The following is a 144,179-nucleotide window of genomic DNA, read 5'->3' on the forward strand; positions in this document are numbered from 1 at the left end:
TAATATTGCTAATAACTACAGGTTTAAGTACTTATGCTGAATAAATGTGAACAATGAATGATGAAGAGAGTGCTAATTTTTCATTCTTGGTGGATATCTATTGATCTTGCTGTGGGCTCAATTTTTTAAATTCTTATTCCTTGTGTATTATTGTTATCAGTCATCTCTACCAGAATGATGTTGCAGGTTTGATTCCAAGATTTCATATTTCTCCTCTACTCTAAGGCAGAATGTTTAACCTGAATTACATCTGTTAATCCACATGTGCATACTATATATATATGAGAGCTATGCAAGTTGCTCTTGCATAAGCCGAATATATAGTAAAAAAAGAAGCTCATTAAACAATCATAGCTGAAAACCAAATCTGAAGGTTGTACTGAACAAAACTGACCTTATCTTTTTGAAACCCCCAGGAAAAGGGAAACAGCATGACACAACCTTAAACTCACAATTTTATAATGAAAAATGACCACATAAAAAGCCATACTTTATAGAAATTAAATATATTGTAATATACTGAGAAATATGTTGGGATATACATTTTTTGGGCCAAGATTTTTGGGCCTTCTAATTATGACATGATCGACTGGGTTCATTTTCATGGTGTGCGTTAGATCATCCGAATCTCTCAGTTCTGTATTTGTGAATTTACTGTTGTGATGGAGTCACAGGCATCTTTTTCAAGGAAATTACAGATGTGAATCTCTCCTTCTATCATACCGAAAGCTTATTGTTGACTGTGATTTGCCCTATATCTTTACATGGCCAGTAAATGTCAGGTGTAGGCATTTGTTTGTCTGTCCATCATGAAGGTTGTTTCTTGCTTAAGACTGTTGCCTACCAGACTGGACAAAATGAACATTATATATTATACCAGTTCAACAATATAACTTACCAATGTTAATGATAACATTATACATTCACAGTTTGACTTTGTATTATTACCTAATTATAGAATTTAATTAAATAAAACACAGGCAATTTGTAGCGATTAAAACAGACTTTCTCTTGTCAGGAATACAAATATCATAAATATGGTAATAAATGCAAAACTGCACCTAGGTTTACTGCTGTAATTTCACTTTTAAACAAAGAAACAGTCAAACAGAAATACATAAAAGCTGTTCTAGTGGAGGATGAGTATTGATTTTGTCTGGTTGCTTCAGTCAATAATCGTCCATTGTTGCTCACAGAGCACAGAAGGGCAGCATTGTCCAGCTGGTGTAACCTCTACCTGCTGCACCTGACCAAGACATGCAGACCATCCATCACAAGAACACATATTGTATAAACATTCATGAAGCATTTCAGTCAACTCTGTACATATACTCACCATTGAACACTTGATTCTATGTATGCTACTGTCAGCCTGTGAACCCTGTGTTGAAATGTACCAGTTCATCACCACTTGAAACATTATGATGCAATCTTCTCTCATTTCAAGTAGTTCCTATACATACAATGTCCCCATTAATTACTATTATTGTAAAAAAAACAGAGTAATTATATATATTTCTGTCTGCCTGCTAATGTGACCCCTGCATTCTGGACAGCAGTTACCACGTTTTCTATTCATTGTGGTCACTGAGGCAAGCCTATAAATGATACAGTAGTCCTGTTAGTTATGTTTTTTTAACACGATCAATTCAAAATGAAAACCAACACAAAGGCCCTCAGATGAAGCAGTCAGCCTGCTTGAAGGCCAGTGTTAAGACACAACTGAACTTTAATCAATGTGGAACATGTAAAGCCAGCTTGGGCTGAAATGTCCTTGTGCAAATAGACATTTAAAGAGTAGGCCTCACTGCTGTTCATTGATTCATATTGCATCACAGAAATATGTATCCCAAGAGTAGTTGTAGTATTTCATTAATAAATGAGTAACTGTTTCAGAATAATGCTGAAACATTTCAGAAGGCTGCTTAATGATTTACTACTGTAACATAACTTTTGAGAGACTGATGACACACTAACTTTTAAAAATTTTTAACTGGACAGTAAATTGGATTCGTCACTCTTGCCTCAGCTGTTTAATATTACATAGATTGTAAGAGATATGGAATCATGAAACCAGGTTGGACTATGGAATACATAAAAAGCAGAAAGAGAGAATTTAAGAGAAATCACCTAAAATGAGAGTACTTTGCATATTTTATTTGTACTTGAAACTAAATGTTATTTACAGGCAGTTAATATAGGATGAATTGTTACGTTATCTGCAGTTAACCATGTCTTTAAAAGCTGAATTTCATCTCTGTTTCTCTTCATTTTCCCCTGTGGATTGTAAAGTTCATTCATCATGCTTCAGTTCATCTCTTCCTCTCTCTCTATCTCCCTCTTTTTCAGTTCAGTACACAGCGGTGCACTGTACTTTAAATCTGAAAAAAAGAGATTGTTTTCATTATTACATTACATACACAGTGCGGCTTTGATTCTTATCTCCTTTTTTTCTTGTATTTTGTCTCATTCAAAATGCATTCCATTTGTAGAACACACATTATTTCTATATTTTAACGTTGGGCGGAAACTAGAAGAACTGATGTTCAGACGGCTGCAATTTATCACAGTGTAAAATTGTGTCCACCTGCTCACTTGGCTTTTGGCTAAATGAAAGTCGAGCCAGACACCAGAGCATGTGTCTAGACTGGATGCCTTTTGGTGAAGTGCCTTTCCCTCTAAGGAGAATGTAAACATTCCTTGCATCTTTTGCATTGAGCCAGGCTGCTCCAACATTAAGTCCAGCTTTATCAGTTAATGGACTATAACCCTGGAAAGTCAGCCTCTCCACATTGGAATTTAAAGGAATGAGCAAAGAGTTCCGACAGGACGAGAGTTCTGCGACAAGGGAAGGAGGAGCAGAATACATTCATTCACTTCGAAGATAAAAAAAACAGGCCTAAATGTGTGATCGAACTAATCTCTTCCCATCAGGGGGAATGTCCTGGAAATTGATTGCAAGCGCTTTTGTTTGCCTTGCATGCCATATTGTTATCTCCCATTAAAGAGTGTGTACACAGCTTTCTTGTGGGACATAAATCATAGAGACTAGGTTCAGTCAGCCCTGTGGAGAAGCAATCAATTACATTCCAACAGACAGAGCACTGCCTCGCCTGCTTTCCTGGCCACTCTTATTACCATAATTATTCCCTTCAAGTAATACAGATTAAAACACAGAGACAAATTCCTTATCCAATATGCTGCCTTCTAAATCTCCTAAAACCTGCAAACAGTAGGGGTTACATGACAAGATAAAGATACAGACACATAAAAGAAATGCAGAAAAAAGCGTATATACAAACGTATAAACAAAATGGCATTCTGCAGTGTGGCCAATGGCTTCCATTTTCTTCTCTCCACAGAATTAATGTACTTGCACTGATACAATGTTTTATGATGCAAATATTTTCACATAATGTCATCCTTCATTCTGCAAAATTTTAACCTTTGCATTTCCTGGCCACATTTTATTTGCTCCATACTGCTAATCTAATTGGACAGCAGTCACTATAAAACAATTGGATTGACTCATTTCAGGTCTGAGAAAATAAGGAGAGGCAGTGGCTGCATCAGGTTTGTGGTGCCCTGGTCACTTGCTTGAAGCCATCACTCACCCACCTCCTCTGTGTCCCTGATCTTTATACAGGCAATGGATCCCATGTTCCAACATGGTCAGAACCATTGAACATACTTGTTTTTAAAATCATTTACAAAGCTTATTTGAGATAACTGGATTTGCTGCCATAGACTACATTTAAACAGAACCACTACTACAGCTGCTGCATTGGCAATGGTGCTAATACTGGGTGATTTTCTTAAAATGTCAGACAGCACTTAGCAGCAGGTATAGAGGAGGAATAAACTTATTTTTCCAGAGCATATTAATATATCTCAGCACCAAATGCTTGTATAGTCATCTGTGTGTGTGTGTGTGTATGTGTATGTGTGTGTATGTGTGTGTGCGTGTGCGTGTGCGTGTGTGTGTGTGTGTGTGTGTGTGTGTGAATGCATTTTCCTCTGCTAAGCTGCATAACTGAAACACTGCACCTCTATTAATATGGAAGTCTCAAGTCACAGAAGTACCCCACAAAACAAAACTAACCTACTTTTCTGCTGTGAAAACTAAAGGTGCAAAACTAAATTAATGCTGTCTTCTCAACCTCGAGTTTTCTCTGCATTGTAGATGAACAAATGGGCAAAGGTCGCGGATGCCTGAAACAGATGGTGTGTCCATCTTGTCAAAGATACTCACAATTACCCCTGGTTTTGGTGTGCATCACACAGCCGAAGCGTTCTTATCCCTGCCATGTCAGCAACACCCTGTAACTCATAATTATGGCTGTCAAACACATTTTCGTTCTAAGATGAGAAAGACAACGCATTATGTTTCTTTTACTTTTCATTGTTGTTTTCTGGTATAGCCAGGTCCTCTTCCAGTACTGTGGAGTTAAGAGATTAAGCTGGTATTACATGCACCAAAACTTCAGTTTTATGGTCGCTATTTATCTGGTATTTACCAGAGAAGTAAAGGGTTAACAATTTGAAATAGTTTCTTGGTACTTTCCATGAAACTAATATACATACTTACGGTAATTTACCAAAAATAATACATTTTAGCATTTAGTGATTCAAGGTAGTTTTACATAGTAATTGCTTGGAATACATCTTTGAAATTACTATGCAATATTGTAGGGTCTGGACTGTAAAATGAAGTACTACCAAATATATTGGGCAAGAAGGTAAAATAAAATGCAACAGATTTATTAGACTGGACTTCCCCCTAGCTGAATTTGTGTGTGCCTGGCAGGGATGACAGGGACTAAAGTGTCAGGCGCTAGGTGATACAGGCCAAGACCATGGCCATCTGCTGCAGCACCAACAGGGACCAGTATCGCACTCACATAGTCATGTCTGGAAGACACTGTCCTCTCTTAAGAGGAGTGCAGTGCCCAGCACAGGCGTAAATGTGCTCATTGTAAGACTGTGGGTGAGCATACAGCACTGGCTTTCTAACACTGCTCCTCAGATAGCTGTGTACCCTGAAACAGCCTTGTTGCTTTACATTCATTATTTCATTACATGAAATCTTATTGGAATGTCCTGCTAGAAGTGCCCACCATTGGGCATGGTTAAAGTAATGCTGAGATGTCTTGGTGGTACAGAGTTAAGATAATATCTCAGTACATTTGTGGTACCCTCAGGTAATTTTAAAGAGCAGTTGCCACTGATTAGCAGACTTCTCCCTGTCTATTAAAAGATATTCCATGGTGTATGATCCCAGAAGGATTTTTTTTTCAGTTCTGAACCAGATGTTTTTTGGAGGACTTTATTTTTTCAGTCAGGAGTCATAAGAAGCCACTTCACTCACCTTAGTGTGCTGCTCTGAATTTGCTCATTTTCAGTCCACACAAGCAATAGTATCACCAAGGGTAGGTGTCATCTGATGCCATAGCTATTCTTAGCAAGGGGAAGATGTAACTATGTCTTTGAGACAAGGCAGCTTTATTAAATGTTTATTTGGCTTTCTTAACAAAGGATTAGTTTCTTAAATCCCGAGGTAATTGCTGACTGTTCTTCAGCTCAGCTGTTGTAGTCCCTTGTGAATTTGCCTGTTCCTGACTGTACCTCAGACTGCTTCAGATGGCTTTTCTTTTTCAGTACGTTGGAAAACCCCAGGGGATTTTGTTTCCAGTTTCTACTCAGTGACATCTGTTTTGAAGCCATTTACTTGGATGAGGTCTCTTTTCTTCTCCAGGTCAGTGACGATGGAAGTTTTGTACTAGCCAATTTAAGACCAATTAGGTACCCCAGTTTTGCTTACATAGTTTCCTCAAAAGCAAAGGCAGAAATTTAACAAAGTTACTTACAATGAATGTGGTTGTGTAATATGAGACTTTCCTCCCTCAACTGCTCTCCTTTCTCATAAATTGTAAATACAATACACCGGAGGATCTAACACAGGTGTAAGCCACAAACTATAGGTGAATCACATGTTACTTGTTTACCCTCTTTCTTCATCAAAGAACCACAATATTGGTAAGAAAGAAAAGTTACTTCAGGTATGGAATGTTATTGAACTGGAGATATCAGTCAAAATGCCCTAAGAAATACCAGTGAAAAAAATAGCCCCATGTGAAGGGGGTGTTTGACTAAAAGGAAATTTAGCTACAAGCTTTACTGTGGTGACCTGAAAAAGCAGGCAATACAATATTGATCACAATGGCAAGTAGAAAGAAGTAGACTCTCACATAAATCTCCCATACAGAAATACTTTTGCTTTCTGTCCTCGCTGGAAACTGGCAACCGCAGCATTGACAGAAAAGTGCTATAGTTATCTCTTAGTATCTTAATCTCTTCAGCAGAGACATGCAGGGTTTTAAACCCTCTGTCCTGTTTTGTGCAAGTGTAGCAGAGCTGAAGTGAATAGCTTGTGTGAGCCCTGCGTAAAGCCTGTGGGTAGCGTGTAGCAGGTAGCCCGAGCGGATGCAGTGGTTACGTCACTCCCCATGACCTGGTTAACTAGCGTTGTTGCCAACAGGCTAGGGGCAATTTGCCTTTAGCTCGACTGGCAACGACGCTGGATGTAAGGGGTTGGCAGCGAGCAGTGAGAACCCCGGTTCAAAACTTGCTCGCTCGCTGACCCCTGTAACATCTAATTGAACACAACGCAAGATACCACCGGTTACACAAGTTGTTTTTTTCTATTCATTTCCTCACAACACTAACTTTCCCTTGAAACAATTATTTTATCTTCAGGATCGGACAAAAGATCTTTTTACTGCTTTTCACACGCTGGAAGCCCAAGTTTTCTACAAGGCACCCACATTCTTCACGACTTTTGTAGGTTAGCTTTGACTTTTAAGCACCTCCACTGGGTTATCCATCCAAGATCCCTGGGTTTACTTTTTTGAAACATTCTGTGCATGCAAGTTCATAAACATGGGTATGAACCAAAACTAATGGAATGAACCAAAAAACTGAATATGAACCAATCCACAGAGGTAAACCCCGAAAACACAATCAAAAAAGAATTGTGGGACTCCCTAAAACAATTATGTAGAGTACATAATGTACCTCAGATTAAATGCATTCTTGTCTATCTTCATTTCAAGACACCATTCTTCTATATGTTTTGGTGCTTGGTTCAATTACCATTTTGTACCATATTACATACAGTTTCAATACAGTCACATCCTATGTCTTTCTGTCATACAAACACAGAAAAATACACAAACCTGATTGAGGAAAGAGAGACAAGACACTATTTGGCAGGTTCTCAAACAAGTTCTAATATCATTCTTTAAAGCTGTCAACCTGTGACATACGTGATCATGAGAGCAGTTACAGAAATGAAAAAGCTTGCACCACTTTTTGAAAGCTCATCAAATATAAAACAATAATTTATTATTTCTCTCATTTTACAAGACATCAAATTGTGTTGCTAACTAAGAATTTGTTAAGCTGCAATATTTTGCTCAGTACATGGAGTCCTACTATGGCATGACTACTACAATGGGCTTTAATAACACAGAAAGAATTGGATATTAACAAATATATGACAAAGGCTTTCCTTTTCCTGTACATGCACAATGTTTTGACTTTTGCAGGTAACATTTGTAAAGGATGACAGCTGACCATTTGTAACATGCTATACCTTAAGGAGAACAGCTTCCTTTGCTCTGGAACTTTAAAACAAAAACAAACTAAAAAGCTGTTGGGTTAAAAATGATAAATTCTGTAAAATTTACAAGTCCCTAAAAGTCCCACCAAAAAGGATTGTGCTGACCTTGAAGCTAAATGTTTTTTCATATTTCTATTCTTTGTAATAAGCAAAACATATGCATAAACAGTAAAATACTGATAAAAGATACTTGTTTCCAAAAAAAAAGAATAAATGTTGGCTGTTTACTCTTGGCAAGTATATTTTCCACAGTTGAAAAACCTGCTCAAGATTTCAAAAGAAAAAAAAAGGCATACGAATTGTTTTACGAAGTTTTTTTTTTTTTACATATTATTCAAAATAATGAATACAAAGGTAGAAAGGTTATTGAAAAGCTTGTGAAAACATTTCCATATCACCTTCAAAATGCAAAGTTTCACAGTCCATCCACAAAATTCTCTCTAAAAACCGTATTTTTGCCTGCAGACTCAAGTTCCTTCAGAAAAGGCTCTTCTTGTTTCATATTTACAAAACATTGCCGCATTGAACGAGGCAGGAATCTCTACCCCAACTGGTAGTGTCCTATTTACAGTACATTACATTGAGGGCTCCACCTACACTGTGGTCACAGACAGGAGGGAGTTGTACACTCGCGTTCCATCGGGCGACCTGGAACCGTGGGTCAGCAGTTCCTGGATGGTCATCCAGTTGTCGAAGATTTTCTTGTTCCTCTTTTTCATCATCTTTTTGTGGCTCAGTTCGATGATGTTGAGCTCCTTCTTGTCCTCGGCGCTGCTCTGCTCCTTCAGGCAATCCATGCGGCTCTGCTTCATGAACTCGCGCCGCTGCCGCTGCTCCTTGGCCCGCACCACGTGCTGCTTGCGCTCCTCCTTGCTCCAGTAGCGGCCCATCTTCATCTCGCTGACAGCGTCGTCATCTGTGGTCATGCCGCTGCGCTCCTCTCGGATGCGCAGGGCGCGCTCCTTCAGCAGCTTGTCCCGGACGGGGCGCTTGGTGATGTAGCGCGTCCCGTCGCTGCGGATCTTCACCTTCCACTCCATCTTGGGCTCCAGGTCGCCGGGGGTGACGGGGTCGCGGCACATGCTCACCAGGCTCATCTGGCTCTGGGCGTACTCCACCGCCGACTTCTGCTGGATCAGCTGCATGTAGCTCTGGTAGTGCTGGGCGTGGGCGGGGATGTGGGCGTGCTTGTATGGGGAGCGCGGTTGGGCCAGCAGGGAGCTCTTCCCGGGCTTGCTAGCCTCGCCGGCTTTACGCTCTTTCCCCTCCGGCGGCGGGCATGACTCGGGCTCCTTGGAGGACGAGGAAGGCCTGCCTCTGCTGGGGCTCGCCTCCTGGACCGGGGACAGCATGGGTTTGGGAACCCTGCTGTTGGGCCCCGCGGTGCCGGCGGCGCCCCCCTCCGCCTGATTCTCGGCCCCCCGGCGGAGGGAGTTGTCGGGGGACAGCTCCAGCGTGAGCGGGGTGCTGCGGCAGCTCTCCCCGGTGTTGTAGGCGCTAGAGCTGTCCTTGTCCGACTTCTCGGGCAGCTCGGTGATGTCGGAGAGCTCGTGGCGGCGCGCATCGATGCTGGTGTTGTAGTTGCGGAAGCCGCTGTTGTGCAGCATCCAGGACTCGCGGTAAAGCTCGCGCAGCTGCTGCATCCTGTGGGCGCGTGCGATGTTCAGGCACTCCAGCTCGATGCTGCGCAGCTCCTCGTTCAGCAGCTCCAGCTCCTTGTCCACGCCCTCCTGGTCGGCGCCGGCGCCGGGGCAGTACAGGCCGTGCTGGCTGGCGCTCTTCACCTGGCACTTGAGCTCCAGCAGCTCCCTGAAGCGCTCGCACTCGTCGGCCGGGATGCCCAGGAAGTCGGCGTCGGCGTAGTCAGCGGAGATGAAGGACTCGTTGCTGAAGGGCAGGTCCCCGCTCCCCAGCGTGTCCTGGCTGTAGGTCAGCTTCCTGCGGCTGCCCAGCGTGTTGGAGGAGGTGGTCTGGTCGTCTCCCAGGTTCTCCTGCTCCGAGCTCTCGTCGTTGCGGGTGCTCTCGTCTGTGCGCCCCACGCCGCTGTCCTTCTCCAGGTGATTGGAGAGAAGGGTCGCAGTGTCTGTGGTGCCGCCATCTTCTTCGTGCTTCTTCTGTAACACAGGAATGAAATAAGTCTACCTTCACAATACTCAAAAATGTATAAAGTCCAACAAGCACCTTGTAACACTTGGGTTTAAGTAATCTGGAACAGTTTACTGCAGCAATGTATGCGTTCATGAAATCAATGTATAAATTTGGTGGATACGACACTATGGCTATACAGACATCTCTTTGGAAAGACAGAAAAGAGAAGACTGCGGATATCCTGTCTTGATCTAATCAATAAGCTACAGGGAGAACAAAGCCTGAGGATAGTTGGCGAGTTTGACGTTGTTTGACGTTGACAAGTTTGAAGATTTGTTTTTGCTGTTCTACAAGAGAGATCTTGTGAGATTCATGATCTAGGGTAATGTCATCCAAGATAGAAATGGCTTTCCCCCCAGTGCATGCTGGGCAACATCTTACTCTATAATACTGTGGCATTTCAGCTGTAGAATTCTTGTAATTCATTGGTTCTCTCTCACTCGCAACAATTTATCAGGCTCCATATATTTAACAGTAAAAATTCTGTCTTGCCGTTTTTGTTCCACAATCATTTAGTTCAAGTAGAGGCTGGAACCCCTGACAAGGACCAGGACAGAGCTCAGAGAGTGTAGTCCCCCTAATGTTACACTATCTCCCTGATATACTGGTTGGACTTCGCTGTCACTGCGTCTGGGTACATTCTGAGAGAGCAGCTCACCTGCTGCAGCATGCTGGCAGTGAACTGCATGGCCTGGTGATGCTGCTGCTCCAGCATGTCCATGTGTAGGTCATCCAGGAAGTCGTTCCTGTCATCATCCATCCATCCCTCATCCAGCTGAGGCATAGAGACAGAGCACATCATCACTGTCTGCTCATCGGAGCTAAGCCAATCACAGTCGCACCTCACTGCCACTGGTGTTAGACATGGCCCTTCAAACCAATCAAAAGAACCTGGAAATATTTTTAAAAATCCCCTGAGGAGCTTTCAGTTCCCACAGCTTATGTACAAGGGGATGACTAGGCTGACCATGACTAACTCAAGAGAGAGGAGGAAACAGCCCACTTTTTCATTTCTTTGACACATGCTGTGATTCAGCTTTCTATAGTACAAGCCTAACGCTTATCATTTTGAATCTGTCTGTTGGGCTGAGAGTTAAATTCACAATGTCTGACACTTCTTGCATGATTTTGGTATAGGTGTGTGCGTGGGAGGGTGATCGAGCCTCTAGGGGTTCTGAACAGGCTTTGAGCTTTAGTCTGTCACTGCCATCCAAAAAAGAAGGTGACGGCAGGTCAGTGCTTACGGGATTAGCCTTTTGTTCAGAGGGATGCAGGTTCAAGTTCCTGGTGGACCCCTGGTATTGTACCTTTGAGCAGGGTACTTAACCTGTATTTCTTTCTAACATATTCAGCTGTCTAATCAGATAATCCAGAAAATGTAAGTAATAAGGGCATCTATCATGCAAATGAACATTGTGAAAACACCTATTGGACAATTTAACTAAGCAAGCCTCAGGTCTGTACACAACTCCAGTTCAGCTTCTTCAGGTATAATGCACAGTCAGATTGTTCCTATGGTTTGCATGCTATATGTATATTTGTGGACACACATGTGTTTACGTAAATTGAAACCAGTTTGCAGTTTGCACATTTGAATCTTTGGTGAAGCCCTGCATTTTGTCTGTGAGAAAGGTACTTAGCCTGTAAAACATCTAATTTCTAAATATATAAATAGCAATCTCTGTCATGATTTCTACAATTGTATAATTGTAAGACAAATGGATCTACTAAGCAAACAAACAATGTAATATGATACCAAGAAACTGGTCATTTAAAAAATAAGCTCTTGTCCACAAGAAGGCTCTTTCACAGTGTCAGCTCTCAGGCTGAAAGTGTAGAAGTGCTAAGGACCTGATTCTCCTGTACCTGGATCTCTGGCCGGGCCACAAGCAGGCAGACATTCTTATTCTCCTCACTGGTCAGAAGGGCCACCGCCTCTTCACGGTTCTGGACCTCCACCCCATTGATCTTTAAAGTTAAAATAGAACAGTCAGTCGCTCGGTCATAGAATTCACCCAATTTATGTTGTGTACAATACAAGAAATGAACGCACTTGTATAATCCGGTCTCCCTCTCTGATTCGACCATCTTTTGCAGCAATGCTGTTTGGGTCAATCTAAACAACAACAAAAAAGATATTTAAGCATTTAGGAAGTATAACATAAACAGGACCGTAGGCATATAATGGCTCCAGAGGGACTATGTAACCCGCTTAATATCTATTGTTGCTGACAATAGAGATGTATGGTAATAACAGTCTGTTTAACAAAGAATTAACATAGTATAACATGGCATAAAAATGCATTAAATAAAAACATCTCCACTAATACCTTACAGTTTAGAAGTGGTTACATCATCAAGATCTAGGGTTAGAATCATTTGGTGCAGTTTTCCACATTTCCATTTGTTTACAAAAAACATTTACAGAGCAGCTAGAAAAAAAGTAGCACTTGATAAAGAAGCATTTGAGAAGATGTGAATACAATTCTTATCTTGGCCAGTAGTAAAAATGAAAGAGTCGGTTAACTTAAAAGCAAAAAAAAACCCCATCTGCAACCACAGTAAAAATACAATGATAAATGGTGAGCTAAACAAATGTCATCTATTGTTCCTTTGCTTCCTCTCTCCAGCAACAATACATCTGGAGTTGCTTTGTTTCTTCTCATTCACAACTGTGACTCACTTCAACATCTTCATTTTAAATATATACACCGTTTACTGCTTTTAAACCACAAAGCAGTTCAGTAATGTACCTCGCTCACATAGATTCCGGTCTCATCCTCATCGTCAGTCCTGTAACACACTGTCAGTCCCAGCTTATCCTGTATGTTTGCTCTGTATAAATCAACTTCCTGGAAGAAAATAGAAAACATTCTTTAGAACCTAAAATTTCTTAAACAGAACAGATTGAAATTTACTAACAACAAAAATAATGAACAATGAATAAAAATGGTAATTGTAGGTTTCTCACAATTTTTGAAAATAAAATTATTGTACTATTGGAGCTACAAATAGACGACTTTACTGAAATGTGTAAAAAATACAACCAAAAATTGTTCACTGTAATCACTCTTGTTGAAGAGGGACTTACACCTACAATTAGAGGAACATAATGCTGTGGTAGTCAGATAGGAGGATGTGACAAAATGAAAGACGAGTAATTTATTCAAGTATCACAGAACATCTGCCAGGCAGCGGTTGAGCAGTTTTCCGCTCTTCACCTGTCAACACCTGTAATCTGTTAGACACAGGAAAAAAAAACATACTCTCCTCTCCTTTCCTCTGTTGTGGAACAACACAGTTAATAACTAAGTAAGGCTAATTCTAGTTTTACACTACAGCAAACTTCCCCTCTCAGCAATAACAGAACAACTGCTGAAATGACTATAATCCACTACAGCACACAGTGCTTAATCACTATAGCAGAGACTTCCTCATTTCACAGAGCGGTAAATCACTAGATTTAAGGCTCTGTGGAATACTTCTTTGCATAATGTAGCTTGCAAAACTGTATTTTATTCATTTCAGACCATTTCTCTTCAAAAGCTTGAATGTTCCTAGAACTTTAACACATTTTAGGCATCTTTGTCTAACTGTAATGCGCTTTGACCTTAACCTTGAGTAGTGAATTTAAGTGTTATACTTTATACTCTCATGCTCTCTCCCTCTCTCTCTCACACACTTTTTCTCTTTCTCTCTCTCTTTCTCTCTCTCTCACAGCACAATCCACAGGAGGCCCAGGGAGAGCTTTGTCATTGTCCTGACCATGTCCTAACAATTGATCTTTGTTTCCAAGATCTCGGCAAGGTTCCTCAGTGGTCTTCAGGTCTAGAGCCGGGTCAGTGGAAGTCACTCTAATGTTCATATGCCAGGAAGGCACTGAAGTTCACCTCTCGGGTCTCTGCTGTGTGTCACAGTTACCATTATTAATTCTGATGATGGTGCCCAAATGGTGAGCACCTAGTGACCTTAGAATCTTCATTTTCCATCAATTTTTCCATTACCGCATGGGCATTGTTAAAGTACATTACCATATCCATCACTCCTCCCATTGTCCCAGTCACCCAATTATCTTTTTTGAATGATCTGTGCGATGCCTCTGAGCATGCTCCAACCAAAGACGTATTAGTGGTTGTCACAAATAAATAATGATGTCACCGTCTGGCATCTGCTCAGGGTGTAGAATAAACAACCCACTCATTTCGTGTCTGGCCTACATTTTAATCTCCGTACAAGGACGAATTAGGCTGAGTTCATCAATAAGACAGATATCCCACAAATCTCTGTGCTGTGATGACACATGTATCCAAATACTGCAAACAAAGGACTTTGGAAAGGGATGGATGGAGGGCTGTGGCAGCAGGCTGTATGCAATACGTATCTATCTTCAATGAAAGTGAGTGTTTGCGTGCATGCAGAAGTTAAATTTACCTCATATTCCAGCTCCTCTCTCTCCATGTCCTGTTGCATGCCCTCCAGGAAATCACTGGGGTCGAAGTATTCATGCCCAGGGGAGTGTCTATAAAAGTAATATTATCTCATAAAAATACACACTAGGAAAAAAACAGGCCTCAGAAAGCTATAATACACTGTTGAGACATTTTACAAGACCATCTAATAATTAATCTTTCATTGGCAATGAACATTGCTGAGATGGTCTGGCATGTTGCAGGTTTTTTTGTATAATTCATTATGTGGCATAAAATGTATTCATTGCTGTCATATTCTCTGTACATCCATACAAGACTAAAACTGGTGTCAAGAGACCACAATCCTCACTAAAGTTAGTACAAGTAGGAACGAGTTCGAGTCCAAGTGAACAAGCTTTTCCAACTTTAATCCTTGAGCATGTTAGTAAAATGTTCATTCAGTCCATTTTTTCTTCTTTTGGAATTACTCTGATCTGGACTATTAGACAGGTGTAGCTCTTAAGTAGAGTGTGAGTAAATTTTTTCTACATACTGATCTCTGGACACTAACACACAATGTCCACTTGTGTGTTTATTGTTATAATGTGTTTACTCTGATAATCTATTTAAATTTAACCACAGATAGGTCTAGAACATTACCATTTAAGATGAGAAATAATTAAAAAGAACCCTCACTGTTCTACTACACTTGCAAGTTGTATGTCTGCAAGGATTAAACAACAGCATCTAATAAGGAATAAATTAAGGGATAAATAGAATAAATAGAAATGAATAGAAACTTTCAGATTAAACTTTGTTTCAAATGAATTTCGAAATTCTCTGCATTTTAAATAGATTCCAATAAATGTGGTTACTGCTCACACACAGCCATTTGGACAACCACGGGGGTGCTATAAACGGGGTCTGTTCTTTGGCTGCTGGCTACACGAAACCCTGAGTTTAAAGAGAGATGTGAAGGATGACGTCATGTCTGACCCGTCACGCAATCACAAATTAGTGGGAGACATAATTGCGCTACCTGCCCAAGGCCTTAACAGTTTCCCTGACTGACAGGCATAATATCTGTGTGGACTGCAGCACGGAGGCATGAATTCCTAAGTGAGCTTGTGAAAGGACACCGGATTTTAATTTCTTCCTTAACGAGCAGCACAGAGGGTTTGTTTGAAGACTAATGTGGCCCGAGGAGGGTTGCTAGAGTTTGCCAAACATTTCAAACCATTCTAGCCCTTCTGAGACTTCAAAAGAAGAAAAAAAGGACCTTCCAAAACTTTTTTTTTTCAGGTGACAGCTTGTCAGCAAATGTAAGGTTTAGAGAACTTAAACACAGGTCTACAGAGAAAATGAAATGAAACTTACAAACTTATGGAACCACAATCACATGTAGCAGGACTATGGTAGCCAAAAATAGAGAGCTTACTGTACACAACTGCAACATCCATTTAAAAATGGCCACTCCTTACATCAGCTGGGGGACTAACGGCTATGATTTGGCATTTTAGTGTTCAGTTTGGCTGTAATGTGGGAGTGGTGGTGACTATAGTCTATACTGACATTATAAAGCCTGAGCTGATATGCAACACTGCAATTAAACATAGCCTCAGAGATATGGCAGATAAGGGCCAAACTGAGAGCAGCCTGTGACCTTTATGTATTTTGGCAATAACCTACATTATAGTAGGCACCACTGTCATCTATCATATCCATATTCCATAAATCTGAGCAGTATACATATATACTATAATATTGTGAAAATGTATTCATATTAAGGACAAAAATGTAATTCAGAATGATCATGAAATATATTACACCTCTGATAATATTATCATGGCCAGTTTTAGACACAACATAATTTTTTATATGCTGATGTGAAACATATTTAAAGCCACTCTTTGTAATGTGCCTATCCTGTCAGAATGCACAGGGACACACAGTTTCAAAAGTGAAGCCTGATGGGCAGGTGTCACTCACTCCTCGGGCAGCAGGTACTGCTCCAGCACGTCTACGGGAGGGGCGGCAGCGGGCAGCTTGGTGAGAGCCATGATGTGCTGGAAGGTGATGTCAGTCTGTGTGCTGATGTCCACCACCTGGGCTTCCGAGGGCGGGCCCACGGCCTTGGGACGGGGCGCCCGGCGGAGCACCTGAACCACAATGGGCTCCTTGGCCGTGCGGAAGGCCTCCACTGCCTGGTCATGCGTGGCCTTGGATAGATCCTTCCCATTGACCTGCAGAAACAGAACACACACACAGGAACACACTGTCAATGAACTTATGTCACACACCCAGTGGCTGTCCTTCAGCATGATGCTAAACCTGACACCTACAAGTGGATGTGGGTAAAAACTGCCACTACCAAAATGATCAAACATCAAAGAATAAATTATTAAAATTAAGTTAAATTCTGATATGATAATATAAAATGAACAGGATATTATAAGGGCAACGACCTTCTGCTCAACTTTGTTTAAACAAGAATGACAGAATAACAGAAATACTGAGAGACACAGCTGGTATTACACAACCCTAAACATGGGATTCATTATTTGTATGTGGGTGCTTAATTGCTCACATCTCTGAACTAAACGTTTGGCATGGTACTGTTGAATTTGTTTCTTTTTGCTTATTACAATGATAATTAGCTGCTTCACATTCTTTTTTAATTCTCACATAAAAGAAATGCACATATAAAAAACACTGTACATTTCATTCTGTCATAAAACGACGGTGACCAATGTCAAGCAAAGTCCACAACACTTTCCTTCAGAGGAATACTGCTGTGATCAGCCCTGTTCTGCACTGTTCTGCATTCAGTCAGAAGGGTACAATACAGGGCGGCTAGAATCAATGCAAACATCACATGAGCTGACCCTAAATCAGTTTCTGAAAACCCCACTGTGGCGGGCTGGGTCAGTGAGGTCATGGTTACCACGGAGCCGGGTGAATATTTGGCTTTTCCGCCCTGGAGACGCTGGCTGTGTCGTACGGCTTTACAGATTATGCTGCTTAACCCGAACCGGCTGTGCAGACATTCCCTGTGGTCTATGCAATACCTACAGTTTCAAGCCATCATTTTCAACCTTTTCAATCCCTCACCAGTGCTGAAAATGAACAAACCAGGACAGAACTAATCACAATAAGCGCATTAACGAGAGGCTATTGAGACACTAAGACACGGACACAATTAAACCTGCAGAGAAGGATAGCTTCCATGTTATCTTTAATAAGCCAAGAGGAGTCATTCATCACAGGTGTTATTGAACACATGGGGGGCTGGAGTCTTGAGCTGACCTTGAGCTGTGTCTCCCAATGAAGACCTTATTGAGTAAACAGGTTTGAATGGAATGACCTCCTTTTATGTGGGACACTGACATATGAATATAAGGATATAAAAATAGAAGCCACACACATTTACAGCACATTTTCTCTCACACACACACACACACACACACACACACACACACACATGCACATACAGATGCACACACATCCCACAGACACATGTAGAAGTAAAGGAGCAATGCTGTTTAACATGCTAGCTGAAGCAGGCTGACCGGTACTGAACCAGCCTTTCATCGACTGAGCAAATCTTATTACTCCTCTTCAGCTCCTTTTTTTCTTTTTTTAGAGGAGGGGGAACAGCTGGAAGGAGCTTCCACTCTGTGCTTCTGGTGTATTTTCCACCTCAGCGAATCCCATTCAGATGAAGCCAGTCTACAACCACTCCGATGTCATAACCAAAACACATCTTTGGCTGGTTCTGTTTTTACCCACAGGGATTCACTGCTATGGAAAACGGTGCTCTGAACTTTGAATGTAATAGACTCCCTCTACTGAGAAATATAAGACAATAACAAAACACCAGCATTTGGTAGACAGGCTCCCTATTAATGCCTTGCAAATATGAATATAAAAGTCAAACAATGATGTATGATAACTTGTTAATGCCTCTTACTGGTTTACAGGGTCAAGGCACGACCAAGCAGAGTGGGACGTTAATTAGAATGAGCCGGGCTTTGATTAATAAAGGTCGTTAGACAAACGAAACGAGGTGCCCTCATTTAGCTAAGTAATTTCTGTCCAGTGAAAAATGTGGTCTCCGCCTCCCCCTCGGAGATTATGCGAATGCAGCGTGTTAACCTGTGAAGATTAATTTGTGTAAAAGGCTACAGTATGTCGCTGAGAGGAAGCTAATTAAGTTTGGATGAGCCGCTCGACCCTATGCCTGTCCGTGGTGATGAAGGATGAGAGGGTTGTGCTGGTTTCCGAGACAACCCAGAAGCACCTTCCATTCCGATTTGCGAATGTCAGAGAGTGAACAGAACCTTACACCAACTTTTTAAGGGCACTTTTCATAACATTCATGTATTATAGTACATCAAATGTATTACTGCAACACCTAAAGTGTCATTGCTGTTGTTTCTGAAAACCCCTACATAACAACCCTAACCCTAACCCTAACCCTAACAAGTTCAACGGGCAACTAACAATTACACTAACTACAACTTTAAAGGTTAGGGTGACCAGCACAGCACTCACTCATAATTAAAATGCGAGACACTCCATTGTGTAGCAATGAAGCCCATTTTCAAGCTTTGCAATTCAGTATGCACCTTTGTTTGAGATGACTTTCCAAAGCAGCATCCGTGCAGCCAAGTTGCTCAAATCCATGAGTAAAAGGAACACAGTTCAGAACAATATCAGTTTGATAACTCACTTTGACTCAGCTTTCAAAACTTTCATTTTAGGTGTACCAACACAGCAACATTTCAGGCCTGAGATGAGTCTCTGCTAAATTTAATAATACGAGTGATACTATTTGGAAATAGTACACATACCTGGAAATCAGCCAAAAGTGCTAAAGGTGTATTCTTTCCAATATGCTGAACTGTCTGCTGAGTTTAGGAGCTGATGGAGGAATGTAACGCAGTTTAAGACAGGAGAAGATTTATCACCATACATATATCAGTGCTACTGTACATGCTGTCTCTCTCTGCTATTTTAATAATTACTGCCTGGTTATAGCATCTGTTCCCTATGATCTTCTTTTAATGAAACAACTGGCACAAGAATAAAGAAAATCGTAAAGTCCTACAAACTAAAAGGAAAAAACCAAAACGAGCCACTCTATAACTGTTATAGTCCAATAGCATTGTGAAGTATGGTGTTACTGTGGCAGCTGGTTTATTTCTGTTCAGGAATTCAATGAAGCAGAAAGCAAATAATTTGTACAGCATAAACACTGTTTTCAACAGTCTTGCCACATTTCACATGCAGAGTAATGACAAGTACCATGAGTAAGTGGAACTCTTTCATTTACACCATTAAACAATGGTGCATGAACATGAATTACAGAAAGGGTAATAAAGTACAGTAAATGGAGTGAGATGCAGGTAAAAGCTTCATTTAATGGAGCCTCCTTAAGATGCCGGACACTACTGCTAACATCACCTACCTGTTGACGGTCCATAACACCATGGACCAGATGACTTTAAGCTTATTAGAGTCTCCAGAACTACCCCAGGTCCCATGCCCCCATCTGTATAGCATTTGGAGTTTGTTCCTTTGTGATTCCTGGATGTGTGAAAGCTTAGATGTAATCTACACCAGAGGCTCTTTTCATTTCGGATATACACACTTCCGCTAATTCTATAAACCTGATCATGCTGAGAAAGAGTGTACTCTTTTCCTTGAGGAATGATGAAACCATCGAAAATTCAGATGAAATCAAGTGATGCAACAATTGCAGCCCTGTTTTCATAGGGTTCTGTGTTCCTTTTTTCACAACACATGCTCGCACATATACACACATGGATGTACTTTATGATTGGGGACCAGCATTGTATTAGAGGTGATATTTTTTTCGGTACGTTTTCCTCTGACAAAATGTTCACTTGTCTCCTTTCTACATCAGTGCTTTCTTAGATGTAATAACTGGACTTACAGGTGTGTCAATCACATTCATGTTTAGTGACCATGACACATGCACATGACACATGAGTTTCAGACATTGTCTGTTTACAGTCATTTATATTCATCGCCTTTAATACATGGTTTCAGCTCCTAAGATTACCATAAGAATTGGGAAACTTCTTACCCAATGTCCAATATGTTTTACCCCCTGCTGATATCTACATTAACAGAAGTGAGAGTGCAGAGGGAGGAATGGAAATTGCTCTCTTCAACTTTGAAGAGGTTATGTGCTCACTAATAACTAAAAAGGATTAATGCTAATCCGGCCTGCAGGATAATTGGATCATCCCAGATGGGTTCAACTTCTACTTTAGAGACATCAAAACTTGTCAAATAAGAAGCAATGGTTTCCAACATTTCCATTTACAATTTGCATCAAGTAACTGGATAATACTGAACTGAATAATCCAACGGCAGGCATGGATGTATGTATTTACTTTGGAAATTCTTAAAAAGAGAAAGAAAAAAAAAGCAAACGACTGAATCCTTACAATGGGAAATGTAAATACACGTTATAACTAAAAAGCAAACCGGTTTCTACATACTCCACTCAAACGTCAATGTATACTTCTTAAGTATACCACTGTTTCTTCTTCATTCAAAACCAAGACAGAAGTCTGGTTTGAAAGTGCATAGACACACACAAACATGACCCCCCCCCCACCCCCACAGGCAGTTATGACAGTCCTGATCAGCTGGAGGAATAGAGGTGATTCTATGTCTGTCTTGCTCTCAGGACGCCCTTGTTGCCCTGGAATCCCGCTGTTCCCTGGAGGCAGCGACCCCTGAACAAAGCCCCTCCCCCTCCCACAGAGGCCAGAGTATTCCGCCCGAGTGCACACGATGGGGGCATTCCCACCCGACAGGGGTGTGGGGGGGAGAGCTGGACTGCCCCCTATTCATGGAGCTCACCTCTGACACCGCACAGCACTGCTGGGAGAGACAGACACACTGTGCTTGCAAAACGCTGCGTTCGCCAACTCTGAACATGCATTTGCAAGACATTTCAGCCCCTTTCCTTTAATCCTTCACTCACAAACATTGCCCGACACCGAAACTCTCATCATGAGTGATTTTGCATTAATAAGTTGACACAGTACAGTTATTAACAGCACACCAAAGTAACTCTAAAATATGACTCTGTCATATGATCCATAGTATAACTTCAATGTAGGGAAGGAAGGGAGGCATTTTTCCACTGAAAACCGCACTGGCTCACCAGTTTTAATCAGTTAAAAGTGGGCAGAATTCATGAGCACACAGTTGCTAATCAGTTTGGCAGAAATACTGATCCAGATGTCCTTGCACTGATTTATTTAGTTTTGAAGGCTTACTTCATCCTTTGCACCAACAACATACTTAAACCTACCACCTTCTGTCACCTTCTGTATGACATCAGGATAAAGCAGTCAGCACGGGGCTGAAAACCTCGTAAAACCTTCTTAATGATGACTGTGAGAACTGTGCACTCTCTCACTGTGGGGAATAGTAATGAGGTCTGAAACCACAGCTCGGTGTGTTCCTGGGTGTTGAGGTACAGAGGGATTTATTCAGTACCATGTCTATTATTCAGGGCCCTTGATACAGAACCATGGCCTCCTTTAATTAAGATATCAGGCCTGGATCATCCTGCTCAGAAACGCAGGATTTATTCCTCTCTCAGAAGAAAATAGAGGGAACACTCACCATGTAATTCTCCCTGGTGTGTGTTTGGGGGAGGGTGTGGGGGGGCCGGTACCTCAGTCCTACTCTGCCTCTAACCCCGTCAGAGTTCAGCACATCTGCGATCTGTCCACACAGCTCGTTACGATGTTTAAAATCCGTGCCTGTTGTCCTGGAGGTAATTAAGAGTCCCGGCGAGGACGGTGCCACGCTCCCACCTTTCCGCTCACCCCAGGAATGCAAATGAGGGCTGATTGAGTCCTCCGTGTGTGGCAGCAGGTGTGAGTAAGGCAGCGTCTCTCTGATTGCTGACCTGCTGCCAAAGAGCTTTAGCTGTCAGGTTTAGGAGGGCTTTCACCTTTTTTTCTGCTGCTGCAGCTGGGGTTCCTTCAGGGAACCAAGGAACGGCTGATAAAAACACGGACATGCACCATAAAAAATGACCTGAATTCCTCAAGTAGGAAGGAGTCCAGAAAAGTTCTGCCGCCAGTTTTAGAGGGCACCTAAGGCTGTTGTCTAAGGTCTTATCAGTAGTTCAACTTATGATTGTAGTTTAACATGGACATGTACTCGGAGCTTCAAATCATTTTTATGTTTTCTGGGAAAAGGAATTAAATATTTGAAAATGAACTCAAGGGTAAGTGTTCAGACACCAAGCACACAGCAAGTCGTTGAACGTTATGTGGCTGATTTACAAACAATTCTCATTACTTTTGTCTTCTCATTGTGACTAAGAATGACTATCAAAATAATGAAATTCACTGTCATGAGTATTCATTGATTGTTCCCATGTATTACTGTTCAGGTTGCACTGCCTGACGGTCGTGTGTCACTTATTTGAGGTTATTATGGAAAAGTAGCTCTTTCGGTGGTGCTGTATCTCATGGTCAGGGAGGCGGGAATGTGGAGCATAGTCAGTCAGATGCGAGACTGTGGAGGAACGGGAGCTCTGCCAGAGAGAAGCCGAACAGAGTTTCATTTGTGGAGAGCCATGGAAATCCTGGGAAACGAAGTCTTTAGACGTTTGTTCAGCAGGTCATGGATGTCGCAAGCTTTTCTTTTAAGTCTCTCTTTATGGTCCGATACACTTCTTAAGCAAATTCTTCAAAGTCTGTATTTTACAAGGGGTGGGGGGGCTGAGCCTCACAACGGCTGATTTGATAGAAGACGTTGAGGCTTGAAGGCTTACTTTCAGATGCCTGGGCGGTTGAGTGGCGGAAGGAGAGTTCCAAATGTGGGTCAATGCTGCTTGAAACAACAGTTAATCCTTCTTTTATTTCACATTTAACAGTTCTGACAAAAAACGCAATGCAATTCCACTAAGCCTGGTTATGGTCTTTCTCCACGTATATGTGTCATTCTTTTCATTGACTGAGGGGAAACAGTTTCTCTAAAAGAGGAGATCTCCTTTGGCTTACTTAAAACACAGTGGCCATTATTTACTGTAGTGTGCCGCCTTACTGGGGAACGCAGAACAAATAGCGCAAAACAAAAGGAGTAAATAAGCATGGCTAGCTGAAATAAGACTCCATTATTTACTCACTTCTAATCTCATTTAAGCATAGGACATTTTTGTTATTCACAGAAAATCAATAACACACCCATATCACTTCCTTCGGGCTTTTCATGCTGTTTCCCTCTCTTGATGAGAGCTCCTTTAAGCACTCATCAAAGCAACACTTTTATATTTTTCCCACACTCTAACAAATCAAACACAGTTCTCACTCAGGCCACGCGGAACTGTTTCTGTATCAGACCCCAGTTCTGTGAAAGCAGGAAAATTCCCTTTCTTCAAACATGCAACTTCTGGAGGTTAACATGGTGAAAAGAATCAATGCTGTCATCAGATCTCTGATCTTTCACAGAAAAGAGAGTCCCCAAAATACAGGGGGACTCTGTCTGACCTGGCAGGTTTGGGGGTGCATTTGTATAGTTGAGTTCTTTCCCTGGGTTGTGTCTTTGAACCCTCTGGTTTGGTAGTCAGAGGAGAACATGAGGACAAAGAGAGGGGGGTCGACCCCGCAGGACCGAAATCACAGGCAGCAGCTTGAAAAGAGGGCCCTGTCACCCATCATTAGAGCAGTAATCTCAGTCCCTTGCTCCCAGCCTCCCAATCTCCGTCTACCAGCCGGAGAGACACACTCATTTCTCCATGTCATCTGCGTATGGACTGATGAGAACCCCATATCCCCTAACCCAAATCAAAGGTTGCTATCCCCCCCGTCAACCAACCCTGATGATTGTTCAGAGATGGTTTAAGTGCTGTACTGGGGTGGGCCAGGGTAACAGCTGCTGTGTGTGTGTATGTGTGTGTGTGTGTGTGTGTGTATGTGTGAGACGCACTCAGAGAAGTCCGCTTCTTTACTATCTGGAACACACACATACACATACACCATGCCCTTTTAATCAAACGTGTTATACTCCAGTCCTTCCAGACTGAGGCAAATTTCTCACCCTGATGCAGAGATCCGCAAATTACACCTGGGGACCCGCTAGACAGAGGGAACACAGGCCTACGGATGCCAGGTAACGCCCACATGTCACTTTAAGCACATCCTGGCCACAGTATTAAGTCTTAATAAGAGAGCCTAAAAGCAGGGAGCCGCTTGCCATTGGCCATGAGGGGAATGCTCTGTCTGCAAACCAATAATGAGCAGTAATGACACTCCATCACCCACATTTAAAAAGGCCTGCGACTTGGTTGGCTTTAATAAGTGCTTAAATCCCTCTGTTCAGATGTTTTATTCATGATGCTGCAGCAGCACAATGAGGGGCGCATTGTTGTATTCACAGGGTACATGTGTACAAAGATGATTCATTCTCTTAATCATGCTGTATCTCTGTCTAATGCCTTTTTGGCCTGCTGTATGGTGCATAATGTCCTCGGCTGAACATGTTAATGGCAGTCTTTTGTTAGTGATGGGAGATAAGTATAAAACTACTGCACACAGAAAAGGCACCTAATTTCTCCTGTTTATAAACAAGGGGTACAATGAATTAATTGTTCCCAAAAACGCAAAAAACATTGTGTTCATTCTTCATGAATTAAATTTAGCTAACACCACATGAACTGCAGGGCTTCCTCCTAAACATGCTGACAGACTGACTGCCATCTTCACCTGTTTTTGACATCTGGTTTAACAAAATAACAAATTTACTGCTTTCAAATTAGAGTAGATTGCAAAGGAGTTTTAGTTATATTGCTGACACATCGTTATACCCCTTAGCTTATTTGATCGTGTCCAGTGACTTCTCTTGTGATCTTCAAAGGTTAACAAGGCTGAAGGTCTAGTTCCAAAGGCACTCAGAAAAAAGGAAAACCTTAGATAATTCATTTTTTAACAAGCATTTTAATTCTGATCCGGATAATCAATTAGTAATTTCATGGTAAAACTTTCAAATAGTCTTCAGTGTCAGTGTCAGAGTGTTGTAGCTTTAGCTGTGTCATTGTGTGACGTTTTGTGTGCACCTCATGTTGTGTTGTGTCACTGTATATGCTGTGTTGTGTTCCTGATTGTGTGTGTCTCTGCACATGCTGTGTTTCTGATTGTGTGTCTCTGCACTTGCTGTGTTTCTGATTGTGTGTCTCTGCACATGCTGTGTTTCTGATTGTGTGTGTCTCTGCACATGCTGTGTTTCTGATTGTGTGTCTCTGCACATGCTGTGTTTCTGATTGTATGTGTCTCTGCACATGCTGTGTTCCTGATTGTGTGTGTCTCTGCACATACTGTGTTGTTTCTGATTGTGTGTTTCTGCACATGCTGTGTTTCTGGTTGTGTGTGTCTCTGCACATGCTGTGTTCCTGATTGTGTGTGTCTCTGCACATGCTGTGTTTCTGACTGTGTGTCTCTGCACATGCTGTGTTTCTGATTGTGTGTCTCTGCATATGCTGTGTTTCTGATTGTGTGTCTCTGCACATGCCATGCTATGCCTGACTGTATGTCTCTGCACATGCTGTGTTGTTTCTGACTGTGTCTGTCTCTGCACATGCCATGCTATGCCTGACTGTATGTCTCTGCACATGCTGCCTTGCGTCTGTGTGCACTCCGCTCAGTGACATGTGACAAGACAGACTGAGAAGGGGCCTCCGATGAGCGCTCCCCTGTGGCTGTGCACCACCTGCTCCAGTGTTAAACAGATGTGGAAGCGCGCCGGGGTGAACCTGCCTACTATTAAGCTAACTGTGCTGCGTTATGCAGGCCGTCTCCTGCACGAACGGCTTTGTTATTACACTCCGCCTCTGTCAAGCCTCATTAGGGTGTGAACCGCTTCTGCCGTGGCTACAGTAAAGACAAAGGTTTCCACTGTGGTTTTTGCCCTTGCGGTGAAAACGTCTGCCTGTTGTCTGAAAGATATTTACCTCATGTTCTACTGACTCTTCATGCTTTGGTAAGATCCAGCGTGACAAATACCAAACACTGTAATTCATACTTGAACCCGGTAGCACTTCTTGTCCTATCTAAATTTTAGAAATGCTTGAATTATGTTAACAACTTTGATATGTCTGCACATGTGAAATTACAATATGATATTTGAAGTAATTTGAAGAAAAAGAAACTGTTTTGATATGAGTCATTTGTGTAATCTGAAATCGTTTTGATACAAGTCTACTTACTGCGCATCCCAATCTCAAAAATACACCCTGTCCTGGTTAACACTAGGAAAACTCTTGGTTAATGAGCAAAAGAGGATCTTTTGAAAATGGATCTGAGGCTTTTGTAATGTTGTAAACACACATTACAAAATGTAGCAATGAAAATACACGTTCCGTAATTATACTGCAGTAGATTATACACGCAGATTACATGCAGGCTGTGTTATTTTATCGTACTACGTCTGCTCCCAAATTACACACAAGACAAACCACAAGCAAGCAGACAAAAAAAGAAAAGAAAAGAAAACAAAAGAGAACAAAACAAATCTGCACAAATGGAAGTGGGAGCAGGGGGTGCGGATGCAAGTGATCAAACGGACGGAATAAGTAGGGTGAACAGACAAAACCATGAGCAGCAACAGAGTAAGTGAGTCCAGTTGGAAGGGAGACTTCAGTGGCCGACTTGTGGTTTAAAGTTCTAATTAAGCGGGGGGTCTTGTGAGGCACAGACAGGCGCCACGGCCATTACAGGCCACTTTAGGAGAGATTAGGAGCCTCCAGTCTGTCAAACAGTGTTTTCAGCGCTCTACCTCTGCCCCTCTCTCAGAACCACTGGAGCTTGCATCTCTGCGTGGCACATACCTTCCCGCTTTGAAGCAGGAGCTCTGAGTTCACCGCAGTTAGTGAGGTCAAGTTTACACAGAGAGATTGGAGCAGTCTCAGCACATTGCCTTCCCTGGGCTTTAATTATCTTAACTGAGGGAGAAAAGTACCTTTAGGCGGGCTCTTAAACTCCTGTCTTCACGATGGTGGCCTTTGTTACCATTTCATGTATCGTAAAGGTAATCAATACTGTCAATACAGCTCCTACGTTACAGTATTCCCATCTTGTTATAAAGGGATCCAATGCGTTTTAACTAGAAAAAAAACACCAATGATAAAAAAATATAATTTATTCATCCTCCCTCATCACACTGAAGACATACAGACTTAGTTCAATTGTGTTTCTGAGTAGAAAAAGCTACAGAGCTTTATTATCAAGTCAAAAGCCAATTCCCCCTGGCATATTGAAGAGGCTAATGATGATAACTATGCACCAGTGACTACAAGAGATTCAGCAAGGCCAACAAGAGAACTCAAATTAGTTAGGGAAAGGCAATTCTTTACCAAGAGAAAATCTCCATTGTAGAAGAACGATGTTTTAGTGTGTTATCAGTGACAATAAGCGAGTGGCTATTATTTTTTGCCTGATTGCAGAGCAATAAGGTATATGTGCAACAAGAGAGAAAAGCAGTGTTCTGCGTCATTAAACCCACAGAGTTGTGAAAGGAGAGAGTGGGCAAAGCGCCAGACATCCTAATGAAGAGGATCTCTGTGCATTATGTGTGGATGAGGCAGGACTAAAGCCTGGGCCCCAGTGGATTTGATCCTTTTTCTGCTGGCTGCGCCTAGGGCTTACCAAGAGAGACACACCAGACCTCCTGGACTGGCGCTTGCCGATGCCCTTGTTTCTGGCACAGTGGAAAGTGTCTCCCACCTCTACAATGTGAACACATGCAGTGCGCTCGCAAGTCCTTCGGCACACTCGTACACACCGGCAAAAGGCAATGAGACAGCCACACACGCCTGCACATCTCGACGTGCAGGAACACGCGGAGGCACCGCACCAAACCCCACGGCACGCAAGTGACACAAGACACCGGGACTTCGAGGTATGTGCTGGCGGATCACTTTCACACTCGAAATGTGTCTTTACACAGCTCATTAGAGCCAAAGCGCTGTGGGACTTGCCTTAGTTGGAAATGACCATAGCGGCGGCCAACAGAAACCTTTGAGGTCAGAGCCTCACATTTGTACTACACAATAACCTAGTCCAGGAAGCATTTTCAGCAAATTCACAAAAGGCACCTCATTCTCCTCTTGACTCAAGGAGATGTATTGTTTGATGATTAATGGGTCCTCACTCGTCAGGGCAGAAGCTTTACTAATGTCCAAATGGTTGCCTAAAATAGGACCATGTGGACAGATGCTCACAACTCATTTTAAGTCTAAAAAACACAGAAAGCCATTTTTGTACAAGTCAGTCACAGTGCCATACATGGCTGCACATTGGGCCTGTCCACTTCAAATTCATACAGTGCTCATCCATCAGAGGAAACTTAAGGTCCAGGAAACAAGGAGGTCTTTCTGATCTATCAACAGAGACAAGCAGGCAGCCGCAAACATATGCACCTAGTAAATTACATCTGAACATTATCTTTGTAATCAGAGGTTTGCTGAATGGGGCGTCAGGGTAGAGGTTAGTGATGGATGGCGTTTGATGCTAAACACAGCAGGCTGGCTTTGTTTGCTCCGTCTCCGTCTGGTCAGGTGGCGCTCCTGGTTGGAGTAATTGGCAAAGGAGCGAGCACCATAAGACAGCCAGCATGGGTCCATCAGCTAACAGCCTGCCAATCAACGGTAATTGACAGACAGAATGACAGACTTGCCACTGCTCAAGAGCGAGGACACAAAGGGGTTTGGGTCTCTTCTCCAGGGCCCCATCCTGGCATTTGTTGAAGGCAAATGAAATAGAGGAGGGCTATGGGGTCTTTTGATGCCTGCTCATCCTGCATCATCTGTTGGATTTATTAGGACACACAGGCCATTTAGCATGACAAAACACACCCTGCCCAGAAACGGGGCAAAGCTTTTAGCCATTTCAACATAGCTGGCATGATCAAAGCTCAGCGTTTTGTAGACACAATTCAGAGACGCCACCGTCACCTCGGAGTGATACGAAAGAACAGCTTTTTTCTTACAACAGCGAGGGAAATGTAAAACGTGCCTGCTCATTAAATTCACTTAAATCAAAAAGCAGACACTGCTCCCTCTGTGCACTAATGGGGATATGAATTATAGCTATGCGTTTATCTTGCGTCTTTCATAGCTGGCAGAAAACACTGCTGTGATGGTACATTCCTTCTGCGGTGATCAGTTAGCCTAAATAAAATCTGGTGAAGCCATTCACAGACTGTTGCTAAATCTACAAGCAAGGCTGACGGTATTATTCTAATTAAACCTGATGAAGCTGCTCTATAAATCCTCTGAGATGAAGACACTTCTGAGCAGCCTTTATTCTAACACTGTTTGGACTCAGAGGTTGCACAGTATGAGAGGGAAAGGTAAAACAGTCTGCTCTAAAATGCCCCCTGCTGTTCCAGTGTGGAAATTCATTTTGGAACTTAATGCTTCATAGAACAGAATCAAATTGCACTTATCAATGAGTGTAATACATCATACCGAGGAAGCAACTAATCATATCCTCATGTGAGAGTAATTGAGCGGTGAACCTTGACAGGTAAACCCATGGAGGTAAAAGCATGTTTTCTCTTGTATACAGCAGGTTAGAATCAAATTCACGCCAGTAAAATCATGGCACATGAAAACACACAAGAGATCACACGCTGACATTAAGTTCATCTGAGGACACAGGATGCAAATTGACTGCTTAGCATCATCTCCTACAGTACACACCATTCAATGCATTAGAGATATTAAAACGGGATTGTGTACATGTCTATATATTTACATCTTTTTTCAGTTGTCACGGATTTGTCTTTGTGTAGACATGCTGGGACGGCTTTAAAGGCAGAGGCCAGGACAGCAGCAGGCTGCTCAAACTGCGTTCCTGCATACTTCACCAGGTTCTTGGCACACTCCCCCAGTTGTGGAGGGAGCCCTTTGACTGTGCTCTGCAAGCACACAATTTCAATACCACACTACAAAAACTCCATTCGAGTGACAATCACAAAATATAACTGTACATTCTTTAAATTCTTCACTTGGTGCCAAACGATCACAAAAAAGCTACCCTTTTGAAAATAAGAGGTGTGTACACCACGTAATTACAGCAGCGTTTTTTTTTCCCCAGAAAAACAATACAAAACAAAACAAAACAACGTGCTTTGCAAGCATTTGGCCGTTAAACATAAACCCTGGTAAAAGTCAAACTGGGGTTAAGGTCTGAAAAACCCACAGTCAGCACTTAGTAACATAGAGGGAGGCAGTGGGTTGCAATTTGCACAGGCGGACAGAAACATTCAGGCATCTGTCACAGCTCCGGTCACTCCCCTTGTTCTTAAAGTGCGTGACCATGCCTCGACCCTGCGCTTACAAGTCACGGATAGAAAGTGCACCCAACCAGCACCACAGTTACATACAGCACCACACTTACTTACCACTTGGCAAAGGAAGACCAAATTACAATCACAATAGCAGCAACAGCAGCATCCCAAAACAGAAACAAAAAAAAAAAAAAGAACAAACAGTGACACTCAAAGAAGCACTTTCTCCTAAAGTCACATGCGCTCTACAGCGTAACCTTACATTTTAGCCCTGACAGAACTCCTAGAGGGCTGCTCTGCTAGCAGCTTCTCTGTTTTGCTCTGCATGCAGTGTACACTGACCCAGGGTAGCAGGGCTGCACTTGCTCCATTACCTGACAGACTTCGTACAGTAGTTTGTACTGCTCCTCTGGCTTCTGCAGAGTGCACAGGCGGCATCCCATGGTGGAGAAATGTCCCTCTCCCTTCTCCTCAGACCTCAGCTGGCTCTCTTGAAGCAGGCTCACATGTGGCTGTTCTCTCTCTCTCTCTCTCTCTCTCTCTCTCTTGCTCTCTCTCTCTCGCTCGCTCTCTGAGGAAATGGGTTTGTCTAAAGAGATTTACATGGATGCTGCAGGCTCCAGCACCCGTGCAAGAGTGTGTGTGTGTGTGTGTGTGCGCGCGTCTGTGAGCCTGCTCTCCCTGCCTCTCTCCCACTCACTCACTCAGTCCCCTCTTTACTCTCTGCTACGCTCACACCACAACACTGCCTATATAAACCCTCCTCATGCATATTAACCATCAGCTCATTGAATATTCATTAGGGGCTTCCTTAACAGGGAGACACCATAATTGCAGACTATGCCAGATGAAGTTTCATTAATTAGCAATCATTACTTCTATTGTGCTGAGACAAAGTGATTGTCACAGAGGCGTTTTGTGGCTGCTGCAAGCATGACTTTCCCTCGTGAGGTCAGATGTGTGAGGCAGGTTGGCCAGCAAAATCCACTTTCATCACATTTACACAACAGTCAGTAAGATTACCACAACAAGCTCTGATATGCAAAGCTTTTTTCTCAGTCCGATAAATACACATCTCTGTTGAAAGAATCACAGCATAAGAAAACAGTAAAGGGAAAAGCATATTGAGTGTAATACTGTACTTACGATGGTGAACTTTGACATACATATTCAACAGAAAAGGAAAAAAAGAGGATTCTCAAGCACCACTTTCCTGTGTACTTCATGTGCATCCTAATGGGGGAGAACACCGCCGAGCAAAAAAAAAAGCAAAACAAAACAAAAAAAACGAACAACTTGTGCGTCTGTAGTCAAAATGCAGAGGGAGACTTCATCATGGTGAAAGCTGATGTAAAGTGACATTCATTCATAGCGTCTGCGCTGCTGTCCTCAGTCCAGCCTGAGGATGGCCTCTCCAGCACCGGAGCTGACAAAGGAGGCAGCCTTGCCGGGGCAGACCTGGCATAAGGCCTGCCGTCTATCTTGGTGCCACGCAGCCAACCAACACAAAATGCCAATTAAGGGACCCGGGCAGGCGCTGGGCACCCTTGCTTATTACGCACGGGTGGCGTCGGCCCCCCAAAAACAGAGAAGGCCCTATACGAGGATGAGCCCTGCTCCGGCTCACGCAATTAGTGACTCCCTGACCCGAGCTGATGTCGCTTGACATTTCAATTACCATCACAGCCTGAGAGGAGTGGAGCTGGGAAACTGACGATCAGCCTCGAACCCCCGTCAAACCAAACAGGTCCAATGGGCCTAATCTATGCCAGTGTGTGACTTGCCAAAATCCACCCTGAAACAGTTGCTACCACAGCCTGATCTCATAAAGAAAAAAAAAAAAAAAAAAACAAAGCATATGGCAGACACCTTGACGACATATTTTAACCATGCATTTAACTGCCAAGGATATTAACCGAGTGAAAATTCCTTCCTCTGTCTTATCTGGCCATCACTTAAGAGAAATATTATTGCAGATATCCATTCTTGGTACACCCATCTCAATCCTAGAATGCGTCACTAGATGGAGAGATTAATGCACACTTTAAATGGGGAGGTAGGAGCTTATATACCTGTATAGATTTCATGGACTAATTCAGCCTGGGGGCGTCCATGGTGTGTTATTCCTGGTACATGAGGAGAATGCTTGGAGCTTCCCGAAGCCAGATGTTCCCACAGATTCTTATCCGTCAGGGATTTCTGTGGCTTCCCATCTCCACCATGGCAACCCACCTTCCATCACACATTCCGTAAACCCTCGGTTTAAAATTTAACAATCTCGACTATTTCACTGTTTCTTTAAATAATCATTTCAACACCAGCGATGGATTATCATTTCTTTTCCCACAGCCTTGGAGTCAAAATGCTCGGCGCAGCTCTCTCACAGCCCAGATCATAGGAAAACATCACATAATCCAAAGACATACTGAGAACACCGGGAAAAAATAATGCCAGAGGCACCCTGTTCAGCCGGGTCAAAGTACAGTTATTGCAATTACACTTTAGCTTCTTTATCTTCCATAATGTCCCAAAGGTTATTTATTTCTTTATCAAAAGGTTCCCTCTGGGTATTTTTTCTGGGCAGCATCATCAAGCACATCCTTTATTTGGATTAGTGTATGACTATATAGCCTGGAGTCAAGATGTACAGGGGAGATTTAGAAAGAGCCTTCTCTGCCTGTACAGGTTTCAATCAATGAAAGTAACCACAACAACCTTTTGCTCATTCCTGGCAAAAACTGCCAGAAGAGCAAGCCACTGTTGCAGTCACTGGAATAGTTCCTTCACACCTCCTTGAGCCAATCTTTTTCAAAAGCTGGAAGAGAGACAAAGATAAGGAAATGAACAAATGGGGAAAAAAAAAACTAAGTAGAAAAGCGGAAAACAAAAGCCAATTTACTCCCACCCGTGCTGCTCCTCTGAGATGACAATCAAATGACTGTGACACTGAGGACAATAACCACCCATCAGAACACAGATACCACATTCATCAAATTAATTTCTTGTTGCCGTGCCAACGCAGCATCTTCCCCCACCTTGCACGCCAGGACGTGAGGCAGAAACTTGTACTTTCGGTAAACAGATTTCAAACAGCAGTTTGATCTGGGGCTCTGGAGAAATGAGCAAACGGCAGCAACAGTTAATTAGCAGCGAATGTATTCCTGGACCTCGGCATGAGTAACAAGTGAAACTAGAGGTAATGATGTAATCTGGCTTGTCACCGGGTACGTGAGAGAGGGACACAGAAGGCTGAGGGAGCCAGGGGACCGGCGCTGCCATGTCCCCCCCCTCTAATTAACTAACTGATCCTTTAAACTGTCAGACTGCTCCTCGCTTCAGTGAAACATTCATATTCATAACCATCCATTTCGCACCCTTTGGGGTCCTCGCAGCTGGAGTCTAACAGTTGTCCGTCTCTGTTGTTTTTAGCCACAGTGTTGGAAGATCAGGGGGGGAGGTCTCCGCTTCCTCTGTCTCTAAGGACCCATATGCATTCAGCCCTAAACCAGTCACATGTGTGTTGAGGAAGCAGTAGCTCTCACTGCTGATAATGTGCTGTTTCAATGATGTTGACTGACTACATCCTAAAAGTTAACTTCTTTTAAAAAGAAAAAACAAACTATGGAAAAATGCTTGGTTGTCCAACTAAATCCTTTCTCCAGGGTTCAATTTCTGGAAAGCTAAAACATTAAGGTCAAACTCCACACCGGTACATACGTTTAGTTATAATTGTACAGTAAACAGATTTCCTTTTCTCCAGAAAACAACAAAAGCAAAGAAAGCCTAGACACTAGACAACCTCTCTGATAGTATAAAATAAATTTTCCTGATTGCTTCTTCAGAAGTTGAAAACATTTAAACTTCTACTTACAAGGGTAAAGCCAATACTAAAAGTGGCACACTCTCCATGAGGACGCGTGTGAAGGTTTTATCACCTTCAGTGTCTCATGCAGGGGCCAGTCCACTACCAGAGGAGTTAATGTGCGCCGACCTCGGCATTTCAGTGCATTGAGGGAAAATGTCAAGCTATCAGGTTTATGATTGGGCAGCCTGTCTGGAGAAAGTTGTTGTGCACTCTCCGATCTTAATCTGGGTTTTATGATGTGGATCAAAGAGCAAGATCGTTAACCCGCGAAGACACCATCTGATTGGCCGGGTCTGAAGAGGTGACGAATAGGCCATGCCGGTAACAAGTTTGAAGATGGCTGTGAGATAACACCATGGGAGGAAGGGCTCCATAATGTGCTGTCCAGACAGCGGTCCCCTGGGGGGGCTGGGGGAAGTCCCACGGGACACACGTGCAGACTGGAACTCACTCACTGGCCCAGTTTCATAGGTGTTGGGTTTGGAAAAATGGTATGGATTTGAAAAAGCGCACTCTGCTGAAAGCCCCACGTGTTTCTGGTGGATGTATTGCATGTCCCCTCTAACCTCCGCGTTCCTCCTCTGCTGGTGGAAATAGCGGGCGGTAATCCCACAGAGTCCCGCAGAGACCTATGATTGCAGGAGATTATTGCTGTCTTCCACAAGTTGATGTTGGCCATGGAGAGGAGTGTCTGCTTAATATCCCCTAATCTGCAGAGGATATGAATGCTGGCGTGGGGACAGGACCCAGTAATGGGAAACCAACAAGTTATTCTTCTCCACATTATTTTCATAATGGGGAGACCAGGTCAGAGCTGCTGCATTTCTAATCCGAGAGGCAGGGGAAGAGGGGCATGGCATAATGAGATCTGTAACAGAATTCCCAAATCTGCCTCACCACCCACTGATCTGTGTCCACTACTGAAACTACACTGTGCATAACCCCTCAGACAGCTGTCAAGAACACGCTTTTATTTATCCTGGTACACAGATCCCCTCCCACATGGCAGCAGCTTGGGGAATTGAAACCGCTACAACATTTTAATTGGGCAAAATACACTAATAATGCCATGTCTGCCATATAAATCCATGAATGAGTCTGTCTGAGGAAGCAGAGCAGTGGCAAGGCAATCTGGGGGGGCGGGGTGGGGGATGGGGGGAGGAAAAAAACACACACACAAAAGACAAACAAAAACGAGGTGGTAAAAGATAAAGCAGAGCAACAAGCCCATTCGCACTGCTGTCACAATGAACACACTAATAGGAATATGGGCTGCAAAAGGAGGTATGCAGGTGATGGTTATATTTGTAAATCAGGGAAAAATGTTTGAAACAAATGAAAAAGAAAAGTCCCTTCTTTGATCTGTTAAGATGTTCACACTTTTTTAGGGGCTCCACATCAGAGAATCACATAAACCTCCATGTTTGATCTCTTTCCTGGTGTCGAAATGCAACACACGCATACGTTTGCCATATTTTATAATTCTCAAAGTACAGTTTAAAAAACCCATCAAACTCAGTTTACATCAACACCACATCAATGTTCTTATTTGCACTTTAGTGGGAGCCAACTGAGAGAAGACAGTCTCTGTTATGTCAGAAATGCATGGAAAAATCAAATGATTACATTTATAAAGCAGATACAAGCTCACAGAGATACATAAAATATTAGGCTGGCAGAGCAGTTTGTTGTATGGGTAATGCTGTACTACAATATAAAAGACAAATGGGTTTCGGGTCAGTGGAGAAAGAGGAGAAAATATGTGAACTAACACAGCTTTGAATTCTGACTCCAACTCTTGTCAGTGAATGGCAGATTTCACATAAGGGATAAAGAAGGATTTGAATATAAATAAATTGTAGGGGGTGATGACAGCGGATGAATCTGGTGGCTGTAAATGGATTCCCCTGGCCTAGATGACAGATTTAATATGTCTTCCAATCTGGCTGCACTCCAATCCATAAATGATGGACCTCTGGCCAAAGCAGAATTAGCGTGCATAATAGGGGCACTAAAATCACAACCTAACCTTTGCTGCCATAAAGACCGAAAGGTAAACGTCCATAACGAGGCATAAAAACTATTTACGATTAATTATACTAAATGCCATGACATTCCTTCCGCAGGTAAGTCATGCTGCATGTCAACACAGTTATTAGGCAGGATATTAAGGAGTTCATATTTCATCGGTGGGTAACGTGTGCTGAGGTCAGGCCACCGATGCGTGCACTTTGGAGATTGCTGCGCTAAGGCTCTGCCGGTGCTGGGAAAGTTCTGCTACAGCCTGGCTACTCATTCTTATCACTCTCATTCCCCATGTCTCTGCCACTCTCTGCGATTTTGTGATGCTTACAGCTGAGGTCACGGGTGTAATTGAATCACGCTTGCGTGGAGCCTACCACCACGCTGTGGATACCGAACAGGCATTATGACGTTCCACGCTGTCTGGGGCTTAAGGTGCTTCTGTCAGACACACGCACGTTACCACATCTCATTACATTACCTGGTTTTTTAAGAAATGAAAGGCATGACAAAAGGACGTCTATGGCCATGGTGATGTCATTGACAGGTGAAATCATGGCATGACAGCTCCTTTGCAGATGACCCTGCTCGAGGACTGTAATTTGAAAGAGTGAGCACCGATGAGTGATCACCAGTCACAACACGCGTGTAGGGACCATATTTATTAACTAAAATGTTTCCCTTCCTTTTCTTCCAACTGGATGCTCAGCAATATAGTACAAAGACATTAACTGAAGTGGCACATAGATTTAAAATATAAACTGTAAAATAAATTATGTAAACACAAGCAATTAGATTTAAAATATAAAGTATAAACTACATGATGTAAAAACAAGCAATACGTTTATAGAAAAAACACCTAAGTAGTTATTTTTCAAAAGTAAATAAGTAAACTTTGTCTCAAGAAAGTGACCCTGAAACATGCACAGATTCCATTCCAGTAAGACCTGCAAATTAACCAGCACTAAATCTCAATTCAAAGAGACAGCACTGGAGATAAACCAATCTTATGATGGTAAGATATTGACAGGGACAAGAAAGAAATCAAAATAGGTCTGAACAAGAATGATGTGAATCTATACCCTGCTACTTTTCAAAGGCTCCTATCATTTCAGATCTGATGAGTGATCTCTCTCACGACACAAGAGAGCTGGGTGCTGTCACTTCTCTTTTATTTTTTTTTTTTGGGGGGGGGGTTAAGGGGTCCATCCTCCACACAGCCCTGACGGGGTCCATCCTCCATACAGCCCTGACTCTTCAATGCCTCTTCCCACAGACCCTTTCAGTGAACTGCTGCTGCCACTGCTGCACATCGAAAGCATGTAAATTCCTCATTTTCCACATACACTAACAGTCAAGGGGCCTGTGCATCGCAAGGTATAATGTCTTTCTTTCATCATTCAAATGTGTCCCCAGAATATCTGGGTTCCTGACAAAATTGAAGCTTTTCAGCTCTGCAGGGCACATATGGAGTCATTAATCTGGTCTACAATGGGAAAATAATCCTTTTGACAATATTGAGAGAGTTGCATTTCTTTAAAGAAAGATATTGGCCCTTCCATTATAATTTATATTTGTCTGTATAGATTGTTTGGTTGACTCAATAGTACAGACATGAAATTCAATGATTGACAAGCTGCACTGAACAAACCTGGCCTGTGGTCCTTGGCTAAAAATCTCTTTAGTTTTCTGAAGCACCTTCTCTTGTGAACATACACACACACACACACACACACGTAAGACACACACATCTGGAGAATGACACATATGGGCAGACCCCTGTGTTGTGTCAACAAGGCATATATGAGTGTGAGTGTATATTTACCCCATGACAAAAAGCTGGGACCCTGCGTGTACAAGCAGAGATGATAGCCTTGGGTCAGGGTTCACTCAGTGTGTGATCATGGGAAATTCCCTAATTCCCTACCTTTCTGATGGTACAGTACTAGAGTGACCACATCAACACACACATATATGTGTATATATATATATATACAGTCTGTAGATTACCAACAGACAGCCATGCTTGACTCCTGGACTTGTAAAACATCCACTGGATTACACAAACAGCAAATGATCCCCCACCAAACCTGAGAGTTTATTTTGTCTGTTCTTTCCACCTTTATTCACACCCCAATGAGCACTCACCGTTTCAAATGATGGCCTACCAAATGAATTAAGAATATAAGGGACAGCACCACCAGTGAGAAAAAAACACAGGGAAAGTCAACTGTTCGGTCAACTACCATGTGCACCTGCACATAATGGATGTTTTCAATGGCCGGAACTGAGTGGTATTAATATGCACTGAAGTGTATTTGATGGCAATGCCTGAGGCAGAGAAGAGCACCGAAGTAGTTATTGTAGGAACTTTGGCTATCCATATGTGTAGCTAAATGAATAGGGTGGGTCCTCCGGTCAGTGAGTCATTTGTCACTGGACGAACACCCGGAGGCCACGTTTCAGCATCCCGCTCCATGTGGACACTTCAGCCTCCCTCAAGTGGACCTCTGGGACAAGGCCTGCCGGCGCACAATAGCATCGCTCTGCGGAGGCTCCGCCCCATCCATTTACCCATCGGCCTCGCTCTTGCCTGGAACACATCTGCTTGAGACAATGCAAACCTCATTTCGCCGATAAGTAAATTCAATAAGCTACTTCCAGCACATCAAAGTCCAATTTATCAGGACTCCTCTTCGCGTTTGCCTAATATTCAAATGGCCCTTGCTTTTAGGCTGAGAAAGGCTAATCCATTTAGCAGCGATGAAAAATACATTTGTAACAGTTGGCACTATTGAACTTTCAATCTCCATTTTTAGCCATTCAGAATGCACTCAGTCAATGTGTCTCTCAATGAGAAGCCAGTGCATTGAGGACCTTGTGAGTGTTTCAAATTCTGTAACAAATGCAGAAGGGCAGACTCTTGGCTGAGCTACAATGGAATTGATCTTCTCAATTTATTCTTCCCTGTTTACACTTCGGAAAGCGATGCCTCTGTTACACTATCCCTACAATTGTATTTGTGACAATGTAATGCTGTTTATTCTATTTGTCAGGTCACACAGAAAGGACAGAGAGCCACTACCATTCTAAAAAAACAAACAAAAAAAACTGCAACTCTTCACAGAGGACTGCATGAAGGAAGCATCTAAACTGAGATGAGAGCCATTTTGATTGGACAGACTCCGTGTGTCGTTCAAACATGTCAAATTGCTCCTGGAATGGGTAAATGGCCACAAAGTGCAGGTTCTTATTAAAATCCACACCCTTGACAGTGCACTGTTCTATTTGTGCAAATGTAATTCTCTAAGTGCCAGAATGGCACAAAGCAGCATATTTGTTTGAACACAAATTTTGCCTCTTCATTTCTCCCCTCTTTCCAGATGGAATGGGTTGGTGCGGGGGGGGGGTGTCTGGTTTAAAAAGCCTGGGCCTATAATTTTCATCCAATCCAAACTTCATTTGAACTGAAGAGCACAGAAAACACTGTCATTATGGAGTACAATGCTTCAGCACAGTCGGGGAGGGGGGGAGTGGAGTCCATTAAACAAAGAAGGGATCAGCAAAGGGTCTTATCCATCCATCCTCCTTGACAAAGGAAAAGAGCGAGAGAGAGAGAGAGAGAGAGAGACAGCAAAAGAGAGAGAGAGGGAAAGAGAGAGAGAGGGAGACAGAGAGAGAGTAAGGCATCAGAAGGGAAAGAGAGTGAGAGAGAGAAAGAAATGAAACATCTGGTGGCGCAGTAAAGTGTGTGAACTCAGGTGTAATGAAGATGTGCTGCTCGAGACAGCCAGAACACCAGGTGACCTTTGTCCCTAGCATCCCAAAGTGCGTCTGTGCTCGGCGTAAGATTAGAGGAACAATCAGAGGAAGAAAATCAGAGGAAAGGGGTAAACACACAATGCTAGCCGACCTCTCCTCATGACACAAAAAGCAAGTGGACACCTCCACCTACTAACCACTTGTCCTTCAGTGCCTTAAAATATCATCCACATTTGCTAATGAATCCAGGTACACATACACCCATGACACAAAACCACACTACTGAACCTCAGAAACTGCTGCTTGGGCGTTTCAGCTAAGAGTAGGACATTGTGTACAAAATCTACTTTTTTCACATACCTTTAGGCCAATGGTAAAATGCCATTCTGCAGAGCTCAGCCAATAAGAGGAGTGTATCTCACTTAAGAATACAAATAAGCCCCTAAAAATGTACAGTACAACTACGTATAATAGAAAAAAAACCCTGACCCTGACATGTATTTTGGCCAGAAACAACAGCTGGCATTTAAGCGGAACCATGGCTTTGATCTGTTAGAACTGACCGGGCATAACTTTACAGCCTACATCTTCACATATTTGGAATCGCATCTTCATATATTTGGAATCAGCGTTTGGTTTCATTATCTGAAAGAACAGATTACACTATGTTGAACTATTTTATAAAAATACAATGCAGTCCTCTAAATTACATTAAGCATGCAAAGAAAATAATTTTGTGTATTTTAGCACAATAATGTTTGTTGGAGTGTAAGTGATTTCACTCATTGTTTGGTTTAATAAATTGTTCAAAACACTCCAGTATGCACTTGTTAATGATCAATTTCACCTTTAAACAGTTTAAGTGTACAGTCATTGTTACAGAACCTCTGTTTAGTTGAATCATTATCTTCAGTACTTGGTTAATCTGTCATTTGTTCCAAACCTGGATTCAAATTAAAAAGACACAGCATAAAAGCATAATGTTTGGAATATCAAGAGGGCTATGATTCTGAACTATCTGTGCTGACTTTCTCTGCCTCTTTAGAAATGCTAATTTATGTCAAGCCTTTTTTTTGGAAAAAGAAAATGCTGCTATTGACACATGCAAATAAGTAATGTGTGATACTCCAGTTGTAAAAGGCAGTCCACGTAACAGTGTTAGTAAGATTTGCCGCCATCCTAGCAGACAGTGAATGACATCACCTGAGTCAATAGGAGAATCAATCCCCATACGGGCACATGCAAATCTTGAGCACAGTGCAGCACAGTGGTCCATTACAGCCTTGGAAATGCTTCCCGTCTTCCCCAGAGCAGGTTCCTTAGCTAGGCACACAGCACTCCCAAAGACAATTGTGGGTTTACCGTAGACATTTTCTGGCAGTACCTCTGGCTTGTATGTATGTGCATCTGTAAGGTATATGATGTATGCCTGATAAGTGGTAAGTCCTTTGGCCTTACACTCAGTACCAGGAAATGTAATCCTTTCTTCCAGGGGCTCATGACAAGTGTACCCAGCTGTTCTACACACATCTGAAATGTAAGGGGGCAATCAAGGCAATGGAGTAGGACAGGGAGATAACTGCCTCAGGGTGCCCTGCCCCTATCTCCTCAGATTAGAAACTCACCCTTCTAAAATGAATGGACCATTGGTGCACAAGACACTAGCTAAATTTTACAAGCTGGTGAATATAAGAGCTATTCACTCAGTTATTAATTTAACTACTTGCACAAACATGGTAACCAAGTAATACTTTGGGAGACACAGGATCTTATTAATATCTGGGCTGAGCCTTCAGATGCTGACATTTTAAAGTTCCTCATCCAGTTCTCATCAACAAAAGCATGCAATCTCAGCACGTACACTTAAAAGTGCTGGCACGAGAGAGAAAAAAACTATTATTTGCTCAGTCACTGCCTAAAATACCTCTGTCAACTGTCTTTCTACTATTTCTATCATTGTGACAGAAGAAGATGGTACTAAATGGATCCCCTGGTCACAGCCTTTTCACTTTGGTCTAATTACTTAAAAGTCTCACACCTGCATTTCAATTTCTTCCAGGTGACGACTGACTTCCACAATGCTGAGGAGTGACTGAAAGCTCAATAATAAAAAAAAACCCAAATCACACTCAGCCAAAATGAGTTCAGAATGAACTCAGTTTTGAATGTTAAAACATTTGGCTTATGAGGCCAATCAATATTTCATCAAGACGTTACACAGCAGTCTTGACTGAAATTAACAGCCTTCACTGATCATGGCTATGCCCTTATAATTCTGGCAATTCAACACTTGAAGACAGATCTCATGGTAGAAGCCATTGTATGACATCATAATAGTATAAATTGGTTGGTTCATATCTATTCTTGAATCTTCGAGATGGATCCAGTGATAGGGTGAAAATATAATGAACATGAATAATGAATAATGAATAATGAACTTTTACTACAGTGAAAGTGTGCATGACAGCATTAGCAAGCCCTGAATATAAATGTTCCTGCCACTGTGGCCTCTTTCCTCTCGGAATCCATAGGGGAGGCTGAAAAGCTCTTGCTTCAGAACGCAAACATTCACCCCAATCACCTACAAGGGTTTAAGTCTTACATAATAGCCCCTTTGAAACCCCTTCTGAACTGCATGTACCGTGATCTCAGAATCATCTCCCCTCGGATCTTTGGTTGTTTTTACCAGTCAGCTCATATTCACCAGAGCGCAACCTCCGTTTGCCACCAATTCAATGTCTTCATTGTCACATGTTTTCAATTACTCCCCGAGCACACAAAGCCAACCTGTGCTGTAATTCAATAAGGACACAAAGAGTGAGGGGGACCCTGTGTTCTGCCCCGCTTATTGTCCCGGGACGTGTGAGTGACAAGGGCGATTCTGCCCCCTCTCTAGGGGACCTAGGGCAGTGAATCGTTACTTTGTACCTGTCACTCAAGCCGTGACACACAGACCCTCTGCGTTTCGGAGGTGTCCCCGAGATCAGGGGAGGTGAGGAGGTCCCAAACCACCAGCGTGTCACGGGCACCAGGTCTTTCTCTGACCGAGTATCTCATTTAAACTGCAAACTCCAACCACACTAAGCAATTAACTCCGTGTTAGACTGGCCTACAATGAACCAACACCTTGAATCACCAGCTAATCCCTATTTACAAATCTGCTTCAAAGCATTTAAATATATAATATACATATATATGTATATTATATAATTGAAACCACTACAAAGGATGCCAAAATCATTTCATTTTGGCCAATATCCTTTGTAGTAGTTCTGATTACTGTGTAGATCAAGGTCTTGACTTATCACCCTTTATTATTCTGTCACTGTCAGAGTGACACACTGAAAATTGATTGAATAAGCACTGACTTAAAGTAACACTGCACTTGGGTTTAGATAAGCATGTCCCTCTCCCATCTGTTTCCCAGTGCCTGGCTGTCAGTCCACCACATGTATTGTCTCATCTTTTACTTTCAGCTCCATCAAGCTAATTATAATACAGCTTAAATAATGTGAAAAGTCAATATGCATTCCTAACCACTAAAAGAGAAAAAAATCAATTTTTACTGATTAATGACAAATGTGAAGGGCCATTATGTGCCGATCAAAGCTCTGCATGCTTTCAGATTAATGAGAGCTTTTCAGGGAGGGTCACGGGCGAGGCCAGAGAGCCTCACCAACTCAGGCATTTTAAGCACAGATTACATTAATGAAACCACACTTGCAAAACATGGGCAAAAATCAGAGCAGAAAATGAACTTTGCATGGCCTTGGTAAACAGGATTACACCCAGGTCCAGGTCTTTTCTTGCCCAGTGAAGCCTATGGGAGTTACTGACTGGGGCAGTGCAGATTAGGCCTGGGGAGGTGGCGATTTTCTGCAATAGTACTGGCTGATCACGGAGCTCCAAGGATTACTGCACATTCACGACATCGTCCACATGCCCAGTCACAACACAGTCCACATGCTCACTCACAACACAGTCCACATGTTCTCTCACAACACTGACCACATGCTCTCTCACAACACAGTCCAAATGCTCTCTAACAACACTGACCGCAGGCCCTCTCACAATACTGACCACGGGCTCTCTCACAACACTGTCAACAGGCTCTCACAACACTGTCCACAGGCTCTCCCATAATACATATCACATGCTCTCTTCACAACACTGACCAGACATTCTCACACAACAGTCTCCACAGTCTGTCTGACAACACTGTGCGCACGGCTGTGCACCCAATCACTACGGTGTTCTTGAGTGGTTCAATAAATTGTAGGCTCTATTGTGGATCGTATGTGTATAGTGTGTACTCTGCTGTGAGTTCAGTGTGTTGTGTGGATTTTGGTCTATTTTCACAGTGTTGTGTGTTATACTGTGGGACTAGTCAGGTGCTTGTTCTGTGCTGAAATGTTGAGATAGATTTAATGCAGCCCCTGTATGTTGAATAAGTTCTGGGGCAGCTCCTGTGTGCTGAATCAGTTATGTTGTAGTTCCTGTGTGTTGAATAAGTTCTGGTGCTGTTACTGTGTGTTCAATAAAGTCTGATGTAGGTCCAGCGTATTGAATAAGTTCTGGTGCAGGTCCAGTGTGTTGTATAAGTTCTGGCGATGCTCCTGTGTTTTGAATTTGTTCTGGTACAGCTCCTGTGTATTGAATAAGTTCTGGTGCAGGTCCAGTATGCTGGATTTTTTTTTGCTGCAGGTCCAGTGTGTTGGGTTCACTACCTGCGCTCTCTCCTCAGATACGCAGAGGTCGCCCTCCACAGCGGGGTGTCATTAGAGCTCATGCAGGACCGGCTCCCATTCAGTTGTAATTGTGTTCCAGGGACTGATGGCGCCTCATTACTACAAGCCCAAACCGCTTTGATGCTGTTTTCACGCTTCGTAGGACACTGAACCCTAATGAGGCGAACAGGTGAACGCTAATTTAAATCCATTTGGAAAACACACAGCGGTCACATATGTACACATGAGAGCTGACATAGCAGCACAGTGGAATAAGCCTTCTATAGGCAGTGCTCGTTTCAGATGAGTCTGATGAAGACTGAAGGAGTTCTGCTTGCCCATGGGCTGGCCATCTTGGAGTGCAGCAGAATATGGAGTAATATTTGCAGTGCATTAATTTATGGGAAGAGCTTTTTCTTTCAGATAAACTGGGAGCGCCACCATCGGAGCTTTGAGAAGACAGATAGGCTGCTAGTCTCTGAGAGGTAATAAAGGGTGCCAGCACACGCATCAAGCGGGACCCAGGGCAGTCTCCAAGGAAACACACGCTGTTATTGTCTGTTACTATGGTGCCTCATCTCCTGAAAGTGGTTCGTGCTCTCGTTGCTGGAGAGACGAGGGGTTTTCAAGATATTTCTTAAGGCCATGCCACAGTGCTTACACAAAATGTAACCACATCTTTCACGCACAACACTAAAATGCTCTACATGAAGCATGCGGGCACCAAAGAAGCTCTTGATATTTCTTCAGGTTGAGGGTAGAACACTGAATGCAAGCTCTTCACTAGTGTGCTATTTGCCTAATTGCACCTCATGGCCTGACAGATTTTGCTGTCAAGAAATAAAAGTTATGGGCCTCACTTACAGGGTGCATTTGATTTAACACAAGCTTTTCAACTTTCAACAACACCCAGCCCTGAAGTGTATAACAGCGAGGAACTCAGCATTCAGTAAATATAAAAGTAAATTAGAAATCATACAATCTGAGTACTCATATTGGACTATGACAGGTGACCAACTCTGTAGGTGACATTTTCCCTGAAGGAAGGAGGAGTTATTTTTTTTCTACAGCTGCTGTCCACCAGACCAGTGATAAACCCATCTCAGCCCCTCATCATCACATCTGAATAGAAGACAATTTATATGACAAACACAACCACACTTGAAATCACAGAGGTGTTTTATAGCAATAACTCACTCTGCTCTATCAATGAACTGAGTGTTAATTTTAACATTACACTTAAAAATGTACAGCAACAAACCTGAAATGTGTCTTATTGCTGTCCCTCTTGGCCTTGTATATGAGCCAGCAACAATTCTGACTGAACATCAAGGCATCATTTTCAAAGGAATAAAATTGCAATCTGTGCCTAAAATATCAGGGCCTCACATATGGGGCTTATTCTGAATAAACAGACATTCAGGCCACACAATTATGTGTTAAAAACTAGAGGTTCTAACACCTATCTTAACCCGCTCAGAAAGTAAAAGTGGAGTCATGACTTGCATCTCATTTTAAAACAGTCAGCATCACCTTTGGGGAATTACTCATGCATGGTACTCTCTTACATCCACTTTCGGAGAAACATCAGATCAAACTGAGCAGAGGCACACTCTTCCGTTATGTAACGGAGGGTTACAATTAGCTTGCGGCACTCTGTGAAGGCTAACGAGCGCACAGCTCAGGTGAATTGGAGCTTTTGTTCCTAGTCTATGCAGAGGTAATGAGATTATCAGTGGAAATTGGGACTGCGGTGACGGCTGGAGGTAGAATGGTGGGATTGGACTGGCATGAAGGGATCTAAGCAGCAATCCTGCTCCAGGAACAGGATTAACTCTTGGTTACATCAGAAATCAGAAATCTGCATGCAGAGGGCCCCTAACCCTCATTCTGCACCCCTATAAAATTAGTGGCTGCATTGCATATAGGTTTCATGTCTGTCCTCTGTGCACCGGACTGCATTCCCTGGAGGCTGATGGTCATGATGGACTTTGCGACAGGTGATCTGGACGGCTGAAGTTCCAGTGCTCCTAACCCAAAGGGCAGACTGCTGTCGCTACACAGCATTTGTCATCCTCCTTTCTAAAACTACTCTACTGGGAAACTGGAGCAAGCCCCTGCTTTATACTCCCTGCTGAGAGGATTAATAAATACAGTTCAATAGGAGCCATGTGACTGCTTCCACCCTCCAGAGGGTACCTGCTACTGTAGGCATTGTTCTCTCAAACTGCCTTCGGTAACCTGCTGGGTCTGTAACATAGGAGAACTTCATTGTTAATGAATATACTAAAAAATATACTAAAAAAGGCAATGAAGCTCCAGCTTCACTGTTATCCCTCAAAAAGCAAATATAAACAATTTCTCAAGAAATTCTCAGGCAACAATTAGCCTAATCCAATTGAAAAACACAACACTGAATTACTTGCATGTTTGTAATGCATATTTTTTGGTAAAATCACTTTCAGATATGCAGATATGGATGTGATTCCAGTGATCTCCACATGTTTCTGAACCTGTTCCCAATGGTACAAAAAGCAAAGGGAAACTTGCACTAATGATAAGAGTCAAAAGGTGGAAGAGGCCAGGGCAGCTAAGAATGACAACACTGTGCAATATTGACATATCCCACTGAGGCATGTCTGGGATCAACATCTTCCAGCATCAACACGTGCCCCAGAGACACATGGACATTGTCACTGCCAGACCAGCTCCCGTGCAATAAGACAGTGGCTCAATGGTGGAGGCAACACAATCTTTCACTACTTCACATGTCCTCTTGGTGCTGAACAACCAGCAGTTCAGGCCAGGGCACTCAAGACATTCCAAGGAGGAAACTGGCACAATGTCGTGTTCAGTGATGAGTCATGGTTCTTGACATTACAGTCAGTACGTATTACAGGGACATGTTTACACACTTAACCACATCAGTTCTATTTGTATTCACAAGGAGTTTGATTCATGAAGTTGTGATGAATACAAGGTGGAAAGTGACCATGGAAGCATACCAATTTACAGAATTCCTTTTGGATGTGTCTGTTTATGGAAGTGGAGTAATGTTACTCAGTTCAGGTTCAAGCTCACTTATCCTGTGCGAAATCTCGCACCCCATTATGAATCTAAGCCCGTGTGTAACAAGTTGGAGAAGACTGTCTTAAACTAAACACTGACATCCATCCTGAAAAAACAGGTACCCGCAGCTCAACACTACAGGTCAGTTGCTACCTGTCACCACATAGCTAAAAGGTCCGGGTACCAAGATAAAATGAAGCCATTGCACGACATAGTCACAGCTGTCCCTGCACCAGTGCATACACCCTGCATGACCCTCCCTATGACTACATTTGAACGGCTGCTCTCATTCTCCACCAAATAAATATTCATGTCATTCACCATCCGCAAAGAAAAAAAGTCTTGAGATTGCGTGTATACCCAAAGGTGTTTTTAAACTGTGCACATCTTTAATGAGACACAATTTCTCCAAAGGGGGAAATCAGATCAAACTAGGCAAAGTGTGGCCAGTTTTACTCTATTAAACAGCAATAATTTAAATATATTTTATGATGTTATACTCCCACCTGCTGGTGATGCCTATTATTACAGAGGACCCTACAACTGGGGTGATCGATCATGGCACAATTGCACACAACATGCATGAGCAAAACACAGTTCGGTTTAGAGAAAACACTGCTGAAATAATAATAATAATAATAATAATCATAATGATAATTTCAAGCTACTCAGGTTGATATTAGAAAAGGTTTGAAAAGTAGAAGCAAAGAAACATTTATTGCATCACAGTCCACACAGCTAAGCAAATGGAGACAGAGACAGACAGCCATGTAGACACAGAGCGAAAGAGAGAGAGTGAGAGAACCGGGGGTTACACAGAGAGACAGGAAAGCTGGGGGAAAGGTTCAGTCCCTCAGGTTTTGTACCAAACTGAGAATCCGTGCAAACAGCTTCAACAAGTGGCCTAATCCCAGCCCTGTGTCCTCTGGGAAAGAAGTGCTGCTCTGTTATTTACCCGCTAAATTCTACAGCAGCTCATCAATCTCCATCTGGGTCCAGCCTGCACGCTCACCTCCAGCTCTTCACTGTACTTCCTCCCCTGTACCTCTCTGTCTCTCCTTGTAATATCTCTCTCCCTCTCTGTCAATGTAATATCTCTCTTTCTTTCCTTTTAATGTCTCTCTTTTGTTCATGCCTTGTAGTCTCTCAAGGTTAAAGATTCAAGATTACATTTGTGCTTTATTGGCATGACTTTAAATATGCTTATTGGCTCTCTTTCTCGTAATCTTTTTCTCTCTCCCGCTTCATAACTGGCCTCCTTTTTTTCTTCTCTTCTCTTCTTCCTCTCGCTCCTCACCCCTCCCTTACTCTCCTTTCTCCCCTTCTCTCTCTCTCTCCTCGGTGGGAACAGCTGGATCTGAAAGAGGGGGATGGGGGAGGGGGCACTGTGGCTCCAGCCTAGTGACTCATACAGAGTGCATCCCTGCCCCCAGGAAAACAGTCCCGCCCAGCCCCCTCTCTCCTGTAATTAACCAGGTAGCAGAGAGAAAACCATTCACCGACTCACTTTCCCTTAACAGCCGTTTCCATGACCTGGAGCTCTCTGGTACACAACAATAACAGTACACGCATGTTATAATTTCATTAGGGACGCCTGCTAGGGATTTCCTCCACAATACGGTGTGGTTAGGGGAGGACTCGCAAGGCTGCAGGGGTGTGCGGCACTGATTAGGGTGACTGACTGAGAAGTGTGGATGTAAGCACCATTTGAGAATGCGACATTAGGGAGAGCAAACTGGACAGCGTCACCAGGACTGACACATTTACAGCCTAGAAGACACGCCACCTGTTCAAACAGCGATCACTATCCCGAGGAAATGAAAACTACCATTCCCTACTCCTCCTCATATGTCCAGCACACAAAATCTGCTGTTTCCACAGCTGCTCCATGGCCTGCCTGGCTGCCTAGCTATCTTAAGATCAGGTATGATATCAATTCAAATCCCCAATTCAAGCCGAATCATCTAACCTACTTCACCAACATTTTATCTAGGAGTTCAGGGAGAGTGTCACTGGTTATAAACAGCAGCCATATTCCTTCATATCCTGAAGTATTTTTTCTGAATTCAGATCAACAATTATGATCAGGGTATACGTATGCTTCGGAATATTTATTTGGATTACACTGGATTTTAAAAGTCATCAAACCAAAACACCACCAACAGAAAGAGAAACTGGATTTCAGGTTTTTTCTGTGATAGTGTTGGTTGTGTGATGAGTTATTTTAAGGACAATAAAAAGCATTCTAACTCCTCACAACAGATTCGCATCTTGTTTAGGCTCTATACAAAATTGTGTCTATTCCCTGCATGACCTTTGTCAAGGGTCATTCAGTGATTTCAGTGTGACTTTCCACATTCCTGAGGGATGGTGGAGCTGAGGAGCAGGCGGCGGAGCATCATGGGTAATTACCCGTTAGAGTCACACAGGCACCAGATACTTATCACCGCAAAGTCTATTAAAAAAAAAAAAAATCAGGCATGCAGCAGTCTACCTGCATGTGCCAGACTGCCATAAACACCACAGCAACAGTCCAATTGCCATGGCAATACCCATCAGGACCAATCAAATAAGACACAGCAGGAGCTGACTGCAAACAACTGACATCACACTCTTTATTGGCAACATAATGTACTGTGTGCCTTGGCTGTTTATTGTTACTACAGGACAAACTAACAGCTCTCTGGTTTCACGAGTCTGAAAAACAAACAGCTTCATGCCTTTTTTTCCTGCAAATTTACTCTCTGTACAGTGGTTACAAGCGCTTTATCCCAGCATGGGACCAGAATCATAGCAACATTTTTTTGATGTATATCATTGCTTTCCTAACACTTACATATTCATCAATTGACATGCTGTCATGGGCTGAAATTATTATTTCGTTCATCTTAGTTGACTTCATACCAATAGGCAAGATTATTTTCAGGGTTTAGTTTTTGCTATTACCAGCGGAGGCTGTGAGTCAGAAGTATAGAAAGCTGAAAACATGCTGCTAATTGTATCAAACCTGGCTTTGATTGTTCTACATGATTAACAAGTATGTCAATTTAAATAATGATCACCCATCTGTAGCAGATTTCCTTCTCCTTGATTGCATCTAATGTGGTGGCATTACCTCTGACTTCATGTTACATAATTTATTGTAATTGCTTGTCATAACAGAAGATTGGTTATGTTAAATAATTTTTATTATATGAAATAGATTGGAGATAATTTTAAAACAGATTTTTGTTAGAATAAAGTATTCATCCTAAGTACATAAATATTACAAAGGTATTGCCACCACATTTGCTTCAATTAGGTGGCATCAGCTACCAGCAGGTGATCTTTGTTAATCATGCACTTCTATCAACAAAAATCAGGCTCAGGACGGTCATCATTTTACAACAGCTCTTTCATACGTAACACAGATGCCTCCATACGTACAGTTAACCCTTGAGAATGGAGAAGACATTTTCAAATGATTTCAAAATGGTCATGAGTTTAGAATACATTTTCACTTAACCCATAAAATGAAATGAAAATGATCACTGTGTGAAAATCAGATCTTAGAGGTGAGAGTCATGTCAGCATTCAGCACAATATTTAAAAACTAGTGCAATAAGCATTAAACCGGGTGTAACAGAGTGCTGTCAACATCCATTTGTCCACTAGGTGGCTCTATATTCCTCATCTAACGCTTACAGTGTGGATTATAGCTGGATTGAAGTCAATCTGTGTCTAAATAGCGCCAACATTCTCCTTTGGATAAAGTGACACCTCTAGAAAACCTGCAGTATAAAAAAGTGAAGTGAGACTCAGTTAAACAGAAGACAGCTTCAGTTACACATAAAATGCATTTTTCAGAAAGCATATAAATATTTTATGGTATTGCCACAGCTGGCATGAAAGCATATAAATCCCCTTTCCCTTGTGAAAATATTTGTGAGAATATTCAGGTCCATTTTGCAGCGGCCCTGCTCATGCTCCCTCCATATTCTGTAATGGCAGACGCAGATCAGATTCTGAGGTATGCAACAGCACAAATGGCACACCATGCAGACTAAATAACATGCAGCTCAGTAACATGACAGCAGTGCATGTGGACAGCTCATGTGCATGCGTAAAATCTGCTTCTCTTACCAGCATTACAGGCCACACGACGCAAGTAGGAAAAATGAAAAACCAACTGAGGTTCTCTCCTTAAGCTTTCAGCTCTGTCACTAGCCAGATGTTTGTGACAAAATATGTCTGTTAATGCTGGATAAACATGAGAAACAGAGAGAGAGAGAGAGAGAGAGAGAGAGAGAGATAGAGAGAGAGGTAGAGTGAGAAAGGGGAGGGAGGTTGAGGGAGAGAGGGAGAGAGAGGGAGGGAGGCAGAGACCAAGAGTCAGAGTGAGAGAAAGAGAAGGAGAAACAGGGGGAGAGATAGAAAGAGAGAGAGAGGGAGAGAGAGAGAGAGAGAGAGAGAGAGAGAGAGAGAGAGAGAGAGAGAAAGGGAAAATTGAAATCCCTCCCAGTGGTCTCCTAGGAGAAAGAGCAACGGCGACATTAAACTCATAGTTCAGTAAGCCCATCACGGACCCACTCAAGCTATAGACAGGAAACACCTGGGCCAGTGCTTTGTGCTGTGGAGCAGCTCTACTGTACACAACACATCAGCCCAACTGGAATAAATAGCCCTTCTTGTTGCCCAACATTGAGCCCTCCTGCCTGTAAACAAACACAATTCCCTCCGATATGCAGAGCGGAGGCATAGGGGGATTAGCATTTCTTTATTCCCATTCAACAGGGGCTGAGATGAAGGCCTAGAGGAGCCATATGGTAAGTCTATCAGAGAGGGAGAGCGGTCCGGCCACACTTCACTTCCTTGGCAGCCTTGCGTTGCAAAGTTAAATGTGGTTCTGTTTTTCCTCAGAATGGATGAACTCACCCCAAAAAATGTGGGCAATTTCTACACAGGTGTGGGCACTGGAGGGAGGTGTGTTTGGGGGGGGGGGGGGGGCGGTCGGGATGTTGGAGGGGTCAGAGTGAGCCCTGTCTGAGTCAGACCTTGAGTGTCACTGTGTCAGCTGCCCCACAGAGGGGACGACAGAGAGCGGAGCACAGCCTGACCACAGTGGCCAAACACGAACGGCCCAAAGTAAACAGCTCGTTTCAGGGGAAGGCTGGGCAGCCCTCACAATTACACTGGTGGCATGGCTGGTCATGAGAAGAAGAAAGAAATAGCCCAACGTGATGACAATGACCTTTATCTGCTGCAAGTTCCCAGCAATGAATAAAAGGCAAATTGACTGGAGACAGCTGGGAGGGGTGGGGAGAGGGAAGTTCACTGTTCATATGACGCTCAATAGCTGAAGTCTCTCCGGTGTTTTTGGCAATGCAGGTTACCTGATGCACAGTTTATTAGGTAAACAGGAAGCTGTGCTACGATGCTGTCAATTAGGATAGAGAGCAAAACATTGCATAAAGCCAACAGGACTGCTTTTCTCCTGTGAGCTGTTGGTTCTGATAAAACACTGCATCATCAGTTTTATGTCCTGAGAAAGTGACCTCATCTGCCTGAGCTGGTTACATGTGGAATCAGTTTAAAAACATCTTCTGTTAACCAAATTTCAAATGTCTCATACAGGCCTTCAACTAAATCCAAATGCATAAAACTGTTCTTACCCAAGCACTAAGAAAGGAATCACTGCTGTCTTGCACATGTTTCTGATTTCTTGTATCAGTCATTTTGAATGGCCTTTTGAATTCCAAGAGCAAATTATTACAGCAATATTTACACAGAACCAATTATCCTATCCAAGATTATTATAATAATAATAATCCTTGATCATTATTATTATTATTATTGTAATTATTATTTGTGTGTATTTGTATTTTTGTCCATTACATATTTTATTTTAAATACTGTGTATGTATTTAACTTGGCATACTGCTCAGGTATTATCAATAGTTCTTCATATCTTATTTTGCATCTCTGAATGATTGAGCACATTAATACAAAATTTAAAATACTTGGCATCCATTTTTTTAACTAATAGCTGACATTAATATGTGTGGAGAGGGAGGAGGCAGCATTCTACTCTGACTCAGCTGAGGTCACCATCTGCTCAAGCTTCGGGACTCCTGATTGGTGGATCGCTAGAGTTTGCGTCACTGCATGTGTAATGGGTGGACAGAGTGATGAGGCATCTTTGTGTCATGCAAGCCCACGGTGAACAAGCACATGCAGGAGCGCACAACGGCGTGGTGATCAAGGACTGCATCCTGGATTTTTTGGATCACACAGCAAACCGATTTCTGTCGCACAGAAAGGATTATGGAAACAGAAATCAACTTTGACAGCTAAACCAAGAACTACCTCAATACGTGGGTGGACAGTGCTTCATGGACAGAAAAGGACAGTTTATTTGACGTTACCTGCCCAACCCATTGCTGTAATGGGCTAAGATACTCAGGGACTCCTGAGTCAAAGAAGCCATGTTCAAAGCTCTGCATAATCTGACAACCCATTGTCATGTAAGACAGACAGCAATAAGGGCTGGGGGGTTGACTCTTCCTGGGTCTCTTTTATGTGAACCCGGTCCCCATGTGTCAACCAATCACTGGACCTTCGTTCCTCATTGTTGAGAGCATCGTGCCCAAGTCAGAGCCCGGCTCTGATTAACAAATTAATGAGCTCGTGAAGAGATCTGGGATCAGGTAGCGGGGAAGGAGTCAGTGACCCTGACGTAAGGATTAAACCTCCTTTATGCACTGATTACACACCACTTACTCCCGGAGCAGAGGATGTCAGGTGTGCCCCCCGCAGATTAGCGCAAATCTCTTCATAATGAAAGAGAGAATACCCCCTCTTCCTGCGCTGCGTTTGAAGTCAGATCAGTCTATCCGAATAAAAGGAATTCCCGAGTAGGAGACCCTGGAGGAGATGGAGCCAGCCTCCCAGCTCCGGGTAGATAAGGGAGGCCGGGATTAGCTGATCCATGCTCTCTCTGCGTTTTAATTCAATTAAATTCATGTAGGCAAAGTTACAGCTCTTCTGACAGGCTGAGGTGGAGAGGACAGGGAGAGAAGTGTCTCTAATCTAATTGAACTTACTCTTCTGGAAGCAATCCAGCACTTTTATAAGGTCAGCTGTAACTGTGAAGGTAGATATACAACCAAAGACAGCCAGGTTGTGGACACACTACACAGGGACAGACAGTGAGGAGGAGTTCTTTCACTGCTAAAAAACGGACTTGGCAGGGAATGAGGGTCAGCCAAGCTCTCGCCCTTAAAATGAACATAAAATATGGACTTTAATCAAGCTGTGCTGAAAGAGCCCGCTCGGCACGTTCAAAAGAAGGCAAACCGGAGCTGATGAAAATTAAATTCTAAATATGGAAAAACAAAATAAACTTCAAACAAGAAAGCTGAGCTGGCAGAGAGATGGATAATCAAACAGAAAGACACACAAAGCCTTGGAGCGGTAGTGTGAGGCTTGTCTGGGAAACAGAAAAGGCCGAGACTGACAGACACATCTGTGATCGCAGTAACAAGCTGGCTGTAACATCACACACACACACACACACACACACACACACACACACACACACCACACGAACACACGAGAGGCTCCCAGAGTTTGGAGCATGGATGAGCCGCTCTCTGTTTCCTCTCCCCTTTGCTCCTGCCCTGCTGCAGGAGAAATGGTCCACTGATCCCACCTGATCCACAGTTTCTCTCTTCCGTAACAATGGGTTTGTTCTTTTTTTTTCCTTGAGGAGACAACATGGTTCTAATTCCAACCCCACAAACTAAAGAGCACTCTCTGAGTCACTGGCACTCCGAGGGTTAGAATGTTCTAGAATGTATTTATTTCCACGGCACTCTCCCCAGCTGTGTGGCAGGAGAGTTATTAAAAGAACAGCAGCGAGAGAAGGGGGGGGGGAGGGGGGCAGAGACAAAGAGAGAGAGAGAGAGCTGCATGTGGTGCTGTTAATTTTTTTTTCTGCTGCCTTTTCTCTTATCCAGTATCTTTCCTTTTTATTTCTTTTTTCCTCAGTATCCCTGCTAAAGTTTACACGGTACTGCCAAAACTAATCCCCCACAGAGCCAAAAGAACTTCTCCCTACAGCGCTGTCAGTATTCCCCTTCTTTTCCCTTTAAACCTGGCCTATAATGTAGCTCCAACTCATACAGCCAGTCCTGCATTGTGAATCATGCTCTCAGAGGTGAGTGAAAAGCATAAAGCATTCAGATATGCTGTGTTAGGACTACTACTGCCATATATTCCTAAAACTGAACATAAAAAACATATATTTTAATACTTTTTTTTTAACAAAAAAGAGATCAAGATATACTTTATGCAATGCAAATATATTTGGTGCAGAACTTTTTGTAACACAGACATGTTTCCTTCAACCTTAATCACTTAACACCCAATAATGCAAATGCGACTCTGTGGACTGATTGTGTCCGGGTCTGATCAGTTGGGATCTTTGTACTGATGAGGCACACAGCCTACAGTGTGTGGTACTGTCCAGGTGGAGCTGGGTCTGTTTGCTGGGGGATAAACTCTCCCCATCAGGACAGCAGATGGCCACGGCTGTGGGCAGCTACAGTAATTATCTTCACTCTCTGCATGAGTTGGCACATCTTCCTCAGCCTGATAACAGTCCACTGCTACTCCTCCGGTCTTTTGTTCCACTGTGGTTTGGAAGGCGGGCATTTAGGCCTTTCGCATTGGCCAGTTCCGACTGCCTTTTAATTAATGAAACCTCTGCCACTGTACTGAGTATTACTGCTGCAGTTCATCTGTCACATTTGCATTCAGTGTGGAATCAACAGCGTTCTCTTTTTTTTTTTACTTTTTTTCTTCCAGAATTCCTTAAATGGTCTTACACAGATAAACTCTCCTCCACTTTCAATTAAATATAAAGGCAGCAGATGTAAAATATTTAGTGTTAATTAGTGTTAAAAACACTGTAAGTGTAAAAGTGTGATAGTATAGACAAGTTTTAGAGTTAAATGAACACTTCTAGTGTTGAATTAACACTATTGATTTTCCTGTGTACTAAGTATGGAAGTACTGTCAGTGGGGAAAAAAGCCCATATTCTTCTTGATTCAAGTCTTGGTAAAAACAAAACAGAAAATTTTAACATTTACCAAAATGTGACCGTCCACATAAACCATTTTGCCCAGGTTGAGAAATCACTGACACGCTCATATATTTATAAAATCCAGGCCAAGCTCTCAACAGTGCCATGGTTTGTTTCTAAAAAGTGCCAAAGAACTCTGTATTAATATATCCTTTCTACCCAGAATTCCATGCACCAACACTACAGCCAGCTCTGCATAAACAAAATTAAGTTAGGAGTCTTTCTACAAATTTTGTTTGCTCAACATGGATGTTTATGTAGACACTACAGAAATGACTAATTTCAGAACATTTAGTAAAACAAATATAATTGGAGATGTTTATAAATACTGAAAGAATCTTAATTGTACAGTTTTCCTCTACAACTCTTTTGAATTAATGCCAGTTAACTATGTAGTTATATATAATTTTCTCCCACATATGTCTTCAGCAGCGAGTGAGTGTAGACCAAAAATATTGTATGAGGAGGATTTGTGGTCGAGGTTTAGTGTATGAAAGTCTGGAACAGATTCAAAGTAGAATATAAAGTTTTACAATGTCTCCGTGCACAGGACTAAAACATTGCAGCATGTTTGTAGCAAATATGAACTAAAACATGCTGCACTTCCTAATACCCTAGATTAGGGGTGAAAGTACGGTCAGGCAGGCTACACAGAAAATCCGCTACACAGCCAACAATACATTTAATAAATATCAGTTGATTTAATTGTACATGATCAAATGGAAGTACTGTATCATGAAATATTTCCAAGTGTATTCCATCATTTAGGTCTCCAATAGTCCAGTAGACTATGTATCAAACGCAACAGAGAGTTTTGCTCTCCCATTTATGCTTTCACTTGATTTAGAATCTGAAGCGAACACTTGATTTAGAATCATCATGAGAACTCAAATGCGCTCATTGGATGAGGGTAAAATGCAAGAAAGGAAGAAAATCATTGAGCGCATTACGCTGCAGTGTGCTTTTGAAGATGCCGACAGTTGATCTGTGCCAAGTCCTTAGGAACAATGCTGCATTGATGCTATTGAGTCTTTGTATTGATAAAATAAACAGAATGTACAATGTGTCAGACATATCAAAATATAAACAGTAGATTTGTGTAATTGGATCAGTGCATTTTCTTGTTTTATTGTTAAAATATTCTATACTGTTGTTAGCTGTGATAACCCTAGGGGTACAGACTACCCCTGTTAATAGTAATAGAATTTCAGCTGTATCTGGTGAGGGTGAGGCACCATACCAGTAAGAACTAAAATCTACTTACATTGTTGCCCTAAATGGCCCTAAACGTGATCTCTTACATAGTCTCATTTAAACATATGTTCCTTCATGGGACATGCTGTGGGTAATAATTACACCTTATAAAAAAACACAGCTGACATCAAAGTGAAAAAAGAACAGCACGGTGAAAAAGAAACAGACAAAAGCTCTACATGCTTTTTCCAGTGTCCAGGGGGGCAGATGAAAAGATGCTCAGCTTCCCGAGTGGAAATCAGACAAGCACGCTGTGTTCCCTCAGCCCTGCAAGTTGGTCACGGGTCTCTCTGCCTCTGATAATTCCAGTTATAGGGTTGTGTTTTCTTTCGCTCCCACTTGGCCATCTTTCCCCAGGAGAGGTAGGAGTGCTCTTATCACCAGCTGCCAATTACTGACCTCCTCCTATCCCACACTCCCCTGCAACTGGCCGAGGGTGACATGCCAGGGGGAGGGGAAGACAAGGGGTGAGGGGCAGGCGTTTCGAGTCGGCTGGTTGACACCTCCCACGGGACTTCTGCTCCTTTCAGCGACACGGCTACTGCTCTTACCCCAAACACCGAGAGAGCCCTAGCCACCAAAACTTTTTTTAGGGCGTTCTTTTGAAGTCTGGTCGACAGGCGCAACAGAATTCCTTTTCAACCCCTAAGCCTTCAGCTTCACATACAGTGGGATTAAAATTTTCACATGTGTCTTTATCCTGCCAGTATCGCCCTTGTAGTAATTACAGATACTCTGGAAGTTACTCTTTAGCGAGGATTATGCAAAAGAGTAAGTCAATACAGGTTAAGTCTCTATTATCACTAAGCCAATACTGCAAGTGCAAAATTGCAGGCAGTAAATGCCTCTTTTGTACCACTAGAACAATAGACATGAGATAGTGTGGGCTTGTGCCAGTAGTCAGGTGTATTGTTTGACTGACATGCTGGATTAGGGTGTCACAGTGCTGTAGTGATATGACATATAACAGTGAGTTGGAGCTCGCCGCAAACAATTTCAAGACTTTCTCCGAAACCAAACATCTCAAGGATCTGTCACAACAGCATTTATTCTGAAGTACTGAACATGCATAAGGCTTGAATGAAAGGAAATCTCAGTGTGCTGTTCTACTTACAGTACTCAGCAAGTCACAGCCTTCAAGAGTAATTTCAATCTTACCTGCAAAAAAAAAAAAACAAATGGACAATGTTAAAACCTGTTACATTTACAAAGTACATTCAAAATGACTCACAGGTTTCTTTGAGATGGTTTTTGTTGCTTGCATACTAATGTCCAGTAGCTGTATCATTGTTTTCTGGATGCCTGGTCGCTGAGCTCTCAGGCCAAAGAAACAATGGCCTTATTTGGTGCTGCAGGGCAGACACTCCCGTTAGCTGTCTCTGTTTAATACCAGAGAGGGCTGCTCTCACAGCACACTCTCCAGGGATCTCGTCCCATTTAATCTACACCCTGTTCATCCCAAACAGATGTCCTCTTTCACATCTTCTAATTCTTGCCATTCCTTCTGTGCAGCTGACATGGGGTTTCAATCGAAAGTAAAAGTATACAATTTTCTCATTATTTTAATATCAGGCTATTTTCTTGTGTTTTCTTTTATCATTCTCTTTCTTTTCACACGAGGTTTCTTTTAACCACGATCAAACTAATTATGCCCCACCCTTCCACAAAGTGCTGAGGATTCTAGAGGTTTAACCGAATAACATAAATCTAATTTGTGTCTTGTTAAAGACACACTGAAATATTCCACGCAGCTTGCCAGTGAGCTAGAGAGATGTGCACTTTCAGAGCAGAGGTATTTATTATGTGCTACGATGGAAATCAATGTCATCCGCCATGATATATGAGTAATGGAGGAAACAGGTACTCTAAATGGCAGCAAACTTGTCATATAAGGTGGGTGAAAAATGGTACGCAAGCTGCAAAAACTACAAAACAAAAAGGCAAGCCAAAGCAATTTCAGTAGGATCACAAATGACGCAGTCTCACAAAATTTCCAATCTGGGCACTATCTGGAGATGAAATCGGGCATGTCCTCACTCAAAGGTGCAGATAACTGATTAGAAATCCTGTGAAGGCCATTCACGCCTTTTGCGCTCACCGGCCTGAGCTGGAACTTCCTGCTAGTTCCCTGCTCGGGTGCTCCTCCTCCAGACTGTGGGTTGTGAATTTAACAGGTTTCTTCCTAATCCCTGCATCCCACTTCAAAGAGGGATTAGAGGTGGGAATGAAATGAGGCGAGGGAGAAGGGAGGGGGGAAGACCAGGACGCAGTGCCCGGCATCCTTTCTCCACCAATTTTACAGGTTGCTAAACACATTCTGCCGAGGCTAACACCCAACATCCCGTTAGCGAGGGCCTCAGAGTGTCTAGAGCCATCTCAGAGGGCCTTGTGAATAGGGACACTGTTAACTCACTCTTCAATTAGCCGCTCTGCGAACTGTTTTCACCAGTGTGCTTTATAAAGCCGACCACTGTTGTGTTACAAACCTGACTCCCCTCTGGCCTTTTGGAACAAAGGGCATCGTGCACCTCTTTCAAGCTCAGAAGTGCATGCTACAAGCAGGGGTCATTGAATCATCTTGTGATTGTTGTTACTGGCTGAAAGAGCCCTGCCTCAGGGCATGGACAGATTCCACATTCAAAGCAGCTGAGTTGCTGTGCCAGTGGACTCTCTTCCCAGCCATGAGTTGAGACACTATGTGTTTGGACCAAAAGAGGGTATTTGGGAAAGCCTCCCACCAATGTTGGTTGTCAAAGGGAACCAGATTTGTGGGATGGGTTTGAGTCTTCCAGAGGGCCTCCTGACAGCTGTCTCTCCCACACGCCTCAGACTCCACCCTAACTTCAGATGCGAGCACAGCTGCAGGGAGATTGTGTCGAGACCAGTCTGTCGGCAAAAGGGAGGGCCAGTTCAGGGAAGCCCAGGCTCCCGCAGCGCTGGTAACGTGTGGCTGGAATGGAGGCAGGCCCGCTGGCGAGACGCATCTGTCCACAGGTTTAAATTTAGAGTACCCCAGGATCACACTTCCTAACACAAGCCTTCAGTCTGCGTCCAATCAATGGCCTGCATTATGACCCCTAGTGTATGGTTAGCGGAAACACCCTGACAGAAATCACACCAGAGCAAGGCCAGTGTGCACAAATGCATTGTTTTAGCCAGAGCTGTTATTTGGAAAGCCTCTCTAACCTAGCATCCACTCCTTTACTGGAAGCTGGTGAATAAAGCAGATCATAACCCATTCACAACACCCACAGGAAATACAAGTGCCTGAATTCAAAATGTGTTCATTTCACATTCCATAGACTATGTGACATTCAGGAGCATCCAAATCTACTCAAGCTTTAGCGGCAGATTCCCCCAACAAAGGGATATTATTGCTGTGAAGTTGATGCATTTTTGCAGTGAGGCGTAGTATCCAAGGTCTGAACTGAAGGAATACAACTGATTTCGTGAAATAACTGACAAGCTAGATAGTTTCTATGGTTTATAAACAGACGGCAGATGGTTTCCTCTCGTTGCAAATGGCTGTAGGAATTGCCAAAGTGCATCAACACAGAAAAGGCAGAGGTTTGTTTATAGGGTTAGTACTCATTTCCTTCCTCACTGGCCAGTTGTCCAGATTTTGTTATCCATTCAGCAATTGCGCCTTATTATAACGAAAAGATAAGGAGAACTGAAGGAGTCATGCCACCTCTCATGTCAAATGTTTGGATGTAGTTTTAAATGTTATCTGCAAGTCACCATTTATGTGTGTGTATGTCTGTGCATGTGTGTGTGTGTGTGTGTGTGTGTTAGCACAAGAGACACAGGGCTCTTGGCTCTCTGCTACTCCACTTGAATATTCCAGAACAGACTTTCTGGAGTCGATGCAGCTGTTTTGCACTGGCCACAAAGGCAGCTTTTAATTGAATCTGAATGCAAGGCAGAGGCTTTTAATTTGGCCGGGCTACAGAGACACGCACTGGGCACACTGCAGGAGATGGGGGCAGCTTCGTCCTCCCCCGGTTCACCCCCGCCTAGCTCCCCTTGCTGGCAAAAAAAGCCCCCGCCACAATTACACGCCTCTAATTGCCAACCATGACACAGGGTCTTCAGGAAAAGACAACAACAACTAACCATCATGTTAAAACGACTCAGTTTGCAGAGGGACGTTTAAGTCAGACTGCGTAATGATAGATTTAAACTGGAATTCATTTGAATAGTTTCTCTTTGAGAGCACTCAGAACGTGCACTTTGCCCGAAGGCAGAGAAACATAGTGCTTCTGGAGGTGGAACTGTGGTCGGCCTTCGGCTAGGATTTTACAAGGCCTGTCTATTTATAAACAGGAGTAACTGTGTGATAACTCAATCAGAGCTCTGTAGACATTGTGATGCAACATTGCCTTCTCTCTTTGCTCTCTCAAAGTAGGCCCTGCGCTTTGGAAAAAATGGAAAACATTGCATGCATGTGGACAGAGAGCCAAGCACTGGGTAATTTTTCGATTCGGTAACTTGCAAAGACTGGTAGATAGTCATATGGATTTCATTTGAACTCTGCTGTAGGTAAGCGAGGGGGAAAAGGAAGTGAAAATGGAGTAAATGGCTTAAGATAATCAAACTCGGAATGATGACTGGAACCCCCTGATATAATGTATTTTGTGGTGTAGAGAAAGGTACTGTCTTTACCTGCTTGAATATCTGCTCTCCACATACAAGCTTATTAACCACAATGCAGAGCAACAGCCATTTTCTCTCTCTCTCTCTCTGTCTCTCACTGAAATGTGGGACTGTTTAACTTTGCTGATGATCTCAGTCCGTTTCAAAACAACCTTTCCCCCCGAAGAACTCCAGGCATAACGGCTGCTTGAGATACACTCAAACACGCACACAGACTGTCCCACACACACACACACACACACAAACACACACACATACACAGGCTAAAGAGAGCTAAAGAAAGCTATAGAGAGCATGTGTTCTGTATTCATCCATGAAACAGCCACACTCTTTCACTGCAAGCCTCTCATCATGGATGAGCCGGCAGACAGAGTAACTTACAGCAGCGCTAATTCAATGTTGCGTTTTTACAACTTTGGGCAACAGCGCGGCTCTGAAAGCTCGTGGCATGTGAAAACAAGACTACAATGAGCAGACTGACCAAGACACATGCTTGGGTTGAACTCTGTCATGACACTGCCTGTTTCCACAAGTTTTGGAAAATTGCCTAAATAAATATGTGTGCATCTTCCACATGTAAGACTGGAGGCAACAGAGACAGAGCACAAGAACTTAAATGCACAAAAATAAGTTACATAAAATGGAGCCAATGTACAGGTAGTGGAACATTTAAGTTTTAAGCAGAAATACTTCTGTGGACATCATGCATAAAAAGTCATGGGGCACTTTACAGGAGCTTTAACGGGGAAAAAATGTCATGTTACAACAGAAAAGAAACATCTTTAATGGTTTATCAACAGGGTGTTAAAATGAATAAAGTCAACAGGAAAAGCCTTCAGCAAAGCCATTTTTGCTTGCATTTTTTTCAAATTGCATCTGGAGATGTTTAAACGTCATTAAAATATGTGCTGGGTGAACCGGTGGGGCTCAAATTACTGCCAAAAATGGTCTGAGAACCATGGATTCCTTGTGCTTTCCGACATGACCAAGGTCTGCCGTGAGGCCCTTGTCTAAACACTTTGCACATCTCTAGCAGTCAGCATTTATATTCGGGCATTGTGAGAGCCGCGTTTCGGGGTGAAGAGGCGAAGACTTTTATTCACGGGGCACATGTGGGAATGCAGAAAGGAGAAGAGGAGACAGACAAAAGGAGAGGGAGAGCAGTGGGAGCTCTCCCACTCCTCTGCCAGAGTCTGTGCTCACCCTGTGCCAAGAAAAACAGGGCCTGAACGAGAGCAGGGATCTGATTTCAACAGAGAACCATGGCAGGAAGTGCTGTTCCTCTGGGGGGGGGGGGGGGGGGGTGGGGAGAGTGTGTGTGTGTGTGTGTGTGGGGGGGGGGGGGGGGGGTTCATGCACAGGGAACATACAGAGCGCCTCAAACTATGCTCCGTGTGCACTGCTCACTGGAGTCCACTGCACAATTTGTGGGGGCTGAGTATAGCCCCCAACCCCCACTACCAGCTGGACAGTGGTGCCTTTGTGGTCTCACTAATACCCAGTTGTCTTGGAAACTGTCCAACCCATAAACCAGAACATTTAATCTCGGATAGTATGAAAAAGATGTTCATTTCATTTTTTTGAACATGACTATGCATTACCTCTGACAGATGGCAGAAATTGCATTGCAGTGCACAGAATAGAAGATACATAGCAATAACTCTTTCCACCACACACTCACTTCAGTTCATATCCGTGCACACCTAACAAGGTTGATATCTGTGTCCTGACCTAAACTCACCAAATATCAAAACAGCTTTAGCAATATTCCCTTAACGTAAAAGTACGTGATTCTTCACTTCTGGTTGACACCACATCTCATTCTACCATTACCCTACACATTAAATGCCACTGTAGCTACAACCTTGAAAGTCTCTCTGTCAACTATCATGGTAACAACCTTGCTTACGTTTATGTATCATTGAGATGAAACATGGAAATCAAAACAGCTTGCACCTATGTGACTGCCCAACATAACTGCTGATTGCTAGGGCCCCTGCATGTTTCTGCGAGAGAAAGTGGCTGTGTACTGGACGCTGGCTCAGCCTGAGCCAGTCAATAACTATGGCAACCGTCAAGAGAAAATATTATGGGAGCGATGTCAGCTTTCAGCAGAGTTGAAGCGCTTGAAGCTGATCCTCTGATAAAGTGAAGTGAGAAACCAAAAGGGGACGGGGGGCTTGAGGCAACGTCCTCTCACTTGGAGATATTGGTAGATATTTTTTAACGCTGGCATCCTCTCTGGACAGGCTTGAATTCACTACATTGAGCCCACTTATTTTTAACACTCCTAAATGCATGTATCACTGTGTATTTTAAACAGAACACGCTTTACATAGCTTTGGACTAAATATTGCTCCCTTGTTTCTATGCAACAGATGGAATCCATAATTAGGCAAGAGGTTTTACGGTACAGAAAATGCACTATAATTGTATATTATAACTGAAGATGACTGATAAATGGAAATCACAAATGCGCTGGGTTATTACAGCAGAGCGCTGAAAATTGGCTCTGTGCCATGCAGGCACAGAAGAAAAGGATGCGTATCTGCATATCTCCTCACTTTCAGCCTCCTTTTCCGGTTTCATCTGAAGGCCTTCTCCCCGCCTGAGGAGCGGACGCCGAGGCGAGTGTCGATCCCCCGGGAACACCTCATGATTTAAACGCGGAAGTAATGATACCAGATGTGGCCAATCGACCCGATAAAGAGCCGAGGCTCTGGTGACCCAAAGCACAGCTGGATCCAGCGAGTACAAACACTGCGACCCAGGCTGCCTTCACTGTCTGTTCATAGGAATAAGGAACTCTGGGACAGACTATCCGTGCGTTCAACAGAGGGGATGGTCCCATGACGAATGCCCACAGCAGCGCTTGTATTTGCTGTTCTTGGCTGTAGGTGTGTAATGGGACATTTTTTCTGGCTCGCTGGGCAATGTCAAACGCTAACCTTACCTCCTGTTGAACCTGAGAAGTTTCTTTTTTCCAAAGTGAATTCAGGTCTGTTCCATTGGCTCACAGAAACCCCAGACTTTGACAGCGTATTTAACCCCAAATGAAACAGCTCAGATGATTCATATCATTTAGCAGAGCTAGGGGTGTGTGGGAGTAATACAAATCAAGTTTATGGACACACTGCCCCCTAAAATGGAAGTATAATTTCATACAGTGCTTTCTCTGATGGGTTTGTGACCTGTATGGCAGTAAATGGAAGCTGTTTGAATGTCACTCACAGCCTAAATGGTGTTGGCTTTTGCACTCTGCTCTTGATCAGATAGCCATGAGGCAAAAAGGGTGCTCATGGGTGTCTGCAGTTGCAGCAGCTGAAAAGGATATTAATGTATAAGAATAGTATATTTCATCAGTGCCATGGTTTAACTAGTGTGGACATGTCAGAAGATGTGCTTCTGACATGTCCACACTAGGAGGAGGCGAGAGACTATTTTGATCCCGCTGTCTTTCCAGGGAAACACATGCATGCAATGGAGATAAAAGAAAATTTGTACCCACGTTAGTTTAAAGATGAGAACCATTTTAAGAAGACCGGAGTACTCAACTGGAATAGGAATCAAATCCATCCCCTGTCTACCTGGCTTTCGTATTCTCCCTGATTGATTTCACAAAACTATAAACCAAAGCTTTCTCCAAACATAATGTCCTTTACAGAAATGTACTTAACAGCTTCTCTGAGGCATTTCTCACATTGTTCCCATGAGAGCTGACGCAGTTAAACTCAAGCTGTACAAGAGCTTCTCTGTTACAGCTCCTCTGAGCTGGCCAGTACAGCAGGGCTTCAGTTCAGCATCAATGTGGACATTTAAGAGCTCTTCCACATGGCTCAACATAATTAAAACCCCATGTCACACACAGGATGTTTGGGCCCAAATAGCATGCAACTCATGAGAAACGCGTGCAGCAAACAAACAAGCAAACAAGACAAACAGAGCCGAAACACCCCCACACAGACATTTCCATCTCTAATTCCGCCTTCTTTCTTGCCCCCAGCACCCCCCCGCCCTGTCCACCCGTATTCAGATTTCCTCCTCCTAGAAATGCAGATCCCTATCTCTTAGCTGCCAGCCCCATCCGTCTGTCCTGTCGCAGCTGCACTTCTATGCATCGCAGTCTGCTGGCAGCGTGCCACTTTTCATGGGCGTTCATTGGAAACTGAGTGGAATGGCTCAGGAATATTCATCGCCCCAGCAGGACCTAAAAAAAGATGCACAGTGATGCAAGCGGCTGAGATGTCGTGGCGTGGACAGTGCAGGATAGTGGTTTGAGCTTTGTATGGACTGGATACCTTGAGGCCTTGTGGTGGTGAAATACGAAACAACAAAGGACAGCTATTGAACTTTGATTATAGGCAGTAAACCAACTTCTTGCACACACACACACGCATCGCCTATAAGCCATGCTGGCCTGCATCATTGAGGTACATAACATAAATCAGATTTTAAAAAATGAGGATTGCCACACTTCAATCTGTAAAGACATGGTAGTACCACAGCTCATTCTCCATGCCAAATTAAGCCTGATAAATGACACGATTTAGTTTAATAATATGGTAATGCCAATTAAGTTAACTGCAGCACCATAATTTCATGGAGCAGACACACTTCATTGCTGTCAGTAGATGACAGTTGAAATGCATTGTGGGAAGGTCAGTGTGACAAGCTAAAAGGCCTCTTGTGGAAAAAAAAACCATCAATGGTATAGTGAACTGCATAGTGCTGTGTCTTCACAAAGACAGCTGAATTCATGGAGATATGAATTATATGATTACTACAGAACAGGCCTGGATGTATAATGGTGTAGTTTAATATATATGGCACATTTCACAGCACTACTGTTCTAAAGTGCAGGCTGAAATGGACAGACACATTACAAGAGCAGGAGACTGAAGAAGGGGGAAAACACTATGCATATTGAAGGAGAGTACAGAGTGACAGGAAAGAAAAGGAGGCTTCAGGCAAACAGCTATGTAACTGTTCAGAGTCAGTTCTGTTCTGATGGGGTAGAACATCTTTTACTCAATGACAAGGGACAATGTGTTATAGATAGAAAAAAAAACATGTATATCAGGGTGATTTCATTGATAACCTTGCAAACATACACCTGACAGAGCATGAGTGCTGACAGACATTTCAGCCAGACGTTTGTCCTAAAACACCCTTTTTTGAAGCTGGGAAATGCTAAGTAAGAACTCACTGACACTTCATCGCTGCTTTGTCTACACTGCCACTATGATTTCGTGCAAAACAGGACCACCCAGATAAATGTCTATGGATGTAGCTCTCTGAAAAAAAAATATTTCTTCTGCTTCCCATATTAACTGAAAAGTAGTCCTGAGAAATGAACTCAGTTCCAGCTGGAAATGGAGAAGGAACCAAAGTCATAATTCAGCTCTCCCTACGGTGCAGATTATCCCCACCTCATGAGAAATTAAATCCGCAAATCAGTAAATTAGCCACACAGAAAAAAAATTATAACCATTTGTATGTTATGAATGTGTTCAAGTGGTGTTATTTCAGGCCTCTGAACTGCATAAGCTGCCTGTTAGTGAAATCAGAAAGGTTTCTCTGTATGTACATAATTACAGGCCTATGTACAGACACCATACACTGGCTGGAATGCATTAGGAGATTTATGAATACCAATGGGGAATGGGTAGATTTTTGTCCTGATCTAAATCATGCAAGCAACTCTTGAGTGGCTAATTAGGAAAGCAGACGTGATTCTGGAGACGGGAGTGCAGTCTGAGGTGCAGAGAGGCCTGTGTCTTCCCCCACACCACCGAGCCACAAGAAAGTAAAAATTCCCCCTGAATCCTGATAATCACTCAACTGTCACAGGCCCTTCACATGCACTGTTGCGGGCCGCTGTTTCTTCTCAGATCTTAGCGGAAACACGTGGCATATCTGTGTGGTACTGCAGAAATTATATCAATGTTTTACTAATATTGTAGAGACACACCTTATTTTTTTGTTGGATTCCTTTCACCAAACAGTAACACAGTTATATCATGAGGTACCTTAACACACAAGTGTGAAATGCAAATGATAAGCTTGAATAGTGTCATAAGAATATAACAGTTTTACAAAAGGTGTGCACTCTGACATACTAAGAACAAAACATGCCAAGCACACTGACATCAGAGATCCAAAGGAACATACTGTACAAAATAAGCCACAACACTGAAACACAATGTTGAAGCTTCGGCCTTTCATTTAAGGGTCAATAATATCACATCAACTGTCACAATTCAGTCTTTGACTTTTATAACGGCTGAAAGTATTTCACAAATATGAATAATATCAGTTTCTGATTGGCCATTCAAAGGCAAACTCAAGACCTGAGGCCAGTTTGGACCTAACTCCTGCACTAACTGAAGACCATGTGTCTGCAATTTGCAGGCAGCTGATGTTGATTAGTCTAGGCATGACATTTCTCAACCTCAACTGTGTCAGAGCACAAATGTAGAAATCCCCAATTGAGCAGGGATGCTTGCATATCTAAACTACTCGATGAACATGGACACCTCAACGTGAGGATTTAAACAGTTACAGTAGTATAGTATGTGACACTCTGGATGTTGGGTAAACTTACAGCACCACTGCCCCCTTTGTCTTCCCACATGGCGGATAATTTAAGTATCAAGGACAGGGCAGTTAGATTTTCAAACAGCATCGGGCTGATAACAGAACTGCAAAAACAAAAACACTTTACTCAAGTCAGAGTGTTCATCTTCTGCTTACATATCAGATCCTTTAAAATGTTTCACGCTGAAAACGCACAGCAGAATTATATTGTGTGTCTCTTTTCAATGGTTTATGGTTCTTATTGCATACTTATTTACTTCAGTTCTAGGGTGTGAATGTTATATGTTTTAAGTTATATGAAACTAAAAACATATTTATGGATGTTTTCAATAAAGCTTAAAAAAATCAATGTTTTTGTGTGTTTGTGTGTGGTTCTGTGTGTAAATTAATGCAAGTGTGCACACAGCGGCACATGAAATGGGTCATGGTCTCTTGCCAAGTTTGGACTAGGCATTGGTAAGGCCGTGAGATACGACCTCACCGTCCCATCCCAGCTCCAGCAGTGATGTCCTTTTCCTGGCCTGCGTCCACACCCATACATCTCCTCACAGGCTGTGGGAGTGTGATTACATGCAGGATCATTTGCCTTAAGTCTGTTTTTCACGGACTACACCCGGGCAGATAGACCTTAAGCCAGGAGCTCAATGCGGCTCTTGGGTTTTCATTCTTCTCGTAGGTGCGGCTGGCTCAGTGTTTACAACAAGCAGCTAAAATCTCCCGATTCCTCCACGAGGTCTCCCCCTCCCCCCATCTGCCCCCCATCCCCCCCCCCCCCCCCCCCACACTCCTTCTCAGTCACGCACTGATCAAGAGATAACATGAAGGTCATCCTCAAAGGACAAAGGCTGCAGAAAAGAATCCCAAGAATTAAACGCTCTTGTTTGCAGGACAGGGAACGTATCATTTAATTGCCCTCACGTTTAATCGTTCAATCACAGTTATGTAATCACACATCAGAGGCAGTAAAACTGACATTAAAGGCACTACCATAACGTGTATGTAGTGTTACATATGCTCAACACTAGCCATTAAAGGCATTAGTCTCTGCTGATCTTTATTTTAAACAGAACCAAGCCTACAACTGCAGCTGTCACTAGTGTTCCTCCTCTTTGTCTTAAACATTTAAATTGACACATTTTGTGTAGTTACACGCAATTCGTGCTGAGAAGAAATAAATCCATGTCCCAATAATTTAAAGGCAGACGGATGAAGCCAAACTGAAACTGTGCTCTAAAATCATTAACAGCTTTCAACAATGGATCTCACTTACAAGTCCTGTATTTCATTTAAGCCCTATCCTATTTACATGAAACAAAATGTTTTTTCCAACTCAAATCTTGCAATAAATCAGGCCTTCCACAAACAACACAATTTCAGTTCAAATTTGCTGCATAAATTCAAATTTCAAACAGTCGGTGAAAGGAAACAGTCTGCCAACATGTTCTTGTACATGACTAAAAATGAAAGACGATTCTTAACATTTTAATTGTATGTCTGAAAAAACTGGTGCAGTACAGCAGAGCGAGAGCTGCTGAAGAAAGACCTACTGGAGAACACTGCAGAAGTAGTTACTGTAGTGCGGTGAAGAGACATAAACTGCAGTACAGTGGAGTGTTACAGCAGTATGGTGTGTAGAAATACTTGCAGTGCTGCAGTACAGTGAGGAGACACCGACAGAGCAGTCGGGAAAGCCACTGCAGTACAGGGGAAAATGACTTCTGGCATTACAGTGGAGAGAGCTGATGCAGTGCAGGGGAGAGACATACTACAGCACAGAGGGGAAAGCTACTGGAGTACATGGAGAGTGGCTTACTGCAGTACAGTGGAGAGAGTTGCTCCAATGTTGGGGAGAATGGCTAACTGTAGTACAGTGGAGAGAGCTGTTACAGTAAAGAGGAGAGTGACCTACAGAGAGTGAGCCCAGCAAAGTGGTGAAATTGGCAGCAGTACATTACTGTAGTCCAGGAAAGCTTCCTGATTCTTGCAGCTGCTCTATTCCCTCTTGCTGGTGGTCTTCAGTCCCTAAGCAGCCGCCTGCCCCCCACCTAACCCTCGGTCACAATGGACCACACAATGGGCTCAACGGAGGGCACTGCTTAAAGTAAGCACTGGGTCAAAACTGAAGTAGATATGCTTAAATAAGCAGAACGAGGTGACTGTCCCTCCAGAACAATACACTGACTCAACAGCCGCAGAGAGCAGAGGGCCGCAGAGCCTGGAACAAAGGCCTGCAGCCAGCGGCACCTCCTCCATATCCGCTCCAACGACCGGCACATGTGCCCACAGACGGGCCCTGGACGGGCTCCCTGGGCGATCCGCACACTGCCCCCGGGGGAGAAGTCACACAACCGCAGCTCTTTTTTTCCATCAAACCACGGGCTGGCACACTGTCCCAATCACAATAACGTCCCGAGCACTCTCTGCTCTACAGGCTGTTCATCTGCTATAATTTAGATTTTCTCAGTTCAGTGAATAAACTTGCCATTTCACACCTAAATGTCATATCAATTTGCCTGTGCATTGTTCCAAAACCATTTTGCACTGCTCTTTAGATAATATGTTGCTGTTTCCAGTATGACTTCAACAACATGCACACACTATTTAGATCTCGTGCCAATTACCCACAGGCAACAAAGCAATATAGGCTTTACCAAACAATTAAATAAGATGTCAAATTTCACTTTTATGAATTACATTGGATGTAAAACTTCACGTGTACACTAAAATGTTAATATAGGGGAAATAATGCATCCATACATCAAACAGACTCAGTTGTGATGTGCACATCAACGTATGCCTTCCCTCAGGTTTTATACCCTTCAAGTTTTCATTTCCTTCTTTCTTTTTGAAAAATACAATGCTCTTTTCAGAAAGAGGATACAAAATTAAGAAAGGCTTGAAAACCCTGCTGGAAACCCATGACCTCAACTTGCTAATGAACCTCTCTCACTTCCCTTTTCGAAAGAAGATGTGGAAATTATTTTGGCACCTGTTTTGGAAGAATAGTGGCTATCCTGAAAAACGACCCCTCTCAAACACTTCCCCTGGAAACTGTATGTATAAGAAATATTCCTAACCAGCCAATAACCCCTTGCATTAGTGTTCCATTACAATGTAGGAAATATAAATACATGTATTTTTACAATATATTATGACCCCCTGTTTTATACAAACTATAAAAGGTGGTTCTATGTAAAATCCATACAAAGCCTTTGGTTTGATGTAAGAAGCATTTAAAAATCAGCCCTTAAGAGAGCTGTTGTCTTGGTGTGTTTCTGGTACGTTCAATAAAATAGCATATTTCCACTCAGATTCATTTCCAGAACACATAGATGTACATTAAATGATAACTGCAACATAAAGCACTGGTAATACTAGAAGACAGACGTTGGGACCCTTAAGGCTAGTGTCTCGTTTTATCACATTTTCACATTGCTCATACTGTTCATTTAGCTGTATGGAAATGCACTCATTTTGCATACTGAATTATGTAAAATGTCTGACAATAACAAAATTTACGATGTCAGTAGATTTCAAACATGTTGGTGTTGTGGCTGTAGGGAAGCAGGCGGGAGTTCGAACAGTGTGTAACAAGGCCTGATATTTATTTATGGTGGAGTTAAAAATAACTTCAAACAAAATCCAGAGAATTCTGAAAACATAATGTGTTCTGTGAATAAATCTACCAAGTAGGTCACTAGCCATAACATCATTTAAAAAGAGAAGGCATATGAAATGAGAAAGCAGTGAACATTTCTCACACTGCCAACAGCACTTCAGCTTAGAATGAGAAGTATTGCAGATGAAAAGTTGTTCTTGCCACTCACTCACTCTATAAAAAAGTTGATAAATATCTGCTATTATGAGTTTTGTTTAAATGATGGTGAGCTCACACTGTCTGTTTAACTTACTCTCCACACATGATTCCTATGTACAATGGCCTGAAGGAACATATCAGATAAATTAAACCATAAAGTTTGACGTACTCGGTAATCACTAGTTACAGGCTTGGCACTTATTGTAGAGCTCTTTTTCCCAGTCACAAACACAAACAGCATTACGGTGCATCATTAGACACAGGGTCACAGCTTTATTCTTGCCTGAGTCTTGCAGTAGGTGACGGGGAGTGTGTGTAGAGTATATGGGTGCGTGTAAATGCTTTTTGATTTGTGAAATCCCCGATGGAAGCCTGGCAGTTGGGGGTCTGGTTGTGGGTTAATCACATGTTTTTCTCCATGCTTAGTTTGAGGGCTCTGGGGTTCAGGCCATCGCTAACTCCCCCCCATTTCCACACTGATGGAGCTTGGTGGTCATTGACTCCAGGACCTGCTAGTTAATCAATTAGTGCTAAGTCTCCGGAATGAATGGTTAAGAAGGAGGAATCTCTGTGGAGATATAAAAAGCATCGTCAAATGAAAGGGCTAATTAAGTTAGTGAATCATGTGTTTGTGAGAGAGAGGGAGAGAGAGGGAAAGAGAGCTGCTGCTCAGTTCCAGCTGAGCAGCTCCTGTCCTTGTGATGAGGGGGAAGGCAGGGGCAGTCAGCTGTGAAATCCAGCGCAACCTGGTTTTCACAGGAGCGGCAACAACAACAGGATCAGAAGGAACGCTGTGGTCTCCTGAACCACGGCTAATCGGAGAGGGCTAATCAGAGAGCGGTTCTGCTCCAAACGCCAGAACTGACCCGCAGCAGCGTCTGTTCCCTCCATATGCGCACTCTGCTTCTGCCACGCTGCTCCAAATGAGCCAGCTCGGACAATGATGCTCCTGGCAGCAGCACACTTCTCCCCGAGTTGCATGTCTGTACATCCCATATTGTGTAGTGTCTCAGTATAAGGGATGCACTCATACCTTAGTAGGTCTTACCTAAATAATATGAGTGCATATAACCCAGGTTAAAATGCTTCACGCCAGTTCATCGTCCAGCATGTTACTGTGGGAATTTTAAACACGTCTTGCAAGGTACTTTTAATGGATTAAAAACACCATTTTGACTTGCTAGGAGATGGTGGGCCAATTGTTTTGGCCAGAGGTAGGTTTTTAGCACACGTTCTAGAGAGGTAAATGCCCAATGGATTATTGCATGAGAAAGCATAATCTGGTCTGCAGTGAAAAACCTTCTTTTTGTGAAAGTGAATAATGATGAGCTGGATTCATATGACTCCTTTAATCACTTTCGGGGATCTCAAAGCACTTCCTGTCCACCTTAACTTTTCCTGGAACTTATTTTAAGATACTAATTTGTCTCATTTATAACTTAGTTCCAGACTCCAAGGTTAATCAACTTCAATGATAATTGTATATTTCACTACGAATCATTTTTTCAGAGAGCAGCTGTTACGTGCCTTCAAACCTCTCTACACATGGTGTGAGCCAGGACTTTTTTCCTAACAATTTATCCAACTCTGAACTTAATATTTAGCTCAAATACTTATTTTTGGACAGATCAATGCAAGGAGAGACATTAAAGAACCTCAAAGTTGCATTTTTTCCCCTTGCAGTCATACCCCATTAGTCAGGAGTGGGGTGTCCAAGAGGCCAAGTAAAGGATGAAAAAAAGAAAAAAAATTCTCCACCAGTACACAAGCGTGTTAGAAGCTGCTTCTTGTCATTTCAGCATGATAGCACACAGGCCCCTCAAAGGAAACCAGAAGCATTTGCTCCTGCTGACCACTTAGAGTCCGGAGTCTAGAGTCTGCCCTCCTAGAGCTAGAGCATCATGTAATTTTACCCCATGAGCCAAAACACAACTTGTTTCCTTCTACTGCTTTGAAAAGGCTGGCGTTGGGCCAATACAACCCCAGATGTACCTGGGTTCCCATTTTCAAATGACAGCTGTGGTTACCCATGACACAAGCTTCTAGCATTATACTAAATGGGCACTATGGCTGATGATTACAGAAACCATATGCAAACATATTTCCAGTAATTATAACTGCAGTCATCGCTTTTTGTTACCACACATACCTCAGACCCCAGAGCCCCCTTCTCACCACTCACTGAGAGAATATGTGGCTTTCTCGATTGCTATATTAAGTAACCACTTACAATGCAGCCTGGCTAGCCAGGAGTTCACCACAAGCTGGGCAGACTATGGCTATGGCTTCACCTTCAAACAAATGAGACTCTGCACAAAACTGGTCACATATGCTCAGTCTCCTCACTATGAGAGTTCACGCTGATGGGGTACTGCTGTACCTCAGCTATCCCTTGCTAAAGTAACACAGGTATATGTTCCAACTGCAGCATTTAGGACATTCATGTGGTCACACATTTTCAAATGAAAGCTTTCAGTTCTACTGATCTGTTGAAAGGGTTGCACTGATCTGTCTTAGCCTGTGCTTTCAGCCAAAACCATATTCTAAAGATCAATGTTCAGAACATAAATTTCGTATTTCAATGGCCATATCAAAAGATGGAGAACATGTAACTGAATGTCAGACAGATACCTAGTTTGAGTCAAAACTACAGCATGCATAGGTCAATATTGAGGTTGGCTTCTCAGTCATGGGGTCTACTGTGAGAAAGTGTGTGTGTATTTGTGTGTATGTGTGAGTGTGTGTGCGTGTCCATGGCACATCTAATAAATAACCAGAATTCTATCTGTCATTCACTTTCTGTTTAGCTTAGTATGTTCTGGACCATATTAAAATTAAACATCAAAAATATTATCAGGATTAAATCAAAGGCAGAGGGTAAGACCAGATAAGGGGACAGATATGTGCAGTTCTAAGGCCTGACACATCTCGGCTAGTGCTTTGTCGTCTCAGAGGCAATGATTCACTCATGAACATCCTGACATCAAATTACCCCATGGCGTCGTTAGGAGCTTCTGTAAGTGTGTGACGTGCGGTGTCAGGGAAGGGTCAGACTTGAAAGACTCATTTGATGTGCGCCTAGTTTGCTCTTTGACATAAACACGTTTAAATATTGACCAAGTTATGAGCATTGTGCATATGGGACCAAAGAATGATGGTAACAGGGCTAGATAAATTCCATAGTTGTTGGAAGTGTTAACAATCACCCCTTGATAAATAGGCAAATTTCCGTTCAAAGAAATTTCAACATGTTTGGCCAGTTTTCTTTACATGTAGCACAGTCATTTTCTCAGAAGTACAGCAGATGTTTAGACTCTCTGTAGAAAAATAACTCAAAGTCAGGCTTAAAATTAAATGATCAAGGCACAGATAAATGTGGCCATATATTTACACAGACTTAGGGGTTATCAACTGTTGAATAATCATAATTGTTAAAATTGACTGATTTTTTTTTTTTTTTTTGGGGGGGGGGTGAATGGATTTAGCATATGCAAAGAAATAACAACAGGGTTTGGAATTACTTTGGATCTGTAAAGTTCCATAAACACTGTCAGATGCAGATCCATAAGGAAAAAGAAAAAAACGAAAAAAGATTTTGACAAAAAAAAGCTTGAGGCAAAAATGACCATCTGCATATTGGGTCAAGCCAACTTGAGAGATGTCTACCTGACAAAGTGTATTGTGTAGCCTGAAGGAACAACATGTTTCAAAGCAGATTCCCCTCAAGGAGTCCCTATGACCACAGAGAAAAAAAACATTTTATTGCAATACCCTACGAAGAAAAGGCTGTAACACAAGCATAAACAATCAACATGTGAATCTGCATCATGCAATTAAATAAACAATGTTTCAAATGTAATCATATTTGCCTCAGATCTGAGACATTAAACCTACAGAGAGTCTATTTTGCCCTTAAAACTAATGAGATCTTAAACCTAAAACACAAAGGAAAATGCCAAACAAAGATACGAAAACGCCTGGAATGTACTGGTGATTTTCTGAACAGATTGCAATAAAAGATGGTTCTTTTCAAAAGAAAGGAACATTTGCTCAAGCAGCGTGTGTTTTGAACGTGCTGCTGGAAAATGAGGGAAGGTGTGTGTTTGGGTCACAGTGGCTTGTATGAGCACATCTGCTGGTGGGAGGCAAGAGAGAGGGAGGAGGCAGAGGAAAAACAGAGCATACTTTCATACTCTCTATATGCATACCTTTATGTATAAATGCAGCCAAACATGTGGTTCTCATTTTCATAGCTTTACACAAGTGATAATGTCTGAAAATATTTTCACAGGCACCCATTTAAGCTGCTTTAAAAATGAAACCAAAATTCATGTTAAAAGGAATGAACGAAATAAAATAAAGCACATGAGAAGTAACGGGAGTTAAAAAAAAAAAAAGAGATTCAGTGCAATGACGTCACTTTCTACTTTTTTGATTGGGTACAGAATGTGAATGTGGAGCATGGAGCAGAAAATGACCAGGTCATGAGCACAGCTGAAGTGGGCCTTAATGGAAAGCACACACTGAACAGTTCTGTTTTGTGCGCTTGCGATTTCTGAGGGCAGACCACTGGCCTTTCCTTTCAGCTGCAGAAAACAGGAGAGCTCCCTTAAAAAAAAGCTTCAATCTGCGTTGCGTCTGCACAAACTGCACAAACACAACCTTACACAATCAGATAAAGGCCACGCTTGAATGTGCCAGGGGACAGCTGCAAGCGGGCTCACATTTCCTGGCGCTTCGTCAAGGAATTCAGTCTGAAGGCAGGCACATAGCTGCTGTGACTGGTACTGCTGTGGACGTCCTTGACACACGTTTCATCAAGAGTTCTACATCACTACAGCATCTGTTTAGGAAGAAACTCCATGTGACAGTTTCTCTGTGTGAATATGGCTCGTTCGATTTTGTTTTCTCCCCTGTCAATGAAAGGCAGTCTGTAAAGAAAACACCTGGAGAAGGAGGCCATAAGACCAAAAATAAAAAAAAGTCCATGAGTAAGGTCTGGTCTGCCGGAAAACAAAGTCTCGGCAACTAGCATGCCTTCACAATGAGACAGCAGCTGTTACCCTGACATAGCTGGACTGGGTTAGCACAGAGCGTTATGGTCTACATCGTACCTCCAGCTTTTGTCCCTCTCCTCGTCCTTTTGGTGACAGAATCAAGTCGTATTTGCTACAGTCAGTCTATCCACACTTATATAACATAGAACACATTATGTCCACAACCTTTTCTGTTCACTATTCTACAGCTACTTTGTACCAAATAGAAAAAAACAGCAAGTAGGACACCATTTAATCCCTCGTCCCTGGCAAAGGTACTTTTTAATCCACTCATCCTGTGGAGAAACACAGAAGCTGCATGGCCTAGACGCAGGTTATCTACATCAGTATTTCAGGTGAGTGCTGCCATTGCCTGAGCTGAACTCCTGCACTCCCAAAATCTCATATTTTCCTGTGTTTTTTTCCCACTCAAAGAGAATAACTAGTCCAGACAGAATAAGGCTAGATGGTGGCATGTGATATGATGAGCAAGATCTCAGGCATAAATCTGGATGACGTTAGAGTGATGGTGACCTTGCAGAACTGGGAAGTCACCCAGAAGATGGATATTGTTGTGTGTGTGTGTGTGAGAGAGCGCGTGTTTGTGTGTGCATGCACATATTTTGTGTATATAGATAAAAACTTATTTCTCTTTCTCTCCTCTCTCTCTCTCTCTATATATATATATATATATATATATATATACACACACACATATGTATATATATATATGTATATAATGTATATATAAAGTCAGACAGGGAAAGAGAAAGACGGAGATACAGAAATACAGACAGACCTTAAACCAATCACAGAGGAACAGTTGTCAGGCAGCCCATGCTGTCAGAAGAAACCTGATGCCTGCCACAGATGTGCGTTGTTTTATTTAACATCACCTACCTTGTCCAATAGGGTGCACGCTAAATCTGGGGCTGCTCCAGTCTCCCAGCCCCACCTTCAACAGCCCCACCCCTCAGTCTCCAAACTGCATATTAACATGATAAACGACCCTCCCCAGGCCTGTCTCATCTCTGCCCTGAATTTTTGTCACTACTTCAGGAGGACACTAGCTCTGGGGTCCCTGCTCCAGAAGCCATACATGAGGCAGATATAGATATGAGACGCTCTCTTTGGCATGGTGTTACTATACAGAGATAGGACCAGAAAAGCGCAAACAGCAACCAAAGCTCTGTCCCACACATAATTCCAGCCTTCCTCTCTCACTGTGCAGGCCTGTCTGTACCCCTTGGATCAAATCCTAATCTCTGCACCATTTCCTCTTTCCTGTTGTCTTTCATGTTACTCATCTTTCTCTTCTCTCTGTTGTTACTGTTAAAAATCATGGAAGGGCTTTAGCTGGCAACATACAGGGAGGGTGTGATGAGGAGTATTGCTGCATAGTCATCCCTGCTTAGAACACCATGTATCTTCCTTTCTGGGATACTTTAGTTTTGTTTATAACTTGAGTTTTGTTCATTTATTGTTTCCTTCCCTTATTTCACTTGCTGTTACCAGGATCATGGTGTTACCCAGGTTTGGAAGGAAAAATGTACTATTCAATTTGGGTGGCTCACTGCCAGAGGGGTGGTAGTAGTAGTGAATAGATGCCCATGCCTGATCTCACATGTGATTTATTTTCTTTGAATGCCACATAAATATGGATAATTTGTCAACACAGAGATACAATATGAACATAAACCATGGCTGTGTATTGCATTAATAATTTGAAGATGTCTTCTCTTTTACACATTGAATTTGTGTGTTGGCAAGATCTCCCTATCTACATGGCATTCTGTCACTAAAGAACTCAGTATGGAGTAATGACCATTTCCATTGTCTGTAAATATGACCCTAATATTAAATAACATATCCAAAAACAGGAAGGAAATTATACAGAATGTTGCAGCAGAAATCGCTCTGCTTGAGATTCTCTGGTTCAGGGAGGACACCTAGGGCTAATTAAACCTAACTTTACTAAACATAACTAAACTGGCTTCTATAAAAATGCGCTCTCAGGCTAACAGTCCACAATGTCCCACTGTCCAGCAAGGACAGGCAGGGGGTTAAAAAAGGCAGTTGAATTACATGGCTTATTAATTTCCGGGAAGATCCTTCCTTTCTGTCATGCTGTTCCTTTGAGAAGGTAATGGAGGAAAAAAACGAATCTCTTTCATGTTTGGAAGCAGAACTAACTCATGGGGTCATCTTCCACCTGTACTTATCAATCACATGAATCTGAACAAAGCAATGCAGTGGCAAAAAACACATTTTTAGACAGTGAATGAAAAGCTAAATAATAATATAATATAATAATAATACAATAAACAGATTTTTTTTATTTGTTTGCTTAGAGAACACTCATCTAAAGTGAATCCAAATGTTTACACTTGACATATCCACATATGCCGCTGGATATTTTGCTATAACAACTAAAGGTAATCACTTTACCCAACATTGTAATGGCGGTATCCTTGCCTGTAAATAGAACATGCAACCTTCTGGTTACAAACTTTCTTTCTTAGCCACTATGACTGGTACCCCCCTTCACCTGACTTTTAACACAGTTCCTTAATTGAGTGGTGTGGCAGCAGGCACTTATTAAACCCCAGCTTCTAAACAGTTGCCAAGAAGTTAAAGCATCTTTAACAGACATCCTGACATTGACCTCTGAGATTCTACTCCTCCTCAGCTGGTGGTCTGAGTCTTCCTTGTGGGACTGCCTGGCAGTTCTTTCCCCTGATCTTTGCTGTATCGAGTGACATAATATCAAGAGGCATTTGTTTGAACAACCTTTTCAACTGCAGACTGAAATATACAGTGTGGTTGACTATCGTTGGGGCAAGAGTTTGAGAGTCGATGTTCATTTCAGATGTTTAACTGACTTATTGAAATGGAAGCCTGTGTTTAACGTAGTGAGGCTTACAGGGTTAGCACAAGTCTGGCTAAAAGCTTACCAATGGCGTGTTCGAATCTGCACTTTTGTTCTCAAGCCAACAATGACAGAATGTACTTAAATTCACAAAAAAACCAAAGCCTGGTTAATTTACAGTGGCAATTTGTTTGTTTCAATTATGTTCCCATGAAGTGGCTTGTAATAAGCACATCAGCAGCTGAAAGTTCTGAACTGAGCAATAATCCCATGGCTAGGCATGCTTGTAATTAAGTCTGGATTGGTGCTGAGGCTATGCCAGTTGCATGCGTGAAGACACTTCATGACAAAGCAGAATCCGCAGAGTTGTCTGCTTGTGTCGAGCATGCGCTGCAGAGAAGTCCTGGGTTACTGTATTTATCCAATTTCAGTCTCTTGGCAGGAGAGTCGGGCTGTCTTCCATGACTCTCCTCCCTCATTTGTGCTTTACATATTCTTGCTAGCTGCAACTGAGCTGGTAATTTTTCTACATCCTTTTCTCTTTTGAAGAGGAACTCTTGATTCCGGAAAGAAGGTGAAATTTGAAAGAAAGCCTTTTTCTCTATTGGAGGTGGTGGTGAAGGGGGGGGGGGGGGGGGGCGATCAGTGGTGATTTGGGGGAGGGGGGGGTGCAGAGGGTGAAAACGAGGCAGCACCGACAATGACCCCAGCTGATGGAACAATGTTTTGTATTTGCACATATTTGCATCATAAAACAGCCCAGCGGCCATTGCTCCTACTTTGTTAGTGTGTGAAAGGATGGTCATTTAAATGCTCTCGAAGAAAAGCGGTAAAGGACAGGAACAGTAAATTCTAAAGGCGGCCCATGTTGTCAGGATTAGTGAGTGGCAGAGAGCATTAGACAATGGAGACCTGCCACCCTGAAGCATTGAATCATCACAGCCAGTCCCTTGGTGCTTCCGCCATGTGGCCTCAGTGCATTCTGGGATATCTTGTGACCAGTGAAGGCTAATCAGACTAATATATTGCAAAGCTACAAACATTTCTGTTTCCTTATCTTTGTCATCTACAGTATGTTGATCAAAAGACTCAAGCGAAGTTCACCAAATGACTCATACACAGCTAAGTATTACCTGCCAATTCCTAAAACACAGACATAAAAATCACTCTGAGAAATTGAGTGACCATATGGCAGTCTAAAAACAGAGACTTCAGCACAGTAATGCCTAATGTAATACTCATTAATACTAGCCCACTAAATGGTTAGTGGCTGGCATACCGGTGGATCCAGCAAATTACAAGTAGGAACAGTTACACCCAACAATTAACTGAAAGCATTACTCAAAATTCTGACTTTCATACAAAGCTGTTCAAAGTAAAGTTAAAACTTTTTTTGCACATTAACCATTAATAAAAGTGCTACAAATAATTTAACTTGTTGCCCTTTGATCTGTAATCTTCTCTACTATTAATTTAAAATTAACAATTCAACTTCTAAATACTCTTGTTTTTTTACCAGAAAAACATTGGACTGACTACCGTACAATTTTTAATTCTGATTTTAATGTGGTATCTATGCTCCCTCAAATATGTAAAATGTTAAAAGTCATATATTACAGTTTTTAGTTTAATTTTCAGAAGTAGTCAATTAATTTGAAACTTTTTGGAATGAAGATAAACCTTAGCATGAAAAATCATTTAAGCTTGATTTGTTACATTTTTTGTACCTTAAACATAGAAGAATTACAAGTGCTGGCTGATGAAGAGATAGCTCACTCTCACATTATTAAAAAGCTGCTGAATCATTGTGCATATCTGAATTGAATGATGGCACAAACATATGAACATTTTAAACATTAGTCATTAGGCTGTAAAAGATGCAGTGCTTGTAGAAAATGACGAAAAATGACACCGATATCCCATCTGTTTAAAGTTCAGCTCAAAATTATGTTTCTGCAAAACTATGATTATCTTACAAATATAAAACTGTACACTCAAAGTTTTCCACCCCCACCACATGCCTCTTGCCACTGGACTTGATTTATTTCAGCGAGTGCACTCGAGGGCTGATGGCCCTTCTCCCGTAATTGACTTTACTACTGAAAACTGTATGGAGCCCTGCTTAAACCACAGTCCACCTGGCTTTCATTTTACATAACGCACCCATGAAACCATTAAAACTGTGGTTCGGACGTGTGTGTCTTAGAGATCAATCACTGTGGTATGAACCGGGACACAAGAGTGTGAAGTTTACCTAAGACCAGCTAGCTCAAGCTGGGTAGTGATTAACGGTGACCCACAGGCCAGGATGAGCTACTGCATGATGGAGCTAGCAGGAAACGACAGGCCATTAGGACACAACCAATGGTCTGCTAATCAGTCTATTAGTGTATAATTGAGGGTGGTTAATTAGGAAGGCAGAGGGCAGTCCACACTGAGGCTGACACAGGCAGCAGCTGGCATGCAACCCGAGACCATTGTTACTGATCTGTTTACACAAGCACAGTGATTGATTGGAGGGAATATTAGCCTTAATTACACCTGTCTGTTTCTGGTCCTGAACCTTTTACAAACACTGAAGCCATAAATGAACAGGACCTGTTCTTCCTCCTCTACTTCTTCGTCTTCTTCACATCTTTCAAGCCAAGTTGGAGCTGAGCAAACATTTACAGTGGGCCAGTCAGTGCGTCTCTGTCTCTGAAAAACCACCACCGCTCAACTTTCCTTTGAACAGAGTGCTTTTATGTGGATGAAAAATTCAATATTTTGCCTACAGTAAACACACAAAAATGAAAAAAAAAAAAAGTGGCGTGTAAAATGCAGACAAAGAGGCCTGGCGACTTCAAGCAAGGCACAGGCTTACCTAACACCGTTTCAAGTTTGAAACTGCCTCTGCAGCCGAAAGTCCTTTTAAAATGTGGAGTGGGGAAAACAAAGATCTGCTTGTCCCTGCTCCAGTCGGTGGCCTACTCGTCTCAACCACAAAGCTGTGCATTCTGTCCCTGTGCGCGCAGCAGCCACCAGAAGCCCATTACAGTACTTTAAAAGTGAGATTTGATTTAAAGTCCTGCATTAGCGGAGCTGAAGGGCACTGGAACGCACCGCTGAACTGGGACAGGGCAGCACATAAACGGGTCCTGCAGGCCCAGCAAGGAGAGCGCAGCCTGCCAAGGGAAAGACAGGCTGACTGTGCAGGGCCCGAAATCCAATAAAGCTCCTCACAATGGCCTGCTTCTTGACTTCAGATGCCAAACAACATGTGATCCAGCCGGGGCATAACTGCCATTTCTGTTCTTCAAAAACCTGGGTCAGAAATAACGTCGGGAGCTTGTGACACATGTCCTGCTGAGGGCGGCATGTGTGGTAACGCTTATTAGCGATCACGGAGGAGGACTTCGACACCAGCCGAGGGGACGTGACATTTTGTCCATCTCGAGAAAGTCAAGAAAAAAGGTTCAGGGAGAAGTAGCTGATCTCTTCACAGTGGATTGCGATGCCCTTTTCTTTAATACCAAAGAGCTCATTCCTGCAGGCTATATTTCAGTCAAGCTGTACAAACTGTCCAAAATGAGCTGAGCACACACACTGCAAATAACTGATCTGAATGCTGTGGGCAGTGACATTTGGTACAATGTTTCACTGGCTCAGGACAGGGCGTCTAACATGGAAACAGCAACTAAATCTCATTAGGACAGCCTACACACTCCATGCTGCCTCCTCTATTAAAGCAAAAACCTGGCATTAATTTGGCATGGCATATTGCCACAGCAGAAATTTATCCAATAACATAGGTATGCTTGTGATGGAAACACATCCAAGAAAATTAAGACCGCTGTCCTTGTGGGAAGCAACGGCAAAATCCTTTGCCCTCCGTTTGGCACAGACATGTTTCAGCACTCACTAAAACAGAATAATAAACAGTGAACATTTTATTTTTGTTTAATAAAGACTGCTCATCTTACAGCAGATGAAGTGACCAGACTCCTTTGCAAAGCTCTTGTTTTTTTTTTTTTCTTCAAGCTGTCCAAACAGCTTTGTCCTCCTGCTCTGAGAAGGAGGAATGCTAATACTGCCACTTCAAAAGGAATTAAAGCTCATCAACATGCATGTACAGCCCCCCCCCCCCCCCCCCCCCCCGCCCCCCTGCACAGCTCACATCCATTCACCACTTCAGCCTGCTATTTAGCATCAGGTCTGGCTGGGTGAATTGACGCTGAAGTAACTTGGGGAGGTATGGGACGGGATGCTAAGAGCAGCTATGAACGTCTCTCGCAGCTCTGGAGTCAGGAGAGATAAGAGGTAACTGGTAGAGCTCTAGGAATTCCAGACACTGCAGCATGCTCCAGCTGATTTTGAGTTATTAGAGTTCTGCATTGTTATAGTTCATCCTGGTGTCATAGGTAAAGCATCGGCAAACAGAATGCGAACTGCCAACTGAGGCTATTGGTAATATATGGGTACACATTTTAAGCTTAAACAATCATTACCGTTTTTTTTTAAGAAACCTGAAGCATTTGGGACAACATATTGAAAGATGAAAAAAAACATCTGGGGCCCCTTTCCCTCAAAGAAGTTAGAGCAGTCAGTAGCATATCTCATTGGGGATATGCATCAGCGACAGAGCACTTAGTGGATCAAAATTTTTTTTATTTCTTTTTTTTCTTGCTATTACAGATATAGAATTACTATATTGCACTCACCCTTTGTTTTCAATGTGGTATCTGATCTAATAAGTCTATCCCTGGGCCCATTGTCACGTGTTTCTCAGAACTTAACGGCAGTAACCTGATAGCACAACAAGGAAATCAATTCAGGAAATGCAGACAAGAAAAGCCTGACACATTAACACAAAAATACATGCACTTTATGAAGTGGACATATGCATATAATATGTGCCTGAGAAGCGCTTCATCACTTGCTCATTGCTGATGTAGCAGACAAGTTAGAGGAGACTGTGTGTGTGTGTGTGTGTGTGTGTGTGGGCATCACCAATGAACGATTACGAGGACTCTGCTGTCTTTTTATGTACACCACAAAAACACTGAACTAGATTTTTTTAACACTATATTTCATCTCTGTATTTACAGTGCAACTATTTCCCCACAGGATGGAGTGCTATAAACCTACTAATTCATAATCTATTTTAGCATACCTATCTGTCTTTAAAGTTAACATGAAAATGGTAAGTAAAATAAACTCTTCTTTCGAGATAAGGCCATGACGCACAGAACTATGCAAAAGACAAGCCTATATGTTTAATTAAGTTTCACAGATTTCTTCGGCAAAAACAACTACTCCAAAGTGCTAAGATTTTCAGCTTGTGGAAAGTGGGGAGGGCAAACACAGCTCTAGGTTTTATGAGGAAACGTCTGTGCGGAACAAGGCGCTATTCATTCATTGATTTAGCCCAGCTTGCAACCCTGCAGAAGCAGGACATCTGCCTTTGCATTTAACCAAAACATTCATTTACTGAGAAACTAGAGTATGAATGCCTAGCTTTTATGGTACATGTAAACTGACTGGAACTCACATGTTCAAGGAAGAAAGAAAGAAGAATGGGGACCCAACTCCATTTCCTTCACACCATTTCTACAACACTCAAGAGCAATTATTCCCCCCTTTGAAATTTTCTTCATTTTATCCTCTTTGTGTATGAAACTGTACATGGAAGACTTATGATTCCTGTAGCCAAAGAGCTGTTTACACTTTTATGAAAAGCACATATTTACATATTTGCAAATTAGGTGTATGCATAAAGGTTCATTGTGAGACTACATCGGAAAAATGCATATAACCTTGTACATCAATACATGACTTTACATATATACACCAGAATCTTTCCAACTCTATGACATTTGACATAAAATCTGACACCAAAAATAGTTTTTCATATAATTAAGGTGATATTTAAAAAGAAACCGCCACTGTGTTACTGCAAAAATGTAACACCTTCTTATGTCTGGTTTTGAGCAGGTAGAGAATGTTTTGCAATGATTACACTTCAAAGGCCACAGGTGATTTGAATTAACACTAAATGAAATCAATTAAAACTACAGTAGTAAGCAGCTGCCATATTGCTGTGCCGAACTGGAGTTGGCCACTTCTTCACACAATAGCTGTAGGTATGGGAAGTGACAGCTTATGCTTTCTTTCACTTGTTTTCACATGAGCATTGCTCCTTGTCATTGCTACCTGAGTACTGTTACCAGTGTTAATTGACTCATGATAAAATTACAAAATGTAAATTCTGTATGTATACAGCAAGAATGGCAATATACTGCATATATTGTTCTACATGTCCACACAGGGTGATGTATGAATGACTTGGAGACCCACTGGATCAAAATTTTTTCACACAAAAATATGTTGAATATTTTCTAGGGCATCTAATCTAATTACATGAGAGCGAGCAGCTGAACAGGTAGTTTCCTCACAGAAAAATAAAACTGCTGACTACTGAACAAACATAACTGTGGTTAAGCAGGGACAATTTCATATTTAAGAATATGAAATCTCACTCTGTGTTTTGCCCCAAAACACAAGGCAGGGAGTAGGGTGCTGGAAGCTGTTGATTCAGCCACGTAGGACTGAAAGTATGTGCAGTTGCCCACAGCTTTGTGGTATTATTTTTTTTCTTTATTAAAATTTCATCTGAGAAGTATGGTACTCCTTAAGCATGGTAATTAGAAAGTGTGGCTTGTATCACCGAGGGCGGTAGCACGGAGCTTGAGCGAATGCACATTTCACTAAATAAATCATCACCTCAGGTGCGAGGCGCAGCTGACAGCGGGAGCTATTACAGCTTTTTAAGAGCCAGAAACAATGCTGCTGGCACAGAATCAAAGATGGCACTTTTCTTTGTAGAGTTAAAGCCCCCACAGCCTAAAGGGAACCGTGTGAAATTTTCACAATCAACACTCACGTCACTGGATTTATCACTAGAAGCTTCTGCAAGGTCCCAGCAGATATGCTTTGTCGAAGGTTTTTGCTGAACACTTCTTTTGCTCTTTTTTCATTTTTGAGCAGGTCACTTAACAAGACATTTGGATGTGCTCCTGGGCCCAACATTTCCCAGTTCACCTCACATTTTTCCCTTTTTAAACATATTTTGAAGGGGTGATTTATCTTCGGTCAAATACGTCATAAAAATAAAATGGGTCCCTAATATAAAAGGTCTAATATCATCGGTAAACTCCTTCAGCACTGAAAAAGATGACATAGCTATTATAAATGGGTATAACAGATTATCGCGCTGACAGATATCTTCTCAGATGACGCAATATACTCACATCTGGCCCACTAACATGTCTCCACCTGGTCTTCCATTTCTCTGTGTCTCATACAGACACGCATGTATTTAGCATGGAAGCTAACCTCATTCCACAGGTCCAGCAAGCAGAACCATTCTGAGAGCCCAACAGGCCTAGTCATCAGGCACCAAGGGAACTACTTTTGGTTTTGGTGGTTCTTTCTGTCTTTTGTCAAAAGATTATGACAAAACTGAGTGGACAACAGGGTTTTTAACCTCTTGTTACATGTGCTAAACACATCTGCTGTCTAGATCATGGGTGTCCCTTTCTTGGTCTCTAAATACAGTTATCCAGCAGTAATGTATTGCATATGGCAAGCTATTTTAATTTTGGGATGCCTCTACCGTCCTTGGTTTAACCTTTGTTTCACCCTGGTTTATGCATCCATAAAGGCAACATTAGAGAAGCTGACATTTGAAGCACCACCTAGATCGACCTCCAGGAAAACATGCTTTGTTAGAATACAGAAAAAAGGTTGAGCGACAGCATTTCTGTCATAAGGAATTCATGAGAGTCAGTATGCCACTCTCTTTAACAGCTAAACCATGAAGACAATGAGTCCCATCTGATGTCTATATTTAGAAGTCTTGATGTCCCTGGCTTAGACTGTCTGACTAATCATTCTGCAGTTTCCTTACTAGGAGAACAAGGAGAGGTGAGTATGACAAGAGTGTACCTGTGACATCACTTCCTGTTTCATGTATTCTGCATTCAGTTTCATATACTTTTGCATACCTCCATTATCCTGTCATGGATCTGAAGTCCACCCTCCTTGTCTGCTGGTCCGTTTTCCACTATCTTGGATACAAAGATTCCCTCGTTGGAGGAGCCATCTTCATTTTCCTTGAAAACAACATCCAATGTTTTGACATGGCCAGAGTACGGAGACAATATGATTTAAAACATATCAGTTAATTTAAGATGTTATTGTATGAGAAAGAAGATCAAAAATAACAGACTGCAAGTTATATTTTTGATAATGATTTTGAAAAATAATTTCATTGTAATTGTACTAGAAAAAATACTGCTTCAGGATTACCTTTCTTCTTATGTTTAAAAAGAAAAACATTCTGGTTGCTTCACCAAGCAGCTGAACACATTTAATTACCAACTAATAAGATTGCTAAAAACCACACAACCCATTTAAAAATGTCCTGAGGAATTTTTTTTTTTACAAAAAACCATACATCCCTGTGAGATTAAAGTGAGGGACAAGCACAGGTGTTCTCATCAACAAACAAGGTCAGAGACACCCTGAGGTCGGTAAAGTGATCAACACAGCAGTCATCAACACTGACTGGTTATTCTTGCAATTAACCGAGAGGCTTAACATCCAAAATTCACTAGAGACTTCTCAAAGTTGTAAACTCTGAAAAATTTAATGCGGTTGTACACACGCTCCCCAAAATGTTGCCCCACTGCAAATATTTTCTAGGCCAGCGGACGTGACACCCCCCCTCACAGTGAGGCTAATGCCGGCTGAATATGAGAAGGGCAGTTGCTCTGTATCTGTCAGTGGGTCCAAGACACAGCCGCGTTTGCGTGAGGCTGAAAGAAGAGCCAAAACAAGACCCTACCCACATCATCTCACAGTCTCTTTCTCCCTCACCACATCAAACCACTGTCGCTCCCCATTCAGTCAGCCTGCAACAACGCTAACTTTAATGGAGTTGCTTTCCTCTGTACCTGACTGGAAGCCACGGAAGTCAAGCTGTGAACGTTCTAATTAATTCCTTTGTGTCTGCTTCCTTTTTTCTCCTCCCCTTTCTCAGCAGCAGAATGTTTACTGCAGGATACTTTTCCCAAAGTGCCTAGAGTGCGCTGGGAATGTCACAACACAGTCTCATGAGCGGCCTGACATGCTGTCATGTATCCACTGCCCCGAGGCCTCGGCATGGACATGCTCCAGTACTTGCACCGTTCACTGCTCTCGCTGGCCTCTTATTAATTACGGCTAGTGCTCGGCGATGCTTCCCATCACACTGGGGGAAGTCAAGGATGGAACCGCCACGTGTCAGATGCTCTAAGGCCTTTCATTTCTGCTTGAATCAATATTTGTTCGCAAATGACTTCTCAGTGTCGTTACAAAGTTGAGAGGACCTTAGAGCTGCAAAGTTCAGAGTATTCTCTGGCTCGTCTGAGATTGAGCTTGATAAATGACTCTGTCAAGGCAGCTGGAAAGATTACAAATCTACATGGCTATGGGATTAAAAAAAAAGAAAGTCTTGGATGTTTGGTCCTTTTACAGTTTCCTGCTGTAAAAGTTTTATTGTAATAATCTGTGTCACTACGGCCAAGTGCGTCACTGCAGCTATTTTAATAAACCACAGGCAAACAGCCCTGCGACAGCGTTGCTCACGTTCCCAGTGAAGCACACACCATGTGCACCACTTCATCAGGATTGCAGTTAGGCTGCTGAGAGTGGCTCTGAGTATGGGAAATTAGGATATATTTGAAACTTGCAGTGCAGCAAATCCGGGGCAATATTTCTCACTTTGGGAATGTCAACAGCATCACTGACGGTAACGTCAGTTTCACCGCTACCTTTAGAGACCTGCCAAAGAACTGGACAAGCCCCCATGGCATTGCTGCGGGCTCTGTGACAGACTGCACATCATTTTACAGCATCTCCCTGAGGTAAAGGAATGGATAACCCCTGGAAATACCACGAAAAAATCTGTCATACCCCACTGTCTCAATTTTCCCTTGAAAACTACTCCCTCCACACCAGACAGAACAACTGTGGCCAGAGTCATAATCTTTAATTTAACACCCATATAAAGTAATTATAGTTTTTATCCGAAAACCCAAATCCACTAAACCAAACCAATGTACCAGCCCAATAAAAAACTTGATTTGTGTGGTCTGTCCATGTAATATAAGGAGGCACCCTCAGTACGCATGCTGTGAAACTAGTGAGGCTGAAAAAAGCACTCAGCTCCTCCGAAATGGTTCATTACAATTCAGCTGTGTCATTTTTTCCGTATGTCCCTGCCAACGATCAACAAGATGGCTTTATTTTCAACCTACCCCACATGGTCTGCCACCAACGATGTTAAATCCCAGCGATCCGGATTCTCGGTGGAGGACGGCCTTGATGCTTTTTGTCTCGCCGCCCTGTGAACAGACACAGAACAGGTGGTTTGTGGATCCACTGTGATCTGCTGGTTCTGTGAGGACAGCCATAATTACATCACATAACTCCATTTAACCAGGTCATCTGCATGGGCACAGACACCCTGCAGGAGAGAGGAACCTGGTAAGTCCTTATCCAACAGTGATGACTAGCCTTTTACTAACTGAAGACTTTGGAGAGAATGTGAGAAAAGGGTACAGTTGCAAAAAGGTTACATATGTCTTTACATACTCTGATTGATAAAATATATGCTAATATGCATTTATACACCAGAACCATAATTTCAATTCAGGGAAGACAGCACAAAGAAAACGAAAAAACTAGGACCACTAGAAAAGTGCTAATACTGTTAACTCTTTATTTACTCATTTCAACTGCTTGTGCGGGTGTAGGGAGCATAGCTGCAGCTGTCATTTCTGTAGGTCATGGCATACAGTAACTAAATATAAAAAAGGTACTAACGGAATGTCACGCCTTCTGTCAGCCATCTTATCTCAGTTCACATGGCCATTCGGGACTCTGCACCAGTAGTATTTTAACAAGTTATGCAAATTTATGTCAGTGTGCCCCTGCCATACAATATTGAAAATAAAAAGGAGCAGCACTTCTGCTTAAATTGCTGTAAAGGGAGTTGGTTTAATGTGTATAAAGAAAGCATTGCATGTGTTGAATAGGAGACTAATCCTTCTAAGGCAAGCAGCAAAATTAGAAGCTAGCCCTTGACAGTAAACCATATGTTTCATCTCACAACCTGATTTGGTGGCTTTAATCAAATCTCACACTTATTGATGATCTACAACATACGGTAAACAAACACCCAAAAAAACCAAATGAATAAATAAACGGTTAAATGAGGTCTGTACAAACAGGAACTGAAAAAGTGAATAAGCCAAAGATTGAGCAATATTTCATGAAAATGACACTGAAACTAGGGGATCACTGGGATGAATCACTTGCCTGTTATTAACAAGTACTTACAAGTTTCGCTGTAAAAACAATGAAGCAGCCCACAGTGACAGACAGAATATGAAGTGATAAGGTGAGCTATCGCTCAACGTTTGTGTTGCCAGAGTCAAACGCACAAAGAAACCGGTTAGAGAGGCCCTTCAGATCATTCCTGTTTTCACTGCATTTTCCACAAACAATAGCTGCACTTCTACTGATGCACTGTAGCTCCATGTGTACCAGTCTAATGTGGCCTAATATGTAGATGCGCTTTAATTAATCTAGTCTCATCCACTGCTGAAGTGCTGCTCACCCTAGAGCATCTTAAGATGGTTGTTTTTTTTTTCTTACTGCTTATACTTACTGTTCATAAATAAATGAGCAAGGCTGCATATTTGTGTATTTGCTCACTATCTTACAAAGAAGGAATAAATCTCAATTCTTGGCCTATAACAGAGGAAGTAAACATTTATTTTACTGTGTAACCTATCGAGAATATGTGGACAAGACCACTCTGACAGGAGTAGACATTGTGAAAGACCACTTCTAGCTATGTTATTTTAACAGTATAAACAAACAAACTTCCACCTGACTTGCCTTGGTATGGGGATGAACCTAGGTTAGCCTACATACTGTTGGCCTGGGTCAATTTTCAACAGAAACATCTCCAGCTCGCCTAAGGTAGAACTGACCTTCAGCTAAGAGGGGTCAGTAGAAATGCAGCTAATCACATCCCACAGGCAACAGGCATTGATCAACACTTTGCTGAGCTGGTTCTACAGCCTGCACTGTGTTAACAGTGATCAGCTGACTGATAGACCATACCACAGGCTGGGTGAAGATAGACATAATTTCCAGCATGTTCCACATGGGGATCACCAACATCTCACAAGGAGAATTCTCTACAAACACAACGGTTGAGGGAATTGAAAATTTCAAGGCAAGGACATTTTTTAGCAATGACTGGTCTGTGTGTGTGTGTGTGTGTGTGTGTGTGTGTGTGTGTGTGTGGGGAGGAGGGGAAAAGATGAATCTGGAAACAGTCATAAATGCCTAAGCATCAGTTCATGCGTGACTCGATCAGAACAAGCAGGAACGCAAGCAGCAGCTTTGGCCAGCTCTGCCGTGGCAGTCTGCAGGTCGCCTGCCTCTGTCAGTTAATTCCACTTGTGTCTTTCCGTTCCATTCTGCCACATGTGCACTGAGGCCCCTGCCAACCAATCCTGTTCATACTGCTTGACTGAATCTGAAGAAAAAAAAACATCTTTTAAGCTAACTGCATCATCACCGTAATGACTTTTCTTTTTTTTCCATCTCTCTTGTAACTTTTATATTTTATGGACAATCTGAGTCATTCCTTCAGAAATAGGGATTAAAAAGATAAAGTACCACGTCCCTTCTCTTCCTACTTTTGGCATGTCTAAATAAACTCTGTTGCAGCCAGATTTCAGTGAAAACTTGTCTGTTTAAGAGCAAATGAAGTGGTATGTTACAAAAGAGGTGCATTTCTGAAACAGTGCGCACGGTGATGTAAAACAAGTGGACAGGCAAAACAGCTGGTGGCACCAGATACTTTTCCTACTGATAGTAAAGACCAAATAGAGATGAAAGCTGGAGACAAACTATGCTGATACAGATTCCCCCAACCCCCCCAACATCCTGTGGCTAATCACCACAGAGGCATTATGGGTACAGCTACATTAGAATCATAATCCCAGCAAAGGCACCTCACAAACACAGGATACCAAGGTTGAAGATTTAGGTGTAAGTCTTCAACATAAATCAAAGTAAGATCCAGCATGAATTTAAGTTGTTGCAGCTAACATTTACAAAATGGAATATGCCTTGATACCTACCCATACATATTCCATTGCATATTCAGTTTAAGCATAGGGCAATATTTGCGCTGAGAACATCAAAGGGCACACACATAAAAACCATACACATACAAGAAATAATTTTGGCTACATAAAAGGACCACTTGAATGAAATATGAGATTGTAATTCTGAGCAATTATGAGCATTCTGTTGCCCACTCCCTTATGTTAGCAATCAACATAAACATTTGCATTTATTTATTCTTTTGCAAAGATAGCTAGCAGGAAGCTGGCCTGATGACAGTAAGACATAAGTGACCATCAAAACAAGACCCACCACTCACAAGATAAGCACATGACAGAGGAAGATTCACTCTGTGGTCTCTTGTGACAGCACAAGGCCTCCATGAGAATAGTGGAGCACTATGCATCTGCATAATTGGTCACTGCCAGAAGTCAATTAGGAATTATCAAGGCTTCCCTTCAATTCAGTTAAGACTCACTCAAAAGATACAAAACAGGTTTTAAGAATGTACAGTTAATGACATTTAAATTTGAAAATAGTAACAAGCAGTGTGACAGAAACACAACAAAATGGTTGAAGTTGCATCCTCAGGAAGTACTTTGTAGCAAGAGTACATTATACAATAACTAGTCAGTATAATGTACAGTCTTCACAGCATTTTTGTCAAAACTGTGTATGCTTTGACAGACCTTGCACCCAGATATTCAATCACACAGAAATTGAATCATAAAAATACAGGCTAACGGACAGCGCTACTATAGTCTGCATCTTTAGCATTCTTCCATAATGTTTGCGGGAGATGATGACTCACTATTCATGGAAAACACTAAGAATAAGAATGACGCTTTTACGACGGTCAACAGCTTCACGAAATACATTAAAATTCGTAGTATTTACAATAGGCCTCGGTAAACAGTTTGCCTTTTCTTTCTAAAATTTTACTTAAATACTGTAGTTCTTTATTGTATTGATATTGTTATTACTTCATTTATCAATACCTATACTATTTCCCCAACACAATATTCAGTATGTACTGTATCTACATGTAAGGATAATGACTCAAACATCTGTGTGCAAAAAGTTTCTAACAGTTTTGTTGGTAAAGTCTGCGGAGCCTCGGGAGGGCAAATTGTGGCCTGGGTCCTGGTGTGTACAGAACAGCAGTAAATATTTGCCCCTCCCCCTAAACTGCCAGCTGGCTTGGAGTGCAGCTGACAGACATGTCTCCAGGCAAGATGAGGTGGGGAAAAAAACTGACCAACCGTCCACCCTTCCAAGTTCTCCAGCATTGGAAATCACAGTAAATAACTTCAAATAATACACCCGCGTTTGACCACAGGAGACTCCAAGTCTGGAAGGAGAGACAGTCCCTGCTTGGCTCCCACTATAAGCATCTTTACAGACATAAGTACCACTCGGGTTTTCCACTGCATTAAACAAACTGTTAATAAATGATAAAAAAACAATGTCCCAGGTCGTGAATATCCGAGGACCTTATGAGGAATATTGTGGTCTAGGAGGAATTGGACTCAAGGTCTATTATTAATGTTAGCTAGCTAAAACTTTAAGGTATGCGTACCTTGCACGGGGGCGCGAGGGTTTTCGTGAGCGAGTCGATCCTCGCGCTGTATTCGGTGAATTTCTTTTGATACTTCAGCGCTGTCATTTGAAGCTCGTTGTGAACTGCGGAGAGTTGAGCCAGAAGTGATTTCTCTCGTTTACTCGATTTCAGAGACTGTTTCTTGAACTCCTTATCCAAGCCGACCACTTTTGTTTGCAGCGCGCTGTTGTGAGCTTTCAGGGCTTTCAAACAGCAGTGGGTGTCTAGTTTTTGCTCTTTGTGGATGAGCATCAATCCACATCCATTTTCGCAAATCCCAACCGGTCTGTAGTCGCAAGTCTCGCGCATGTGGGCATCCATGTCCTTCAGATTCAGCACTTCGTTGCATCCCTTATTCCTGCATTTCGCTGGCGAGTAATCGCACATCTCTGCGTGCTCCGCGAGATGTTGCAGCTTCACCACTTTCTCACAGCCCCTGGCATGGTTGTCACACTTTATGTCCAGCTTCAGAATGAGGTTTTTGAGCGGAAGAACGTGGTTCAGCTCTTTCGTAGAGATCCTTTGGCACTTGACGGGGCAGCTGCTCTGCTGGACTACCCACGGCAACACACAGCCAGCGCAGAAGACGTGACCACACGGAGTTGTAAGCGGATCTTCCAAAACTTTATTACACAAGTTGCATTTAAAATCTGGGTCCACGGCCCCCTTAAAACGATCCAGCTCAAATCCCATGTTTTAAATAAATCCAGAAAACGCGCAGGGATTCCCACAGATCAGAATAGGCGCAGTGAGTTATTTTAGCTTGTCATTGGAAGTACGCGGACTGACTGACTACAAGCTCTCCTTACTGGCTAAACTAATTGCCCGAGACTTCCTTGGAAAAAAAGTAGAGGAATTCGCTACCGTAATTACCCTATGAGCTGAGCATTTTACAGACATTCTCAGAGTCCCAACAGCTCTTTCGACGTGTCTGCGTGCGTGCCTGGGGCTCTGAGGTTATTGCTGAACTCCGACAACTTTATATAAAAATTGCGTAGTAGTAGTGGTAGTAGAAGTAGTTGTTTTGCAAGTATTGGACACAGATCTTGCTTTAGCTAAGTTGTTTATTGAAAGACAGCTTTCTTCCAAAGTATACATTGGGTAATCACAATGCCATTTCACCACGAGGATTACATGTACAGTGACCCGAGGCACACCATCAATTGACTTTTTTAAGAGTCATGCCAAAGTCACCCAATGGAAACTAGAAGTGGTTTAGCCAACATCAGACTTGACCCTTTTTTGATGACCCTGCCTGCAGGCAGCCACTGTGTCCATGCCATTGAGTATGTCATGACCAGCTGTGAGTGGCATGGTGGGTCATTAATGGTGTAGTGGATTGTTAGTAACACAGCGATATATAAATTGCAATGGGCAGTGATTGACATGGCGGGGTGCGATTGGCATGCAGTGTGGTGTAGCAAGACAGCGCCTGAGTCATCATAGAGGAGTCAGCAGTCCAGTGGAGATTTCCACTGTGCTTGCTTTGCACTTTGCATGGGAGAGGGGGTCAGTGGAAAGGCATAACAAGTAACATTTTTATTTCCCACTCAAAGAGAGGGGAAGGGAGAAGAATGTGAGTAAAAGTGCTTGACTGGCGCGTGCATGACATGTTGACAGCTCACATCATCACTCCACTCAGAGACAAAGGGTTGTCTTCATGACCAGTTCTATCTGTTCGCACGCAAGGGCCGGCTAGTGCGGTGGTGACCGGCTGAATGCTGAGTTTCACAAATGTGTAACTTTGTTTTAAATGATTACTGTTGTAAATATCATTTCTATGGTGTTAAAAGAATATAACTAAATCATCATTACTTTACTGTGATTTAAATTTAATGAAGTCCTCACTTTGATTGAGTGCTGTGCTTGTTTGTTAGGGATAAAGCCAATCATGAACAAAAGTATAACAGATCCATTACTTTCGGTGTTTCTGATAACTTTTTAAAATTGTGACGTGAAGAAAAAGAGGGAGAGAGAACGAGAATAAGGCATAGAAATGTGTTTTAAGGTAATGAAAAACACTTAGTACAAAGGCATCACAGGAAAATGAATATCTTTCTATGATGTAATGCATGCAATACAATAGAAATAATCCTTACATTTTCTGTTCAGTTGAGCTTAATTAATTAAACTATGCATATAGAGGCTGTTTCTCAGCATACACAATACTGCTTAGAAATTGTATTAATACAGCCGTTTGCTGATGAATGCTTGGCTGTTTCATGGTACACCTTTGATGTTTAGAATTCTTTTCAATAACTGAGCATTAGAAGATCACAGTTCCCCTTCTGTTTATAATAATCCTGTTTAAACTCTATAAAAGGATTTAATCAAGCAATGTGTAAGCATCCATGTTATCCAAAAATGGTTCACTGAGTGCTGTTTCGGCAGATTTATGGGGGTCTTCATACAAAGCTTGTGTTGGTATTCAACACTGAAGAATATTATATAGTATTTTTGGTTTATTCTCTGTCTGTCTCTCTGTACTGAATGTACTAATGTATGCTATCATTAAAGCTAAAAAATTAATTTACTATTAACTGATCAATGACGAGTTCTTTTTAATGAGTTATTGGGGACTGAGGAGTCTGTGTTAGTGCATGGAGGACAGGGTATGCCACATCATTTTTAAATCCTCTTCCTGACTATAATGTTTTCTTCTTTGGTCTTTTTTAATGTAGGGAGTGTTGTTATTTTTTTTTGATTTGTACTGTGCCTTGTATTATTTTGTTTCTTGTTTTTTCCATTTTAATTTAAATGTTTTAAACCTTTTTTAGTGTTCCTTGTTTACATTGACAAATGGAAATGTCTGTTGAGATCTGTTTTATTGTCAAAATAAAGGCATCTTAAATAAATAAGGTTTAAGGCCCTCCATGTCAAATGTGTAGCACTAAGACTTCTCCATTTTGGATATACATGCATACATGTGTATATGAGAGATAGAGGGAGAGAGAGAGAAATAGTGTGTGTGTGTGTGTGCATGGAGAGACAGAGAAAAGAGAGAGATTATCACATATGTGTACACACACACACACAAGCGAAACACATCACTCAGAAATGAATTAGGAAACTACGCTGCTGGGTGACTATAAATTTGCTGTAGGCTAGATACTTTACAGTGATCCAGTTTCACAGTGGTGTCGCAAATCACACTGTATTGTACAAAACAAAACCAAAAAACTGCTAGTCTCTTTGTTGAAACCAATTCCTTCAAAGACCTTAAAAGAGGTTTTACTGGTTGGTTCAGTATTTAAAATCTAAAGTAAAACTTAAAATTCCAAAACTGGTCAATTCCTTCTTTGCTGTCATGGATTCCAAGCGTAGAGAAGATAGTCAGATGGGGTTTAATGTAAACGCACCTCCTTCTCACACAGGCATTTTGAAGGATTTTCCATCTCCGCAGGCAGTATTACAGTCATAAAAGCATTTGAATTGTAAATGACGGAGGGCCGGCTCATGGGGCACCCCAGTTGTGCTTGGTGATGGGACAAGAATGGCGGGTGTACGGGCAGCTTAGCCATCTTTTGTGAGCAGAGTCCATCACCACGCACAGCCCACAGTCAATTGCAGATAGAAAACACACTTCTGCATGTTGACCGCACTCAATGGAAATCAAATAACATGCGATGTTATGTTTGGGCAATTTGGTCCACATGTGAGCTGTTGAAAAGAAAACCTGATGCTCATCAATGCTCTGATAGAGGAAGGGAGGGAGGGAGGGAGTGTATGCAATCAGTCAGACACTGCAGTGATGTGGCTTGTATCACTCTTGGCAGAAAAATCGTGCTAGGGCTGAAATGGTAATCTCATTCTGAAAACAGGGCTTTGGAATTGCATTGTCACGTTGATGGTTTGATGGTAATTTGGAAGTAATGTAATTATCTGTGAAGTGATAGGTTTAACATGTTGTATTGGGTAATGTAATGATATGACAAGATCATATGTCATTAATCACTGATTGGTGTGATATAATTGGCCATAAATATGCTTGTAATGGATTTGCTTAAGTATTCAAAGGTTCATTCAGATGTTAATTAATTTTAAAGTTCATTCCCATATTAGAATATTCATGCTAGTGGTAATAACAAACAAAGTGATAATATTCATCTCCCCGACCAACTCACATACAAAACAAGACTGTAGTGAAACATAATTCTTTAAGACAGTACACTGTGTTTTTTCCCCTCTGGAGTGATGTCTTTTATAGTAAATTTGAGTAAAACAAACATTTGAATTTAATTCTCCCTCTACTTTCAGTATGGATTTACTGCTTTAGAACCACTGAATTACAGACTGTAGCTGTTTACCCTGCTTTGCCATTACAGAGTTTTGAGTTGAGCATCAAGATAAATGGCACATTTCTATTTGAGATGGACAGCAATATGTAGACAACAACAACAATAACCAACCAAGACACAAACACATTCATAATTTGCAAACAGGAACCAAGGACATGAAATGAAAGCATAACTTTTGAAAAAAACTGCTGTAATTACAGGGCTGTATTGCTTTTTGTGGATATGGCATTTTCTGCAGCACTCAATGTATATACAATATGATGTCCTGGATTGGGTCACAACAGATGAATAAGGCTGCTTTTTAATAAAAAAATATATTTTATTTTATGCACTACACTAATAAGGTATATTTATCCTTATCGTTAAGACAATAATGCTACCTTAGTGTTCTGAATGCTACCCTTCTGCTTTGGAGCTGGTATTCCACATTTTGGGTTAACCTTAGATCTGGCAGAATTGAGTGATGAAAAAACTTTTAGAAGCCATAAATTCAACTAAAAAAATTCATTCATTTTAGAATGTTAATTGCATATAAATCTTTTAAAAAATTATTTACATTGAATCCTATCAGAAGATGCAAGATTTGCCAGATATCAGAATCACTGTAATATGTTTAACTTTCATATATTTCAGGGTGCAGTGGCGAGCTTATTCATTATGCTACTGTTATGCAAGATATGGGTAAGAGCTCTATTTTGCATTTATGCCCCAAACTGAAGATACATTACTTTCAGCTCATTACAGCAGGAGCCAGTTTAAGAAAACAAGCCATGCCATTGATAAATGTCTTTGTCTATGTTTATTACCTTATATCATACAGCCACATTCACAAAAGTTCCTGAGGCAAGATGAGCTTAGAATTTCCGCTTCTGGGATAGTAATTATTTTGGATTAGTCATAAACAGAATCTACAGCTCATCAGATCCACAACCACAGGAAGTGCTGCACACATAATTTCAATGCAATTTATTTGACAGAGGAATTAAATCCACTTCTCCTTCTTTTTATGAGTTATATTGACATTATGTTACTTGACTTCACTGAACCTTTTTATTTGCAGTCTAGTTTTGTGGTAAGACAGCTCACTATGCTTTCAATGTCCATGATAGGGTTTTATGTTACTTTTTGGAGTCTTGCCACCCTGTAATCATCGCCACTCTTCTTTAGAAAAAATATGTCAAACCCATGAGGGCCATGTGGGAGATGATACAGATTAATTACTGCTCTGTATGGCTTGTTTTTGTTGTGAATTGGTATGGTGTTCTTACAAATACAATTTTTCCAACTAATTGGCTCTTAGGCAATGCGCATATTGAATCTCCAAATGTGAGGGTAGTGTGTTGAGTGGCAGAGGTAGTCACCACGATGAGATGTTCCCAGTGCAAAAATAGTTATTTATTTTAAGCTGCCAGCAGGTGGACAGACAAGACAAAACAAAACGGACTACAGATAACATTTAAATGCAGGGAAGCTATTACAGGCAGACTGGCTATAGCTACATGGTACAGGTATCCTCTCACCTCAGAGGCCCGGAGAAGACTGAATCACCATTACCTGGATGCAGGTAATAACACTGGTAACCCCTCCCCCCAGGAGTCAACCAACTTACATAAATCAATTAATACACCAAATACACATTTTTACCTCAAAAATATATATAATGCATACAGTCTTACATGTTTACATATCCATGTACCCAAATTGATCATAGACACTTAATACAACTAGAACAATAGTCAATAGGCATTACAAGAGAAAAACACCCCTCTCTGTTAGAACCGTCCATTGTTTGGCGCTCCTGCGCGGATAAGGAAGTGTCGGTAGATGCGCTCCGCTTTAGCAGGCGTCAGTAACACAGCAGGTAAACAAGTGTTTTAATACATTCTACTGGCTGTACATTAAAATGGCCTGTTTGCTTGAAATAAAAAAACATATTCACATTGTACTCTACATTGTCCTGATCTAGGTGATGACACTTAAGTAAAAACACTGACAGTCTCATGTACTTAGCATTGCATCCTGAGTTCTGAAGAACAACAGCTTTACATCTCTAGCGTAAAGTGATTTTCAGAGGGTCTAATAAAAGGCCTACACAGGGAAGTATGTTACTGGTTGTGGAGAATTGAGTATTCGGACTAGGACTGGCCAGTACAGCTTTGAAGTCCTTGGAATCCCATTCTTCTGAGCTGGAGAGCAGTACCCAGTAAGAGCAGACAAGGCCACACATGTCTCCATGGTTATGGTGACGACAGGCGGTCTGAATAACATGGTTACTCTGCGTACCCTTCCTCCTTACACCAGTGTGTACTTGTAACGTTCATTCTCTCAGTCTCAGAAGAGAAGCAGATGCAGGTTGCTGAGTTCATGAAACAGGCAATATACTGCAATAAGGTATTTGTTGCTTTTCACAGTTCTGTGAATTCTGCATGTGTGAACTAGCCTGCCCCACTGACAACAAGACACTTCTACATACATTTTTCACAAGGTGATTGTTTACTGTTCTATCAGTCACACGCACCTCTAGGCAAGGGTGAATAAAGGCTAAGATGGCAAAAAAGTGAAAATTTAGCCTTTGTGACTGGACCATGGCTCAGAAAGGCAATCCTATCATGAGTAAGCAATGCCCTGGGGCTGAATCATGAATATATCATTTATGACATAGTAGGCCAGACAGAAAAGCGCAACACTTTCTAGACTGAGAGGTAAGTGTCTTATATAAGTATCCTAACTGATATGTACCTGTCTATTGGGCAGGCTATGTGTGAACATCCATAGACCAGACAGTGGAAAAGTCCTTATCTCCTGCTCAGATTGCCACTTGACAGCATTGAAGTTTCGGGACACCAAGAGCAGTAATGTCACTCAGACAGCACAATTCAATGTTGAATCCAAAAGAATCCACAGCCTAGCAAACACAATAGAGGGCAAAGGAAATGGCAAGAATAATCACAGTGGAGAAAATACTTAGGAAAACTAAACTCAGTTTGCATAAGCTGCATCAGAGAAATAAATCTGACCTATTTTTAAAGTTGCAAGCACAGTAGCTATTTACAGCAATTTGCTTGTTACAGTGAAGATTTGAAGTATACCTGAAAGCACTGCAAAATCTATTTTAAGTAAATCTATCTATTTTAAATTGTAAGTCTTGCTGAAATATTTAATATTATGGAAGCTATAAAAGTAAACTGATTTTGCTCACCCAAGGCCTTTGTTTCTGAATGAAAAGTGAAAATTGCATGTGGTGTGCAGTTACATTTGGGGATACAAAAATGTGTTTCAGATTCTCTGTTAGAGATAGGATTATTAGAAGGAATAGTAGTTTTTCAACTTACCCTTTGTGATAGCTCCACACATAAGGGTTTTAGAATAAATGACACCATTTAGGTAAATCTCAAAAGTTACACATAGAATGAATTTACCTGAAAGACTGATACTGTTTCCAAAGTATTATCTCTACAATGTGATCTGAAGTATATGTTGTGTAAAGCTCTCAACTTTTTGGCAAGCAGAATAGAGTAATGCATTAGTTACAGAGGTTTCCAGGGGACAAGTGGGTAATATTAGAAACAGATGATTCACAACAAGGCAACCAAAATCATTTGCAGCAAAATAAAGGGTATAAACTTAAGCAAGACCATATCTCACATATAACTAACTCCATTTCCAGTCCTTTAAAGTGGTGATGTAAAAAATAAAAAAGCATTTGATTGCATCATTTAAATGTATGATGCACTTGTTTTTTTATCCCCAATTTAAATGGGTAAAGATGGTATATTACTCATTGTGTAGCATTGTTTGAAAAGGAAATTAATAAACAGATGAATGCTGAGTACATTCAATCTATAGTTTTTACTCCTTACTCTTGTGGCATTGGCTACTATTTCCTTCATTCCTATTTCCTATTTTCCTTCCTCTTTGGAAACTTTGCTCTCTCTGTGTGCTACTGAAAGGTATGCAGGTTAGTGTGACAATGATTCCCCCTGTGCCTGAAGAGTCTGGCACCAGAGGAAGGGTGACAGCAGGGAAAAACCAGAATTTACACGGTGTCTTGATGATAGGAGTGTGATAGCGACAGCCAAGGCACAGGTGGCTGGGAACAGTGAAGACAGGCTATCAAACAGAGGCATAAGCCTCTCAATCGATGGGTGTCGCCCATCAGTATGACAGCTCTTCTCTGTGAAGACATGACATCATCAACAAGTGACGCTATAACAGGACCAGTCCCTTGGGTGCAGTTCAACTTGCTGCAAATCCTCTTATAAAGACATCCATGTATTTGGTTCTTCAGGATGCCCTCTATACTGATCTACATAGTGGGGTCTCTCAGCTTGCAGCAGGACAGATGGAGGTATGTTTGAGAGAGAGAGAGAGAGAGAGAGTGAATCTTTTTTTGTCTCATGATTTGAAAACATCTCAGGGATGAAGGCGTGGCGCATAAGTATGCATGGATGTCCTTCCCTCTTTTTTTCTCACTGGAAGTATAAACATATGTGCAATTATTCATATGGCAGTTTCAGGCCTGGCAGGGGGCTCCCCACTTGGTGTGCACCCTGAGATTTCTGGGAACGGAAACGGTGTTCTAGGTGAAAGGTGGAACCGGCACACACAACTGCAGCAACTCATAGACAAAGCCTCCCAAAAGCCTTGTGAGGTGGGTAGATGGAGGGGTTGCTTGTGTTTCATGGGTCACTCCTACCTAAAGATGAAAATGCTCTTTTTGAAATGCTCGCTGAGCAGAAAGACAAATCAAGCCCCTCTCCCTTCCACACACACACACACACACACACACACACACTATCCTCTTTTCAGATGAGAAGCAGACTCTCCACTCAGACACAAGGACAATGAGAACAGTGGTGACATGGAGTTGAACCAATTTTTCTCAGAATGAGCTGGGCTTTTCTCTTTAGGGACCATACTGCACTGAAAGCAATATGCTCTGGAGAACATAGTTTGGCTACCTTTGTTGTCCCCTGTTTTGCCCTCCCCTGGAAATAAATGTCAAAATGAATTTCTCACTGTTCGCTGTCTGAAAACAAAATGTTCCGACACAGCACAAAGTGAAACGTTCCTGTAAACCTTGTGGCTATCCTGTGTTCATCAAATGTCAACGTTATTTCTGTTATTATCACTGTTGATCTGTAGTGACTGCTCAATACCTAATTAAATTACCATATGTACAACCTTAAAAATGGACTGGGAACGTCTTTAAGGCATCTCAGGATGGCGGTCATCATATTTTGTTTGGCTTGACCCAGATAACTGGAACAGACAAACAATGATAACATGCGACTGAAATATTCATTCATGTGTACTCATGACACAAATCTATTTTAAGCCTCATTTTGTTTGTCTTCGTTTAAAAGTGTTTAGACAGTATGCCTTGATGTCGCTTATTTATCATGTGCAAATAAATACATTTGCAACTGCAAAAATATAAGATTTAAAGGACCTCAATGCAAGAACAACCAGATTTTAGTTGGATGTCTTCTGTTAGACATTGCAAACCAAAACATGGTGTCATTAATTCACATCACATCTCCTTAGAGCTACAATGCATCGCAAGAGTCTTTGACGTTCTGAATTTTTATACTCTGATCCATGAAAAAACTAAAAGCTTGTGTATATTTAAGCTTTTTAGTCTTGCTTCCATCTCCTAACAGACTTTTTATTATGGTAACACATCCATTGACCTTGATACTGTTGATGGATGGATAACGACATCTGATACTTCTGCCAGTAGTGTTGTCAATTCAATGCATGCCTTTTTATTCCTTAAGGTTAATATGTATTTTACGGTTTGCTAGTCCTGGGCTTGTCCAATCTACAGATGATGTTTTTTTCTGTGCACATTGAGAATGTTTTGGATACTACACCTCCAAAATCAAGTGATGTGGGTCGTTTCTGTCTGTTTTTCTCATTTATGCACTTGAAAGTGGTTATAAAATACATGTTCTGCTTTTTTTAAGTTGGGCAGCATTCTAGAACTATCCTTGCTGCAAAGAACAGTTTCAACCCTGAAAGACCCCTGCTACAATTCAGTCCTTTGCAAAATAATTCCATTAAAAAATGTATTGTTACCTTACCAATCATCTAACAAATAAGTAACCTCTTTAAGGAAAATGTAAACTAACCATCAACATGTTTTGCTGTCACTGTAAGGACATCAGGGTTATCGTCTTTTCAGATTTATAAACAAATGTTCATTAATCCTCATTTTGCCTGGCCCAGCTCACAGTCTTGTTGTAGGACGGACTGAGGGCACATTTGTGGTTGAGTAGTCAGACCTCAAACATTAATTATAGCACAGAAACCATTTTTTGTTAACGAGCCAAGACAGTAATCTCAGAAAAGGGCAACTGTTCAGAGAATGGAAAGTAGACACATTGCAGCTACACTTGCCCCCCCCCAACACACACAGACACACAACAAACAACCATGCAGATTCTGATCCATTTGAGAATGGGCAGTGTGAGTTAATCTGTCAAAAACTGCCCCTTTGAGAGTGGGGCATTAAATACCAGAGAGCATTTGATGAACAGAGCAGAAAGGGCAGTTTTCTGTAGCTGTAACACTGCAGGAAATCGGCATCCAGCCTTCTGTAATTGTGCATTGTAACAATAACCGACTCAGGCCAAAAATATAGCTATTTCTAAGTATAGCACATCTGTCTGTATAGGCAACAATAAATGCTGTCCAGACTTGACAAAAATAGAATCACTGACTGAGAAGGGGCCCTAGAGATCAGACTTTCCCCCTCTTTGCTTCATGAAAGCCAGGTAATCAGATTACTAACAAAATGTATCTGCTTTGTTGAATTTGTATCACTTCATTGTTAATACTCATATGCTTGTATCTCATAATGAAATATACTCAAAATTGATTAATTATTTTAAGATGATATTGGTTTGATGTTAGAAAAAAATATTTAAGTCTTTAAGTCTTTTGGGGTAAGTATCTACCAGTTTTGCACACTGTTTTGGAGTGATGTTTGCCCATTCTTCTTGACAGATTTGCTCCAGGTTGTTCAGGTTGTTGGATAATGCTTGTGGAGCACAATTTTCAAAAAGTGTCACAGATTCTCAATGGGATTGAAATCAGGACCTTGACTGGGCCACTGTAGGACATTCACCACTCAGTCGTTGCTTTGTCGTTGTTCTCGCAATCATTGTCCAGCTGAAAGATGAACTTACTCCCAAGCTTCAGTTTTTTAGTGGACTATTATCCTGCATTTTGCTCCATCCCTCATTCAGTTTTAATAAGATGCACAGTTCCTGCTGATGAAAAGCATCCTCACAGCATAATATTGCCACTGCCATACTTCACTGTAGAGATGTGTCTCTTGAAGCATGTGCAGTGTTATGTTTGTGCCACACATAGCACTTTGAATTTTGGCTGAAAAGCTCTTGTTTTGATCTAATCTGACCACAGAACATCTTAGCTGGGTCAATGTCATGTTTTCTGGCAAGCTCCAGAGGTACTTTGAGATGGTTCTTTTTGAGTAATGGTTTCTTTCTTGCCACCCATAGGCCAGTTTTATATAGAGCTCTTGATAATGTTGACTGGTTCACCTTTAGTTTGCTCTCAGCCACTGAACTCTGTAGTTCCTTCAAAATGATTGTTGGATTCTGTGTGGCTTCTTTCACAAGTCTGCTTCTTGCTTGGACACTTTTTTTTTTTGCTTTTTTAGGCAATGCCTGGGTGGAGTGATTCAGCTTCCACTTCCTGATTATTGATCCAACAGTGCTGACTAAGATAATCAAACACTTGGATATTATTTTGTACCCTTTTCCTAATTAATGCATTTGTATGATCTTATTTCTAACTAATTGATCTTTAGTCTTCATTTTCACACCTTTTCTTCAGATTCACAGCCTGACCAATGATCCTTAAATGGAGTGGAGATAGATAGATAGATAGATAGATAGATAGATAGAGAGAGTCCAATGGGAAGGCAACCGTGTCCTTGTTAGAGCAATTTTTTCATCTGTGTAAACTTGGAGCTTCTAAAGCATAGGGGTTGAATACTTATGCAAACAAGCATATTTCAGTTTTTTTTCTTAAAAACATTTTCTAACATAAAACCAATGTCACCTTAAAGTAATTAATTCTGAGTTTCAGTGTTTTAAAATGAAACCACATATAGAACAAAATTCCAATGCATCATTTGTAATTCAGTAAAATGTGAGAAAATATATATACCACATATATACCGCATTCAAGGCCATGTGAATGAGACAAGACAATGCCAAAATATCACCTTTGGTCATGGTAACTGAGACCACCACTAAAGACTTTTATCTACTTTCATTAAAGAGAGAGCTAGATTTCAAGCCATTAACAGAGTATGTTTTCAGCATTCCTCTATATGTTAAGAGCTTTTTTGTATTAATTTCATTTGTATAAGCTCTGAGGCATGGAAGTGCGCGTTTCGTGGTTCAAGTTGCTTGTGAAACTCTTTATCCCTGGAACAAATAAAAAGCAATTGTTTACAAAGACTATGGTTAACACACAGAGTTGTATACGATGCGGTGATGGATGAATCAGAGATACGAGAGAGAGATAAAAGGTGAAAGATGAGAAATTGCCTGTCAGCACTGGGCTCACATAACATAATTATAGCTTGCAGGTTATCGGTAGAAACTGTGGGAACTGCAATCTTTCTCAGTTAAAGATACCTGGCAGAATGAGGGCTTCCCTCAGATAAGATAAATAGGTGTGTGTGTATGTGTGTGTGTGTGTGTATGTGTGTTGTGTTCCATTGATACACAAGCCATGCCACCATACCACCACTGGTACATGAAAATATAACTGATGGTGAGAAGAAACAGCTAAGGTAAATAAAGAATGAAATATACTAAAGAATATATACCAAACACCTCTCTATTCCACTGTGTGGGTTCTCCCAAACCCTATAGCCACCAGGACGCTGTATCTATCCAATCAACTCTACAATGATCCAAGACACTGCCAATACTGAATAAGAGTGATGCTGCAATCCTGACTTTAGTCCACAGCATGAAAATGAAAATTCCAATACACACCTGCTGTTTCCATCCACTGAAATGAGCCACTGTGCATTCCAAATGCCAAATCAATCAGTCAGCTACAGAGGGCAACCCCAAAGGGTTAGCCCTGATGCATTGCTTATGTCTTGAGGTCACTGCAGAGACTGAGGTCCCTCGCAGCACACATCCAGTTTTAACTCAAACTTGACATATAATCCCACCATGCAATCTAAAATATTAATGAGAAATTAAAACAATGTTGGATTCTATCCTGATCAATAATCATATTTTAGGTTTTAATAACAGTTGATGTTGTGGGTGAGCTATTTGAAGCACAGACACACAGAGAAGTACACTCCTATCACTGCTGTGGTTGTCACTTTGAATATAATTTCTCAGGGTGAGGTAAACTAGTTCAGAATGAAAATCAGAAAAGCATTAGCAGTGCTGTAGTATCTGGTCAAAAACAATTATAATGTCAAGTCCGGTATTTCACTGTAATGGAGATCAACTGTGGCATGTTACAATATTTGCTGACGAACCGTTAACAGCTATAATCTGTTTCAGTAGCATGACACTGAAAATGCAAATTCCTTGCACTCCATCAAAGGCAGTGCCTTTCCCATTCCAAACCTCTGGATTTTGTTTGCATGGACAAATGGAAGCTGAGATATCATCTCTGCTTTTCCGTTCTCTACAAGTATGAAAGCAAACAAAATGCCACAGAGTTTCAGAGCCAAGGGTTTGCTTATTTGTCCTTGCTCTAGGAAGGCATTTCACCCATACATTACATGCTTATTAAGGTAGGCGTGTCCAAACATTTATCCTCTTATGGACAAATTTCCTCTGCATAAAACAATGAGTAAGGAGATGTCAGGCCTTTAAATTCGACCTTGACAATGAGACATGGCTTCATGTTTTTATTCATTCATTGTTAAATGGTCTCTCTTTAAAAACAGATCGGGTTCACTGAGTCCTTTTACTGATCCTTTAAATATGTTTTTGTCCATGCAGCATTTTTACTGGCCTTTCTTTTAAGATGGTTTTGTTCTACAGTGTGTTTCTGCTGGTCACAGTCCGGCAGTGAGATGGCAGTATAATGTAAGCAGTGTTTTCATTGGTCACAGCCCTTTCCTGCAAGATGGCAGCACATACAGTGTTTCCACTGGTCTCGGTCTGGCATTGAAACAGCAGTGTCAGAAATGTTTTTACTGGTCATAGTCCTTGCCTTTAAGATGGCAGGACATGCAGTGCTTTTACTGGTAGGAATCCTTCTCAAGGAGACTGCAGTGCATGTAATGCTTCTAAAGGTGGTGGCCCCTCCCCGTGATACTATAGCCCATGCAGTGTTTTCACTGGTTGTTGTCTTTCTGCATTAGACAGCAGTACATGCAGTGTTGTCACTGGTCACAGTCTTTCTCCATTAGACCGTATGACATGCAGTGTTTTCACTCATCATGATATTTCCCAATGAGATTCCAGGACAAAGTATTATTTGTTATTAGTTGTTTTTTTGCCCATCTCCATGAAGTTATGGTCCCTGCAATGTTGTCAGGGGATGAGCACATCTGTGACTCAGTGGAATGTAGATGTAGCTTATCTCCTAGAGTTGAATGCTACACTGCAAACCAAAAGACATTTAATCCCAGATTAATATGGATATGATGCATAGATCTGCTCTACTTTCAGACTATAATTGCTCAAGAACACAAATTAAGCTGGAAGAGCTAAAATGCTCAGCTAGTTTTCAGACCGTTCAGTTTTTTGTAAAAACAAAAACATGGCTTTTGGTTTGTGGGCAGACATTTGTGATCAGGACTATGTGGGACTCAGAAGGTGATGGCAATATCCTGTAGTTCTGTTATGATGTCTCATTCCCTCATACACTTTGTCAGACACAGTGAAGGATAAACCGGACTGTGGTATTTCCATACAGAAGTATATATATATATTGACATATTTTGACATGGAGTTCGCTCTGTGATGTTTGGCTACAGCTTCCAGCACCCTCGCCTGCAGATATGACTGCAGTAAAATTACTTAACTAACCTTAGCATGGGCTTTTCACCCTGAAAATAGCTTTCAGTTACATGCCTCTGTGCATGCTCCAAAGCCCCGACTTGGTGCATACTTCACTGATTTCGTTATGTCCAGAAAGAAACAGGAATGAGCTCCAGAATGCTTGTGAACCCATCGCTGGAGTCGCTCTCCACGCTCACTCTCCTCCTCACAGTGTTTAAAATCATAAATGTGCCCTTTATGTGCTTCCTTCCCCCCACCAGCCCCGCTCTGGGTCTCTTTCTCTCAGCTCTCTCAGCCTGACTCCGAGGCTGTGCTGTCAGGTCGCCTCTCTTCACCTAGGTATGATGACTCGGTGGGCTCTGCCCTAGAACTGTTAGATGCCCACAGGCTGGGCTTCTCGCACTTGGGAAACACCAGATGTGGCAGCCTGTGTCCTTTTGCAGCACACTGGAAGACACAAGAGGCATGCAGATTGTGCAGCTCTCTCACCTACAAAACCAGCCGCACATATTCCCTAAGACCGAGACCCACATATTGTGTCCTTTACAGAGGAGGAACATTTTCTGGCATACATTCTGGCATCTTGGCCAATGCCCTCTGGATCATCTGAAGACACAGGCTTTGATTTTCCTGTAAATTGCTATGGGAAATTTATGTTCTTTTTCACATCTAATCAAGTCATCCACAATGATTTCATTGTACTAATAATAGTGATACTTTTATATTAATACAATTATTGAGTACTGAGTACTTTTTCAGATTGAACCCGCAGGAAAGAGATGTGACCAACATAAGAGTAAATTTGTACAGAGTAATCCAACCCTTTAATCCAACTCTCACAAATGTGTTTAAAATCTTTCCCATGGTTTTTTAAATGAGACGACACAGAAACATATGGGATTCTAACTCAACCAAGACATCAGTAGTGGATTCAAACTGTTCAGACTTCAGATGTTAAATTGTTGAACGGATGTATCTGATTAAACACATCTAATTAAGAGATTAAAGGCTTTTCTCCTCCAATTTGCACTAATTAAGCTTCGGGATGTAACATTTTCACGCTGCAGTTTTGAAATTAATCTCACTCTGTGCCTTTGTTAATATGATATAACAAGGAGAGGTGTAGTTGCTTGGAAGGGCACAAGATCATGATCCTAAAGAAGGTCATCAAACATGTACAGTTTGCTTTTACATGCCAACCCCCACCACCGATTACATGACGGCATCTTCTAATGCGCTTTGACTTAGTGAATTTTCCAAATGCTCCTGGTTCTGGCGGCACTGCTGACCTACAGCTTGAAATTCCTCAAGAAGAAGAAAAGAAAAATTATTAGCAACATGACTCACACAAAAAAATCTGCAGACATACTTCAAACGGGTGAATTACAGCAAAGCTTGCAAATCGCTTCTGGAAGGTGCAGACTGAACTAAGCTGCTAACACTGAAACCTACAATAAAGACAGGATCCATAGCTACGACAGAGAGGGGAAAAGGCCTGTGGCAAACTGCCTAACGGGGAATAAAGCCCATTATGTGGCTATTCATTGTTCTAGACTTCTGCAGGGGATATTGTATGAATGAGCTCATTTTTTGAACATGGCCATGTGAACCAGGCCACTCTGCTCAAACTGCCACAGGTACAGCACCATCAAGCTGAAGTCTCTGGTTCTCAACTGAATGTGCTGCATATACAGTAAACCCATGCAGCATTAATACTGCTTCTTTCTTTCAGGAGTCGAGAGCACTGTCACCATCTCCTAAGCTCCTAAGGTCCTGGTTCCTAAATTTGTTGATAGAGTATAGTTTATTGATGATTTTTTTCTCAGGTTTTTCTGAAATGTTCAGAAACCTAGGTATTTCACATTTAAGAGTGAACTTGGATCACCATATCTATTTAAATTAATCTTGAATGGAGTGGTAATTCATAGGGCCGTTAATACTTGTGTTTACTGCTCTTACTATGCTACAGATCATAGCAAAAAGATTAGCTAAATACAGATATAAAGGCAAGAGGCAGTGTAGTTTATATTTGGCCTGCGGGTGGGGGGGCGAACCTCATCAGGCTTGGGGCTAGATAAGACTGATCAAAGACTTCAGAATATGATGGTGCTCTGTTTTTGCAAATGTTTCATTTAAAATGCAATAAATCTGAAAGAAATCTGAAATTCTTGCAGAAGAGGCAGAAACTCAAAAATCTCTATAAGGCAAATTAAATAAGTAGAACAAAAAGCAAAACATTGCAATAAAGTGGAAGCAGCTGGTTTTTGATTGATCGCACACTTGGTAACCAAATATTTGCACAGGTTATATGGCTGTAGTTATTTTGAGGCTTCAGAGGTTATCGATTCCAGAACCCTTTGATTTTAATTTTCAAATCTAAAGAGCACAGCCTTATGGTGAGATGCTGTCCCTGTCATGTTTAGAGGAGTAGCATTGTAATTCAGGACACGAATGTTATTCACAGTGATGAAAGCCAATATTCATTGTAAGCTTCTTACAGCAAGCCGCTTAAATAAATGATATTTATTAATTTGAGCTTGACTTAAACCCTTTCCACATTCCTCTCAGCCTAAATGTGTAGCATAATGTAACTCCTGTATCTGAACATTTCAATACCACAGAAACAGCATTTACTAGGGGGAAAGGTATTTAAGCTCTTACCTTGTACGACAGTCTTGAGTCAGTTTACTTAACTAGGTCATTGGTGTTCTTTTCAGTCATGCCTAAGGTCTTGGGAAATAAAATAAACACGACTTTCATAATACTTCATGTAGGTATTTATCAAAAGAACAAAAATAAAAAATACAGCTAGAAAATGATAGCTGAAATAAGTAACTGTACAGCCTTTTTAAATGAATGAACTCATAGTAACAATAAAGACAAAGCCAACTCTGGTATATGATTGTTACTTTTCAAAATATATTTTATGTCATTTCCTTCTGTTTGTCTGATGACTTGAGGGAGAAAACCAGTAAAAATAAAATATTACTAAATGAAACAGCAGTCTGATCAGTGATCAGTCTCCATGAAATTGTGGTAATAATGACATCCGCTACAAAACAGTGTTCTACAGTATAGATCCTTCCAGGCAATTACCATTTTGAAATTTGGCAACTGCTGAGAGTGTTTTTTTTTCCTTCTTTAATCTGCTGTTGCATGCTAAAACCACTTATGAATTAAACCTCTGAAGATATACAGTAAAGACTGCCATTTGCAGCAGTCCAAGCCTCATCGTTACCCTTCTGGATCCCCACCAGCAAAACCGAACGTTTCCACAGTTGCCTAGCGATGAATATCCAAATACTCAAAATAGACACTCAGAACCAAACTGTTAAGGCAATTAAAAATACACCATAATCAAGCTCATTCTGTCTGTGCATATTTACATACTTACTTACAAAAGAAAATCATAAGAGTAAAAAATTTAACAGGAGGAAGTTTGCTGTTAAACAGTTCCGAGTAAAATGTGACGATCACAGCTTTGAGTGTTGAATCAAAACAAAAGATATAGATATTTCTTTATGGGAGTGATGGGGAGTTACGTTGTTATAATAAAAACACAATTTCTCTGTACATCAGGAAATTCAACAGTTTACCAAAGCAAGGGAACAGGAGAGGGAGGGCATTTCATGAAGAGAGGGTCAACAAAGAACATGTCCCTTTCCCTGCATTTAAAAAGTTTGAGCAACAGAACGAGGTTGCTGTAAGTTCTCCTCATGGTGACCTGGGTATCCCTTGGCGACCTGCCAGAACCAGCTGGGTTCCAAGCAAGCCAGGCTGGGCGGCAGGGCAAACCTCTGACCCAAGAGTTTGTAAACTATCACAACCACACATGTGAAGTGGTGCCACTGGTGCAGAAATGGTGGCTATGACATGTACAAATGTCAAATCTAGGCCTAAATAAAAGGCCCTGCTCAAGTGTGTCCCACAGGCCAGAAATAGGGGAATGGCAACAGATTCTGTAAAAACAGATAAATAATGGATAAATTAGGGATAGCTTTTTCCCCACAACCAGCCTTCATATGGCTGCTTTCCACAATCCAACAGTGGTTAAAAGCTATGGAGTGTGGGACACCCAGTAGAAATCTCTGTTGCGTGACATATGTATTCCATTACTATCCGTTTCAAGAATTTCTTCATGCCATCTGATTCAGATGAGGAGTAGTCTCCCCTGAAGTTGATTTATTTCTCTACCATTGCTGTTTATTATATATAATTAGTCATCAAAGTCCTCAGTAAAAAAACAACCGTCACTATTAACAAAAAAGCAAGTTCTTAAGAACAACCACAGAGCTGAAAACCAAAAAGGTTTCAGATTTCAAATGTGTGGCTGCATACACCCTCCAACAGCATTAGCATTGTGGGTACAGCCAAAGTAATAATGATGTGACTGCTCCAAATGCTAAACTGTAGTATCACATTCTTATGTACACAGTGTCTTGTTTTCATTCTATAATCACTGGAAAAACTAAATAAAATAAATAAAAGGGAAAATTATTATCTTTCTTCTGTTATTATCTGGCAAAGGAAAATGTCCCATTTGTGACATTTAGGATTTTATGAGACCTGATAAGAGTTTGGCAGCCCATTTCAGCCGTAAGGTAGTTAGCTGTACTGTGCAAACTTGAATGTGATCATGTGCTTCAGCTGCCATCTCTTTCCCCCTTCGGTTACAGAAACGTTTTAAAACACATTATCTGATGCATTCTTTTCAATAAACAAGATTTTCAGGAAAGGGCACAAACACAGTGACTGGATTCTGAAAAACCTCGCCTGTCTGGTGGAACTCATAGACACCGGGCATATCAACAAACAGAACATGTGAAACCAGGGGTGGTCTGATTCTCATTATGTGTGGCTTTAACGGACACATGCCTGGAATCTTTTAAACAAATCACAGATGCCAGATGGACTATAAAGGGTATTAGGTTATTCGGTTGTGGCGTCATCTCGCATAACTGGGAGACAGCTCCTCCATTTTATGCCACACGTTCTGTGTGATTAATTGCCAAGGCAGATATTTCCTCTTGGAGAGCAGTCAGAAAAAAGTTAAATATGAATATGATGATATGATAACTTGAATGGGAGACAATATACACCGATGAACCAAAACATGACCACTCACAGGTGAACCGAATAATGTTGATCATCTCCAAACAAGGGCACATGTCAAGATCTGGGTAGATTAGATGGTAAGTGAACAATCAGTTCTCGTAGTCAACGTGTTGGATGCAGGAAAAATGGGCAGGAGTAAAGACCTGAGCGACTTTGACAAGGGCCAAATTGTTATGGCCAGACGACTGGGTCAGAGCATCCCTGAAATGACAAGGCTTGTGGGGTGCTCCTGGTCAGCAGTGGTGAGTACCTACCGACAGTGGTCTGAGGAAGGACAAACCACAAACCGGCGACAGGGTGTTGGGTGCCCAAGGCTCATCGATGCGTGAGGGCAGCGAAGGCTATCCCGTCTGGTCCAAACTGACAGAAAGTCTACTGTGGCACAAGTCACAGAAAATTTTAATGATGGTTATGGGAGGAATGTGTCACAACACACAGTGCATCGCACCCTGATGCGTATGGGGCCTCGTAGCTGCAGACCAGTCGGAGTGCCCATGATGGCCCCCGTCCACGTCGAAAGCACCTACAATGGGCACGCGAGCATCGGAACTGGACCATGGAGCAGTGGAAGAAGGTTGCCTGGTCAGACGAGTCCCGTTTTCTTTTAGATCACGTGGATGGCTGTGTACGTGTGCGCTGTTCACCTGGGGAACTGATGGTACCAGGATGCACTGTGGGAAGACAACAAGCCGGTGGAGAGAGTGTGATGCTCTGGGCAATGTTCTGCTGGGAAACCCTGGATCCGGCCATTCATGTGGATATCAATTTGACATGTGCCACCTACCTAAACATCGCTGCAGACCAGGTACACCCCTTCATGGCAATGGTATTCCCTGATGGCAGTGGCCTCTTTCAGCAGGATAACATGCCCTGCCACACTGCACACATTGTTCGGGAATGGTTTGAGGAACATGATGAAGCGTTCAAGGTGTTGCCCTGGCCTCCAAATTCTCCAGATCTCAATCCGATTGAGCATCTGTGGGATGTGCTGTACTGACAAGTCTGATCCCAGGACTTGAAGGATCTGCTGCTAATGTTTTGGTGCCAGATACCACAGGACACCTTCAGGGGTCTTGTAGAGTCCATGCCTTGGTGGGTTGGCGCTGCTTTGGTGGCACACGGAGGACCAACAGCTTATTAGGCAGGTGGTCATAATGTTTTAGCTCATCGGTGTAGAATTATGTTAACCTGAACTTAATGAATGGAAAAGATTGTTACAAATAAAACTGAAGAGTGTCACCTTCCACCATGACATCCCAAACAAATAAAATAGGACCCGGGTTTGTAATACAAGAATGAGAAGTCTTGCAAATATGATGACAATGCAGAAGTAATCATTTATAGTAAACATTTATTTGAGTCATTATGTCTGCTTACAGATGCTTGGCTAAAATAATGGACAGCTCTTGCTCACAAAATACAGTTTTATAGGCTAGTTGTTGACAAGTCAATTCAGTAGCAGATTCAGACTCTAAATAGATTGTGTCTTTGTTGAAAGCTTCCAGCATGACAACACAGTGATCCCAAGAATTGAATCCTACTCATCTGCAACATCTGGAATGACTATGAAATATATCAACAAAAGGAAAAAAATCCAGCAGTTAAATGATGAGAGAGAGAGAGAGAGAGAGAGAGAGAGAGAGAGAGAGAGAGAGAGAGAGAGAGCAAGATGGAATGTAAACTCAAACAAGAGCTGTTGTTTTAAGCTCTCTTAAAGGACTCTGCTCAGAATGTGGGGACTCCTGTTTTGTATTGTATATAATGTTTAAGGATGAGGCCCTCCCCTCTTTAGGGCGCATTCTAGATTCCTGTTGCACACTCATGGTGTATCAAAGTCACAAATAAAACCTCGTCTGATGGTTGCCTCCCTCTTAGTGATCTACTGCATTTCTTGTTGACGGGTTTATAGGTTGTGTATAAGCTGTGTTAAAAAAGACCACATTCTTGACTTTCAGATAGAGCCCCTCCCCAGCTGCTGTGCTTCACTGGGTCTCTGTGAATGAGACTGCCAGCTCACAGGGTTCAGATAGAAGTGCTGAAGTGCATTTTCAGATTTTTTTCATCTGGTTGTCCAGATCACCACTGCATTATATATCTGGGCTGAATTCACCACTTTTGAATTCAGCCCAGATATATTTAATTAACATCTGCTAGTATGCAATTATGCTATGTTTATTGTTAAACTTTGATGTGTGCATGCTAAAATGATACATCCTGTACATTCACTCAACAGCATAGATGTCAGGTTAAGTGCTGTATCTGTGTAAAATGGGCAGAATTTGGCAGAATCCAAGAATACTGCCCTGTACTTGGAACCTTGAGTGATTAAAATAAAAATTGTGGGAATGTGTAGTAATCATAGCTGCAGACAGAGGTATGACACATACCCCCTCTGATTTCAAGACTCATGTAGTACAGTATGTTAACCCTGACTCCAACTATTTCACAATTTGTACCTCTACAGTGTGACAGTTACACTTGTAGTGTCATGGTACTGTGTGCTCTAGGCTTAATTCTAAATGTTTATGTAGGTGTGGAATATTTGCTGCCAGATTACTCTTGACATTATGGTGTTGGGAAGGTGCATACATCAAAGCAAAAGCCAAACCTTCCTATCAACCTAATCCCCCAAACAATCTCTTAATAACTCTTAACTTACATATTTGTTACACAGTAATCGCGTATCTATTACAACATACTGTAGGTACAGACAGACTTTTGTCATGTGCAACTCAAGTGGGCAATACCTTTCTAGAATCTCATAGATAGGGAAATGATAGATAAGAAAAAATGAGTAATAAAATTGGAGTTTCAACAAAAGTTTGCCATGTATCTAAAACTAAATTGCCTATGGCCTCTTAACATTATCATTTATATTCATGCATGATGGGTTTGATCAAATAAATGAAAAAGCACTTTGTGACACAAAAATATATCATCCAAATCTTGTCAACTTGATGAATTGTTATCAGCTTGTGATGAATTATGTTATTTTAATGAATGTTGTTAATGTGTTGCTGATCCTCTATCCAGCTCATCTGAATTTCCAGGAAAATGTCCACAGGTTTGGTAAATATGTAAATGTTATGTTTTTTTGGCAGTGGGGCTGCAGCTGCGCTGTTTGGTTGAGCTGCATTTGAAGCTGGTGAGCATCTGTGCCTGTGTACGCCTCTTTGTGTATGCGCGCGTGTGTGTCTGGTATTTCTCAACACAACCCAACATCACTCACTCACAAACAAGAGTGTGCTGGAGACCCAAACAGACTTCCTGGGTTTTGGTTTCTTCTCCATAAAATTTAAAAACACTGAGATTCCTAGTACTGGATTAATTCAATTGCCTAGTCCTAAAATATCCAACATTTTCACTTTATTTTAGACACAAATGGATTTAAAAATACTGTATTACAATTCTAGCATTTACATCTTCAAACAAATAAACTATTTCAAAAGCATTTCTTCTCACACATTAACGATAGTATCCTTAGATTAGTTTCTATAACTATGTAATCTTTCAGTCAGTTAGTCAGTCCTCCACTGTGTAACTTGATTACTGTGTGTCAAAAAACAATTCAGCCCGCCTTCCATTTAGCTACAGGGATCACTTTAACAGTAATGACCACTTATCTTCCTTCTTGTGAAAACACAGACGGTCTTGCGGCACAAACTTGTAAAAATGTTATTTGTGATTTGAAATTAAACACCCATAAAAGACATCACACTTTCTCCAGTTCCCCCCTGGTGAAAATGTGTCCTCCCGTGGGATATTTTTAACCAATGTGAGAACAAGGCTCAACCCCAGCCAAAGGAGGGAATGTGAGATGGATGAAGGAATCTGCTGTTGCCCTGCTGAGCTGATCCAGGAATGGAGAGACCTTATCGCCTGTCCTTATCACGCAGTTTCAGAAGCATCAGCATTCGCTTGTTGTTCCCAAACCAGGAATCAAACGGCTTATCTCCTGACTATATGGTATACAAACAGATGGAAGGATGCATGCGGGGCAAACGGGACATGTCTGCTCTTGCTGTTGGTTGGATTTTGATCAGGTTGTGTGATTCTGGAGGCACAGAAATGTTCTACCATTTTTAACCATTTAAGTATTTGTTTAGAACAGTTTTCTCATCCATATTGTCCAAGGATGGAGCTGTATTGCACAAAAAAATACTCCTTGTACTCAATGGTAGTACATCTATGTCTGACAAGATGAACATCTGAATAAGACAAAACTTAATAAATTAATCCACTCAATGAAGTTCACAAATTCTAAAATGTTATTTATTTTTTTAACCTTTGATGGCATATTCATTTTTACAACTATTACCAAATCTCTGTGCTCAATCGTTTTGCTTTGTGGCTTATTATTAGGATTGACCTAATAAATTTGAGTATGTGTTGCTGTTGTCATCACATATGCAGTCATCGGTCAGTGTGATTAACTGTAAGTGCTGTATTTAAAAAGGAAAAAGAAAATGTAGCAAGCAAAGGATCAGCGCTGAATAGTTCTTCTGTCTCACACCTGGCTACAGTTCCACACAGGTCTGATCTGTGATGAAACATCTTTCCTTGAGAAAATAAAATCGAGATGAAGAAATGACAAAAGTGATTATAACATTATCTTGTCAGGCAAGAGTGTTAATTTCACATGATGTAGAAAAATGTGTAATATGTGACCTGCAATAACGCATTTTCACATTTCTTGAAAATCTTTGTATGGCATAATGCAATAGAATATCTCAAGGTGCTCTAAACACAACAGTGAACCACTTTTCAATAATTACAATACTTGTTGCACACGGCTAGTATGCTGTATGTGGATGGGGGGAACTAGCTCTTCAATGGTTATGTCCTTAAATTTAATGCACATTCCTTTCTCCCTCATGTGAAGTATAATAACAGCTAAAGCATTAAAGTAAAGAATCCTGTGAATGTTTGCTTCAGAAAACACAGTGCTAGAGATCTGATGATTAGCATATATAAACAAGCGCATCGCATGCATGTACACACGTGCAATTTTTCTTTTTCACTGTACATAAGCCATTTTCAGTTTGTTTCAGTTCAGGATCATTTTTTCAACAACTGTACCACCTGCTTGAGCACAAAATGGTCAAGCAGGTGGTACAGATAAACGTTTTAAAAATTTTTTTTTTTTTTTGGTGGCATGTAGCTTATATATAATAATATAGATCCCAACTGTGTCAATGATGAAATGTGGAATTTAATTTCCATTCAAAGAAATGTCAAATGCAAGACAATTATAACAACTTAACTATATATCCTTTTATGTATAGATAGATTTGGTCTGATTAGCTTTTAAAAGCCCCTTTTCTTTGTTTCTTACTTTCTGTTTCATTTTTTGACCTGAAGCTATGGTACGAGTGCCCTCGATTCCAGGGAAATATAGCACTCCTGGGATGGGATGCAAACCACAGCGGAGCTAAAAGACATGTCACAGTCGTTCTACTCATGATAAATTTCCACAGAAACAAGCAGCTTGTTGTATTATTATGTATTATTATGACACTTTTTCGTGAATACAGTACTTTCTCTTCAATTATCCTAAATGTGCAAACCGAAGCAATAACAAACTATGCTGCATTCATAATCTTTATCATCCTTGCCAGATCACATGCACTGGAAACAAATGGTCCACATTCATGTTGAAACCTGCATTTTGTACAAGCTCTGTCACATAAATGGAGTCCTCACCACCTCACATTATATTTTCTTAAAAACAACATAAATCATTATAATGGGCAGGATTTTTCATGGATAAATGCATGCACTTTGAACCTCAATAAATTAATTATTAAACATTAAAAATGAAACCTGCCACCCTGCAAAGCCATAAACCTATATCATCCACATCCCCTTTTCATGTTGCAGGGTGCTGGCTGAGTCCCTGGCAATCAGCTCCAGCAGTTAAGTAGAACTTTCCATTTAAGATCTTTTTAAACACTCCAATTTTCCCAATACATAACTGCAAAAGCAGCTTTCCAGCAGTAAGGGAAACCACTTGCTGTGTCAAAAGAGAGTGAGTGAGAACGACTGATAAGAAACAGCTGGATAGCTCATACAGGAAGAAAAGGAAACTGATTTTCAGCTATGTCTACAATGTATTTTAAATGTAAACATGTGTGCTCCGTCATTGCTTCTGATCCCATTGCAGGTTTTAAAGTGCCATTAATGATCAACAACCTGTAAACTAGTGGTGTCACACTCCATTCCTGGAGTGAATGCTGTTATATACTTTTTTCTCCACCAATTAATTCCCGTAATGTAATTAATCCCATTAGCTAATCAGCAATATGGGCTGACACCACTGGATTATACAGCAATAAATTGTATAAATTTATATGAATATGCTCATATAGGAGAAACTTAATCTAAAATGTATCATTTACAAATATATCAGGGTGAAAGTATTTATAAGACTTTATGAATAAAATTTATAAGACTCCTGGATCTCAGATTTATATCCCTTCTTAAAATGAAAGTTTTCACATATCTCTGATGATATGTTATGCTTTCATGCATCACAAGTAATGGATGCCTCCCAGAGCATTATTACAATCTTCTCTGACTATGTAAATTATATATGCAATATATATAGTCAGAGATATAATTATATATCTTTTTCTTTTTTTGATACATACAATATATACCAACATGCTTATCAAAATTACAACCACTGAACTTGTTCCTGGTGCATGTTTTGACAAAGGCCGATAAGGCATATCATTAAGGTCACATCCTCTGTTCTAGTGAGTCTGGGAGTGTATTACATGTGCTTCCTGTGTCAGCTTCTCACCTCACACAGGGAAACAGCTGCTCCATCTCATTTGGAGTGGAGACACACCCTGCTTAACCTCAGAGCAATACAGGCTATCAGCTGAGGCTGTCTGCCACACATATCTCAGTGAGTCATTAGCAGTACTTGAGGTAGCATACCATGTCATTTCTCTGCCATTATACCACAGTGAGAAGATTACACACTGTGGCATCTCCCATTGTTTAACCAAGAGTAAAAATCAGGGTAAATCGTAAAGGGTTAAGGATAACTATCCTAATTAAATGTGTTACATAGTAGTTGGCCTGCTTGCACCAGGTGTAGCTGCAGACCTGTTGCTATGAGACTAGCTTAGAATGTGTTCACATGTACAATTTGCAACTGTCTTCGGGTTCTGAAAGTAACAGCAATGTGTGAATTTTTACATCCTAATGTTCTCGAACACCACCCGTTCAGCTTGGATGCAGCCAGCATGGTCTGTGATGCCGTCTCTGTGTCTGAGGAAGGCCTCTGCCAGGGAAGAAATGTGTTACCTCTCAACAGAATGTGTTGATAATACAGCTTTATTCTCTTTTTAACATTTTAAATTGCTTAGTTTTCTTTGAGTGCATTTAATCTAAATCTAATCATGATATTTAAAAGCACTGCGCCACTGAAAGCAAATAAATGATTACTTCAGCTGATACTTTGGTTTCCTTAAACTGTATATTCTTACAGTGTGAGTGTTGTTATTTGGAGCAGAAGAGGTGCACTTCCTTTCCAGGATGCAGAGCCAACAATTCAAGTGGAAAACCACTTTTTTCAGGAAATAGATCTCTTCATTATCCTCTGCTGCTAATTGCAACTTTATCTTCACATTTGCTCCAAAATTTAAAAATGCAAGTGTACTCAATATTACTGAAAAATTCTAGGTGCATGTGTCAACACACCCTTACAGCATGCAAGGAATATGATAAGAAAGATTCAAATACCAAAAATGACACAGTGAATTTTGTTTCCAATTTGGTATTATGCAATGTGTTTTATATTAGTTTAATTTCTTAAGGATGTAATACAGTTTTTGCAGTGCAATAAAAGTTGTCCACTTGCCCAAGGATTGAATTTATTATATATGCTAGGATACAGGATATTATAATAGTGAACACTGAATAATGAACACAAAACTGAATATCAATACAAAGGAATTTTCATACAATACAGCTCCAACAAAGCCACAAGTAAATGCAAAATTCAACCATTGAGAATTACTGCAGAATGAGAAAAAGGTTGGCAAATTTTTAATCAGAATATAAATTGCTGCTTCAAACCTGGTTATTTTGTCTGATCTCGATAATCAGTTGATTGTGTTTACTTTGATATTCAATGCAGTGAGACAGAAAATTCCTTGGAATTTTGGCAGAAACTCTAAATTTAGATTTTTTTGTCGGCAGTTCCCAATAGACTGGTGTTTTGCCTAGGAAAATATTATATTGTATAACTATGTACAATAAATAATATCCACATCGTGTTATATAAAAGTGGAGTGCTGGAAATACCAATGCTTGAAATACTCTACTGTGTTATTTGTGTGTTAAATACTCAGTTAATACAGTGTTAATACAGTTATTTGTACACTAATTTTTTTGTATTCAAATACTGTACATTTGATGGGAGTTAATCTTTTCTTTATATCATTCTGTAATTTTGGTATTATAACTGTTCCCACGGACTGAGTTTAAGTTAGCAGAGCTACATTAGTCATACATGTGTCAGTGTACTTCTTGTCATTGCACAATATTTGTGGATTTAAGCTTGCAATGATTATAACTTAAGCTTGATTATAACGCACAGTTTTCAGCTAGTTTACCAAACATTAGCTATGAAACTGATGATGGGAGACTTTCCTTTTTGTCACTAAAACAAATTCACATTTTTATTTTCTGTCTGCATGTGTTTCTGTACTACCGTATATCTATAAAGAGGAGAGTCTGTTCCTGTTACAAAATTAGTCTTCAGATAGTTATCCAGTTTCTTCCTCTTGCCACTGCCAGCAAACAGGACTGCCAAAATATCAAGGTTAATCTGACCTTTCTTTCTGCACTGCAAGCCATCGAATAACAGCCACACAACGAGGAAAAAACGAACAAAAAAAAAAACCTCAAGGAAAATCTTCTGAAATGGTCATCACCCTGGAAGACATTCTGCATTTGGATTCATAATGTCACGCTACACAGGCTCATGAGGTAAATATCAAGTGTGTGACTCCTCTACAATCCTGATTTACAGGCTGTTTGGTTGACGTTATTCTTGTTTGCTTTTTTAACTCTTGGCTACCACCGGGGGCACTGCTAGGCGTGGTGGATGCAGGACATGCCAGTATAACTAGCTGTCTCCATAATGCAGTTCTGAGCAGAGCTATTAAAATGAATTATGTTGAATATAATGGACGTTTGATGGACTCTGTCTCTAGCTAACCCAGAGGGTAAGGGCAAGACATTCAGGAAAGCCAGCTATGTTCTATACTTAAGTGTACAGCAGAGGCTGGCACACCAACTAACACTCTCTTTGCCCTAGTTTAATTGAGAAAGGATAAGTCATAGAAGCTTTGGTGCCTTGCAGCGCATGGCTTCACTTGGAGATTTAGGCTAAGTCGGGCTTGCGTCAAAACAGCAAAATCCACTGGACCCTTGGCGTTTGGACTTAGATTAGATGGACTAAAGACAGCTTAATTAGACCCTACAGATAGCGTTAAAGAGAATTTCCCTACAAAACAGATGGAAATGAGGAGTCAGAGATGTGGATCGAGTAAATTAGCAGTACAGAAGCCAGCATGGCCAGGGAAGAATGTAGCTCTGATGATAATGAGACTAACAGGGCGTCCACAGTCCTATTACCATAATCTTGCCCAAGCATGATCTTACAGTAAAGGTATTGACTGAGGTTCACAGTGACCAAAATCATATCCTTCAGGAGTCAGCCTGTCTCTCTCTTCTGTGTTGCAAATATTTCTGTCTCGTAAACCCTGTGCAGTAAGAGGGGATAATTGTGGAGCTTCAAAGATTACGATATTTTCCAGGTTTGTTTCTCAGACTTTACTGCATGGCCTGACAACATCTTTACATTGTTTACAAGGCCGAAGACCAGTTGTCAGATAAGAGTCTGAGAGAGAACACACAATGTGACTGAGGGTTTTTTATCAGCTGCGCAGCTGTGTTCTGACCCAGATGAAGCTCGCTCTCTCGTCTGCTGGATGTCTCACAAAATAAACATTTATTGACCCAGCGAACATTCTGTTACAGCAGATATCAGATATCACAATTCTTCAATCCACAAAGCCACAAAATTACATACTTAATATTTCCTCAGTCAAGTTGTTGATAGTGCCTAAATGTAAAAATCAGCAAAACATACAGAGTAGGAGACTTCCAGGCACCAAATAATTGAATGTTAAGCTTCAATTGAAGGTCCAAGACCTTTAAGCAGGGTTAAGATTGAAATAACAAAGTCTCATTGGAAAATGATGCACATCTGGAGCAGCCATTTCCTTTGACTCATATTAATATTTTATATGTAGATCTGACCTGATGACTACTGTCAGCTGGTTATTCTCTCACACACTATCATTGAAATCTTCAGCTTTTTATTTCGACTGCTGATCAGCAATCTATACCAAATGAATAATGTTTTATAATATAAAAGCTTAGAAAATATATAATTCTAACATAACTGTCAAGATGAAATTGTAATTTTATACAAAGTTCAAGTAATAGTATGAACAAATTAAACAGTTAGATACATGGAAGGATTTGCAAATGTATGGTCGTCATACAATTCCTGTCTTTGTAAAAATCTTGTCAGCTTTGAAAAAAAGGAGGGCAGAACTGATGGATTTGACGAGGTCTTAGAAATGACTGGATTCTGGAGAATGCTGGAATTTCACAAGTATGGGATATATAGGAATGTGGTTAATGCGTAGATGTAGATCACAGGCGGATGTGGAAGCATGTCCAAGCAAATGTATGAGGAAACATATTTCAAACGAACACATGGTGAGGGTGTCACCCTTTCCTTTCTACAGGGCATAATGCTTAATGACATAATTGATATGCTGAATATGACAGGCCTAACAACAAGAACAGACTTTGGGAAAAGTGTGGCCATGGGGCGATATTTTGCATTACCTTCAATCAGCAGAGGGAAACAGCTGAAGAGTTATTGTGGCCTAAGGCCTGACTCGGTTATAACACATGAATCTGTCAGCTGCAAACATCCTGCCTGACAGTCTTATCAATGCGATCTGAGAGGTGCTCTGAAAGTTCTGGTCACTTTTGTCCCGGGTGTAAATCTCGTTCCTCGATGACAGGGATGGGAGCCGCTTCTAGACTCCAAACACATCATCTGTGTCACAGAGCTGCTGCCAGGTTTCTGGCCTGGTTGAGTTCTGACACAGCAATGTGGCTGCACACCCGAGGCCCCCTCTAAATCCGCGGCTCAGGGGGAACGCGCTGCCGTCTGTCCGGTCACTTTTCATTAGGATCTCTGTGTGGAACCGTTTCTGCGGTAAAAGAGAGGCACCCGAACCGGGTGCCGCCCTGGGTAGAGCAGACTGAGGGCTCAGCGGGCGATGCCAGCACTGATAAAAGCCCAATCAAAGGCTCTCTTTGTGGGTTTCCTAATTCCATGTCATGGGGGAGGAAGGAGAGACAAAGGAAAACAGACACGGAGCTCTGCTGAATTAAAGTCAGATGGACTGCTTTTGGTGTGACATACAGTAGGTGCACACAGTGGATGCAGTTTAACTGCTGCTTTATCACATTTTAAGGCGCAATATTCCCGTTGAATTAGTTACAGCTGGACAAAGCAATGTAACCCACATAATGGCTGTTCCTCTCTGACCAATGTTAGAATTTGGAGTTATGGGAGAAGTTTGTTCATAATTTGTCAACCAATTACGTAATTCTATTGTGGGAGGATGTTGCAAGAATGAAGTACAGTGATTGAGTCATCTATGGCTGCAATATCATTAAGGGGTGAGGTCTTTCGTGCTTATTAAAATCATCCAAGTCATTAAATATTTTTTGCTTGTTCAGTCATGGCACAGAATTATTAATGTTATTTATCTTCATAGGCACTTCTTTCAGTTTTTGCAGTATTCATCATGGTGATTCAGGCTGCTGTGGTGACTTATACAGTCTTGGCTGAGCCTGATTTTTAAGGAACGCGACGTGCAGTATGTTTTAAGTACATCTCCTGGACAGGCCAGCATTAACAAAAGCAGGGTAAATACCGTAGTAATTTATTTGATACATTAACATTAAATTGATAACAGAAGGAGAGCATGCAGGCGGATTTTGAGAGGTTATATTGCAAAGGGAATGAATCATTCAAAGATGAATATGCAAATGATAAAAAAAAACCCTGTACAGATGTTACCATGGAAACTAAAATGTTGATTCACAAGTATAACTGCTAGCACTCTGTCCAGCACTGGGAGCCATTAGACATCACAGAGTAAACACTCCACGCAGAGCTGCAAATGGCAAGTGTCCAGACAGCGTGTGGCTGCTGCATTAAGTGCACTTTCGGGCTGCTTCATTCTTCTCTCTGCATACGCAACATGCCCAGACCATTTCTGTTTAACATCTGTCTGCATTTCCAGCATGTTCTGCAGGTATTTCAAAATCAAAGGCACTGAAAAAAAAAAAATGCCCCCAGGTCGTTTTGTGTTTTGAAATGTTTTGTGTGGGACCATTCTGAATTTAATCGAAGTTCCATTCTCCTGCCTTTTGTGCGAGTGTAGAAAGCATCTTATCTGGGATCTGGGTGCTCCGCAGTTGCATCAATGTTGGTGTGGCTGATAGCTGTCCCTGACAAAGGCAGGTATCCCACAGGTACGTCTGATTCTGCACAAGCACTCATTAATGAACTGACTGCCGCTGAATAAACCGGCTCTTTGGGTAGCTGCTGTTTTGGTTTCCATTGAAAGTGTTTTGAAATTCCTGCTATGCAAGTTTGCAGTTCTGTCAGCTATCTTCTTTGATCTGAGAGGCAGCGAGGCAGGACACGAGGTCCCTGTGTTACAGGTTTCCTTTCTCAGAGGAGGGAGAGAACTCCTGCACTGAGTTAATTGAAAATACGCAGAAGGGACACGCCTGTCTCTCAGCAGGACCCCTATGGTCTCCTGTAATCAACACAACATGTGACATTACATTTCTGCACCTCTCCATCTCTCAAAAGGCACAGATGACATGCCTGTCAGAGATAATGTTTAAACACACTGTAATCACCCCATAGAAAATGACTACATTGTTTGGCACAATAAACCCTCTTTTGTAACTCTTTGGTTTTGTCTGGCTTGAATAAACTCACACTGTTGAGTTTCTGCTTTAGGACAGGAGTGCTCATTACCTTGACCAATGTGTTTTAAAGACTCTATAGTAGACACATTTTTAAAACTAACAGTGGGAGAGAGGGAAAGTTCTATGAAAGCACATCCCTCTGAAGGATACATGTCATCTGTACCAACGTGTTAGCTTTGCCTGACGGAGACCAGGTGTAGCTCAAATCATCCTTAGAGGGAACAGCATTTTCAGATAAAAAAGGAAAAAAAAAAAAACGAGCTGAAATGTAGCAAGTGTTGTATTGTGTCAACAATACATCCATTTCTGTATTCCTTAATATTCCATAATAAAGATGACAATGACCTCTGAACCTTGTTTACAAAAAAATATGCTGCCAGAAAATGCAAAAAAACTGAAATACAGTAACCACTTAACATAAAAAACCTAAAAAAAACTTTTATTTAGATTTTTATTTAGAATGAAATTGGCAGCCAGTTGTCCACATCCAATATAATATAGCTCAAACATTAAAAGTCTTAATTTCACAGCTGTGAACTAATGACAGAAACCTGTAGTCTGACTTTTCTCTGTTGTGCAGTCTGCATACCCCTAACGACACACTCACACGCACATGCACATGCACTGTGAGTGTGGGTGAAAAGAGAGACAGGGGCCTAATGGGAGTTAATGGATTGTGGGTCAGAAGAACACACCTGCTAGAGCTGGGAGAGAAATGAACCAGAGGATAACAACCCCCGGATTGCCTTTGAACCACAGCAGATCTATTCTCTGACTAATGGCTTCATATTGGAAAATACCCTGAATGTTTACACTTAGTATCACCCTGCTGCTAAGATGAATCTTTTCTGAAATAAAGGACAATATCGAAACAAGAGGATATGCAAGAGGACTGGTGTGCAATATATAATAAATTAGTGTTCATTATACTGCTTTGATGTCAATAACAAATACAAGCTTTATGGCCTGAGTAAATATCAAAATATGGCATTTTTTTCTTTTAAGACTATGAACATGTCCTTTAAGCTTTATCTCCAAAAGAGGTATGATGAAGTGAGCCATAAATATATTCTGATATAAGTGATCAGATGCTGAACAGAGTGGCCTTGCTATTTTTCCTAGAAGTGGGAAGGCCTCTTTTGGAAGTCTTGAATAAATCTTTTAATCATTGGGTTGGTCAATTTGAATGTCTAACCAGATACTCTTTTCTCTGGCAAAGATAGCAGAATGTTTGACCTCAGCTGAATTTATGGGATGGTGCTCTCTCGCTCTCTCTTTCTGTGTGTGTGTGTGTGTTTTGGAAACCACACTCATTAAGGGAAATGGGATATATAATCAATGTTTAAGATGATTCACACTAAATTTAGAAGTGTAGAGGATATGGTTATGCTGACTGGAAGACTTTTTTGGGGGTTTCTCTGTTCCATTTCCAGAGTCAGTAAATTTATTTCTCTTTTTTTGCCAAAACATTAGGCAGATTTGAAACTTGAAAGGGCACAGTAATTTGGATGCGAAATTAGAACAAACAAAACTTCTGAGGAAATGAAGGAGTTTCTCCCCTCTGTTAATAAGTCGGTGGTGTTATTTTTGTTCCTGTTCTTGATCTGATTGGCAGTGGTACAAGAGAGGGTGAGAGATCTGAGCTTGTCAGCAAAAAGAAGTCTGGTTTCCTGACCAGCTGCCTCTACGTCTGGGTGAGCTGGCTCTTCTTGAAACACAACGTCGCCCCCTGCTGGATATTCTTGATTCCAAGAGACAAATTGATGCATGCACCCCCACCCCCTGCTGCTGCATCTGTCTAAAAAACCTGCAGCTTGGCACTCACTCCTTGAGACACTGTGTGACCTCAACACCCACACTGTCCTCATTGCGTCCAAGTCACCTTAATGAACCCTCTGGCCCCATCCGCCCCCTCGCCCACCCCCCAAGGAGAGTCAGTCAAATCAACACATTCCATGAGGTTAGGTTTGGAACGGGCTAGGAATCCACATCTGGTTTTTATTTCATACAATTCTTCTATTTTTTATGTCTTAAAATAGTTTTCAAATAATAAGTGGTGGGTTATCGTCCTTATTTGTACTACATATATTCAAATTATACACATTCTAATATGTTACTTACATAATCATATACTGCACATAATTTTTTGGTCAACGTATTAAAATAATAATAATAATAAAAAAAAAAAACAGTATGATGGTAGGATACAGAGTGAGTTGTCTGAAAATCTCAACCATGTTATGGAATATCAGATTTTGAAAGTTTGACAATGGTGGCTCAGCTAAAGGGAAATTCTAAACTACAGCGATGCGAGCCTGGCAGCAGCAGATCATGATTCTGATTTGTGTCTGAGACACAAGAGGGCAGTAAGAGCACAGCTTTTTGCATTTGAGAGGGTTATCATAGAGCACGCGTACCTGTACACAAAAGGAACAGGCAACAAGGCAGGGTGCCCATGAAGAAATATGTATTCTCAGACTGGAAATTTAACAAAGAACTGCTTTTATCCTTTCTAACCTTCTCTGCCTGCTTCTAACCCTTCTTCATCTTGCAGACCACCTGCTGTACTTGGCTTCACACGGTTCTTTCCTGAGAGACTGGAAGTCCTTCCTGAGCATAAGCTAGCCTCTGTTTCAGTCTCTGTAGATACCTGCTGAGCCTGACACCGCTGCCTGTTTCCTGGAGCCTGGTGTGCCACCTCTGCTGCTTGGCGCACTGTCACACAGTCCTCACCAGCTGGAGCATAAAGCCCATCATTACACGTTTTCTGAGGAGAAGCCATTATCCAGGGCTTACATGGCTTACATTTTACATGCTGTCAACTACAAATATCATTTACAAATACAGCTGGAAATTTTTACTGAAACAATCCAAGTTAAGCGCCTTGCACAGAATTACTGATCTACCTAGGACTTAAACAGGCAACCTCCGGGTAACAAGGTGAGCAAGTATGCCGGACTACATCACTGAATTGTGGTTGAGCCCTGGAGTGCCTTGTGTCTCCTACTCATTGCTTTGCCTGAGTGGAATGGTCTGTGACATTATCCATGCTGTCAATAATGGTAAGCACCTCTGTATTTTATGAAATTGTGTGGAGTCCTTCATGATATGTAGTCAAATTCAATGCCTGGAACTAGCCAGTTACTTATATAATCTGAAAATGTACTATAACTCAAGTAATTTCACTGGATTCATTCTTTCTTAATAAAAAAAATATGTATCTCAACATCTCCTTTATTATTACCTCAGAAAAACAGAACTGCTCTTCATCCCAGCCGGCCCTTCCCCCCTGCATTACCTCTCCATCACCTTCGATGGCACCACAATACCATCCTCTCAGTCAGCAAAGAGCTTGGGCGTCATCCTCGACAGCAACCTGGACTTCAAGGAGCACGTTGCTCGCACATCACGGGCCTGCCGATTCCTCCTCCACAACCTCAGGAGGATTCGTCCGTTCCTGACAACATACGCGACGCAGCTCCTTATCCAGGCCACAGTTCTCCCTCACCTGGACTACTGCAGCCTGTACCACCCAGCCTCTCCAGCTCATCCAGAACGCAGCTGCCCGACTAATCTTCAACCTCCCCAAATTCTCCCATGTTACTCCCCTGCTTAAATCCCTCCACTGGCTTCCTGTCACTGCCAGGATCAGATTCAAGGCCCTGACCCTCACCTTCTCTGCAATCAACAGGACAGCCCCTACCTACCTCCAAGAACTCATCCAGCCCTACAAACCTGCCCGACCCCTGCGCTCAGCAGCAACTGAACGCCTCGCTCCTTGCATGGTCAAGGTGCTCGTTCTGCTAGACATCGGCGTTTCACCTACATCGCTCCCCAGTGATGGAACGAACTCCCTGTCCCGCTACGGACAGCTCCTTCACCCCATTCCTTCAGACGGGGCCTGAAGACACACCTCTTCAGACTCTACCTGGACTGATCCAGCACAAAATTGCTACCCCCCCCCCCCCTCCCCAATCAGTGCTGTTGTAAATTGCTGTGCTTTTTGAATTGTTTCTTGTTGCCGCCTTTACCTTGACACTCATTGCACTGTTTGAAGTTGTTGAAGTTTGCTGTTTGAAGGTGTATCGTATTAGTTGCCCTATACGCTGTAGTTGTACAAATCTGATAGTACTGTGTCCTCAAACAGACCTTACTCTCAGCTGAGAACTGTCTCATTGTGGAACTGTACACATTCTGTCCCCGTACTGTCGCTATACTTACTGTATGCACTTTTGTACGTCGCTTTGGATAAATGTGTCTGCTAAATAAATAAATGTAAATGTAAATATCTCAAAGTCTGACTGTGTTAGAATACAGATGTACAGGTTGCAAGCTTTCCTGCCAACATCAGTTTCCAAAGTGCAGTATGAATGGAACACAGTAGAAAAGAAGAACAGAATTAAATAGATGTAAGCTGGTAAAGGTAAAAACCACAGGACTGTTTTGTCCTGATCCTTGTCCTTTTATAACAAGAGATGAGGTTTTTGTCAGTGCTATATTCCATATTATGCCTTTATGCACACATAAGGACAAAGGATATAAATTAATATAAAATGTGTGTGGAAAATGTACCGTTTATATCACATTTTTTATGGAATGTCCAAGGCTGCAGAGAGGAAAATCCATTTGCAATCAAAGCACAGGAGGTGTGTATTGCTGGAAAACCTGGCATCATGTCAGAGCCTTCTCAAATGAAGCTTTCAGGAGAGAGAACCCAACCTTGTGTATAGGCTGTTCAAAGGAAGAGCAGCTTTTTAGTGCAAATCATGACACATGGAATTTTTCTTCACAACAGTTCACATATTTGAAAGTTGAGGGGTTCTGCTCAATAAAACTAAACCCTTAGCATAAAAGCAACAGGGCATTGAACAAGTCATCATAGTAGTCAGGTTTTCAATGTTTCAAAGGGGTTAAAATGTGTGATGTAGCAACTCATTTACATAATCACATGGCTGAAGAATGACAAGTGTTGTATGGTTATGACATACAAATGATTCCTGTTTTGAGTGCTAAGATGCATTTCCTATTCCATGTGTAACCTTTTCACAAAACCCTTTGCTAACACAAAGCTGAAATATGACTTTGATCACGGACTAGGAGTGTGAATATGCATAAATTTCTATCTATGTTCCTTTATATGAATATGATTACTTACTAGGTGTGTATGCATACCTGATTTTGATCTGCTGATGGCTATGCTATATACTGAATATTATGAGAACTGCAAACTAATTCCTTATCACTTCTAAATTAAACTGCACATTAATAGATCCAAAAACAAAAACATGCTAGCAAATATACATAAACAAGGATCATCTTGCAGCTAGCTGGCTAGTTGTTTTGTTTCCAATTACAGATAGCTAAATAATGATTAGCAGATAGTTAAACCTTGTCATTGATTCATATTTTTTGCCAGTGCTTGGCTACCATGCTGTCCATGTTCTCAATAGCAATTATATGGCTCCTCTTTTCACTTGTGTCTGCTCAGACACACAATTGCGTGTCAGCACATTTCTGTCACTTAACTACTGTACCTGATTGGCAGTAATTTAAGGGCAGAGGGCAGATCAGCTGCCACTCCCCTGTCAGATAACACCAAAATGCAGGTGGAAGATGGGATGGTGCATTGAACTGCAAGCCCTGCAAGGATAGTGCCTTTCACTATGAGCCCAGTCACTTTAGCCCCTTGCCATATGCATATTATGCCATATTACTGGTTACAGAAACAGCCATGTGATTATGATGACACCTAGATACCTCACAACTCAGTGATTAGCACTCCTTAGCATTGCCAGCTTCATTGAGTTTTGTGAAGGGCTTTTGCACGGTATGTTCTTCTTATGCAACTCCAAGATATATTCCATGTCACTCACCTAAGTATAACTCTAAGTTCAATACCTAGTGGGACTGAACTAGTGGGTTTGGGTTGATCTGTGAGCCTACAGATGGATTCCTACTGCGGTATGGTAGAAATGGTCAAGCGACAGGACAGAAAACAAACAAAGCAGGGAAACTGTGCTTCAGCCACATCCTTACAGTGGCGAGTATTGACTACAATGCAAAATGACTTACTTCCTGTGTTTTCTTTACAGATGTCTCACTATATTGGTCATTGTTTTATGCCAGTAATGGCTAAGGTGGGCATTTAAAACAAGATGTTTATGACAAATAAAGACCACACTCAGAGGAGAGGGCATGGCCCCTATTTGGATTGTGTACAAACAGAGCAACATGAAAACCCGCTGCTGTTGGTAGATACAACATTCATGGTAGATAAATAAGTAATTGACTTAAAAAAATAGTATCATATGCTTCCCTGGTGCTGGCTCAGTAGTGATCAGATTGGAAACTAGAAGGGACAGTTTTCACAGTGTGTGGACCTGTTTTTATTTCGAAAACAAGCAAGAACACTTTTTAAACAGCTAAATCAAAAGAAATAAAATATTGGACTGGGGTTTGCTGCACAAAACAAAACAGCAAAGAGAAAAAATAAATCTAATCAAAGCCCCACGTCGGGGGAAAACACTAAATCTTCGGACTGTCTGCCTGTATGTGTCCATCCACCAGTCACCCAATCCACTCTCTCTGGCTCCCAGCTCTCAGCTGTCATGCCTTCCTTGGTGACATGCTTAGAAAACATGTTTAAACCCACCTCAGCTAATGAATGTTTAAATGTTTGATGGACAGTTTGGTTTATGGAAGTCATAGTCATGAAATCTAATCATTTATAGTATTGTTATTATTATTATCTTAATACTACTACTGCTACTATTACTGTTACTACTAATAATAATAACAATGATATTTACCTTTACTTGTCAAAAAATCTGTGTAAAAAAACAGTGCTTTGAAGTAAACTTGGTTATAACATTGACAATTGAACATTGAGTAGAATTTCATTGGAGTCCACTTTTAAACAGAACATTAGACTGTGGTATGGTAGTGAACATGTAATGAAAATGCACGGAATTAAGCTGGTATGGATAGCATTGGAGGTTTTAGTATTTGATATTTTATGATAACCATTATGTTATCATTTTAAAGATCTACCAGTACAAATCCCAGTTCTGGTTCTGAATAAAGGAAGAAAATTTTAACATGTACACAAACTTTCAGTCAGCTATAAGCTATTGAATTAGCTTTTTAAAATGGACACTTGAGCTAGTGGTGGAGAAGCATCTCACCCATCCTATTTCACAGACATAGAGACCCACAATGATGTGCAAAGCGTACAGCATGGATTCACAATATTGTCTGCAGGATATCTCAGGGCCAACTCACATAAGACAAATCCAGGCGTAGAACAACCGATTTGCTCAGAGAGGGTGGCAGAAGATATGTTTTCAATTTTGAACAGAGATCCTCAGCTTGCCTCAGCTCTGTGTTGCCTCACACTACCCATTTGGCCTTTCTCGAACAGCCAAAGGCATTACTCAATATACCACTCATAATTTCCAAGGAGAGGCCTGGTCCAAATCTATAATTTGATATTTACGACTGAGAATGGGCTGAAAGCACTGCAAGTCCCAAAGCCCAGTCATCTCCTTTAACTGATAATGCATCTGGCACATCTGTAGATTGACAAATCCGCAGATCTGTAGAGATTCAGATTCAATCTGTAAGAGAAAAAGAAAAGAATAAGCTGGGCTGTTTGGCAACAACCATACTGTATTTTCATCAAAAGCAAACCGTGATGCATCATCAAAAGCGAAGACAGTACTTAAGTTGTGATTTTGCACAGGTTGCTCAATTATGGATGTTGGAACTTGATACATATCATGAAAGTTTTAGATTCTGACTCTGACTCTCATTTCAAACTCTACAAACAGCAGAGTCAACACCTTTCACTGATAAATCTGCCACAAATTCCACATAAATACAGATATTTCTTGAGTGAATAATGTTATCGACCATTTATTATAAAACTGCTTCAACAAAACAACAAAGTTGTATGTATTGACCTCTTGTCATTATTGAAATTAACAAAAAAATTGTTTCTTGCTAATCATCAGTTCATCAGTTTCAAGCATGCACAAAGTGGTTATTTTTTCTGATCCTGAATTAGTTACATTGTTTACCTGCCGATGCCACCTCAAGGACAGGTATAAATAACTGCAGCAGGAGCAGGCAAATGGAATTCTTCAAAGGGGATCCTCAGGACAGATGTATTGTATATAAATATTAGAAAGCATATGGCCTCACTGGCGTAAAAACTGACATGCATCGGATACTCACTGAGGAACACTCTGGTTCGGACCACCCAGCAATCCTATTTGCAGAGGCCTGAGGATGATAGTTTATCAATTCTCTTTGAACAGCTGAGACACAAGCCTGTGCAGGAAGCAGCCTACTCAGGCATGAACCCCCCCCCCCCCCCCCACCTACCATCTGAGAAAGGCTGATTGGTGAGGGGAGTCATGAGAGGCATAGCAGAGGCACCTACTTGCTGTCAGACACGATTTGTGGTGTTTGTGGTTCTGTCTTGTAGGTATGTGCATATGCTGGACACAGGCATGTGTATTCACTGTATGGTCAGCTATGAATCTCACTGCCTTCATGTTTATGACAACTGCTGCCTGTGTGCTCAGTTGTCTCTATGACCAAACTAGAAATGTAGGGCAATACAACAATTTAGACTTCTCTAAATCTGATGGCCTAACTGTGAGTCTCAGATTTACTTCATTGGATTGGTGTATTAATAGTACTTGCATCCAGAAAGAAAGGTCATGCAATGATATGCTATATAATTTGGAAGTGAGCACAGTATTAGCATCATTGGTCATTAATCGGGATACTGGGCTTGACTGCAATCAGCTGCTCAGTGTTTGGGGCTCAAACTATGCTGCATTAAAACTGATTGCTCTCCCTCGAGTACACACTGCTGTCCGCTCTGATGTGTCCTTGACAGACCCACCAATTATTCAGGGGAAAATTGAAAAGTGCGACCAGCGAGTATCCCGGGAAATGTGGAGCGAGAAGAACCACAACCCCCCCCCCCCCCCCCCCCACCACCACCACCACACTCCCCACAGCACAAATGGAGATGCCCCTCAGAAGGTAATCAGGGGTGGAAATGGTGCCCCGCGCCCTGTGGCTGGAGAGGGACCCGCGACAGCTGGTCACAGCTCGTCCGTCCCAGCTCTGTCTCGGCTTCCCTGCTCTCGCCGTGTCACAGCTTGTCCGTCGCCGGTCTGTCCCAGGGCCCTAGGACTCGGGCGCCTTGGCAAGCCCCACAAGCCGATCCAGAACTTTCATCTCCTGACAGCTGACAGCTGAGGTTCCTCTGCAGATGCTGCTTTTCTCGAGCAATAAATCATTCATAAAGACTACGGCTTGCCATCATTTAAGTTATTACAGCTCTCATGTGACATCAAAAAGCTTTTTTTTCCTTTCGCTTTTACATGAATACGTCTGGATTCAAACCCACCTCATTAGTCACAGAGGTGGCATTTTCATTAGGTTGTTTCTTTTTCTGTGGACTGTAATGCAGATATGACACACTGCGCATAAGCCTGATAAACTCCAGCTCAACATGATGGGCTCAGGGGCTCTGTGTGATTGCCTACTGTGAGTCAGGGGGCTGTGAAGTTTCCACTTGATTAAACCGCGCTCAATGTGCTCGATACTTGCTTTAATTTAACGGGGAAAAAAAGTAATGAGAAAATAAAATGCATAGATGCAATGTAATTGACTTTGCTGATAATCTAGGAATCAAAGTGAGTTTGATTAGTTGGACCTAATCGTCCTTTAATTACTAGATTAAAACCAAAAGCTTTCCCTTGGAAAAGATGAAACTCATCCAGCAGTTCATGAAACTCATCCAGCAGAAGGCAGTACAGAGTCCAAGTCAAATAAACAAACAAACAAATAAATAAATTACACCAGTCACATGGATGCCGGTAAATTAGGTTAGCTACCTGATTTATCAGCGTTATATAAATATGAGCATATGCAAATATATTTAAAACTACTTACGGATAAGTGTCTGAAGAAGCTCTCATATTCATTAACATGGCATGTCATTGGGATACGTAATGGTATTAGCCTCAGTTTACTTCATCGATCCTAAACACGCGAAATGCCTTCCTAATCTATTTTAGTCTTTGAGCGATTTGTGGGTTCTGCAGTCCATGTGATCGAATTAGACATGTCAGCTGTCACTTTGCCATGACAATTATCTACTGAATTTTACACTAAGGCAAAACATCATTCTATCACCAAGATATATACCAGTCCTGCCCTATCTGTCCCCTAAAATCTGTATTTTCTGAATCGCATAGCCTGAAATCCAGCGGAGCATCTGAAATGTAGATACAGTGGCGACAGGACAGGAACACAGCGAGTTTACCCACCTCCCATACTCCGACAGGAAAACTGTTATCTCTGATCTTATTCCTGCAGGGCTTAATAATGATGAGTTGCCCAACAGCACATGGGATTCAGATTCATCATCCTGAGATCTCACAGTGGCTCCTTGTTAACAGAGAGTTATTGTCTCTGCACATGAGGCGACCATCTGTGTTTGTGATTTATAATCAGCCCAGCGATCAAAGTTTCACTTTGTTATTTTCCTTCACATGGGCAGCCAGTTTCTCTGAAATGCGAGGGTGATGATGTTCAGTTGCTGGAATCTCTGGATAGCGGCTGAAACCGGTGCTTGGGCAGAGAGAAAAATGGTGTTTTGCTTTTGTTTTACTCTGCCTCAATGTAATGTTGCAACAAGCAGAACAAGTATGTCCCATAGACAGTAGCCAAAAATCATTTATCTATGTGTCTAAAAAGACATTATTAATATCCCCCCTCTTGCTGTCTTGCAATACACCTGATGGAATGACTTGGGTTTTTTTTTTTTTTTTACAGTTTTTACAGTGGACTATCAATCTACCTCCGAATCCTGGGTCATCTATTCACTGTCCCAGTTTCTGTCTCATGGCAACTCTGAAGTCAAACTCATGCATCTCTCAAGTTCAGCAGAGACGTTTCAATAAAGGAAAATGGTGAAAGAAAATAATGGCAGGACAAAAGGCCAGAGTAATTCCGGTTTACCTCCCACCTGTAAACCGCTACTGTTTTTAATAAATGGAGGCGTGAAAAAAAAAAAAAAAAAACCTGGGATCTGCAGTTCAAATAATGAATCCGAAAGCCTCCTGCTTTCTCCAGATGGCATTTCAATAGGGAACATCCATTAAGCTCTGTGGACTTTTCTCTTATTGCAAATTACTGCTGCAGCAACACAAACAAGAATGGCATTCTCTGCCTGGAGAAACCCTGTCTGTCCCCCCAAATGCCTTTATCACTGCCCACACCACACTTAACGTTTATGTGTGTGAATATGTGAAGTATGAAAATACCATTTACTTCAAAAGAATCAGGATTAAATGCTGCAGAGACGGCAGACAGCTGTCGCTTTAGATATAGGCTTCCCTCTAAAATATTAGATATGCATTATGGACCTTCATTTGTTAATGCTCGTGCATGAAAATTCATAAATGTTTTTTTTTCCAATTAATGATGAGAACTACAGAATTGCATTACATTTTGCATTATTGTTTTATTTATTATTCTAGCAGATGACCTATTGCGGGCAAATTACATTGCTTACATTTTAGATATTCTCCACTTATAGAGCCAAATACTTACTGTTCATGCAACTTGCTCCCTATATTATTCACTTGTCGTGTGACTCTGTCCTGCAGTGCACTGACTTGTTACCTGTGCACTTGATCTGTGCATTAACAGTACTGGTATTCATAATTCAGTAACACTGCATATTAACCACTTAACACATGTATTATATTTGAACAAGATCACTGTTTAACTAAATGTCTACATACAGATTGCAACAATTCTATCTCAAGTGGCAGAAGTGCAGAAATGCATAAATACCTTTTAGATCACACAATATACATGTGTAACATAATGTGTATGTAACATAAATGATAGGCAGTTGAGATTAGGATGTAGGTAGATAGATTCATCATACAGGCATTTCGGTAACCTTCATGTTTACGTAATGTTACTTCAAAAAATGTCCCCATTCAAGCATTTTATTTGAGACATTGCTAACTAGCTAATAAATAAATATATCGAAGCAAGTATATACAGCACAGTATATGTCATATTTAGTCACTCCTCACCCAGTCTGTTAGAAGACAAGAGTGGCAGAGGCAGGGCTGGCCCGACACGTAAGCAAAATAAGCACCTGCGTAGGGCCCCCGTGGTCACCAGAGGGCCCCCAAGAGCGCTTGAAATGTCCCACAAGAGAGCTTGAAATGTTTTTTTTTTTTGTGATGTATGACATTATGTCAATGGTTATCATACAAAAATGGGTGTGTTAGATTTACAGTAGGTGTGCGAATGATCAATGGATCAATTAGTCAATACTATTTGTGGCGCCGAGGCAGTGGGGGGCTCCCAAATCAAATTCTGCTAAAGGCCCCGTAAAGGCTTGGGCCAGCCCTGGGCAGAGGACTAGCTTATGCTGGTTAAATGTCAACGAAGGTTCCCACATAGCTTTAACTTCATACACACTGGGTTGAGATGTTGGTTTGTAATCCAAAAAACAAAACAATTTCTTTTTTAATCAAGCACTTATTTTCTGTTTTAGTAATACCGATAATACAACTAGCTACAGTGGCTGTCCGATACAATAACAGACACTGATACATGTTTGCTAGTAACACCATTTGGCTGGAAATATAAAGAATGAGTGCATGGTGCACATGTATGAATTGAATTTTAATTGCACCATCATGCGATTTGAACTGTTTGTTGGCTACCATATCTCTAAACTCCATATGATTTTCCATGTAATCTCTCAGTAATGTGAGATTCCAAGATGGCAGGCAGTAACACTCTTTCTCCTGGTACAAAACACATATATGTGATGTTATGTGGGACGTCAAAACTGATCGAGGCTGAATGGAATTGATTGTAAGCCAATTCCACTTTGTGCGGGGAAATGTGACAGATTAATGTGGCGCCATTTTGTTTCCTAACTTTCTAGCAGTTGTACTTTGTATAAGAAAATAACATTTGGCAAATCTCTACACTTCCTATTCTCATGGAGCACAAGTAGTCTATTTCACTGTATAAGCAACAATACAAAGCAGTGCATGGCATGCCAAAACTCACAAATGCATAAGTGAGGGTGCACATAATCAGCAGCCTTAAGCATGAATTGGCCACACAAGTTTGTATACTGTGACCAATAATCCTAACCTCAACAAAGGCCCAAGGGGGCTGCCTAGATTCAGAAATCAATGAAGTTATTGCTTCTGGCTCTAGAGGGTGCTAGTTCAGAGGGTAAGTCAGTGAAACTGAGCCCTTGATGGAGCAGAAATTCTCCACGGCAGTAGCTACATCATGAAGGGACACAACACGGCAGAGGGGTAAAGAAGCAGCATCTCTTCCTGTCACTCTTGCACAGAGGTCATCCCTCATCATCCAACATTCTGTCATCATTTTCTCATAAAGACATCATCTAAGTTTAAAAATTCAATGGCCGGAATGCTGCCAAGGAGCTGATTAATAATTTATCCCCTTGGTGAGAGGGTCCAGTATGGAATTTGATCATTACCATTTATGACTTTTTCACGTTACTTTGCTTTCCATCATCTCACCCTTATTGAGTCTGCATGTACGGCAGGATAGGTCCTCAATCATGTAAGACAAGGTGTCCACAGGTGCGGATTCTCAATGATCTGTCCTCTGTAAGATTTTACATTTGGTTGCTATTCAAAAATAAATGACATATTTTATCCTACTGTGATTCTGAACTTGTGCACCAGTATCAGCATGATTTGCTGCAGTGCCAAATCACTTAGCAGCGATTCTAACCACCAGGAACCCATTCTAAACAACCGCTACCTTCATTTCACACCCAGATGGTTAATTAAACACAATCATGCCACAATGGCATAACACATAACACTGTACAAGAGAATTAAAAATACTCACTCAAAAATAAACCACTTGAGCAAATGTAAGGTAAATATTTTAAAATGCATTGTGCACTGTTAATATCAACAAAATGTTACAGCACAAACAACAACAACAACAATAATAAAAATAATAAAGTCTAACTCAGTTATGTTCACACAGCCTCTCTCCAAGGACTGATGTTTGCCAGGCATAGCACATTTTACAGTATCTACTTAAATTTGTCAAGGTCAGTGCAAGTTCAAATTGAGCTCTAACTAATGAGAACTTTCAATGTGGTTGCTACACAAGACACATTCTTAAATTAAAAACAAAACAAGATATGTTAGAAAATTAACTCCAGTCTGTTTTTGTTTCCCAAAAGGTTAAAAAGAAGGTGCCCTCTTAGGTCTGAGGTTATAAGTGTATTTTTAAATGTCACTTTTCTGTGATTTGTTGAACAATAACCCTAGT

At 41.6% G+C, this 144,179-nt stretch overlaps 1 protein-coding gene across 4 annotated transcripts; it reads right to left on the reverse strand.

Annotated features, from left to right (window-relative positions):
• Positions 1–7,990: 7,990 nt before the first annotated feature.
• Positions 7,991–96,996, reverse strand: pdzrn3b (PDZ domain containing RING finger 3b). Of its 4 annotated transcripts, none has more exons than XM_036532011.1 (10): positions 96,200–96,996; positions 91,728–91,814; positions 89,433–89,540; positions 16,228–16,481; positions 14,261–14,348; positions 12,583–12,681; positions 11,883–11,945; positions 11,696–11,797; positions 10,488–10,604; positions 7,991–9,795 (listed from the first exon to the last, which is right to left on the reverse strand). In XM_036532011.1, exons 1-10 carry the CDS (start codon positions 96,911–96,913, stop codon positions 8,275–8,277), a joined length of 3,153 nt encoding a protein of 1,050 aa, XP_036387904.1. In that variant the 5' UTR covers positions 96,914–96,996; the 3' UTR covers positions 7,991–8,274. The 4 variants fall into 4 exon arrangements, with proteins under 4 accessions (XP_036387904.1, XP_036387903.1, XP_036387906.1 ...); XM_036532010.1 differs by having other exon boundaries at positions 11,681–11,797; XM_036532013.1 differs by lacking the exons at positions 89,433–89,540; positions 91,728–91,814; positions 96,200–96,996 and adding an exon at positions 30,963–31,031.
• Between the last annotated feature and the right edge of the window lie 47,183 nt (positions 96,997–144,179).

The sequence above is a fragment of the Megalops cyprinoides genome, chromosome 6, assembly GCF_013368585.1.
Source record: "Megalops cyprinoides isolate fMegCyp1 chromosome 6, fMegCyp1.pri, whole genome shotgun sequence".
NCBI classification, from domain to species: domain Eukaryota; kingdom Metazoa; phylum Chordata; class Actinopteri; order Elopiformes; family Megalopidae; genus Megalops; species Megalops cyprinoides.

Excerpts from the sequence above, each read along its gene's own strand:
- pdzrn3b (XM_036532010.1), bottom strand. The coding sequence starts at position 96,913 with ATGGGATTTGAGCTGGATCGTTTTAAGGGGGCCGTGGACCCAGATTTT. Across the intron at positions 91,815-96,199 it reads CCCTCGCGCCCCCGTGCAAG|GGCGGCGAGACAAAAAGCAT; the intron begins GTACGCATACCT and ends GTCTGTTCACAG. Across the intron at positions 11,798-11,882 it reads AGGGAGACCGGATTATACAA|ATCAATGGGGTGGAGGTCCA; the intron begins GTGCGTTCATTT and ends TTAACTTTAAAG.